The sequence below is a fragment of the Erythranthe guttata genome, chromosome 8 (assembly GCF_056151865.1).
Source record: "Erythranthe guttata isolate IM_541 chromosome 8, IM_541, whole genome shotgun sequence".
Lineage (NCBI taxonomy): Eukaryota > Viridiplantae > Streptophyta > Magnoliopsida > Lamiales > Phrymaceae > Erythranthe > Erythranthe guttata.
Genome location: NC_142540.1, coordinates 22,257,064 through 22,401,242, shown reverse-complemented (window position 1 = coordinate 22,401,242; position 144,179 = coordinate 22,257,064). Strand labels below are relative to the sequence as shown.

The 144,179-nt window shown below is 33.3% G+C and overlaps 11 protein-coding genes, 2 long non-coding RNA genes, 2 other non-coding genes and 1 pseudogene across 17 annotated transcripts; 8 read left to right on the top strand and 8 right to left on the bottom strand.

The window, feature by feature from the left end:
• Positions 1 to 587: 587 nt before the first annotated feature.
• LOC105965353 (pentatricopeptide (PPR) repeat-containing protein) lies at positions 588 to 3,232 on the top strand. Its single transcript, XM_012989898.2, has one exon. It carries the CDS (start codon positions 684 to 686, stop codon positions 3,066 to 3,068), a length of 2,385 nt encoding a protein of 794 aa, XP_012845352.1. The 5' UTR covers positions 588 to 683; the 3' UTR covers positions 3,069 to 3,232.
• A 5,335-nt stretch (positions 3,233 to 8,567) lies between these two features.
• Positions 8,568 to 9,956, bottom strand: LOC105964893 (F-box/kelch-repeat protein At3g06240). Its single transcript, XM_012989401.2, has one exon. The coding sequence runs from the start codon at positions 9,879 to 9,881 to the stop codon at positions 8,607 to 8,609; it is 1,275 nt and encodes a 424-aa protein (XP_012844855.1). The 5' UTR covers positions 9,882 to 9,956; the 3' UTR covers positions 8,568 to 8,606.
• A 2,472-nt stretch (positions 9,957 to 12,428) lies between these two features.
• Positions 12,429 to 17,196, bottom strand: LOC105964894 (chaperone protein ClpB1-like). Its single transcript, XM_088822394.1, has 8 exons — positions 16,980 to 17,196; positions 16,432 to 16,862; positions 15,277 to 15,885; positions 15,002 to 15,196; positions 14,262 to 14,642; positions 13,720 to 13,869; positions 12,834 to 13,397; positions 12,429 to 12,745 (listed from the first exon to the last, which is right to left on the bottom strand). Exons 1-8 carry the CDS (start codon positions 17,188 to 17,190, stop codon positions 12,545 to 12,547), a joined length of 2,742 nt encoding a protein of 913 aa, XP_088678520.1. The 5' UTR covers positions 17,191 to 17,196; the 3' UTR covers positions 12,429 to 12,544.
• A 16,667-nt stretch (positions 17,197 to 33,863) lies between these two features.
• TRNAI-AAU (transfer RNA isoleucine (anticodon AAU)) lies at positions 33,864 to 33,937 on the bottom strand. Its single transcript has one exon. It is a non-coding gene; the product is annotated as a tRNA-Ile (tRNA).
• A 1,851-nt stretch (positions 33,938 to 35,788) lies between these two features.
• On the bottom strand, positions 35,789 to 35,862 carry TRNAI-AAU (transfer RNA isoleucine (anticodon AAU)). Its single transcript has one exon. It is a non-coding gene; the product is annotated as a tRNA-Ile (tRNA).
• Positions 35,863 to 44,426: 8,564 nt separating this feature from the next.
• Positions 44,427 to 44,873, bottom strand: LOC148768836 (transcription factor MYB44 pseudogene; annotated as a pseudogene).
• A 2,376-nt stretch (positions 44,874 to 47,249) lies between these two features.
• Positions 47,250 to 49,012, top strand: LOC148768835 (uncharacterized). Its single transcript, XR_016032921.1, has 3 exons — positions 47,250 to 47,402; positions 47,921 to 47,993; positions 48,740 to 49,012. It is a non-coding gene; the product is annotated as an uncharacterized LOC148768835 (long non-coding RNA).
• Positions 49,013 to 55,765: 6,753 nt separating this feature from the next.
• On the top strand, positions 55,766 to 56,425 carry LOC148768834 (uncharacterized). The gene is made up of 2 exons (XR_016032920.1): positions 55,766 to 55,929; positions 56,148 to 56,425. It is a non-coding gene; the product is annotated as an uncharacterized LOC148768834 (long non-coding RNA).
• A 14,196-nt stretch (positions 56,426 to 70,621) lies between these two features.
• On the top strand, positions 70,622 to 72,567 carry LOC105965346 (uncharacterized). Its single transcript, XM_012989891.2, has 3 exons — positions 70,622 to 70,866; positions 70,948 to 71,042; positions 71,976 to 72,567. The coding sequence occupies exons 1-3, from the start codon at positions 70,750 to 70,752 to the stop codon at positions 72,460 to 72,462; spliced, it is 699 nt and encodes a 232-aa protein (XP_012845345.2). The 5' UTR covers positions 70,622 to 70,749; the 3' UTR covers positions 72,463 to 72,567.
• Positions 72,568 to 74,711: 2,144 nt separating this feature from the next.
• LOC105965070 (putative alpha,alpha-trehalose-phosphate synthase [UDP-forming] 7) lies at positions 74,712 to 79,983 on the bottom strand. 2 transcript variants are annotated; one of them, XM_012989576.2, is made up of 4 exons: positions 79,617 to 79,983; positions 77,240 to 79,366; positions 76,186 to 76,459; positions 74,712 to 75,614 (listed from the first exon to the last, which is right to left on the bottom strand). In XM_012989576.2, exons 2-4 carry the CDS (start codon positions 79,225 to 79,227, stop codon positions 75,261 to 75,263), a joined length of 2,616 nt encoding a protein of 871 aa, XP_012845030.2. In that variant the 5' UTR covers positions 79,228 to 79,366; positions 79,617 to 79,983; the 3' UTR covers positions 74,712 to 75,260. The 2 variants fall into 2 exon arrangements, with proteins under 2 accessions (XP_012845030.2, XP_012845031.2); XM_012989577.2 differs by having other exon boundaries at positions 79,505 to 79,934.
• A 10,948-nt stretch (positions 79,984 to 90,931) lies between these two features.
• Positions 90,932 to 92,450, top strand: LOC148768833 (uncharacterized). Its single transcript, XM_088822393.1, has 2 exons — positions 90,932 to 91,721; positions 92,188 to 92,450. Exons 1-2 carry the CDS (start codon positions 91,017 to 91,019, stop codon positions 92,224 to 92,226), a joined length of 744 nt encoding a protein of 247 aa, XP_088678519.1. The 5' UTR covers positions 90,932 to 91,016; the 3' UTR covers positions 92,227 to 92,450.
• An 11,688-nt stretch (positions 92,451 to 104,138) lies between these two features.
• On the bottom strand, positions 104,139 to 107,656 carry LOC148768832 (uncharacterized). The gene is made up of 2 exons (XM_088822392.1): positions 106,654 to 107,656; positions 104,139 to 104,497 (listed from the first exon to the last, which is right to left on the bottom strand). Exons 1-2 carry the CDS (start codon positions 106,989 to 106,991, stop codon positions 104,278 to 104,280), a joined length of 558 nt encoding a protein of 185 aa, XP_088678518.1. The 5' UTR covers positions 106,992 to 107,656; the 3' UTR covers positions 104,139 to 104,277.
• LOC105963634 (chalcone synthase) lies at positions 105,700 to 106,472 on the top strand. The gene has a single exon (XM_012988049.2). The coding sequence runs from the start codon at positions 105,844 to 105,846 to the stop codon at positions 106,342 to 106,344; it is 501 nt and encodes a 166-aa protein (XP_012843503.1). The 5' UTR covers positions 105,700 to 105,843; the 3' UTR covers positions 106,345 to 106,472.
• Positions 107,657 to 110,971: 3,315 nt separating the features above from the next.
• Positions 110,972 to 116,492, top strand: LOC105965041 (pectin acetylesterase 11). Of its 2 annotated transcripts, XM_012989552.2 has the most exons (13): positions 110,974 to 111,033; positions 111,530 to 111,678; positions 112,223 to 112,305; positions 112,525 to 112,654; positions 113,509 to 113,588; positions 113,688 to 113,774; positions 113,939 to 114,063; positions 114,178 to 114,238; positions 114,460 to 114,513; positions 114,632 to 114,709; positions 114,838 to 114,931; positions 115,035 to 115,180; positions 116,167 to 116,492. In XM_012989552.2, the coding sequence occupies exons 2-13, from the start codon at positions 111,531 to 111,533 to the stop codon at positions 116,293 to 116,295; spliced, it is 1,215 nt and encodes a 404-aa protein (XP_012845006.2). In that variant the 5' UTR covers positions 110,974 to 111,033; position 111,530; the 3' UTR covers positions 116,296 to 116,492. The 2 variants fall into 2 exon arrangements, with proteins under 2 accessions (XP_088678517.1, XP_012845006.2); XM_088822391.1 differs by lacking the exon at positions 112,223 to 112,305 and having other exon boundaries at positions 110,972 to 111,033.
• A 7,807-nt stretch (positions 116,493 to 124,299) lies between these two features.
• Positions 124,300 to 129,395, top strand: ASP1 (aspartate aminotransferase 1). The gene is made up of 10 exons (XM_012989584.2): positions 124,300 to 124,664; positions 125,004 to 125,089; positions 126,212 to 126,418; positions 126,559 to 126,664; positions 126,808 to 126,912; positions 127,050 to 127,222; positions 127,817 to 127,976; positions 128,523 to 128,618; positions 128,721 to 128,815; positions 128,920 to 129,395. Exons 1-10 carry the CDS (start codon positions 124,479 to 124,481, stop codon positions 128,990 to 128,992), a joined length of 1,287 nt encoding a protein of 428 aa, XP_012845038.1. The 5' UTR covers positions 124,300 to 124,478; the 3' UTR covers positions 128,993 to 129,395.
• A 4,730-nt stretch (positions 129,396 to 134,125) lies between these two features.
• On the bottom strand, positions 134,126 to 138,385 carry LOC105965072 (shaggy-related protein kinase eta). Its single transcript, XM_012989578.2, has 12 exons — positions 138,026 to 138,385; positions 137,097 to 137,189; positions 136,913 to 136,972; positions 136,539 to 136,811; positions 136,324 to 136,398; positions 136,168 to 136,224; positions 135,507 to 135,647; positions 135,355 to 135,405; positions 135,182 to 135,277; positions 134,994 to 135,077; positions 134,770 to 134,871; positions 134,126 to 134,647 (listed from the first exon to the last, which is right to left on the bottom strand). Exons 1-12 carry the CDS (start codon positions 138,194 to 138,196, stop codon positions 134,543 to 134,545), a joined length of 1,308 nt encoding a protein of 435 aa, XP_012845032.2. The 5' UTR covers positions 138,197 to 138,385; the 3' UTR covers positions 134,126 to 134,542.
• Between the last annotated feature and the right edge of the window lie 5,794 nt (positions 138,386 to 144,179).

The following is a 144,179-nucleotide window of genomic DNA, read 5'->3' as shown; positions in this document are numbered from 1 at the left end:
TCTAGAAAGAGAAGCTTTTGAAGGGAATTTGCTTAAAAATCATTCTTCTTGGTGTGATATACGAACACAAATGAGCTCATCGGATGAAAATTGGGATACCGGACATAACGAGGTAAAAATTCCGTCTTCTCGATCGAAAAAACTGGGCGAAACGTGTAAACGCCCAACTTGGGCGCCCATTCATGCAGTGCACGCCCAAGTTGGACGTACAGTTGGCTGCTCTACGCCCATTCATGCAGTGCTCGCCCGGTTAACGCCCAAACCGAGCGTTTGCTACTCAAATCAACGCCCAAGATGGGCGCCCATGGGTGTTTGAACGCCCGAATCGGGCGTTCGAACACCCCATGAGCGCCCATCTTAGGAGTTCCCCATATATTTTGCGGAAAAAAGCCCCTACAATTCGATTTGTAGGGGCTTTTAACATGAAATAGGTTCCGTAATCGACATGGGCAATGCATATTATATAAAATAGTCGAAATTACCTTAAAAAATCGAAGCTCAACCCTTCTTAAAGCTTGATTTCGAATTTTCGAAATTTTTTTTTCGCTATTTGCTTTTTTGGGGCTTTTGGGAAGTTTTTCCAGGATTTTGGGTTCTATAGAGAAACAATTATGAACCGCAAATAGCAATTTCTTAACCGTATATTTATAAAATTAGCAGTCACAAGAACCTAGCACAACATTATGCCAAACCAGGGCTCAGTTTCAACGATCAGAAACTACTTACAACTTCTCGAAGGCTGCATCGAATCAAAATCACTCAAACAAGGCAGAGTAATCCATCAATGCCTGCTCAAATCCAACGGTGAAGATTTCAGCGCCCAATCATCAACCCTAGACAAGCTCACTCGTCTCTACATTTCATGCAAGAAGCCTCAACTTGCTCACCGAGTCTTCAACTCAATCCCAATTCAAGAAAGGAAGAACAAGACTATATTATGGAACCAAATGATCAGAGCTTACGCGTGGGACGGACCATTCGAGAAAGCCGTCGATTTGTACGATGAGATGGTGGGTTCTGGGATCACTCCGACAAAGTACACCTACCCTTTTGTGCTCAAGGCTTGTTCTGCTTTGCTGGATGCGGAAACTGGTGTCAAGATTCATGCGCATGCGAAAAGACAGAGTCTTGACGGTGATGTTTATGTGTGTACTGCGTTGGTGGACTTTTATCTGAAGTGTGGCCGTTTGGGGGATGCGCGGGAAGTGTTCGACGGAATGCCTGAGAGAGATGTTGTGGCATGGAATGCTATGGTTTCGGGTTTTTCGTCGCACGGGTGTTACTGGGATGCTGTTGGGTTAGTTTTGGAGATGCAGCACCAAGGGATGGAACCTAATTCTTCCACGGTTTTGGCTGTTTTGCCTGTAATTGGGGAGGCGAGTAGATTGAACGAAGGAAAGGCTGTTCATTGTTTTTGCTTTAGAAAGGGTATTAAGTTTGATGTCATGGTTGGGACTGCGATTCTTGATATGTATGGGAAATGTGGGTTGTTGGTTTACGCAAAGAAGATTTTCCATGGATTGACGATAAAAAACGAGGTTACGTGGAGTGCTATTATCGGAGCTTGTGTTACCTGTAATTCTATAGGAGAGGGTTTGGAATTTTTCGAAAAAATGAGGATGGAGTTGTACGGTAGTCCTTCACCTGTTATGCTTGCGACGGTAGTTCGTGGTTGTGCGAAGCTGAACGATTTGAACATAGGGAAGCAGCTTCACTGCTACACGATTAAGTTGGGGTTTAATTCGGAATTAATGGTCGGAAACACACTTCTTTCGATGTACGCAAAATGTGGGTCAGTAGACGATGCGATGAAATTCTTTGAGCCAATGCAGTTCAAAGATTCCGTTTCTTACAGCGCTCTAATCTCTGGATGTGTACAAAATGGTTACGCCGAAGAAGCTCTACAAATGTTCAACAAAATGCAGCTTGCAGGTGTTGTGCCAGAATTGGCGACCATGATGGGCTTTCTGCCAGCGTGCTCTTATTTATCCGCATTGCAACATGGAATATGTGGGCACAGCTATTCAGTGGTACGTGGATTCGCATCGGATATCTCGATTTCCAATGCTCTAATTGACATGTACAGTAAGTGCGGTAAGGTGGATTCCGCTCGGCGTGTGTTCGATAATATGTCTCACAGAGATGTAGTCTCGTGGAATGCAATGATCGTAGGCTATGGTATTCACGGCTTGGGAAAAGACGCGATTACTTTATTCCAACAAATGCAAAATGGGCCCCACAAACCGGACGATGTAACGTTCATTGCTCTCCTCTCAGCTTGCAGCCATGCAGGGCTTGTTACAGAGGGGAAGCATCTATTTCTCGTCATGAGTAAAGAATTTAATATTGCTCCAAAAATGGATCACTATTTTTGCATGGTCGATTTGTTGGGTCGTGCGGGTTTTTTAGATGAGGCTCACAAACTCATTAAAACGATGCCGTTTGAGGCAGATGCTCATATATGGAACGCGTTACTCTCGGCTTGTAGGACCCACAAAAATATTGAACTAGGAGAAGAAGTTTCTAGTAAAATCCAGGCTGTGGGACCCACAAGCACTGGAAATTTCGTTCTGTTGTTTAATTTGTACACCACTGCTCGAAGATGGGACGATGCTGCGAATGTTCGGATCCACCAAAAGGAACTAGGGTTCAAGAAAAAACCGGGGTGTAGTTGGATAGAAGTGAATGGGAATATTCATGCATTTGTCGGAGGCGATTTGTCTCATAAAGAATCGTACGAAATATATAAGAAATTGGAGGATCTTTTTACGGAAATGAAAAGATTGGGTTATAATACGGAGTCCGATTTCGTTTACCATGATGTGGAGGAAGAGGAGAAAGAAAAGATTCTTCTCTATCACAGCGAAAAGCTTGCTGTTGCGTATGGACTTATTAGTCTTAAAGAAGACAAGCCTATTGTTATTACAAAGAATTTGAGGGTTTGCGGAGATTGTCATACTGCTCTGAAATATATAACAATTATTACTAAGAGAGAAATAACCGTTAGAGACACGAGCCGATTTCATCATTTTAGAGATGGAATATGCAGCTGTGGAGAGTTTTGGTGACACACAAATTTCAATATCATTTCTTCTAATTGTACTAACTGATAAAGAGAGCTTCAAATATGTCGTATTTGGTTATATTGTCGGTAGCCTTGAATATTAGTTTAATTCCTTGTATTGTTTGTAGTTCGATTAAATGAATGCTCGCTTCATTTTTTTGAGGTAAATAATCTCCTACACGCAACACCATGTGACGAGCATTCGGTATAGCATCCTCCTAATTTTATCCGCACGCAATAATGCAGATACGCTGCGAATTAACTTAGTATGCGTTTTTTATTTTTTAATTATTTTATAAAACTAGACAGGTGCACGTGCGTTGCACGTGCTTTATTAATTTTCTTATGTATTTATAATTTTGCTTTTCACTTGCTATATTGCCGTAATTTAACAAATTTTCACCAATTTCTATGTTATCTCCCAATTATCTGCTTCTTTATTGCTTTCTTTGATGATAATTTAGGCGTTGCAACACCCAATTCCGACTCCAATGCCCAAATTCGCCATCTCGAACCCGCCTCAGTTGTCAAGGCGTCCCTTGTCGCCACAGGCACTAAAATCTCCAATAATTTCAATTCTACCTTAAAAAATTTGTAAGCATTCCACCACCACCGAAACAATCTTCTATCCTCAATCCATTGCCGACGAGGCATCCGTCTTCATTTCACTTTCCTCTTCCTTGCCCCACGCACACTGCCAAGACCCGACGGCGGAGCGCCTCTCAAGCTTCTAGAGCTACTCCCCAAATCATCAAACTCTTATCCGTAGATGGCGAAATTAACTTTTTCCCATGTTGTGATGAACTTGTCTTCATCAAATCCCTAAGTTAGCTTTCTAGCAAACTTGGCAAATACTGATTATTTACTGAGTGTACACCCTTGTTGCATTGATGGATTGAAAAAAGAATGAAAATAGCAAATGTTGTGTGTATATTATTTCCAGAAAGAAGTAGCATGTTAATGGTAAACATGAGTAAACAAAAAAACATTTTCTCTCGCTTGTTCAACGAAAATAGAACCTGGGATAGTTTATATCATATACATATTCTTCTACTTGTTGTGATGACTACCTTTTGTTAGAAAACAAAATTTTGAGAAACATAATCCCCCAACACACCCACCCTCTGCATTTCACATCATAAAAATTGTTCCGTTTCATGCGATATCAAATAATAAAAAAATTAAACAAAATAATACAAGAGTTATACTATGACGCAAAAGACCAAAAAAAAAAAGACAGAAATAAAGGTAAAATTGTATAGATAATCTTCCAATATCTTTCTTTGAATTGTTGCTTACGTATTTAGTAAAAATATCGAATCTTATATTGTATGATTTAGGACTGATAGTCAAGTTATTACATGTATTTAAGAAACTTATTGACCTACTAATAAAATAGTTATGGTATTCGGTCACATAAATATTAAAACCTAATTATTTAAGATGATCAGAAAAACTGCAGGTCCGGCACTTACCTGTACATTCACCCGTTAAAACCAACATCTCTTTTGAAACTTGAAATACAAGGTTACGCCTTTGTCCATTGAAAAAAATGTATTCCATCTGCCACAATCCTGGAAATAAAAACTTATTATGTATTAGAAGCATAGAATCGGTAAAACATAGTATCAATAGACGCATCTATTGATACTAATTAAGCCAAACATGAAACTTTAGTAAATTGCCAAACTATTTACTAATGAAGTTAAGAGAAAGGCAACAATTATTCTTATATATTAGTTTCAATTTTATAAAATCACCTTAGCTCCAATTAATGGATTGTACAAGGATACTCAACCGACTATATATTCTATGTACGTAGTGTTCATGTATTGCTTATTAATCAATGAATAATTAATTGTTAATTATCATTTGGTTAAATCGTCAATGAAAGGTCATTTACAACTTACAAGGTGAAAAAAAAAATAGAGAAAAGGAACATGAAAAGATGTAACATAAACGTAAGAAGTCTCCCATGTATTGTATTAATTAGTTTAGAAGAATTTTGTTTGTGTAATGATTAATTATTACTAATAAATATTACCTAATTAACCTTCAAATGTATCTATCCAAAGGATATTATTGTCCATGCAAAAAATGGAAGAAACCTCTCATAAGATTCACATTTTTATAAGGAGTATAGATAAGTTCATAGCAATTGTATTTGATAAAATATCTCTGTTTTTCCCATAAGTTGTTATATCATTTTTTCCATGTTTTCTAGATATCTAAATCAAACCTTTGAAAATTCATATATGCATATGTTTTTAGTGGTGTATGTTGAAATCTGAAAGATGACATCTGCAAATATACATCTTATATATAAAAGAAAGAAACGCTAGGGCAACCCTGAGAAACCCTAATGTGATATTTGTAATTTTTGTTTTTATTAGCATATTATTTGTAATTTTTTATTTATTTCCGATCTCAATTTTTTTTCCGAGTTTTATCACATTTTTAATATTATTTTATTTTTTTTCCGAGTTTTATCACATTTTTAATATTATTTTATCTCTATCATATTTTTGTAATTTTTTATTTATTTTCGATCTCAATTTTTTTTCGTTTTTATCTGCTGCATATTATTTGTAATTTTTTATTTCTTTTCGATCTCAATATTCTTTCCGATTTTTATCACATTTTTAATATTATTTTATCTCCAACATATTACATATTTGTAATTTTTTATTTTTTTCCGATCTCAATTTTTTTTCCGAGTTTTATCACATTATTAATACTATTTCATCTCCAGAATATGTTTTGTAATTAATTATTTATTTTCGATATCAATTTTTTTCCGATTTATATCACATTTTTAATATTATTTTATTTCCAGCATATTTTTTTTATCACATTTTTAATATTATTTTATCTCGAGCATATTTTTTGTAATTTTTATTTATTTTTTATCTCCATTTTTTTTTTTGATTTTATCACATTTTTAATATTATTTTATCGCCTGCATATCTTTTGTAATCTTATATCTTATATATAAAAGAAAGAAACGCTAGGGCAACCCTGAGAAATCCTAATGTGATATTTGTAATTTTTGTTTTTATTATTTTCGATTTAAAATCGAAAATATCTCCTAAATATTATTTTAAATATTATTTTAAATATTATTTTTGATTTTTATCTCCTAAATACTATTTTCGATTTGTATTAGATTTTTATCTCCTAAATATTATTTTCGATTTTTATCAAATTTTTATCTCCTAAATATTATTTTAAATATTATTTTCGATTTGTATCAGTTTTTTATCTCCAAGATATTATTTTAATAAAAAACGCTAGGGCAACTCAAGAAACCCTAATGTCATATTGTAATTTTTTCTTATATATAAAAGATATTTTCGATTTGTATTAGATTTTTATCTCCTAAATATTATTTTCGATTTTTATCAATTTTTTATCTCCTAAATATTATTTTCGATTTGTATCAATTTTTTATCTCCAAAATATTATTTTAATTATTATTTTTGAATTTTATCAAATTTATATCTCCTAAATATTATTTTAAATATTGTTTTCGAGTTTTATATAAAAAATATCTCCTAAATATTATTTTTCAATTTTTATCTCCTAAATATTATTTTCGATGTTAATCAAATTTTTATCTCCTAAATATTATTTTAACTAATATTTTTGATCTTTATCATATTTTTATCTCCTAAATATTATTTTAATTATTATTTTCGTATTTTATCAACTTTTATCTCATTAGCATTATTTTAATTATTATTTTCGATTTTTATTAAATTTTTATCTCTTGAATATTAATTTAAATATTATTTTCAATTTTTATCAGATTTTTATCTCCTATATATTATTTTTCGATTTCTTATCTAATTTTTATCTCCTAAATATTTTTTTAAATATTCTTTTCGATTTTTATCAAATTTTTATCTCCTAAATATTATTTTCGATTTTTATAAGATTTGTATCTCTTAAATATTATTTTCGATTGTTATCAATTTTTTATGCCCGAACCAGCCAAATCACTCCTATTTTCAGCCATAGATATCTCTAATGCACAAACAATTAAATCTCCTAAATATTGTTTGATCTCCTAATTTTCAGCCATAAACATCTGAACACTAAATATTATTTTTTGATGATAAAATACTAATTATTCATTATTGTATTCCCAAAGATAGACGATTCCCAAAGACTTTCCTTAAGACTCTTAACACTTTCAACTTCTCTCTTCCACTTCAGCACGTTTGTGTTTGCTCTTCTTATTTATATCCACTCTACAACATTCGAATTTTATTTCTTCATCCTACCTAAGAGGCTTCTTCTTTTAGTAACCCGACTTTAGAATTTTTGTCTTATTTTCTTCTTCATCCTATTGACTGTGTGGTAATTAGTTTGCATTTTTTTACATCATGGCTTATAGGTAATTTCATTTTGTTAAATTATGTGTTTCATTAATTTATACCAAAGATTTCAAATTTTGTGTATAACAATTATTTCCTTTTAGATGTTATTGGACATGTTATAGAACTGGATGATTGGAGAGAACTAAGCAAAAATGGGCGGAGCCACAAGCTATTGGAAGTCGGCCTTCAAGACATATTGTTTGTATGGATATTTAATTTATTGTTTATATTTATTTTTGTTTCTTAATTTTCCAATATAATTGTTAATTCCAGTGACAAAACAGGACCAAAACGAGGCAGTGAAGAAGGGCTTTATTACGAGCAAGATGTACAGATGGCCTTTTACGTTGGTATGTTGTCGATAGTTTAGTTTTGATTAGGTTAAGTAAGTTATTAAATCTAATTACTTTTAAACTCAACATGAAAGACATAGTTGATGATTTTGTTTTTGGTTCAATTTTTCAATCTAATGGTATTAGTTGATTCAATTTATTTGGAAAATTATTCAACAGTAAAGTTATTTGTTCGTTTGTTTTTTTTTTTTTTTTTTTTTTTTTGTGTAGTATACTTAGTAATGTTCCACTGATGAATTATTAATGAATGATTATAGCAATATTTTGATCATACGATACATCAAACGTTTGTTTATATTCTTACAACATCAAAACAATGTAATTTGTTGCCCCGTGCATCGCACGGGGACAATTACTAGTATGAACTAAAGAACCAAGCTACAAACTTCTGCTCTACAGCTTCTTTTTTATTAGAATGTTTGGGTAAGCTTATAAGATGTTAAAAAAATGGTATAAGATGTTTAAGAACTTATAACCTTTTCCAAAGTGTTTGGCATTTTTTTTTTAAAATAAGCTGTAGGAGAGCAAATAAGATCTTTTTTAAAAAGTACTCATACCCTATCTTTTTTTTAAGATCTTCTAATGAATAAAAATAGCAAATAAGCTCATTATCCAAACAGTTTAAAAATTAATTCTAAAAATAAGATTGTTTATCAACTCTTAAAACATCTTATTAGACGTAAGAACTTATCAGTTTTTCAAATTAAGCTTAGCCAAATGGGCCACCAAGTCCGGTCTTAAACTTTCATTTAACTAAACCAAAAAAGAAGAAAAAAGAAAAAGAAAAAGAAAAAGAAAAAGAATACCTCAACGCTTAAGCAGAGCACTTAGATACTGAAACATACTGTGCTGCATCCGAAACTCGCTCTTCTCCACATCACCAAATCGATCTTCATCATCCTCCACCGACGACTCGCATTCGCTCTCGCACTCGCTGTCACTATCACTATCACTCGGCACCCTTTCCCGCGCTTCTTTTCCCTCAACAAGTAAACCGAGAGACTCGCAATAGGGGCCCACGTAAAACGAGTCTTTCGTACCAAATATGCCAAGATCCTTACTATTCCCCATGATATGATCATACGATAGTAACCCTCGATTCCTAGCAGTCAAAAGCACATCGCCATTTGCTCTAAAACCAAGAATCAACCCAAGTCCTTCAAGATCAACATAGTATCGTTTGCTCCATGACTCCACATCACCATATTTCTTCATCACCCAAATGCAGCAACTCTTGCTCCCAACACGTTCGTCGTACTGAACAACCGCGAGCGAACCTTCTAGAGAAACGACGTTCAAATTAATCGGAAGCTCGTCTTTTAACGGATTAGGCAATTCCATTTCGTCAAACACTTCTTGGCTCAAGTTGAACAACATTATTATGTTTTCCACCTTATCGTGCTTCCCCATATTTCTGTACGCAACCCAATGCACACTCCCATAAATCACAACCTGCGACCAAAAATACTCGACAACACAATTCTTCGGGACTTCACCATTAAAGGTGCGCCAACTCCCGGTTTTAACCGCATAAACCTCAACTGCAGGGGGGACCAAATACTCGTAATCCTCTTGAATATAACATATCCTCACAACCTTGTAGTCGTTATTTTGGACATCAAATCCAAAACCAAGAACAAACATCACATGCGAAGCGACGTTCTCTTCGGGCATAGGCAAAGTGAGTTTTCGCTTGATGGTCGGATTCCATAGAACGATGGAGTAAGCTTGCCCGAATAGATCGTCCAATAGGCAGAGCACACCATTGGAAGAACCCACGATCCGGTAATAGAAACGCGTGTAGTCACGAAAAGGATATTCTATTTGGATGCTTTTTTCATCGGAGAAGTGTTTGTCGTCGTGGTGCACTGAGTAGACCTCACTGTTTTGGGCCTTTGAATAACGCCTGACGATGATTTGGGATTCGGAGAGCGAGGCTTGTTGAGTGTGGATTGAGATGAAGAATGGGCTTGTGATTATCGAATTCCACGATTTCGAAACGCAACGGAACCTTACAAGAGATTTGGGAGGCAGCTTTGTCATGATCTTGATCAACACTTCTTCAGGTAAATAATCAGACATTTTTTTTATTTTAATATTTTTCAGATGATGAAATTTTATTTTTCAGAAAACCTTTGGAATTGGATTTAAGAATGGCTGGTGGTAAATTTGGTCACAGTTTGAATTTTGAAATATATGAAATCAGATATATGGGCTTAGTAGGATTGAAGGAATCTTTTACCGAAGACTAGAATTGACAAAAAGCATGTCATTTTGAAAAGGTTACCTTAATATTTATTGTCCATAATATTACAGGGCTTTTGCAAAAGTTGAAAAATAAATAAATAATTTGGAACGTTCTGTTTATACAAACTTGTAATTACACTGCAAAATTTGAAATACTATTCCCATAATTTACATTTTCTAGTTATTGTGTCAACCTCGTACATTATTTTTTTTTTTTTTTTTTCAAAAACCAACCTCATCCGTGCTGAACCAAGTGAAGAGCACCGGCGAAGCCAGAAATTCATCACTAGAGGGACGGAATATACATATACAATTTTCAATATAAAATAAACGTAAATAAACTAATGACAACTACAATTGTTTTAAGAGTAGCTAGCATTGGATATTGTTACAGGAAAAAATAAATTATTAGGGGTTCGAAGGCAGCCACCTAAGAAAAAATTCCAAAATTGAGATTTCTTTTTTCATTTTTTGACAAATCGAGAAGTGGACAAATAAAAACTTAGGACATTTTTTTTGAGTTAATTAGATAATAAAAATTGAGTCGATTTAATTTATATATAGGTCTAATATAGTGAATTAAAATTCAATTGAGGGTGAATTTGATTCCATCCTTGACCAAGGGTGGACCCGCCCCAAGTAACAATTTATAATTTCTTTATCCTGTTTGTTTACTCTTTCTCTCAGACAAATTCATAAAACTACTTACTTTTAATTTTTTTATACAATTAATTGTTAAAAATTATAAAAGCACAATACAAAGATAATAAAAATTAAAATATACTAAATCCCGCCCTTAATTCAAAAAGTGTCTCCCTCTAGTTCTCTCACAAGTTTCTTGGGGTTGTCTAGGGTCCGAGAGGGTATGTACTACTCGGACCCAAACGATTGAATATCAACCAATAAAAATGTGACACGTATGATTTGTACGAACCCCATAAAAAAAGTACGATACCTACCTTATACGTGAAATTACATAAAAATCCCTATAACTAAAACTTAAGTAATAATTAATAATAATTAATAATTAAGATGTAATTACTGTTATATAAATTATAATTAATAATTAAGATGTAATTACAACAGTAAAGACGTAACATAATTTAATTCTTCTTCTTCCTTAATTCTTCTGTGTTTTTTGAACCCTAATTATCAACAGACAAAACGTTTTTCATTTTTCATCTTCTGACGATCCCGCCATAGCCGTCAAGCACTACGCTCAGATTTCTCCTCTCCAGCCGATTGTAAGTTATTTAATTTTAGTTCCAACAGATTTTAATTATTCTTCTTTTAATTTCTCATGCAACCAAAAAAAAAGAAAAAAAAAGAAGCCCTAGCTGTTCTTTAATTTTCTATTAATTATGTGTACTAAAATATTACAAATTCAGTTAATTCTGTTTTTTTTTTGTCCGAAGGGTGCAACATAAAAACTAAATCTTGATTGTAAGATGTGTGGCCATGGAAATGTATGTAACATTATAATTTATGTGATACACTCATTTGTTTTCACCTCAGTTTTTTTTATATGCAGTCCTTTTTCAAGTTGTCTGCTGCTTCATTGCATAATAAATGAACCTCCCTTGCATCTTGTTGCCATTATTATTTCATTTCTTTTAAATTTTTAATCCAGCCAAAAAAACTAAAATTAGAATTAAAATTAAAATTCATTGCAGCAAGAAGGTGAAGAAAGAAAGCATAAGGGAAGACGAGGAGGGCAGAGGGCTTTGGGTTGGAGAGCTCTGCGTGAAGAAGAAAGAAGAAAGTGGGAGAGGAGTGATGACATTTTATTATTTTTAATTTCCAATACTTCCCATTAATTTTCAAAAATACATTTTATAATATCAGCATTACCCTATATTTTATATTATGGTTAAATACAAAAACACCCCTGTACTATAGACATTGTATCAAATACCCCCTGTACTATACATAAATACTAAAACCCCCTACTGTTATATTTTTTCTAAAATCTAACGAAAATACCCCTGCTAAGCCAATAAATATAAGGGGTTGTTTGAGCTACCATTTTCGGTCAACTTTATGTGGAAAATTTTGGTATTTATATTTTTTCTCAAAAACATCTAATTGCTTAGATTTTTGAAAAAAAAGTAATGTAAGGGGGTTTTTTATATTTATGTATAGTACAAGGGTATATGATACAAAGTTCATAGTACAGGGGTGTTTTTGTATTTAACCCTTTATATTATTATATATAACTAAAACAATGGAATCTCGTATAAAATTTACTAATTGTTTAAATCAAATTTCACATTCCAATCTTCAAATTCAAATTTCTGATTTGTTTTAATTTTTTAGTTCTTCCAAAAAATATTTAAAAAAAACCTATTCATATGAATGGCAACGGGTCGGTTATGGGGCATGTTTGCTTAAATCCGAAATCCGGTCCGTGAAAATTATATAAAAATCCAGACTCGCCCCAACCTGTTTTTGCTTAGAAATTACATGCCAAGGAAAATTGAGAGAGAGAGAGAGAGAAATTAAAGGGTGTCTAATTTTCTTGCTTCATACAATTGAAAAAGAATCGAAGAGAGCAAACGGGATTTTTTCATGTCTGTGCCGCTGTCACCATGTACACGCAAAAAGTGAACGTCTCCTTCCTCCGGTTTAAGTGGATCGAAAAATATTATTCCATCCAACCGATATAACAACTCAGTCCTAAATCTTTTCATTTCCACATTCTGCCAATATATATAAATTGGAAACTAATTAGACAATATAATATAAAGTATACAATATATACACACAAAAAAAGGCTAAACTAGTTACCTGATTCATGGCCTTGATAGAAACATCGTTTTTCCGATCTTTAAAAAACGTAGAAGCAATTCTACGTTTATTGCCCAGCTCCGATGTGAGGATAATAATACTTCTCCGAAATTCCACACCGAGACCCTCACAATCGTCTAAAATACCCTTATCGAAAATATCCAACAAACACTTGTAAAATATACCGTGAGCAAATTCGACTCCATCGATCAACACAACCATGCATGGATTCTCCTTCACTTTACCGATAAGTGATTCCTTCTCTTTCTTACCACCTTTATAGTTCTCGTCTAGTTTGATATACGTGAAGAACGAGTCACCCAGTGTGTCGCCCAGGCAGCTGATCAGCTTCGTTTTAGCCTCGTGGTTCAAACCTTCAAACATGTAATTTCTCGGGGGCAAATTAGGCAATTCTAATGAACTATCGCTCATCTCGACTAGAGCATCTACTATAGCCTTAACCGCTTTACCAATACCAATTTTATTAGTTTTTTGCAGTGATTTGCTAACGAATTTGAACTTCTCTTGCTCTTCAGCTGTAGGAAAATGACCGCTCGATGCTATCTATATGAATGCGTAACATAAAACGGAAAAAACCGAATCATTTCTCAAGGTGATATTGAAAAAAAAAGAGTAACAAAATAAGAGCAGTCAGCTTGTATTATAACGAATCGTTAAAAAAAACCCATATTAATTTTTTTGGATAAAAACCCCCATAATTCATTGTTTTAGCACACAACCCCCTATGTACAGGGGCACTAATTGGTAAAATAAATAATTAAATCATAGGGGAGATTTTTGCTACAAAATAACATAGAGTAGTTTTTTTAGCAACTCGATATAATAGAGTGGTACTACTTTCAATAAAATCAAAATAAATTATTACCTCTTTGTCCACCTCTCTCGTTGGAGATATGTTGTAACGCACCGCTATCTCATTGCACGCTTTTGACACTAACTTTTCTTGGTCGGATTCCGGTAAGTCCGAGAATTGACGTCGTAATTGCATTACCTTGTTCTTCGTTTCTATTAACATCTTTATATTGGCCATAAATTCATCAATTGTGAAGTTGATAAGAAAAAAAGAGTAACAAAATATGAGCAGTAGAATAAATATAGGGGAAAATACAGTTTTCATCCTTCAAGTTTGCACCGATTTCACATTTGGTCCCCCATATTCACAAAAAAATAAAATAAATAAATAACACATTTAGTCCCTCATATTTCAAAAATTCAACAATTTTAGTCATTTCCGTCAGTCATAACGGAATCAAGCATGTGCCCATCACTGCCTTAACTAACGGACTAAAGATAAGTGGACAAAAATGACCAAAAATATTAAGTTATTGAATCATGTATGGGGACCAAATGTGAAATAGGTGGAAAGTTGAGGGATGAAAACTGTAATTTTCTCAATAAATATATTACCTCTTTATATGCATGAAGAGATATTGCATGCACTAGTAGCCCATCGCATGCTTCTAACAACAAGTTATTCAACGGAGATAAATTTTGTCCGGATTCAGTCAAGTCCGAAAATTGACGCCGTAAGCGAAATATCTTGGCCAATGCTTCCATAGTTGTTTTTATATCGGTGATAAATTCATCGAATGTTCCGTCTTTGAAGTTGAAATATTGACAGGCCACACTCTTCGGATCGTGTGGCTCAACTCTAAACGATAAGTTTGATGATCCAACACATGTGTCGACACATACAAAAGCGTTATCGAGATCTTTTGCGATTAACGATAACGGAGATATGATGTGCTCAATTAGTGCCTTTTTGATAGCATTTCCATCTTCTCCAATCTAGCAAAGAAACAATATATTTATTAATTTTGGAAAATTACAATTTTCACCCCTCAAGTTTACCTCGATTTTGACATTTGGTCCCTTTAGTAGTTTGTTCACGAATAACCAAACCTAGTCCCTTATATTTCAACAACTGAACACTTTTGGTTCTTTCCGTCAATTTTTCATTAGTACTAACGGAATCAAGCATGTGCCCATCACTGTTTTAACTGACGGACTAACGGTAAATTGAGGGAAAGGACGAAAAGTGTTAAATTGTTGAACTATATGAAGGACTAAATCTGTTTTTTATGAACAAGGGGACCAAATGTGATAGACGGAAAAGGACCAAAGTTTCAACGTATATAACTACTTACACACTCTTTATCTGCCATGAGGAATAACACATCGAGTGCAGCATTAGACGCATGAATGACCGATCTTTCTCCATAAGCCTCTCTAACAATTTCCCTGAGCAACAATCTTGCAACAGCCTTCTGATCGTGCGAACACTCCACCGCAAGAACTTTATCGAGACAAGACAACAAATCACCACAGTTTATTTCCTTGCCCTACAAATTCCCATATAAAAAACATCAAGAAAAAAATAAAATAATTTTTTTTGATTAACAAATGGAAACACACTTGTTACCTCGACTCTCGTATCCTTTAAAGTACAATCACGGGTCTTATCGAGTTCTAGTGGATTACTACTCGAAGTCATGAAGATAATAGACTTAGAGAAGTCAACACTTTCATCACTCGAAATACGAAGGAGAACCTTCGTTAGAGTATTGAAGCAATCCTTGTCTACATTGTGTAGAAGAATAACCGAATAAGGCCGTTTCGCCACTACTTCGGTAAGTCGATCCCAAAGATTTTGCTGATGTTTATAACTACTCTTTGTCTTCGACCCTATAAAGGGGAGACAAAAGTTATTACAGCAGTACGAGAGATAATCATCCGCATACTCCGACATATCTATCTCCACGAGCCTGCTTGCATCGCAATACCAATGAAGCGCAACGGACTTTGCAATCTCCCTTTTACCAACTCCAGTGGGGCCCACAAGGAGAAACGACCCCCGAGGGCGGTTCGTAATTACCGGCTTCTCCGAGGCTAAAATTTTGAAAATCTCTTTAACCACGTGCTTTTGATTCACCACCCTCTTGTTTGTCATTTTAACGGCTTTTTTCTTGTGGCTGTTGATATTGGATCGGATAATCTGCGTAAACGGGACATCGGTCAGCCTGCTTATTACCTGCACATAACGTAACAACATGCGATTAATTAAGAGACGACAAAATATAATCGAGAAAATTGTACTTGTGGTCCTCTAACTTGTCATGTTTCAGTTTTACATGCAGTAACTCTGCAAATATTGTATTTTTGATCCTATTTTTCATGATTTTTTTAATTTTATAAGGCGGCAAATAAACTTGACGGATTTTATTTATGTTGGACGCTAGAAACTTATTAATTCGACATCTAACTTTGCATGGATAGAACTTTGATTATGTGAGAGAGGACAAATTTAAAGACTAAGTTAGAGGAGCATCGGTAATTTTTAAGCGTCCGTATAAATAAATTCCGGCGAGTTTGTTAGCTACACCATACTATACAACGTCTAAAATTCAAACTTCGAGTGAAATAGGATAAAAAATGCTATTTTTTTCATAGTTAATGCGTGTAAAATTGAAATAAAAAAGGACTAAATCCCTAATCAGACCAACATACCGGACCAAAATAAAGAATTTCCCGAATGTAATCGACTAATTAATTAAGAGATAAAATAAATAAATTATACCTCCGCGACATGACAAGCCCGGACGGTCAAATTTCTCGGGAAACGATTGAATATGCTTCGTTGTATATCGACAAGAAACTGGTCAATAATTAGGGTAAAGTTGGTGTCAAAATCAGAAGATGCAATAACGCGATCCCTCAAAGATCGGATCTTTTCGGCATCTTCACAGAAAATAAAATCTTTTTCGAAGCCCCATCTCATGAAGAAGCCGTTGATGTGGAACGATGCAGAATCGCGTTCCGATTTCAATCTATCGACCCAAAATTGGGTTTCGGAGCTGTTATCATCCCTGTGTAATTCGGTTAGTTCGACTAGGGTTCGGCCCAGCTCACGTGCATTGTCGTTGAATTGATCGATTTCGTTGCCGCAACTTGTGAAATTTTCTTGCACTAGTTTGCATGCCTCGTCCAAGATTCTCCGCACACATTTTTCTGGGGTTGTGTGTGTAATTGAACAATTAGAATTAGCCCAAATAATTAATTTCTTACGTGTGCATGCATGCACTACTTTTTTAATCGGAAAAAAAAAAAAAAAAAATTAAAGCTAACCCGGAAAAAGTTGGGAATTAACGGCGAGATCGAAAGCGGCGTCGGAAATGCAAACTCCGTGTCTCTTCTCCAGCTCCGATTTCTCTTCCTTTAACATCCCAATATCTTTTTTTGGATCGATGATTCTTGTGTGTGTGTGTGTTTTTGAGTGAGGTTTTGTTTTGTCAGTTGCGTGTAGCGTGGGAAGGGCTATTTTACGGTAGTCATGCATGATTGAGGGTTGATTGACTTATTCTATACCCTACAAATTAAAAGATCATGTTTTCGTTTCAAACTCATTTTACTAATTCATAGAAAAAAACTGGTCCAAGGAAAATAATTTAATTATTTCACCAGAAATATGGAACTAAAATATCACTTAAATAATTAATAAAACTAATAAAAAAATTTATATTTTTTAATCAGTTATCTTAAATTCTTATGAAAATGAGTTAAGGTTAGAGCAAACTTAAGCAACCGACATATTTGTAATTATTATTTTGGTTTATTTAAAAAATCTGCTATTTGTAATTAAATAAAGGGACTATTAGTGAGAACCCCTCTAACATAATTTTAATAAGGATGGATTCAGCTCATTTTCCTTTATTAGTGAGAAACCCATTCTTTTTTTATTTTCAAATTTACTCTCCCACTATTGACTGCCCATTATCCACTAGTTTGATGTATTTTTTTATTTTTTATATTTTAATATCAATTTTCGTTTTTTTATTTATTTCTTCTTTAAAAAATAATAATTTAAAAAAAAACTTTTTTTTAATTTTTTTTTAATATTTTTCTGTAAATATTCCTTTTCTACATTATTTTAATTTTCAGTTAAAACAACTATATCCCAATAAAACGACTGTTATTAAAACGACTATTATTAAAACGACTATTATTAACACAATTGGTATTAAAACAATAATACATCAGTTTCACAATTTATTAAATTAATTATATATTATATTATTTCCATTGTAAGATTAACTAATTATTTAATCAAACATCTCCAAAACAACTATTTGTTAAATCAACTATTTATTTAAACCAACTAAAAAGTAATCAAAACAATAATATTGTTGTGCAAAAACAACTATATTACTATACGAAAACAACTATATTGAATCAACTACAAATTATTGAAATCCACAAAAGCAAAACCAAAAAAACACACCAAAATTCCAACAAAAACGACTATTATTGAAACCAACTACAACCGCGTAACGAAAACAACTATATCTTTTTTAGTAACATGAACACAATTTCAACAAACGAGCCTTCCAAACAATACCTCCTCCTCGAGGACAATCTATTCCATTACAACTGTGGTGGAGACCAGTCTTCCGATGAGGATTCCAGGAATGCTTCCGAAAATCGAAAGAACAAAAAAAAAAAAAAATACCAGCAGATGAGATATGCTCATCCCTCAGAAAGGAAAGGGGGAGACCGTAAGGCCGCCGTCCGTCCTAGATTCGGCGGCGTCGCCTTGTCATTGTCGAGATTTGGAGCAGGCTTCGTCCTCTCCTTGCCCCACATCCGTCGGATTCCCAATTCGAGAAAGAAGGAGAAAGGGGTCTTCCTCGTCGTTGTTGAGATGTAGCGCCGCCTTCGTCACCTTCACCGCCGCCGCCATCGCAGTCGATACTTCCGAGTTTCGGTTCCAGAAAAGAAGAGAAGAGGTGTTGGGTATTTGAGAACGGCGGTGTGTTGCAGACAATATGGCTAGGGTTTTGTAAATATAAGATTTGAAAAATTAAGGATAATATAGGTATAACACTTAACAATTGTATTAATATTAATTTAATTAAATAATTAAGGGGGTTTTCACTAATAATGAAAAGGAGATTATATCCACTTTGATATAAGTAAATGAATTGGGGGGTTTTACTAATTATCCCTTAAATAAATTAATTACTTGTACCATTTTAGATATTTAGTACCTAGCGTATTACTCACATTCATTTTTTTTTTTTTCGTATATTACGTGTGAATCATTTGATTAATGTATTAACATCAATTAATGAGAGAGAGAGAATCCCTCCTGTTTAGGTAATTACAACTAACCCTCAACTATAAATCTTCTTACACGTCCACCCTTGTAGTTTCAAATTTAGTGGAATTTTCGAGATTATATAGAATATTATCTCTTATGTACCCGTTTTATCCCAATATTCGAACTCCGCATTTTGAAACAAGAAGATCATAATATGTGTTTTTCGGTTTGTATATATATATCAGATTGTGGTGTATCAGAAACTGTACTTTTACACAAACGAGTACAAACTAGAACACATTCCATGAAATCTAGATGAGTATGTTGAATTTGACACCATAAAGATGGAGGTGTAAGAAAAAATCATTGTTGATGGGTAGATGTAATTATCCAAACAAGAGGGATTTTTTCGTACATTAACCATACCTAAGGGGGTGGTTGTAATTTATCCTATTAACATATGATTTAATTTTATCAGCTTTTCGGTGCACGATTTTGTCAATTTTATTAGTGCTCAAAGTGGATAATAATTAAGTTTATCCCCCCCCCCCCCCCATCCCACCCCCCACCCCACACTTGTGTGAAATTTAAAAAAAAAACATTTTTATAGCTTTTCAAATGAAATATAAATCCCGATTTTCGATCCAATTTTAATTTTCGAAAATTCTATACATTTTTTTTTCACGAAAAATGCACTTAGAATGTCGTTATTACTTTTAACTAGTGGTGGAGATCACATAAAGTTATGGGGTGACATGGCTCGCCATACATTTCGTAAATCATCCATAACTCTTTGTTGTCTCCACCACTTCCTGAAACCAATCGTCCGTAGAACTCTATCGTAATAACGTATCCAATGCATTATCACATTAGAGTTTATAACTACGTTTCAAGGGGGTGAGTGTAATTATCGATACCACAGGGACCTTAAAGTTATTTAAGCATACCTCAGGGGTGTGGGTGTAATTTACCCTTATTTTAATCCAATTTGTCACTCTTTAACTAACTTCCTCAAGTGTAAATAGAACAAGTTTAGAACTTAAAACAGAACGAGCAAAAGAGGGACATGACAAGGGAATTAAATGCACATTGGTCCACAAAAAAACATGTCTTTCAAATAAACTCATATCCATGTCATTAGTCTAAAATACCCTCCATAATATAATTTTTATCAATTCCATCCATTATGCTCTAACTTTCTCAATATTATACATTGACCCCGGATTTAAACAAATATATCACATTAACCCCCATTTTAATAATATTTTAAAAATAATTTTTTTTTTCAGAAAATAACTTTTTTTATGAATTTTTTTTTCCAGCCAGATTCCGGCGTTGGGCAGTTCTCCGGCATTGAATTTTTTTTCCAGAAATTCTTCTCCGGCCGGTCTCCGGCGTTGACTTTTATTTTTTGATTTTTTTTTTGTTAGAAAAAAATATTTTAATTAATATTTCTGTCTTGGCTGCTAAATTACTGTCTCAGAAAGTAATATTATGAATATTATTTTCCCGAATAGTAATATTACTAATATTACTGGCCCAAACAATAATGTTATTGCATGATTGCAGGCCAAGACGATAAAGTTAAATAATAGAGTAAGATTACTGTGTCAGAGAGTTAAATTATTGTTGGAGACAGTAATTTAGCAGCCAAGACGATAATATTAATTAAAATATTTTTTTAAGAAAAAATAATATTTCAAAAAAAACAGTTCAATTAACAGTTAAACTTTGATGGTGTGATTCCCAAGTTTGAGTCGTTTTGGGTAAACCCACATGCACATATCTCCCTTAGAGGATAGATTCTCGAGGTCGAGTTTAATTTTGATCACACGTACATGAACAACATGGATAAATATGACGATTGCCTACTTGATAGTGCAACTACACACTCAATATATATTCAATAATAAAATATATATCTCGAGTGTGACATTGTGCAAGGCACAAGTTAAAACCATACTAGGTCCCGTGGAGATGACAGATGACTCCGGGAGTGCAACAATTATGTTGCCTAATGGTACTACGTATGCTTATTATCTACGCGCGCGAAATATAGCATTTATGCATTTGCTGGCACATATTATTGTGCAGCTCTGAGAATAAATGTCGAGCACCCATTAGCATATGTTCACACTCAAAATGGACTGGCGGAATCTCTGATTAAAAGCGTCCAAATAATTGCTCGTACTTTGCTGATGAGATCTAAACTCACTAGTGCAGCATGGGGCCATGCAATATTGCATCCATCAACACTGATTAAATTACGCCCAACTGCTTATCATATGCATACCCCAATGCAATTGGCATTAGGCTTTGAGCCCGATATTTCGCACATTCGCACATTTGGTTGCGCTGTGCAAGTGCCAATTCCTCCTCCTCAGAGGACTAAAATGGCTCCCCAATGCCGACTTGGCATATACGTTGGGTCTGATTCACCGTCGATTATTAGTTTCTTGGAACCAATGACGGGTGATTTATTTACCGCTAGATTTGCGGATTGTCATTTTGATGAGACATTATTTATACCGATTGGTAAGGATATTCAGAATATCCGTGATAATGATAAAAATTAACCAATCGAGAATCTCACATGGTGTGAACAACATTTATTCATCTTGACCCACGTACCTCTGAATGTGATAATGAGATCCATAGAATCATTCATTTATAAAATATTGCCAATAGACTTTCTGATGCATTTAATAATTCCAGTAAAGTCACAAAGTCTTATATTCCAGCTGTGAATGTTCCAGCTAGGATCGATGTTCCTGAAGAACATACGAAAATGAATGATGATCCCCACGACAAAAACGTGGTAGACCTATTGGATCAAAGGACATTGTTCCTCGAAAAAGAAAAAGGAAAATCAATGAATCCTCAAATGAGACGGTTCCTAGTGAGTGTGCTCTCGAAATTTTTTGTTGAGCCTAATATCGAAAAAGTGATATCAAAATCTCGGGAATACCGAGAATCCCATAAGTTATTTCAATGAAATATGGGACATAAATGACAAAATCATCGATATTATTTTTACATTATCAATTCCTCAATAGACTGTATACGATGATTATAATAGTGAACAATGTTTTGTAATGTTACAGGCACATCTTGTTGATTTACGAAACATACAGGTCCACTGTCATGATAATGTTGATTATATAATGCAGGGACGAGTCAGATAAATAAAGGGCGACCAGACAAGCATATACCACAAAATTTCGTCCATACAATATTACCAAGATCGATATTCAATGAGAAGAATCGATATGGAGAAAGAATGATAGCTCACCCCGGAGGTTTACACTGCTCATTTTAGGGGGATAGTGCGCTGCACTCTTTTTCCCTTTTGACTGGTTTTGTCCCGTTGAGTTTTCCAGCTAAGGTTTTTAACGAGACAACATATGCACACGGCTTGGAATGAGTTATGCACTCTTTTCCCCTTATGACCGGTTTGTCCCACTAGGTTTTCCGGCTCAAGGTTCTTGACGAGGCATACATATATTTTACCCATCCAATTTACAGCCGATATAATAATGATACGTCTAAGGGGGAGTATTACAACACTTTCCTTATTAGACTTAAGCATTAAGATACCTAGACAATCTACGTGTAATTTTGTAAGTAATGGTTAGCCAATGTTTACGGATGGCACCATGCATGTACATGAGAATCCTCTATACATAGTACATAGTTTTAATACAAAAGAGATACTTTGCAGAATAGATTGAAAAGCTTATGTATTCAAAAATCTTTTCTATTCCAATTATATACACTGAGTTATATGATATAATAGATGGTTTATTATATAACAGTATGCTCAATTTTCAGAGAACTTTTTTATCTGAAAACTTTATAATATAGATAAATAAATTATATTACATATTAATAAATAATTTATCAGTATGATTAATTATTTTTATCCAATTTGTCCCTCTTTAACTAACTTCCCCAAATGCAAATAGAACCGGTTTAGAACTGAAAAACGACATGGCAAATGGCAGAGAGGAACATGATAAGAGACTTAAATGCACATTGATCAAAAAGTAAAACAGTCTTTGAAATAAACTCATCCCCATGTCTTTAGTCTAAAATACCCTTCATAATATAAATTTTATCAATTCCATCCATTATACTCTAACTTTCTCAATATTACACACTGACCTCGGATTTAAACAAATATATCACATTAACCCCCATTTTAATAATTTTTTGATTTTTTTTTCTGAATATAATTTTTTTTCTGAATTTTTTTTCCGTTCAGATTCCAGTGCTGATCGGGCGGTTCTCCGGCGTTGACTTTTTTTTTTAACTTTCTTTTTTATGAATTTTTTTCCGGCCAGTCAACCACCGTCGACCCCCGGTCTCAGACGTAGACTTTTCTTTTTTTTGAATTTTTTTTTCTTAGATAAAATTATTTTAAGTAATATTACTGTCTTGGCTGCTAAATTACTGTCTCAGACAGTAATATTACTGTTTGGGACAATAATATTATAAATATTATTTTCCCGAACATTAATATTACTGTCCCAAACACTAACATTATTCCATGAGACGGTAATATTACGTCGGAGACAGCAAAATTGCAGGCCAAGACGATAAAATTAATTAATACAGTAAAATTACTATCTCAGACAATTAAATTACTGTTGGAAACAATAATTTAGCACCCTAGACTGTAATATTAATTAACATAATTTTATTGAGAAAAAAAATAAAAAAAAAAGTCAATTAACAATTAAATTACTCTCCGGCAGTTAAGTTACTGTTCGAGACAATAATTTAGCAGCCAAGACAGTAATATTAATTAAAATAGTTTTTTTAAGGAAAAAAAAATCAACGCCGGAGACCCGGCGATTAACCTACTCAAAAAAACAAATTCAACGCCGTAGACCGGCGTTCTACAGTGGCTGACCGACGGTCTTTGGTGGTGGCGGGTCAAAATTGAAATTACGGTCAGAATTGGTTAATTGGTCAAATTTGGCTAAATTAGGGTGTAAATTATGAAATTGGAGTTGAATTGAGTTTCAAGGAATTGAGGGTAATTTTGGTATATATAAAAGGATTTTCTTATTTGAAAGTAAGTTTGAATGAACTGGAAATATTTAAAAGACAAAAAAGTTGGATGTCCCTTGTTTACTTAAGTTCATGGGCCTCTTTGCCATTAACCCAAAAAGAAAATATGAGCTTGTATTATATCGAATCGTTAAGAAAAAAAGTTCATGTTATTATTATTTTTTTTTTTGGGTAGAAACCCCCATAATTCAATTTTTTTAAGCACACAACACCCTATAAACAAAGGCACTAATTGCTAAAGAAATAATTAAATCATAGGGGAGAGTTTTGCCACAAAATAACATAGAGTAGTTTTTTCAGCAACTCGATATAACAGAGGGGTACTAATTGCAATAAAATCAAAAAAAAAATATAACCTTTTTGTGTACCTCTCTCGTTGGAGATATGTTGTAACGCACCGCTATCTCATTCACGCTTTTGACGCTAACTTTCTCTGGTCGGATTCCGGTAAGTCCGAGAATTGACGATGTAATTGCATTACCTTGTTCTTCGTTTCTACTAACATCTTTTTATTGGCCATAAATTATTCAATTGTGAAGTTGATAAGAAAAAAAAAAGTTTCAAAATATGAGCAGTAGAATAAATACAGGGGAAAATACAATTTTCGCCCCTCAAGTTTGCACCGATATCACATTTAGTCCCCGATATTAAAAAAACACATTTGGTCCTTCATATTTCAAAAATTCAACAATGTTAGTCATTTCCTTCAGTAATAACGCAATCAAGCATGTGTCAATCAAGCCTTAACTAACGGACTAATGATAAATTGACAGAAATGACCAAAGTATTACGTTATTGAAACACGGGGGACAAAATGTGAAATCAGTGGAAAGTTGAGGGATTAAAATTGTAATTTTCTCAATAAATCTATTACATCAGTATATGCATGAAAAGATATTGCATGAACTAGTAGCCCATGGCATGCGTCTACCAAGAAGTTATTCAATTGAGATAAATTTTGTCCGGATTCAAACAAGTCCGAGAATTGACGCCTAAGTGAAGTATCTTGCCCAATGCTTCCATAGTTGTTTTTATATCGGTGACAAATTCATCGAATGTTCCGTCCTTGAAGTTGAAATATCGGCTGGCCACACTCTTCAGATCGTGTGGCTCAACTCTAAGCAATAATCTCGATGATCCAACGCATGTGTCGACACATACAAAAATGTTATCGAGATCTTTTGCGATTAACGATCACGGAGAAATAATGTTCTTAATTAGCTCCTTTTAGATAGCATTTCCATCTTCTCCAATCTAGCAAAGAAACATTATATTTATTAATTTTGGAAAATTACACTTTTCACCCCTCAAGTTTACCTCGTTTCGTCATTTGGTTCCCTTGGTCCGAAAAAACTGATTTAGCCCCTTATATTTCAACAACCGAACACTTTTGGTTTTTATTTGAACTTATATATATATATATATATATATATATATATATATATATATATATATATATATATATATATATATATATATATATATATATATATACGATGAAAAATATGTGCTAGAATAAATAAGGTAATAGTACTAGTGTAGTTTGAACTTCACTTCACATATATACTTAAATATTATTTGATAGATTTTTTATTACAATTTGTACTATCATTTATTTCAACAATTATTATTTTTCCTTTTATTGAATTCGTCCCGTGCAACGCACGGGCATGATTACTAGTTTATATAATTAAATAAACCAATAAATTCTATAACCATATAATAATAAAAATAAATAATAAATAACCATTAATAAATAATAAAATAAAAACTAAAATTTCACGGTCATTACATCGACCAAACATACGTTATAAGCGAATCAAAATTCGTGCGATCGTACTATCGCTTTATTGCCACAATCCCTCGAAAGCTCAACATAAGGGTGACAATGAAATCCATGTAACTACAAAAAATAATAAACGAGTAAAGGAGATTTAAAAAATAAAACTACATGTTATAAAACTACATGTTATAAATATGCAGTAACGAGTAAAGGATTTTATTAATAAATAAGTAAAGGATTTTAAAAATAAAACCACCTACTAAAACTACATGTTAAAACCACTTTGTAATTGAAAATCGATTAATTGGTATTGATAATATTTACATATCATGTGCATCCTTATCAATAATATTTACAGACATAATCAACCCACTTATTAACATATGGAACAAAACATGTGCATTCATATTAATAATATTTATAGAATTAATCAACCCACGGATAGTATATATGAACTTTCACAAATTGCAATCAGATCACCAAAACCACTTTGTATATTTTTTTTAAACGCCTTTCCTTCTCATGTAATCAAATCTCTATTTGTCGGTGTTATAATAATCAGTACGTTGAAACAGTCCTCTATAATCAAGGAACGGGAATTGTGAGATTGTTTGTGAATGTGCTGTTATAATATAAACGGAGAAGATATTATCAATATTTTTTTTTCAATCCTAAAATATACGTTACTTTTTTAGGTTAGGGGTATAATTGTAATAATGTATTAATTTTAATTAATAAAATCCGATTTGGATTTATCTTGAAGAAGTCCAAAAAAAATGGGCTCATTGTAATTACACATGTGTGATGGGGGGTTTTGCCAGATTTTACCTATATTATATTAGACAATTCTTGCAAAATTTTAATTTACGCATTTGATGATATATTTACACTGGGCATTAATTGGAAATAAAACAATTTAAGTAAATAAAACAATTTAAATATATATGTAAAGATATAGAAATATTTTATACAACTAAAACAAAGAAATATAAACCACGATAAACTTGTTGAAGCTCTGTTGAAATTTCCGTAACGAACAAACTATTACAAATAAGTATGAATTGTAACATCTTATTTCCTTTTATTGTTTTGTAATATCGACAGTTAGCCGAGAATTCCCAAAAAACGAAGAAGGCAATGCTATTTGTTAAGAACTATTCATATTTCCATGCAATATCACATATGGTATTCCTCTATAAATTCAGCACATGAATCTTTTGGCAAACGAGATTCGAAGATATTGAAACAATTAATCAATTCATGGCCACTTGTAGAATTCTCAAATTCATTGTTTGACATCATGTTCATCGATCTGTTAAGAAATAAACACAAAATATGAATAGATTAGAAAACATCTATCATATTGAAAGCAATGTATAGATAATAACAATAGTACATAAGTTACAACGACAAAAAAATAAATAATAATAATATTCGAATATTAAAAAAAAAATCGGAAAGAAACACATGGTTCATGTTTTACATTCATTTCTGTGGATTGGTGAATAAGTATGGATTATTGTTGATGATGCTTGAGTTGATCACCTTAAAGTGTTGAAGTATGATGAGCTGGAAGAGCAGAGTAGATCTTTGGCTCACGAGCTTGATGACCTTGAGATAGCAGGGATCATAGAACACGTGAACTAGGTCACTGGTTGATCCGGCAGAAACTCCGCCAACGCTCAAGTCAGACGTGCGGATAGTATAAATGTTCCAGAGAATACAGTGGATAGTATTACTCAGATAATAGGAGCTACCTTAAGGAATCAGTTCAAACATTTATTTATTTCTCAATGATTGGGCTGAAGTTTAATTAGTTGAGGTTGTCGGGCCAAAACCCTATTTGAAGATGATTAGGAGTAGTTGTCTTCAAGATTGGGCTCGTGGCCCACTAGGTAAAGAAATTGTAGGCCCATTGGGTTGGTCCAATTAGGGAGGCGCGAATTGATGGGAATGGGGAGGCGCGCACGATATGATGGTCGCTCGGAGAGAGGGAAGAAGCGTGGGCGCGTGCTCTGCACGCGCAACGGGAGAGAGAGCAGGCGTGTGCGCGGCACGCGGTGAGAGGGTTCGAAATGATAACGCTGGTGCGTGGTTAGCACGCGCGTGGCCAGCACGCGCGAGTTGTGCTGATGTGCGCGCGTGACTTTTTTTTTTATTATTTATGTTGATGTCCACCCTTGGGAATGTTCTATCGTTGGGGTAGAGAGTGTTAGAGTAGGTGACCAACAAGCCAACATGTGGCTGTGGTCTTTCGTATTTATTATTGTAATAAATGAACCTTTATTCGTATTAATGATAAAACATCTTGGCATTCTATATCTTTGTCCCTTTGTCACAAGCATAGATATAGTCCTTACAGTTATTACAAGTACTAGTAATTGATCGTTAGGATCGTGAGATATTTACTTAAGTATTATAACTGTTAAATGTGTTCCTAGTCGAAGGGTTACGCCACCAATGAGGATATCGGCCTTTCCCATTAAGATACTAGCACTTATTGTATGTGTATTGCATCTCATCAGTAAACGGTATTGTGATATCGGCATGCATAAGTGGGTGCTCGTAAGTTGACGAGTTCACTGAACTCCCACACCCTAGAAATTTCTAAGTGGTTCCCAATAATCGAGTAGAGATATCTATGGTATAGTTGTACACCATTAGTCCTTATGACCTAGATATCACTGTGACTTCACTAGAGGACCAGCTATATCGTGACATGTCCCTGAGTTCCACCGAGGACCATCCCAAGGGCCAGTGTTCGTGCAGTCCGAAATCTAGTGGGAGGTTTGTGCATTGTAGTCGGGGATTCGATCGCTAGAATAGTCTTGGATGTCCTCTGTGTTCTTACAGTTTGTAATCTCTTTAAGTCTCTGGCCAGAGCTGACTAAGTGATGATTAGAGAATTCGATTCTCTAAGTCATGCACGTAACGATTACAACACTTAGAACGATCGCACAGTCATTGAAGATATAAAGAGGTCTCGACGAACCAATGCCTCTAGTTCAATCGGGACATATGAATCGAAGGGACCGTACTGTACGTTAACTATATATGAAGGTTCTTGCAGGCACTTCATTTGTATCTAGGGAATTGATAAGTGTTCGTTTTGCACGATTTTTGCTTATCAAATCTTCGAGTTTTGGTCTTCGTTCGTCCGAGTTTCGGCTTTATTTGTATATATTATTGCGTTTCTTGTTTTATTTCCTTTTTTAGGTTTTGTTAGCTTTTTTTGCCAAGTCGAAGCCATTTGGAAGCGAAACCGATTTTTGAAGCCGAGAAAGTGGTCATTAAGACCCAGATCGCGATCCAGGAAAGTCGGATCGCGATCTGGATGCAAATTCCAGTAGCGAGCAAGTTCAGAGCCAGATCGCGATCCAGGAAAGTCGGATCGCGATCTGGTGACAAATTCCAGTAGCATCGTGATTTTGGGGCAGATCGCGATCCGCACTTCTTGGATCGCGATCTGGGATGGCGGTTCACGTTTTTTCGAGAAGCCAGATCGCGATCTGACTTTATTGGATCGCGATCTGGCACGATTATCGAGGGCAGATATTTTTAAAAGCAAAGCTTCTTGAGGAAGCTTTGCAATTTACTATAAATAGAAGCAAGCCCTCATTCTTCGTTTCTTCTTCGACTTTTTAAGGTTTTCGACGGTTCTTCGCGGGAATCATCAACGGGGGTTCCGACTTGGGTTTTTCTTACGCAATTTCTTTACGTTTTGTTCTTTATTTCCTTTGTACATTCTTTTGATACTATGTTCGTTATGAACTAAGAACATTTTCTTCTAGGGCAATGAAGCCTTGTATATATTGATTTCGATCGTCATTTCTGTTATCTATTTGTCGTGTTTTGATTTCGTTTATGTTTTCCTGTATTAAATGCTTCTGATTGTGTTGATCAGCTCTCAAATTGATATTAAATAGGAATGAACTCGAGAGAGGATTTCTTGTTTGAAGTTAGGAAAACATAGCTCGGGGTGTGGAAACAGAGACGTGATGCACTTCGGGTAGCCCTTAAGGACTTGGCCTAAATGCTCTCTTAATACCAGGTTCTGAACGGAGACGTCGGACCTGTAGGTAGACTCTAACTACACTGGAGACGGGGGTTAGAGTACTTTAGCGTCTGGGTTAACGAATAGGAATGTGGCGTTAGATAACGGATTTGTAGATCGTTGTTGATTATATATAGGTGGATTTGGCCCTAGAAGTCCCCTTTAAATCGAAGTCCCCCCGCGTTGAGTTGTCGTACTTTATTTACGTACATTCCATATTTGCATATTTACGATCTTGCATGCTTTTAAATTAGGGTTTATCACCAATCCATTTATTTACGATCGGCTAGATAATATAACGATAATATAATTACACTACTCAGCATTTGAATCTACAAGGTCCCTGTGGATCGATATCCGGAACCACTGTTCTGCAAAATGCGATACCGTATACTTGCGGTAATTTATACGTGAGGAAAACGCGTATCAGGAATCATGACGCGTAGTTGCTAGACGCCAATCTTCATTCATTAGGTGATTAAGGTGAAACGAGCTTCATCTTAATCGTAACTCTAAGGGACAAGTTTTGACCACAAAGGGTTGTGGGCCCACGGCTAGCTTACACCTCAACCATCGAGGGTCACACTGCTCGTGCACATGAGATCTTTGAATAAACGGTCAGAGATAAAATGGTTTATCTTTGCATGATTGGAAGTCAATATGATTGGGTCCAACATTCGTAATTTGGAATTATGAATGAGAATAATAAAAGGAAAAGAATAGGCAAGCGTATTAGTGAACTTTCTAAATCGGGAAGTTTCCAAATTTAGAAAGTGCACTGAATTAGGGTTTCCACTTTTGGAAAGTTGAAAATCGAGAGTTGGCACTCGTAATGACGAGGACATTATAATGATTCCGAAAATGTAATCGTTACAATTTTCCGATCATTGAATTGAAAGAGACGAGCAAGTAAAAGAACTAACGAACTTAAGCTGTTGGGCCCGGTCCAACTTAAGCCCGTTAGGGTTTTATGCAAGACACAATAAATACTTGATTTATAGGTCTTGCACAAAGACAGAAGACATAACCCTAACCGTAGCCGCTTCCCCTCTCTCTCTCTCTCGGCCACTCTCCCGCGGCCACCACCGGCGTCGTCGCCGGAACTCTGCCGGAATCCATCTCTTGGCCAGTTAACATTGGAAGTTCTTTCCTTCTTTTTTTCTTCCGTTTTTCTAACTATTACGTGTCTAGTGCCACGTGTTTAGTAGATCGAAGTATACGAGGTGAAATCTGAGAGGATTAAGATCGAAGATCGAAGAATCGAGGAGCAGCACACGAGCCGAAGCCGCATGCATCCCCACGCGCCGCCCGAAGACCGCGTGTGAGTCACACGCGCCACCGTGGCCCGTATCGCCGCTGCTGCCGCTCAACCGCTGCTGCCCCGGATTGTACGGATTGGTTTCCGTAGCAATCTCGTCTTGCTAAGTGCGCATACCTCACGCTTCAAGAGGTAAACTCACGAATTCATTGTTGTTGATTCGTTTACGTTTAAATAAAATGTTCATGTTCGTTTTTGTATGATTTTATGTGATTACATGAAATCTTTATTTGTTGCGAGCATATTAGTTGATTTAAACGCGAGCATGCTAATTGATTTAAATTCGGTTAAATAATTAAGCATGTATGATGTTTTTAATTTCGCTGGAAGCGCAAAGGTAGGCAATTAATTGTTTTCAATTATCGGGCATGTGTTTATGTGTTTTAAATTGTTTAAATCTCATAAAATTTTTGTTTTCCGCTGCGTACACGTGCCCGATACCCAACAGAGAGACCATATCAGACTTTTGAGATAGGATGTGAAACCCTTGAGGTTGAAAAGTAAGGGGATGTACCACCCTTGGCATGGGATGTCTAAACATTGGGATGAGATGCCAAACCTTGGGGTGGGATAGTCCCCCAGCTCAGGATGAGGCGATCACGAACCTTGTTATGGTTTTGAAGGACTCCAAGTGTCGTTGACATTATTGGAAGGAGGAGCTCGTAGGGAGAAGCGTTGCCTCTTGTTATGGCGATGTATGGTGCCACTGCTTCCGTGGCAACACGAGTTGAATCTTTCGTGATCATACGTTGAAGGTCCTCTTCGGTTACCTGAACCGTTCGAGGAGCAATGAGAAGTTGATCATGTTGAGGATCCAGTGTGGCCTCGCGAGGAGAAGCGTTGGCTCTTGCTGTGGCGATATATGGTGCCACAGCTTCAGTGGCAGCACGAGTTGAAGCTTTCGCGATCATATGCTGAAGGTCTTCATCGGTTATAACCGTTTGAGGAGCAAGTAGAATTTGATCTTGTTGAAGCTTCCACGATCATATGCTGAAGGTCCTCATCGGTTATCTGAACCATTCGAGGAGCGGGAAGAGGTGGATCATGTTGAGGATCTAGTGGGACATCACGAGGAGGGTCTCGTGGTTGATCCCGAGCACGAGGAGGAGGATGTGGCAAGCCAGAGCCTCCACGAGGTGGGAGGTTGTTAACAGTGTCAGACTCCCCCTGAGCAAATGTCTAAAGTCCATGCGTGCTACGTGATTGTGTCTGCCTTCTCACAGACGGCGCCAAAATGATGATGCTTGAGTTAGATCACCTTAGAGTGTTGAAGTAGGATGAGCTAGGAGAGCAGAATAAATCTTTGGCTCACGAGTTTGATGACCTTGAGATACCTGCGATCATAGAACATGTGAACTAGGCCGAAGGTTGATTCAGCGGAAACCCCTCCGACGCTCAAGTGAGACGTGCGGATAGTATAAATGGTCCAAAGAATACAGTGGATAGTATTACTCATATAGTAGGACGTACCGTGAGGAATGAGTTCAAACCTTTATTTATACCTCATTGATTGGGCTGGAGTTCAATTAGTTGAGGTTGTCGGGCCAAAACCTTATTTGAAAGTGATTGGGCCTCGGTAGTAGTGATGTTCAATACTGGGCTCGTAGCCCAGTAAATAAGAAATTGTAGGCTCATTGAGTTGGCCCAATTAGACATATCAATTGTGAAACATAAGGGCTTCTTTATAGTATTTTATGAAAATAGGAAAAGAGAAAATATTAGTTTTATATAATAACAACATCAATTTGTCATTCGAATTTTGATAGAATGTTTATATATATAATTGTGTTTTTACTATTACAATTATGGTCCAAAATTTAATGAAGAATGAAATTGAATTTATTTTATATTCTATAAGATTCCTTAATATTGCAATTATATTTTCACATTTATTAAAATTCCATTTATATTGCAATAATTCGTTAATATATTTATTTATTGATACAATAAATTATTCTTATACATTAAATTTATTTTATATACTAATTTTACAATTTTATAGAAAGTAGAGTATGTATTAGTTACTAATACTTTATATTACATTATTCATTAGTACATTATATCGCGTATATTTAAAATATTATTAACTTTTTAGCATATTTAAATAAAATTGCATAAGGTTGATATTGAAAAAAAATTAAATAATTAAAAGATTTTAGTAACGGCCAAATTATGGCTAAAATTTAAAATAATAAAAATATTAATGGGTAATTCTTTTTTTTTTTTTTTTTTTTACGGTAATTGGTCGGCATCGAGCAATGGATGTTATAGAAATCGATAAAAAGACTAAACATGTATTCATTATTTATATCAATTTCTTGACCAGGGTTTTATTTGCTAATTTGTTTTTTTCCTCTTTCTCTTTTCCCCATACTTATTTCTCTTTTGCCTCCTTTCAATTTCTAATACTTTATATTATATCTATTCATTAGTACATTATATTGTGTATATTAAAAATATTATTAACTTTTTAGCATATTTCAATAAAGATTGTATAAGGTTGATATTGAAAAAAAAATTAAATAATTAAATGATAATATTAACGGCCAAACTAGGGCTAAAATTTAAAATAATAAAAATATTAAAAACATAATTTATTTTATAAGTTCGAAATATACGTAGTATGATATGATTCGGAATATATAAGATATTTTGTTTTAAAGCAAAAATGAAATTAAAGATGGCCCATGCAGGTCTCGAACCTGCGACCTTCGCGTTATTAGCACGACGCTCTAACCAACTGAGCTAATGGGCCATTGAAAACAATTTCAAACACTAAATTATTATTTCTTAAAAACAATAGTTAAGATTCTCTATTAAGTTACTAATAATTTATATTAATATATTTTCCAATACATACATGTGTATGTTAATTATATCATTAAGATAATTGTAAACTAGTTTGACAGTTGTAATAACACTTAAACTCATATAAATATTATAAACAATTAACTGAATTTAATTTATATTAAGTAAAATTTTATAATTTTATGTCGTGCATAGACTATGATTTCGGTTTTGATAATGAACATCTTCAATATTGTAGACGTCTCTCAATTCGCATGCATGTCGTAAAATACTGGTAAATGTAATTGCCTTACAATATCATACAATATCTCAATGGAAAAGATATGGCTATATTGCCTTATAAGGTGATGAAAATAGCTAGATGGAAGCTAGGGATAACCGCCAAGGCCTATACTACTCTAGCTACAACTAACGAGTCCAAACTTATACAGATAACCTATTTATTTCAACATTTCTTTCCATATTTAAAGCAAATCCTTCTAGTTCCAACATTGGATCCACAGTTCGGCAATGGAGATATTTTGCACTTACGAAATTAATTTTATTATTTTAAAGAGAGCAGAACAGTTAAAATGATACAAAACTAAGATGAAAAAAATGCTAAAATAAAAAATAGAAAAAAACCATAAACATATGAATTGATCGTGAAATGCATTGAAATATTTTAGAATGAGTTTACTCTGACAGTAAAATAAGTTATCAGACATTATAGTGCGTTGTAATGGTTAAATACATACAATTTTTGCAGTATCTGTAATATCGTCCCAACTCACCCAAATGAACTCTGAATTTTACCAGTTCAAGTTAAATCGAAAAGCCAACATGTACATCAATAACTTGATGTCTTGTATATTTTAAGGTTTTGTTATAATATTCAAAGAAATAATAAATTAAAATAAATTAATACAATTCTAATTGTTGTAATATTCAAAGAGATATCTATTTGAACTCCAATTCACTGATTTAAGTTCTGTTTGCAATGCAAATAACGTAGACCAACAGTTTATGTGTTTGATGATGCTCAAGTGTCGATTGCGCAGCCGAATATTTTTTTTTTAGCCCAAGAGAGTATATAATTTTGACAATCACAGCCACGTACGCGAGGTAGTCGAAGAGGAGAACACCGCTCGTTAACCTTCAAAATAAATCATGAAAAGTTCTAGTTGGCACACAACGGCTGGCTCGACAATTGTTCTCCGACACTCATTCACAAATCGGTTGCAAAGTATAATAAGCAATAAAACCGTTTAACTTGCGAAATAGAAGGTTGATTCACATGTGAATGAACTCACATATTCGTAGGTAATAAAGTGTAATATTTCACTTGTGAAACGACGTGGGACAAGAAACAGATGGCGTCTTCCCATAAGCTTTTAAGACGACTTTATGTAAGGGATTTCCGCTGGGCTTTTCCCTTCAATGAGCTAATGAGCCACCGAAGATATTTTCGAAATGCTACTATCTTATCCTAGAAAATAGAGTGGAATATGTATTAGTTACTAGTACTTTATATTAGATATATTTATTAGTACATTATATCGTGTATATTAAAAATATTATTAACTTTTTAGCATATTTCAATAAATATTGTATAAGGTTGATATTACAAAACAAATTAAATAATTAAAACAATTTAGTAACAACCAAAATATGGCTAAATTTTAAAATAGTAAAATTATTAAAAAAAATATTTTATAAGTTCGAATTATATAGTAAAATTAAATAATGTTTATTGCATTGTTTAAATATATGATTTTGAATATATATAAGAGACTTTTAAAGAAAATGAAATTAGAGATGGCCCATGCAGGTCTCGAACCTACAACCTTCGCGTTATTAGCACGGCGCTCTAACCAACTGAGTTAATGGGCCGTTGAAATTGATTTCAAAGACTAAACCATTATTACTACCTAAGCACAATAGTAAGGATTCTCTATTAAGTTAATAATAATTTATATTTAATATATTTTCCAATACATACATATGTATGTTATTATATCATTAAGATAATTGTCTATTTTGAAAGTTATAACAACACTTAAACTCATATAAATAGTATAAATAATTAACTGAATTTAATTCACACATTAAGTAAAATTTTATTATTATTATGTCGTGCATATGTAATTAGTTAAACATATTATAAATTAGCTTTTGATAATGAATACCTTCAATATTGTACACGTCTCTCAATTCGTATGCATGTCGTAAATTACTGGTAAACGTAGTTAACCCATGGACTAGAACTTAAACACATTAATAAGAAATATAAAAAACTTGGAAATCATCAATAGATTGCTCTAAAAGTGAGTTCCGAGTTCATACAATATCTCAATGAAAAAGATATGGCTATATTGCCTTACAAAGTGATGAAAACAACTAGATGGAAGCTAGGGATAACCGCTACAGCCTACTCTACTCTACCTACAGCTAACTAGTCCAAACTTAATAAGATAACCTATTTATTTCAACATTTCTTTCCATGTTTAAACCAAATCCTTCTTGTTCCAACATTAGATCCACAGTTCTGCAGTGAAGATACTCTACATGTGATTTTCAAGCATGGACTTAATACATCACTTTTTTTAAATGAAAATTGGCTTGTTCTTCGAGACGAGACCGCCTCTTTAATTAACCCTCATTCCAACATGTAAAACCTAATCACGATATTTGTCCCACCTTTCATCAGCCATGTCTCATAGCTGTAGTACGTTTTGATACTTCATCATCTCCTTTGCGTGTTCTCAGGTGGCCTCTTCAACTTGCAAAGGAGTCCACAGTATATACAATAAAGTGAAGATAATAAAGTGAGATAGTTTTATCATAGATCAATCATCTGAAGCACAAAAATGTCAATTTAAATTGCACAAGTCGAGCCAAAAAATGGAGTTACAAATTAAATATTTTGCCTTTTACGAATTGGTATTATTATTTTAAAGATAGCGGAACAATTAAAATGATACAAAACTAAGATGAAAAAAAAATGCTAAAATAAATTTCAAAAATCCATAAAAACATGAAATGAATGCGAAATGCATTGAAATGTTGTAGAATTAGTTATTCTGACAGTAAAATAAGATATAATGAAAGTATAGTACGTGGTAATGGTTATAAACATACAATTTTTGTAGTATCTTTAATATTTATCACAACTCACCCAAATATACTTTGATTATACCAGTTCAAGTTAAATTGAAAAGCCAACATGTAGATATATAACTTTATGCCATGTATTTAGTGACATTTTGTTATAATATTCAAGGCGATAATAAACTAAAATAAATTATTAAAATATTAATTGTTATAATATTCAAAGAGATATTTATTTGAACTTCAATTTCAGTGGTTTAAGTTTTGTTTAATGGAGAAAACATACACCAACAATGTATGTGTTTGATGAGGCTCAAGTGTTAATTGCGCAACCGAAGAGTTTTTATAGCCTAGGAGAGTAGATAATGTTGACAATTACTGCCACGTGTGCGAGGTAGTCGAAGAGGAGAACATCGCTCGTTAACCTGCAAAATAAATCATGAAACGTTCTAGGTGCATGCTGTTAGAGTAGGTGACCAACAAGCCAACATGTGGTTGTGGTCTTTCCATTTATTCTTGTAATAAATAAACATTTTTCCTATTTATGATAAAACACCTTGGCATTCGATATCTTTGTCCCTTTGTCTCAAATATAAATATAGTCCTGACAGTTATTACAAGTACTAGTAATTAATCTTTAGGATCGTGAGATATTTATTGTAGTATTATAACTGTTAAACGTGTTCCTAGTTGAAGGGTTACGCCACCAATGAGCATATCGGCCTATCCCATTAAGATACTAGCACTTAGTGTATGTGTAATGCATCTCATCAGTAAACGGTATTGTGATATCGGCATGCATCAGTGGGGGCTCATAAGTTGACGCGTTCACTGAACTCGCTCCCCTAGAAGTCTCTAAGTGGTTCTCAATAATCGAGTAGAGATATCTATGATATAGTTGTACACCATTATTCCTTATGACCTAGACATCACCGTGACTTCACTAGAGGACCAGCTGTATCGTGACCTGTACTTGAGTTCCACCGAGGACCAGCCCAAGGGCCAGTGTCCGTGCAGTCTGAAATCTAGTGGGAGGTCTTTGCATTGTAGTCGGGGATTCGATCGCTAGAATAGTCTTGGATGTCCTGTGTGTTCTCATAGTTTGTAATCTCTAAGTCTTTGGCCAAAGCTGACTAAGTGATGATTAGAGAATTCGATTCTCTAAGTCATGCACGTACCGATTACAACACTTAGAACGATTGCACAGCTATTGAACTACTAAGGAGGTCTCGATGAACCAATGCCTCTAGTTCGATCGGTCATATGAATCGAAGGGATCGTACTGTACGTTAACTATATCAAAAAGGTTCTTGCAGGCACTTCATTTGTATCTAGGGAATCATGACGCGTAGTTGCTAGACGCCAATCTTGATTCGTTGGGTGATTAAGGTGAAACGAGCTTCATCTTAATCGTAACTCTAAGGGACAAGTTTTGACCACAAAGGGTTGTGGACCCACGGCTAGCTTACACCTGAACCATCGAGGGTCACACTGCTCGTGCACTCGAGATCTTTGAATAAACGGTCATAGATAAAAATGTTATATCTTTTCATGATTGGAGGTCAATATGATTGAGTCCAACATTCGTAATTTGGAATTATGAATGAAAGTAAGAAAATGAAAAGAATAGGCGAACATCTTAGTTAAATTTCTAAATCGGGAAGTTTCCAAATTTAGAAAGTGCACTGAATTAGGGTTTCCACTTTTAAAAATTAGAAATCGAGAATCGGCAGCACAACACATCTCACAAACCCTAGTCGATCATCTCTCTTTCTCTCTCGGCCGATCTCATCTATGGCCACCGCCGCCGCCGCCACCGTTTCGTCGCCGAATCGGCCACTTGCGCCGATTTGATCTTGGTAGTTCTTTTATTCTTTTCTTTTCTTCCGTCTATTCTAACTTTTGTGTGTCTAGTGCCACGTATTTAGTAAATCGATGTATACGAGGTGAAATCCGAGAGGAGAAAGATCGAAGATTCGAAGAATCGAGGAGCAGTCCCGAGTCGACGACGTACGCGCTCCCACGCGCTGCCCGAAGACAGCGCGTGATCCACATGCGCCGCCGCCGCCGTAGCTTCGCCGTCGTCGCTCCCCGAATGCATGGATTTGTTTTTGTGGCAATCTTGTTTCGATTCATGCACCAACCTCATGTTTCAAGAGGTAAATTCTCGAATCCGGTATTTGATTAGTTTTTGATTGAATTAAATTAAATTATCCATGTTCGTTTTTCGTAGTATGCTTCGTGAATTTATATGTATTTTATGTTTATATGAAATTCATGATTTACTGCGAACATGCTAATTGATTTACTGTTGATTAAATTAATTCGCATGATTGTCTTTTTAATTTTTGCTAGAAACGGAAAGGTACGCAGTTAATTGTTTTATTATTGTCGGGCATGTGATTATGTGATTTAAATTCGTTCAATTCGCATAAATTTTTTTTTCCGCTGCGTACACGTGCCCGATTCCCAACACACGCAAGGGTGGCTTGAACATGCGGTATTCGCGTTATTAGCACGACGCTCTAACCAAATGAAAAGTAATTTCGAGATATTATGACTAAAGTACTAGTAACTAAAAAAAATCAAACCCGCCGGAGACCGCCGGTCATGGAGGCGGGAAAAAAAAGAAAACTGAAGAAACATAATTAAGAAGAAAAAAAAACACACGCTGGAATTCGGCGGTAGAAAGACAAAATCAGAAAAAGAAAAACTCAAATAAGATTTTTTGTAGTCAAAATTAGCGAAAATTGAAGTTATATTATAGTTAAATTTTGGAATTAGATGTAAAGGGATTGGGGTAATTTTGTTATCAATATTAAGTTTGCATTTACTTATAATATATGTTAAAGAGATGAACTTATTGGCGAAAGAGACATAACACCTGAACCGAGATTTATAAAGGTTGTTGGTCAGTGACTTATGCATAAAAATTAAAAACCCCTTAAAGTATTAGTTCAACAAATTAATATTTCGCTAAATTTAAGTTAAATTTTCTAGTTCCAACTGTATTAATTTATAGAATTTTAATTGTAGGGGCATTAAGATTTATGTCACTGGTGACAAAACATATTAGAATTGAATGATAAGCCAATCTAAACTTTTGCTTCACCTCCTTTACAAAATTAATTATTCGACACAAAAATAAAATTTGAACCAAGTAATAGATAAATAGCATTTATTATTTTTTGTTATGCTTTTAGCCTTTTCATTTTTGCATCCAACATTTTTGTTATTATTACTTTTTACGTAGAACACGTTTTTTTTTTCACTTATAAAAATCTTTTTTTTTCCTCCATTTTTTCAAAATAATATTGATTTTTTTAATTCTTTTTTTTTTAACATAATCATTTAAAGACACACGTAGCATCCACAGTCATCTGCAGTCACATATTCTTAACACCTAGCTCCCCTCTTGAACCCTAGCCGTTAATCACCCTTAGTTACTCGCAAACATCTGTACACAATCGATCGAAATTTTTTAGATCCGCCCCACCATCACCACTACTCCATCTCTACCAGAACCACAACGCCTAAGGATGTCAACCACCCTACCAATCAAGCCCGGTTTTACCAATAGGCCAATAAGGTAATTGCCTAGGGCCCCCAATTTTAGGGGTCCCAACCTATATCTATATATATATATATATATATATATATATATATATATATATATATATATATATATATATATATATATATATATATATTAGTTTTATGTTGTATTTAATATAGAATTCTCCGGTAAAAAAAATGTTTATTTCCTTAATTTACTATGGTCCACTTCACACAATCCCACTATTCTCTCACCACATCCCATGAATCAAGACTTTTCAGTTTCCTTGAATTCACGTTATATTCTTCTAAATTATTTTTTTTTTCTCCCTCACACTTCTCCCTCCTCTTCTTCTTCTTCTTCCGTAAAAAAAATAAACTCCACCATTCTTCTTCTTCTCTCTCTTCTTCCGTAAAAAACAAATTCCACCAAAAACTCTTGCCACTCAACGTGAATCACACAACAAAATCTCAAGATTTGTTTTCTTTTCTTTTTGTTTGACGATTTCTTTTATTTTTTTTCCTTATCATTTTTCTTTAAGTATATATTTCTTGTTTTTACTTTTTTTGCAGGTAATTATTCAGATTTTATTTTGTCGGCTACTAGGCTTCGAAGTTCGAACTTCCAATTTCCAGAATTTCCGCGAATAAAAAGAAAAAAACTTGCAATTTTCATGTTCTATTGTTTCTACTTTCTAGGATTGCTAATCTCCGTTTGCTTTATTATGTCGAGTGGTAGACATTACATGTCTGGTTGTCAAAAAAGAAAAAGACAAGAAAAACTAAAGAAAGATGATGACTCTCAAAGAGGAGTTATGGAAATATTATTTATGAATAGGAGGAATCAAAATGCTAGAAACGAACATGAAATTCCTATGAATGGCCAAAGCGATAATCCTAATGATGTTCAAAATGATAATATTCTTAATATTCAAAATGATAATCTAATTGTTGTTCCAATTGATAATCCTACTAATGATCAAAATGAAATTCCTATGCGAGAAGAAAATGAAAAAAATAATGTTAATAATTCAAATGAAAATATTGCTACAGATCTTAATGTAATTGAAGAAAATGCCAACTTTCTTTATAAATTTGATCCGGCAAATTAGATCAATATAAATACAAAATTACGAGATTTACTAGTGGAAAAAGGTCCTATTAGAATTACTAATATAGATTTTCCAAAAGATCGTGATGGTAGACATTTCTCTATTTCAAGTTATATTCGAAATTTACCTAATCGAAAGAAATATGATAGGAGATGGCTTGTATATTCAAAAAGTGTAGATAAAGTATTTTGTTTTTGTTATAATTTGTTTAGCATTAAAACTACTTCAAGTAAAATTTTTGGTGGCGGGGTTAATGATTGGAAAAATATTAGTACTATATTAAAAACTCATGAGACATCTAGTGAACATATTAATAACATGTATGATTTGATGAATTTAGAAACAAGATTGCGAAGCAATAAAACAAATGTTCATAGTATACAAGAAAACATAAAGAGAGAAAAGGAAATGTTAGCTTGTGAATTAAAAAAATAATATTATTAAGAGAATTAAAATGGCTAAATATTTTTCTATTATACTTGATTGTACTCCGGATACAAGTCATCAAGAACAAATGTCTCTTATTTTAAGAAGTGTGAATGTATCTATGAATCCAATTCAAATAGAAGAATATTTTATAGATTTTTTAAAAATAGATGATACAACGGGAAAAGGTATTTTTGATGAACTTCTAAATGTAATAAAAAATCTTGAAGTTGATATTGATAATGTGAGGTAGTACCAATGCCAAGCATCCCCACCCGCGATGCCCAGCCCACCTACTCCACCCATGCCGCTAAGGAAGCCACCATCCCCAGCCACACCGCCATCGCCATTCGCCACCCCTGCATTGTTGCGCCTTCAGTTGTATCCCCCACCTTAAGGGCCGCTCTGCGCCATCCTCCATGCCTAATGTTGCGCCACCACCAGTGCCTCTCACCCACCTCAGCGTCGCGCCACCACCATAGAGTGGAGTGGCGGGGGAGAGAGACATATATCGAGATCTAGAAAGATAGAGAGATCGAGACGGAGAAAGAGAGCGAGAAAGAAAAATAAAAAGCACAAAGAAGTGAAATATACATGAGAAAAAAAGTGAATATAAAGGAAATTAATTTAGGAAAAAAATTCTAGATGTTAAATTTAGAATGTTACAGTGAATTAAGGATAAAAATGATTAGGAATGTTGTTCATATTATGTTTTGAAATATGAGTGTATCTAAAAAAAATTGAGATTGTCATTTAGTTCTAGGTATGTTTAATATAAAGGACCATATATGTTAACCCTTAAGTTTATATAGTTTGGTGTGAAACCGTCACTTGATAATTTCAAATTGGGCGGGCTATTTTTATTTATTTATTTTTTGACGTTCATTTAATTAACGTTTCATGTTAAAGTTAAAAGTCCAAAACAAAAAAGTCTAATACATTTGAACTTGGTACCTACTAACGACCCAAGTTAATATTTGTTAGCCTAGATTTAACAGCAGTTGTTCATGCGGGGAAGCCCGTGTATGGGCTGCCTACAATCGAATGACGTGGGCGCTTGTGTGTATTGAATCCACTATAAAGCTAAGATTTTGCGCCTTTCCTGACACCAATTGGTTTATGACAACTAGTAGCGCCATGAGGTCCTACAAGTGGTATCACAGCCAATGCCACGGATTAGATTTCCAGCTGGAGTAATTGCTAATGGGGAGATTGTTAGCCTGAATTTCACAGCAATTGTCTACATGGGGAGGAGACCCAGGTATAGGCGGCCCACAATCAAATGTCGTGGTATGTTACCCAGGCATAGGCGACCCACAATCGAATGTCATAAGCACTTGTGTGTATTGAATACACTACAAGACTAGGATTTGCGTTTTTCCAAATACCACAAATACAAAAAAGTCTTGGGTGACAATCAGTCCCCGTTGCCACACTTGCACTCCGCCTTTTGTTCAAATATATAGTAGTCCAATTACAATCCGTCCTCATCTCCCTAAAAAGCATGAATTTACGCGTCACTAGTCTTGGCGAATGTGTAGTGTTTTGTTGCAAATATTGTTTTGTTATGACAATCAATACATTTGTTTTACTTGTAAATACGGCAAATTAGAATAAAGCAAAGGGTAAACTCTTCTAAGTCGTTGGGAACTAATATTTACATATCATGTGCCTTTATATTAAGGGGCTCTTTGAGAAAACCCCCTCACTATTTTTTTTAATTGAGGGAGGCCCAAAATATTTTAGTCCATTTGAGAAAAGTCCACACCCATTTTGAGCCATTATGCTTTCCAGCTTTGCCCCCGCCCACCACATCAGCACTGGGTCACGCTCAGCAGTTTTTTTTTTTTTTTTTTTTTTTTCCGTTTTTTCTTAATCGACTATGAAGCATAGTCGATTAAGCCTTAATCGACTATGCTTCATAGTCGATTAAGGAAATTATTTAATTATTTAATTTTTTTTTTGTTTTTTTAATTCTTTTTTTCTATATCACGTGTATTAATCGACTATGATGAAGCATAGTCGATTAAGAATCTGCTACTAAACATAACAAATTACAACTGCGAAAAAATGCAAAATCAACTATATTTTAGTTAGAAAAAAAAAAGATATAAACGTTATAAATGATTTATACAATTGAAACAATAAACAAGAAATCCAAAAAAAATAAAAAAAAATGGAGTCGATCAACCTTAATCGAATACCAGAACATAGTCGATTAGCTTAATCGACTATGAACATGTACATAGTCGATTAAGGTTGATGGATGATGGGATTAACAGCTAAGGGTTGAGTTGACTCGGTCCTGTGATTGGTTGACTCGGTCGGGTCAACTCCGGGTAGAGACAGGCTGAGACTGGTCGTCGGGTCAACGACGGAGGAAGAAGCGGTTTCAACCAAAACGACGCCGGATCTCGCCACCGGTTTATAGACATGGGAAGGCAGACTCGAATCGCTGGCGTCCGACCCGGACGGGCTGCCCGGGTTGAAGTACATACCCGAAACGGGTATACCCGACCCGTCGCTGACGGATCTCTTCAACGGCCGCTCCGGCTGACCACCACCACCGTAATCTCCGCCACCGCCGTCGTTGTTATCGAAGTTACCGCCTTCGTCGGAGCTCAAGGAGGAGCACTTGCGCTTGAGGGTTGAGTTCCAGTGGTTTTTGATGGCGTTGTCGGTTCGACCCGATAGATTCATCGCAACACCGGCGACGGCGATGGATTCCTCACTCCAGCAGCTGACGCGTGCGCGGAGACGATGGCGGCGGCGGCGGCGGCGGCGGAATCCTCCTTACTCTCCTGTTGAGCTTTCTCCTGTTGAGATTTCTCACTAATTTGTGTGTGTGTGTGTGTTTTTATGTGTGCGAGAGAAAGAGGAGAGAGAGAGAGAGAGAGAGAAAGAGAGAGAGAAGAGATAAGAGTGAGAAAGGGTGGTTTGGGAATTATTAAATAATATTTGGGTAGAATATTAGGTAAGGGGGTTTTCTCTAATTATTTTTGGGAGGGGGGTTTTTCTTAACTCATTTACCTAGATGAGGGGGGTATTGCTAATTATCCCTTATATTAATAATATTTATAGACATAATCAACCCACTTATTTACATAAGTAATAAAACATGTGCATCCATATTAATAATATTTACAGAAATAATCAATCCACGGATAGTATGAACTTACACATATTGCAATCAGATCACTAAAACCACTTTGTATATTTTTTTTAACGTCTTTCCTGCTCATGTAATCAAATCTCTATTTGTCGGTGTTATAATACCCAGTGCGTTGAAACGGTCCTCTATAATCAAGGAACGTGAACTGTGGGATTGTTTGAGAATGTGCTGTTATAATATAAACGGAAAAGATATTATCAATTTTTTTTTTTCAATCCTAAAATATACGTTACATTTTTAAGTTAGGGGTATAATTGTGATAATGTATTAATTTTTATTAATAAAATCTGATTTGGATTTATCTTAAAAAAAAAAAGTCCAAAAAAATGGGCTCATTGTAATCACACTTGTGTGATGGGGTTTTTGCCAAATTTGCCCTATATTATATTAGGGTCTTTACAAATAAGTCCATCAATGGATACTTATTTATTAAGAGATCTAGACAAAAAACTCATTTACCAATAAGTCCACACATGGTCGAGATTTTTGTAAAGGACTAAAATAACCCCTCATACTTTAATATGCTCCAATTTCATCATTCACTTTATTTAACCTCAATGTGACCCCAAATTTCACAAATTATTCAATTTTGACCCAAAACCTTTTTTTTCCCGCCAGATTCTGGCGTTAACCGGCGTTGACTTTTCAATTTTGTTTTTTTTCTTCTTTTTTTTTTCTTTCTGTAACCTTTTTTTTCGTTTAAACATCAATATTGTTGTGATTGACAGTAATATTAACTATATTACTGCTAAACGCAGTAAAATTAAATTAAACTATAGTTTAACACAGTAATATTGCTATATTAATCTCTAGCACAGTAATATTAACACAACAAAACTCATTACTATTGTGTAATAGAGTAATATTGCTATGTTGACCGTTCAACAAATGTAAACATAATAAAAAACCGAAATAATTAATATTACTGTGAGTGACAGTAATTTACTATAACAACAGTAATATTACCGTCAACCACAATAATATTACAATAATAGACATTAATATTATTACGTTACTCCATGAATAACACAAACAAACAAAAAATCCAAACAAAATAATAATATTGGTGTGGTTGACAACAATATTACTATAACAACAAAATATTACGGTCAACCACAATAATATTATTGTGTTTACAGTAATATTACAATAATAGACAGTAATATTATTACGTTACTCCGTGAATAACTCAAACAAAACAAAAAACTCAAAAAAATAATAATATTGATGTTGTCGACAGTATTATTGTGTTTACATTTATTTTACTGTCAACGATAATAATATAATTACGTTGACTTGTCAACAAATTAAACAAAGTAAAAAAAACAACAAAAAATAAAAAATAATAATATTACATTAATTTACTGTCAACGGCAGCACAATTACATAAATGTATTGTCAACGGCAGTACAATTACGTTGATTAACTCTCATTGACAGTATAATTACATTAATTTACTGTTAGTGACAGCACAATTACGGTCAACGTTTAGTGGCGGACGTAAAAAAAAAACCAAACAAAAAAAAAACTTAAAAAAACACTAAAAAAAGTAAACCACTACAACAAAATATAGATGTTGCGACATTTGTTTGGAGGCATTTTTTTTAAAATGCCTCAAATATAATATATTGGGACATTTGATAAAATTTTCTTACTTCTAGGAATATAGGGGCATTTATTTTTTGGAGACATATTTTTATAAATGCCTCAATCCTAATTTATTAGGACACTTAATTTTTTTTTACCTATTTATGATATTTATCGGGCACTTATCCATCAAAGCCCAAATTTTATTCCGGACGGTTCCTATTCTTTTTCCTTCTATTCTTTTTTCTTTATTTTATTATTTTTTTATTTATTTTTATTTATTTATTGTGGTCCAGCCCACCAGTAATTGAGTTCCCAGTTCCAATTTAACTTGCACTAAAACCTACTGCATCAGCCTCTCTTTTTTTTTTCAACAACTCAGATCAACGCGGATGGACGAGAAGAATATACAGTTCGAAGAAATTCAATCAATTCTTTTCTCTTTCAAGCAAATTCTTTTTGTATTTACGGTAATTGATCCTCACTGCACTCATCAATCCTTGTGAATTTTTTCATCCTAATAATTTATTAATCCCAAGCCTTAAACCCCAATTTTTTTAATTATTAAAACGCTACATGTATGTGTATGTGAAATTAGAAATAGGGATATATTGGTTTATGTTTCTCTTGACCGCCCTTGTGATTGTAAGATTCGAGATTGGAGAATTGTGTGAGAAAAGAAGAAATTTCATAACATGAAAAAGATAAAATTTTATAAGTTTCAAGAGCAGTATTTATATGGTGAGTAATATTTTATTCGTTAATGTTGAAGAAGGAAAAAAAATAGTATATAAATCATCTTTTTTCCCTCATTGTTCGGTGCCATTGAAGAACAATAACTTGTTTCTCATGTGATTCTCATTTTTATGTTAATTTGGTTTAATGTAAGAGGCAAAAGTATTGTATATATGGTAACCTAGAAATAAGAAACGGTTCCTTTTATATGATCCAAAATATACAATGTAAAATCGATTGTTTCTTTTTGTAGTGTTCATGCTTATATGCTTGCAAAACAGAGGAGGCCGTTCAAGCATTCTGTGAATATTATAGTCGCATCAGTGGTATGTTATATTTTTAAGAGGGCTTTTGTCTAATTACAAGCTAAAGTCTTGTTTTTTGTTTGTTGATTTATTTTTATTTTAGTGTTTATACGATTTACCACTTTTCCATCCTTTTAATTCATTCACATTATTAGGTGCCACTTTTGATAGGTCAAAAATGAGCACATACTATTTTTCTGTTTTGAGGCTAGAAGTCACTAGGCATATTGCTTATTCTAAGTTGCTCAATTTTAAGGCATTGCCAAAATTGTTTTTTAGCATAATGTGTTTTTCTAGAACTAGCTTGAGTCCTACTGTTAGAATTTTATGCACATGTACTAGATATATTTTGATGGATAAACGAGAGCTAAGTTTAATAATAGCATTTAGAAAGAACACGTAGTTGTTCTCAAACATAGAACAAGCTTAAGTTAGTGGCCAACGTGTATTTTGTGCAGCTTGTGTTAGTCATTTTGTAATGTGCCTCCAAGCTATTGGTGATTACTATTGATTCCTACTACTATTCCGTAAAAGAAAACATGTTACAAGTATCTGGAGCTAATAGTTGATCATTGCTAGTGATAGTATTGAGTATGTTGAATCTAAATTCAATTTTGTTTTGCGTATAGTTCTCTTGTGTAATATCCATTCGTTTATGCCGCCTCAATCCACATTTTTACTGTAACACAGATACAAATATACTATTCAATTTGAATTTTACAACTTATTTTCTGGTTATTAATTAATGCGTATTTTTGCACTTGTAGGTTGCTTGGACGATTGATTTTATTGGTGATGGAGTCAAACATATGATGGAGCTAAATCATGCATTTTGAGTTTTTAGTATTGGAATATTAGAATTATTAGTTAAATAAGATATCCTCTATAGTTTTGTAGAAACATAGGCATAGCTTTTAGTCAAGAAGTTGTAAGATAATCAAATATTGAAGTTGATTGTAATATTTGTAAACTTTCATGATCGAATCCAGATGAAATTATAATGATTGATAATTATTGTAAAAAAAATTTGTTTTAATTTATATTTTTTTATTATTCGGTTTAGAAATAATTAATATATATATATTTTGATAATTATAAATGTCTCAATAAATATTGTAGTGACATTTACAAATGTCTCAAAAAGATTCGTAGCAAAAATAGTACCAACCTTATGGGATATATATAAGTGCCTCAAAATAGTCTAACGGGACATATTTAAGTGTCTTGAAAAGAAAATTTTATAGGGACATATAATAAGTGCCCCATGACCTATTGCGACACACAACTATGCGGCATTTATTTTATTTGCCCTAACAAGTGTAAGTGCCCCAAAATGGTACGTATTAGGGCACTTTTCAATGTCTCTAAAAGACATTTTTGTTGTAGTGAACGCTGGAGACCGCCGGAAACCGGCGAAAAAATCTGGAAGAAAAGAAAAGAAAAAAAAAAAAAAAAGTCCACGCCGGAAACCGGCGAAAAAATCCGAAAGAAAAGAAAAAAAAAAAAACAAAAACAAAATTTGAAAAGTCAACGCCGGAATCCGGCGGCAAAAAAAAATTTTGAAAACAATTTATTTTTTTGAAAAAAAACAAATTGGGTCAAAATTGAATAATTTGTGAAATTTGGGGTCAAATTAAATAAAGTGAATGATGAAATTGAAGAATATTAAAGTATGCTAAAAAAAATCAAAATTGAATTTTTTTTTTCAAAATTGGATTTTTTGAACAAAATTGATTAAATTGGGGTTACAATTAAGAATTGGGTATATAGGGTTGAGGGTAATATTGGCATATACATGAATGTTCCCTTTATTTATAACAAATCTTAAAACGATGGGCTTATTGATGAAAGAGATATAACCCCTAAACCTAGAATAATAAAGATATTTGGTTGGGGACTTATGCACAAAAACCCCTATTATATTAGACAATTCTTGCAAATTTTAATTTACGTATTTGATAATATATTTACATAGTGCACTAATTGGAAATAAAACAATTTAAGTAAATAAAACAATTTAAATATAGGGATAATTAGCAAGAACCCCTCATCTAGGAAAATGAGTTAAGAAAACACCCCATTTTAAAAATAATTAGAGAAAACCCCCTTACCTAATATCCTACCCAAATATTATTTAATAATTCTCAAAGCACCCTTATTACCCCTAAACCATTGACGTTTTCTCTTTTTTTTTTTCCTCGTCTTCTCGTCTTCTGTCGTTCTCTCTTCTTTTTTTCTCGTCTTCTCTCTTCTCGTCTTCTCTCTTCTCTCTTCTCTTCTCGACTGAAATTCGGAAGAAAAGCAAGACATCGACCGATGGTGGTGGTGGCGGTGGAGAGTTTTTGTCACCGCCTTCCGCCGCCGCGTGAAGGGTTGTGATGGATCTGTAGTTCGCGGCGGTGGTTTCCACCGACGACGTTGAAGATGATAACTGAATCGTTTCTGTTTTTTTTTTCTTTTTTTTTTGGACATTGAAATGTTAATTTGTGTTTTTTGTATGAATTATTGAATTTATTTATTTTATTCTTGTTAGGGATTGGTTGAATAGTGTATTGTGGCAGTGGTGTGGTGACGATGGGGAGGCAGATTTATGGTTTTTTGTTGGATTGGGCGGATAACGCCGCGTGTAGAGAATTTCGCGCAGGCTGAAACCATAATGACTATGTACATATTCATAGTCGAATAAGCTAATCGACTATGTTCTGGTAGTCGATTAATTAAGGTTGATCGACTCCAATTTTTTTTTTTTTTGTTTTTTTGGATTTTTCGTTTATTAATTCCAATTGTATAATCAATCATAATGTTTGTATATTTTTTGTTTTTGTAATATATAGGTTATTTTGTATTTTTTCGCAGTTGTGATTTGTTATTTTTAGTTGCAGATTCTTAATCGACTATGCGCTGGTATCGATCAAGGTTGATCGACTCCAATCTTTATTTTATTTTTTGTTGGTTCTTTTGTTTATTGATTCCAATTGTATAAATCAATTATAATGTTCTTATGTTTTGTTTTTTTGTAAAATATAGTTGATTTTGCATTTTTTTGCAGTTTTAATTTGTTATTTTTAGTAGCAGACTTTTGATCGACTATGCTTCATTATAGTCAATTAATAAACCTGATATAAAAAAAATTAAAGGACGAAAAAAAAATTAAAAATAAAGAATTTCCTTAATCGACTATGAAGCACAGTCGATTTAAGACTAATGGACTATGCTTCATAGTCGATTAAAAAAACGGAAAAAAAAAAAAAAAAATCGCGGAGCGCGTGACCTAGTGATGAGGTGGCGAGCGGGGTAAAGCTCTAAAACATAATGGTTGAAATTGGAATATGGGCTTTTCTCAAATGGTCTAAAATATTTTGGGTCTATCCCCATTAAAAGAAGTAGGAGAGGGGGGGGGGGGGGGGGGGGGTGGTGGGGGTGTGTGGTTATCTGAAAGAGCCCCTTAAATATATATGTTAAGGTATAGAAATATTTTATACAACTAAAACAAATAAATAGATAAATCACGATAAAACTTGTTGAAGCTCTATTGAAATTTTCGTAACGAACACACAATTACTAATAAGTATGAATTGTAACATCATATTTCATTTTATTGTTTTGTAATATCGACAATTAGCCGAGACTTCCCCAAAAATAAAGTAAGGCAATGCTATTTGTTTTTCCAAATAAGAACTATTCATTTTCCATGATGTCACATATGGTATTCCTCTATAAATTTTGCAAATGAATCTTTTGGCAAACGACATGATTCGACGATATTGAAACAATTATTCAATTCATGGCCTCTTGTAGAATTCTCAAATTCATAGTTTGACATCATGTTCATGTGTTAAGAAATAAACACAAAATATTAATAGATTAGAAAATATGTATCCTATTGAAAGCAATGTATAGATAATAACAATAGTACATAAGTTACAACCACAAAATAATAAATAATAACAATATTCGAAAATAAAAAAAAAACGAAAAAAAACACATAGTTCGTGTTTTACATTAGTTTCAGTGGACTGGTGAATATGTGGATTATTGTGAAACATAAAGGATTATTTATAACGTTTTTTGAAAATAGTAACAATATCAATTTGTCATTATATGATTTGATTTTCGATAGGATGTTTTTATATATATAATTGTGTTTTTACTATTACAATTATGGGCCAAAATTTAATGAAGAATGAAATTGAATTATTTTATACTCCCTCTGTTCCAAAATAACTGTCTCTTTTTAAAAATATTTTTGTTCCATATTATCTGTCATTTTAGATTTCCAATACCGCATTAAATGCATTTTTTCCTGTTTTAACCTTATTAATGAAACTCTAATCATTAATTTTCTCTTATAAATCATTAAATAATAAAGGTTGTTTTAGTCATTTTTATATGATTTTCAAAAATTAAGATATATTTATTGAGTTTCTTTATCTTTGTGAAAAGTGAAAAGAGACACTTATTTAAGAACGGAGGGAGTATTATATAAGATTTGTTAATATTGTAATTGAATTTACACATTTATTAAAATTCCATTTATATTGCAATAATTCGTTAATACATTTGTATGCTGATACAATAAATTGTTCTTATACATTTAATTTATTTTATCAACTAATTTTACAATTTTATATATTGATGCAATAAATTATTTTTACACTCTTCCTTAATATTTTATTTTATATTATCTAATTACGATTTTACTTTCTTTACATATGAAATAAGGCATATTTATACAAATTTGGATTCAAATTATAAGGAATAGTATAAGAATAATTTATTATAATATACATAAAATTTATATGTTACCAAAAATAATTAATTATTGTAATATAAATTGACTTTTAATTTGATGTTATTAATGTAATATATAATGCCACTTGTGCGACGAGTAGGATGCCAAAGTCATAGTCTTAATTGTAAGGAAGGAAGGTTTCAATTTATCTATTATATAAATTATTCCCATAATTTTCATTTTCTAGTTACTGTGTCAACTTCCTACATTTGTTTTTTTTTTTTCAAAAACCAGTCGCATACATTAAGTACCATGTGAAGAGCAGTCACGAATCCATTAATTCATTACTAGGGGCCCGAATATATATATTTAATTTTAAATAAAAAATAAGGTAACGAAATTAATGACAAGAATGATTGTATCAAGAGTGGGTAACGTAGGATATTGTTGCAGGATGAACATATATTTTTTGGGGTTCACGGGCAGCGTCCTCGAAAAAGAAATTATATTGTTGCAGGATGAACATAAAATTGATTAAAATCTTAAGATTTGATTCTTACGTATTTTAGGAATTAATGTTATTTTTATTTTTATGATAAAATTGAATTAAAAACATATTACACATAAATTAATAATAGTTAATTCGATTAAGACGTTATTGTCAATAGTTGAGCTTAATCGATTCAAATCTTTAAATAATGTTTACAAATTGAAAGGAATTTAGCATAATCGGTTCAAATCTTACGCTTTGATAAAATTTTACGATTTACGATTTGATTCTTACATGTGTTAGGAATTAAATTTATTATTTTTTATGATAAAATTTAATTAAAAAATATATATTAGAGTTTAATCATAAATAGTTATTTCAATTAATACGTTCTTGTCAATAGTTAACCTTAATTGATTCAGATCTTTGAATGATGTTTACTAATTGAGCTTAATCAATCCAAATCTTACTATTTAAAAAAATAATTATTAAAAGAAAATTCACAATATTTTGAGTATATAGTTTTATTTTAAAGTAAGAAAACTAATTGGAATGAGTTATAATATATTTCTAAATAAACATATTATTTTATTTTTTATTCGAATTGGTCACAGTGTCAATTTAGTAACATAAGCGAGATTGTATTAAGTTTTTCATTTGTTAATATTTAATTGAGTATTCTTTATATTTTCAATAGTGGAGTTTATTAATATTTTTAATATTATATAATTAATGAAAGATATTTGGGGTATTGAACCGCAATTCTTTATATTTTTCAAACTTTATTATATTAAACTTGTTAATAATTTATTCATTGTTATTTAATAATAACGCAATTAATATTTTATTTAACATATTTAAGTACGTATATTTTACATTATGTTTTACCAATATATACAATGATTATATATATATATATATATATATATATATATATATATATATATATATATATAAAGTGTTGAATGCGTATGACGTGTCTCAAGTTCTACTCCTAATAAATGCATAAAATAGTTTTTAAATTAATTATTTAAGTAAAATATAGTCTGAATTAGACAATTTGATTTTAATCTACTTTATATTGGTCTAATAAAAAAATTAATTGAAGGCTACTTTGGTAAATTATTCATTATTCGTAAAACCATCCATTCTATTTTCCTAGAGCCGAGATCTAATCTTACGAAATTAATGGTGATTGAAGCACATTTCAAATACGCAAACCCAATTATATAATATATTTAGACCCCGTTTGGTTGACAAGATAAAATTAGCCAATATAAGATTAAATAATCTAATGAGACCCAATTATTTTATTTGAGCTTTAAAGGTCCAACAAAAAAAACTCATTGAAAGGCAAGATAAGCAATGATTATCTATGGTGCACGGACACGGATACGTGGACACGGCGATACGCGGATACGGACACGGTGATACGGCATTTCTAAAAAACTAGGATACGGACACGTGGGGGATATGCGTAAATATAAAAAATATAGGGGTATATTTATAAATAATAAAAATATAGGGGTACCTTTATAATTGTAAAAAATATGTATAAGTCGTCATCGCATAAGAGAACCACTCGCCCTTGTTGCTCGTGTTCTTGATCGCCGTCGCATGCTAGACTTTTGGAGTTTTGGGTGGACTCACAAAGAAAACAGAGGAAATGTGTATTACAGAGAAAAGAAAATGCGCATTTTTTTTATTAGGGCTCTCTCTTACAACGTAAGAAAAGTGTCCCAACTTTCTTAAAATTGTACACTGCCCGATACGGGTGTCCTACTTTTAGCGAAATTACGACACGGCCCGACACGGGTGTCCGAGAAGTGTCCGGAAGTGTCCGAGTGTCCAGGTATCGGATACGGGGACTCTTCACCTTCTAGAAGTGTCCGTGCAGCATAGATGATTATATAATTTTGGCGGGTCGACCCGACAAATTATTGAGGATACCAAACGTCAAATTAAGTCCAACTATTTAGTTAATCATGGCTTATCTTGGCAACCAAACGGGGCCTTAATATAGTTTTTAATATTAATAAAAAAAATATTATATTTGAGTTAAAAATAATGAGAGAAGACATTTCTTCTCCCTCTTGCGTCCACCGTGGATATTTTTTTCTTCCTCCTTTAACTCCACCCACCATGGCCGCCCACCCATCTGCGTCCGCTTTTGTTTTGAGGGCAATTTAATTTTATTTATTTATTTTTTCAGTCGTCGAAACTAATTTAATTTGATTTTTGGATGGGTGATTTTGAATACGTGTTTGTTTGTACTATATATGCACAATGCATGGATTAAAAGAGACATATATATACTAACCTTTTATATAATAATCTTTAATTATGTCTTAATTCATTTTCTAATTAGTACTAAGTACTCCCCAGGCACTTATTCATTTATATTCAACTAGCAAGCAACACGTTCGTGCAAGTGGAAATGTATGATTTGACTTATTATATAAATGTATAATTAAAAATATTAAAGTTAGATACAACATTTAAAAGTGAATTAAAATTAAATAAAATCAAGTAAGTATAAAAATTAATGTTCTGATTATATATGGGATTTGCTTTTTACCGTTTGAAAATTGCTATTTACCGTTCAAAGACTCTCTCTCTCTCTCTCTAAAAAAATTCGCTCTCAAGACGATTTCATCACAAATCATACTTATTGGTGTGATATACGAACATAAATGAGTTCATCGGATGAAGATCTGGATAGCGGACACAACGAGGTAAAAATTCCGTCTTTTCGATCGAAAAAAATGGGCTAAACGTTTAAAAGCCCAACTCGGGCGCCCGAAGGTGCAGTGCACGCCCATGTTGGGCGTGCAGTTGGCTCTTGCACGCCCAACATGGGTGTGCACTGCACCTTCGGGCGCCCGAGTTGGGCTTTTGGCTTTGAAACTTTTTTTTTTTTTTTTTTTTATCAATTTTTTTACGCTTTTTTCAGGACGATACGTCTACAATTGAAGTTGATCATACCGATTATTTTACAACAACTCAGTTGTTTGACTCGAAGGATGAGGTAGTGGTTTGGGCTTGGTTCGTTGCAAGAGGTCTTTTTGTGAAAATGCTAAAAAAAAGTTGTTCTAAAAAAAAGATTTTTCTGACTTGTGACCTATACGGGGAGAAACGAGAATGTCCATCAACTAACCCAAACGCGCGCCCGAGAAGGACCGGTAGCAAAAAAAGAAACTGTGGTTTTCAAATTGTCGGAGAGCTACGGTCGGACGATAGATGGGAGGTCAGAGTAGTATACGGGAAGCATAATCATTTTCCAATATATGGGAGGTCAGAGTAGTCTACCAAAGGCGTTACGGAGTCGACGTGAAGCGTGGGATATTCTAAATAGTGTTTGATTTAGTTTTGTTTTTTTTATTGGAATGAATGTATTACTATTGACATTGTATGTTATTATTATAATGAATGTTAGTATGTTATTATTATTATTATATTATGTTCTAATAATAATAATAATAATAATAATAATAATAATAATAATAATAATAATAATAATAATAATAATAATAATAATAATAATAATAATAATAATAATAAGGTTTTGAACAACATATTTTATTAAACATAAATTTTGCCTAAAAAACGAAAATCAGGTCCTGAACACCTAAGTATCCCTCGTCCTACGCCTGCGGTGAGAATGTCGCCCCTGAGAGGGTCCTGTATCCCGATCGTCAGCATCAGCACGGTCCAACTGTAGATACTCAGCGAATGGGACGCACATGTCCTGGATCGTCCTGAAGAAGTCATCGGGCATACGCCGATATCCTGGAATAGTAGACGGAGGCAAGTTATCGTACAAGTACGGATCTGCAGGAGGACGAATCAGGGGTCCTTTCCCTTTTCCGAGTCCGAATTTTTTCGCCCAATTAGATATTCTGTAAACATAAATTATATTAAATTTACTAACTTATTTTAATTCAGAAAAAAAAATATATTTATTTTAATACAGAAAAAAAAGAAAAAGAAAAAAAAAAAAATTAATCGAACGCCCGGTTTGGGCTTTTCCCGGCCGAACCGACGCCTGGACCGGGCGCCGGTTCGCCCGGGAAAAGCCCAAACCGGGCGTCCAAAAACTGTTTACACGCCCAAGTCGGGCGCCGGTCGCCTGAACGGACGCCCACTTTGGGCGTCTGTTCAGGCGGCGGGCGCCCGACTTAGGCGTTCGTCCATGTTTTTCGAAAATTATAGGGGTTTTAGAGAGATAAACACTTTTTTGTTTTGAACAGTAAATAGCACTTTTTAAACCGTAAAGAGCATTTTCTTTATATATCTATGAATTGTAAAATATAATTATTTTAAAAATTGATTTGATAAGAATATAAAATATAAAACAAAATAACTAATTTTTTTCACTCTATATATTAGTTCATACATGCTCACATTATGCTTTCTCTGATTTTATTGTGATTGTTGAAATAATTTTCATTTTAATGAATTTTTCTACATCAGTATTTTTTGAAACTATTAAGTTTCTGTTTCGTGTTACTGAAGTTATGGTCTTCCTGATCAAAATGTCGACACTTGAAATTTGAATATTAATTTAATCATAGCTATTATCCTTTTTATTCATTTTTTTTTCAATTTTCTTCAGGGATACATCTTGTATTTGTCACAGCCTCACAGGTGTCAGAATAATATACTTTTATATTAAAAAAAAAAAAAAAAGAATAATATATCTTTATATTTACAACAATAATTTTCTTAAAGAAATTTACTTTAGAAATATTAAAATATTTGAGATTCTAATGTAGCAAGGTTTATTGATGAAAAATATTATATTATCCAATAGCATGTACATTAAGTATTTTCAACTTTCAAGATTGAAATCAATATCGCTAAATGAAGATATGAATTATAAAATAGTAATAATTAAAAAACATGGAGGTAGAGACAACTAAATACAGTTGGACATGCATATTTATTCAAGTATCTTGAGTTAGCCAATTCATATATGACATGTTAATCACGTGTAATAATATCCAATTTACTACTTATGGGTAATATAATCAGTGCATAATTCATAATTTTATTGTTACCTTGGTGTTATAATATCCTCATCATATTATTTTTTGTTATTGTTCAAAGTTTAAGTGAGATATGTTTTGTTACTAGGGTCATAATAGTTATCGATCTTCAATTTCACCAATAATTTTCTTACAAAGAAAAGATAATTCAGTAATTATAGTGACCATTGATGTTTTTGAAACTATATGTTTACCCTTGACCATATATTGAATAATTATAGTGATCTCTCCTGAGATCAGATCTAATTACATACATATACACCGTAACTCTCACGTTTAAAAATAAATAAATATTATATTAAAGATTCTCCTCTTAAGTATAATTTTAATTATTTAATTACTAATAACAAAATAATATTTTTATAAGATATTTTTTATAGAGAAATTATATTAGTAAATTAATATTATTTAAAAATACATAACATAAATTAAATTAAATATTTTGCTTATTTCTATTTTGTACCTCGGAATGTATCATTTATGCACTTGGTACCCCCGAAAAAAATCTCTAAAGGAATTAAATCACTCACATTGCATCCTATTTAAATTTTAAGGTTAATGAGGATAATTTCATCTTTTAGTAGCATTTTGAAATGATAATTCTTTGGAGTGATCAAATGTAATTCAAATAAAATAATTTTCATAATTAAATTATGATATTATTGAATAGGTATATCTTTAATTTTCTTGGAATTGGTAAAAATATATTGTTCTTTTTTTTTTTTTGTATGAAAATATTTTTTTTTATGTAATTTTGTGAAAAAGTAGTTGAAGGGTAAAATTAAAATTCTAAAACTCTGTGCCAAGATGACAAATACTTTTGTATGGGTGTAATTATTGAGGATATTTTCATCTGTGCAGTAGTACTTATTTTATGTAATTTTGTTTATTTCATTCACTATTAAATTATTTTCTTACTAAAATTACTTGAAAATTAAATTTTGTTATCTAAAATTAAATTTACAATATTTTTATAAAACATAATTGTTGAGAAATTTTATTGAAATATCAATTGGGGGTTGTTGTGTGAATGATTAAATCTTGTAAGGGTGTAATGTGCTATTAATTTGTTTGGGTGTGCAAAGTTCCAAGGTGTATATTTCGAGTCTGCAAAGTGTTTTTTATAAATTAATCCGTACCTTTAAATTTATGATTGTGATATGCTTGTTTAAATTTCATGTATTTTTTAACAATAGTAGTCATGTTTCAATACCATTTTATTTTACATAAAATACTATATTTGAAAATGTAAGATACATAAACAATATCATATTATCATGTTTGTGGAATATACGTAATAAATAAAATCTAATAATTAATTTAAAATTCAAAACTATTTTATGTATAAAACGAAAAACAAATTTCTACATATATGCTTATAGTATGTGATTGTAAAGCTCTTCGAATCTAGTTAAAGACGAAGTGATTTTATCTAAAAAATATTATGTAGAAAAAAATACAAAAAGAAGAAAATCAACGATCACAACTTGTGTAAATATTTGAGCATATGAAAAGCCATTAGATATTTAAACAATATTATTTTACTATTAATTTGTTATTTCATTATGCTTATTATTACACAATTAACCATAACTAATTAATGGTGTAAGTTAGTTTACAAAGGGCATAATAGGAAGCACATATATGTTAAGGAACAAAAAAACATTCATACTTTTATATTTTTATTATATTATTATTATTATTATTATTATTATTATTATTATTATTATTATTATTATTATTATTATTATTATTATTATTTTAGGGAATAGCATAAATTTGGAATAATCCAAATATCAGCGAGTTGAAACAAGAAGTAGAATTGACATTATAAATATAAGAAATAAATATATAAATTAAAATTGTTTTATTTATTTATCTATTATATATAGTTTTGTTTTTTTCAATCTATATATTAAAGCACACACGTACAAACATAGAGAAATTTTTAATTCAAAGTATAAATATTTGTAATAAGATTCAACAACAATGTCAATAATGACAATACTATAAATAATACAACTGAACCACTGAGTGGTTCACCCAGCTCTTCGTCTTTTGTATCTCCGTCGTCCAGAGCCTTCGCCTGTCGTGATGCCTCTAAATCGGGTACCTCGTCTTCTTGTTGTCCTCCTACATAATACATTGAAAGATCTTTTCTTAGTATTTTACGTAATATTGCTCTTGAAAAAGCAACAAAGACTACCGGCTGGTAATATATCGAAAAGATTATATTCCAATTAATATATATATGATCGTAAATGGGAGGAATCGAAAAGATTATATTTTTTTATTTTCTAAAAAAAAAAACTAAAAAACTAAAAACATTAGAAAATTTGCATAAAATACTGAAGTTATTTACAAACTAAGCTTCACTCTTCCAACTCTCAACAAGTGAAAAAAATGCACATCAAAACCACATATATAGAACATGAAATATTTGCATGCATATATATATGTTTTAATAATAGCTCAATTATGCAATGAACAAGATGTAAAATTATTCAAATAGAGAAATTAAATTAATTATTACCTCACATCGGTTCGCAAAATCCTAACATTCCCTTCCTGAATGTTGAGTGTCTCCCGCAAGCAGATAATATTGGGTACATGAGAAACCACTTGCACCGCCGCCCTATGCCCATCCTCAACGTGTATATCCTCCGTAATAGGGAACACGCTCTCGCTCCGTGCGACCACATCGTACATAAGGAAATTGGTCCTCCAGTCGTGCATCAATATTTTATTAGCCTCCACATACATGACCGGTTGATACGCACCCCTCGACCAAACCCTACCGCTGTTCTCGAGCATGGTCGTCACCGTCTCTATATGGTAGAGCTTCTTCCAAGCCGTCCCCACACCGTGGGCCCCACCATTGTCAACCGTCCTAGCCGACCATAGCTCCACGTGGCTATCGTCGGGAGAAACGAACGACACGCAGAGAGCGCTGTCCAACACTCCCAAACTAACCGTTTTGAGAGCCGGACCCTCGAATTCGGGTAGGTCAACGAACCGGAAGAGGGTCCGGTCGAAATCGAAGGAGCAAATCGAGGGCTCCTCCTTGTACCTCCAGTACACGATTCCGTCATCGACGTTGACCAAATCGCAAACCTTCCGAGAAAAGTCAAATTCGGATGCCTCACCGGCGGGCCTCCATGATGACTTGGCACCCAGAGCGAGGAGCTCTGGGTACCAACCCATGGTGAAGTCGATCGGGTCGAGCAACCCGAGAGTCATTTTCAAGAGCTCGAAACTGTTTGTGCGGCGGCTATACCCGAAGCCTATGAAAACGGAAGCCACCTCTCTGAGGCTGTTCCTCCCACGCGCGTGGGTGTTGGCCAAGACGTACTCGCCCGTGATCGGGTTCGAGATGACCACGTCACCGGCCCCACGGTGAGTGGCCCAGCACACCAAACCCTTACAGGAGGTGACCAAACAATTGACGTCGTGAAGGAAAGTGCAGCGGCCACGCGCTATATCCGGAAAGTCGATCCGGGTGCTGAGGCTCCGGGTCCTCGGTTCGAAATCGGATGATGTTCGGCCCTCGTAGAGGTGGAGGATCCGATTCGCTTTGCCGCCCAACGGGTCGCTGAAAACCACCAGCGGGCGGGCGGAGGAGAGAGAGTGGTGTTTCTGGAAGAATCTTCTGTTGTCTAACATTGACAGCCATGGATGATTGACGGCCATGCAGCGGAACACTGTTTTTGCAGGGACCCGTGTTAAGATCTCTTCTATAATGCATTCTGGAATGAAGGCCAGTTCGGTTGGTTCTGCCGCCGGTGGTGGTGGTGGCGCCGCCGCCACTTGTAGTTGGGGTTTCTGGTCGTCTTCCTCCATTGGATCTGCTACTCCGGCGGCGCCATTTCTGGTGGTTTGGAATTCGAGATCGATTTTCATGGCTGCTATTGAGAGAGAGAAATGAGAAATGAGTGCTGCTGCTGCTGCTGCGCGGTGATATGTGATTTTGTTTGTCTGAAAAAAAGTAATGAAAACCCTACAGAGAGAATGTTGGTAATGATGAGGCAATAATCCCCCCAATTTATATAAGGTGGTCAACTATTTTTCCTGGCTGTCCATTTGGGATATTTGCACACACGGTCCCTCAACTATGTTTTACTATTGATTTAGCCCCTTCAAGTATTCAATATTCAAAACTTTCAATTTTTTTTAAATGTTTGGAAAAAATTTCATCTTGAATTTAAGATATATTAATCCTTAATTTAAAAAAATATTATAAGTTGTTCATCTAATGAGTGATAATGTAAAACTAATTGTAACACACGCGTAACTTCATTAAGTTGTGTGTTCTGTTATCGTATTCGTTTAGTTTTTCGAGTGTTTACTATTGCGCGAGAAAAAACTAAATTGCGTGAAAAGTATGCCTCGTTACTTCATTAAATTGTGTGTGTTCTTTCATAGTATTCATTTCTTTGAGCGCTTCCTTATTTTTAAGCAAAAAATATTTAGCGACGTGAAAAGCATAATTTACGCTACAATAGATATTTCTATTCCTGCAAAATGAAAAACATTTTTTTCTTAGTTTATCTTTACTATCTAGTATACGTACACTCTATTATTCGATCCCTTTCAAACTTCTTGATTTGAAAATTCAATGCGAGTAATTCATATAGGCTCATTAATCTTTTTGTTATAATCAGAAACTACCTTTTATAATATAATGCAATATTAATCGGGACAAAACGAACAATATTTGCTCTAAATGTAACTTGTAATAAGTTAGCTAGCTATAGGTACAAACCCTAGCTAGGTATTTTGTATGTTTAGGGTTGAGAAACATTTCCTAGACCATAACACGGTTTCTTAAACTAGTTTGAAAGAGGTTTGACTGTCACGATTTTGGTGAAGAACGTAACTTCCTACATTAACAGCATAAAATCATATCAAGTGCCATAATATCAATAACCTCAAACACAAGTTAACGATCGACGATGTAATGGTAAAAGGTTTATTTCAATAGAAGAATGGAATATTTTCTAAAATATGATGACTCCCGTGCATGTGTAAAGTCGACTAAGACATTTTAAATATTGTCTTAAGCAATCACACTCGCGACATACTCTTAGAATTGCCTCTACCAAAGCAATATGATTTAGTACTTAGTATGATTGAGCATGAATATTTATTCCTTTGAGAAGCCCCGATAAAATCGTGAGAATTGGATATCTAGGGTTTGGAAAAAAGGTCGTACTTAAATGTTAATATTACTCTTTAATGCACTATAGGATCGTGAGAATCTTTGTGAGCCCGATTATACACGTGTAGCTATACGCGATGATGTATAAATATAACTAATACACTGTATCGATCTATCTCAATAGTTTCTATATACGACATACGTAATGCATATTATTCAGAAAAAGAAAACACAAGTGTTAATTGGTTTTTAGGATGCATTGCGGCCTAATAATGTCGTCGCAATCTAATCGATTTTCTTTTTCAATTAGTTGAATTTATTAACATCATAAAATTTATACTAATTAAAGAAGTAATTTTATGTTTTGACGGAACAAAATAAAATGCGTTTAGGGAGCAATTAAAAGCAAATGTTTGATGGCATTTGAGCAATTGAACCAATTCTTCGCCTTAGTAATGCACTTGGGCATCGATATATCCATTTTTGTAATGATACGAATGCTCTTTCGCTTACAACTTTCGTCTTAAAGAGCAAGCTAAACGGCCAAAAATCATTTGGACCATTTTTGTATAATGTATATTGTTCACTTACATAGAGGAGGGGTGTAGCATGATCAATTGATAATTTCAGACTCAAAAAGGAAGAAAAAAACAATATAGTGGTAATATGGAAGTAGGGCTAAACTTATGTCCTTGATTGTAATTATTATCAATTCTTTGAGATACCAAATTAAATTCACCTTCATCCAAAAGTACAGGTCATTTTGGCTTGTCAACTATAGCAAAATGGACTGTCAAAATTACGACAATTAAAAAATAAGATAACTTTTTTTCTAAAAGAAATAATACAAGATCGGAAAAATAATAAATTTGATAGCCTTTTCAAAAATTAATTGATATTAATTTTTTTTTTATTAATCTTTAAAAAAAATATATATGTGAATTGTGATAGCTTTTTTAAAAAAGCAAATAATTTGACTTTGGATAGATAGAATTTTTCTCTTCACAAAACAATTTAAGTTGGCTTTAAAAATTTAAAGGGATTATCAAAATATTTTCTAAAAGCAAATTGTTTTCAAGAAAAAAGCCCTGTAATAATTGGTAGCCTCGTCATTTGTGACAAATCCGCATTAACTGCTAATTGCCATTTTTTAGATTTTATAAATATGAAATCACTACAATCCTAGATTTAAAATTTCGAAAATGTCATAATAAATATTTTTTTCTTTCAGATTTTGCAATAAATGAAACACTTAATATTGCTGACCTAATCATGACAGGTGATACACTAGGGTGGTAAATGAGTTGAGCCGACTCGAAAAAGACTCGAACTCGATCTCAAGTTTTTCGAGCTCGAGCTTTTTTTTAATCGTTCTAAACTCACGAACTGGCTCGCGAACCTTTCATTTTTATTCATTATTATTTATTATTTTTTATTTATTATTTTTTATTTCAAAAACATATAATAACATGATATGTTATAATAATAATATAAAACTTAACAAATATATATATAATTACAGTTCATTGTTTATTTTTTAATGTTTATGTTATAATAATAAATAATTTTTAATAATAAAACAAATGAGCTTGGTTCGAGGTCGAGTTAAAAAAATATTTGATGAGCTCATTAATAATAAAAAATAGTTATAAAAAAAATCAAAATAAGCTTGGGTCCGAGCTCGAGCTCGAACAAAAAAAAAGAAATACTCGATGAGCTGGAGCTCGAGCTCCACAAAATTGACTTAAGCTCCAGCTCGAGCCTGCCAAAACATTCAAGCTCGGCTCGTTCACAGTCCTATGATACATACAATCATACAAGAGTTTTTATGTGAATGACTGATATTACTGTATCCATTGTATTTCGCCGCTATATATACATAGTATAAAACCCATTTGGTCGAGAAATACAAACTTCCAAAAGTACTCCCTATGTCTGATATTATTTGTCTCTTTGAAGAATTTAGTTTATTCCAAATTATTTATTATTTTACAATTCCAATGAAGCATTATTTGCAATATTTTTAATTTTACCCTTTTATCGCATTTTATTTATTAACTGAAAAATAATTAATCACAAGAATATTTTAGTGATTTCCTGTGTTTTTTGCTATAACTATTCATATTTATTGATTTTCTAAATATGTGCGCCATAATAAAAAAAAAATAACATATAAAATGGGATAGTGATTTTTTTTTCATCCAAACACTCGGGATTCTATAGCAAGCTTATCAAATAAATCATGGTTGTGTGCGGGGGATTTCAAAGCTATGTTATCTACCTTTGAGAAAATGGGTGGCGGAACCGCTTCCTTCGAAGAAATGTATGATTTTAGTTCATGATTCGGGTTTGACCGATTTGGGGTAATTCACGTGGTCCATAATATAAACATCCGGATACAATAAGAGAGTATATTGATCAGGGGCGGAACCAGGATTAAAATATATGAGGGGCTAACTAAAATTTCGGGGTTCGGGGCAGCCCCCGAAAAAAAATTTTAGGTTCACAAGATATAGCAAAAATAAGTTTATATTGATAAATTTTTAATTAAAATAGCATATATATTATAGTTTTATTATATTTTAAGCATGACAAAAAAATCTTAATGTATTACAATTAAATATTTTGGAGATTAATGGCATCGTCTCATATTATTTGTAAGAGACACTGAGACACTGATAAAAAAATTCCAAAATAAGTAAATATTCATAGATATTATATAAAATAATACAAATTTAACCATTTTATTAAATATTTTTAAATTAGATATGATGTATACAAGTATAATTTATATAAGATTGTGGAGAAGAAACAAAAAAATTTAGGGTTAATACACATATTTACAAAAACTTTAGGAGGGTCAAAAGTAATATTCAAAAATTAAAATGCCAAAATACCTAAAAAAAATTTTTTTTTTTTTAATCTTGGGGGGGGGCAACAGCCCCCCCCCCCCCCCCCCCTTAAAAGATCCGCCATTGATATTTATCGAACGTGCGCAACAGATGAATGAAGATCTATTTTCCTGCCTATCGGGTGTCACATCTTGAGGCTCTCAATTCAAACCGGCCACCTACACGATCCGCATCGATCTAAAGACGAACGGCGTTCGATCAATAGTGTAGTCCCGGCCCCCCAGCTTGCAATATACGCACAGATTGTACTTATCTGTAAGTGCTCAAATTCGGAGAATATGTCTCAATTTTGTCCGTTTAGCCTGATCAGTAATATAATGTTGTGTACAAAATTGAATCTAAAGTTATCGTTAATCATTTGAAGACACATATGATCAATTATATTATCTCTGACTCGCAGACGTCGGCGGAGATGTTGCTGGTGGCGGCAGTTGATCGTGTTCACGGTATAATACAAGTGTTTTTATGAGAATGAATGATATTAATCTACCCAGTTCTTTATATAGCGTAGTATAAAACCAATTTGATCGAGAAATACAAATTAAACAAAAGTAGTATTTGATGATTATTTATAACATTCTATTTTATGTAATATACGATTTTCACAAACTCCTTAATTTTTACTCTCATTTAGAGCATCTTAAAAACTCAGCGATCTTTTTCATCCAAACACTCTTAGCAATTTATTTTTGGCTTAAAATAAATGCATCTCGAATTGCCTCTCTACATCCGCGAACACGATCCATGCAAATAATTCCATCCAAAATTTGTAGGACAAGGTACAAAAAATTTAATAGTATCACATAAAACTCATCGTTGATTAATATCTCCGACATGCTCATGATGTCTTCTTATTAAATTCTTCTTTGTAGGTAGACAATTGAGTATATCATGTTTTAAATTTCAAACTAAAAACATCGTGTTTATTTTTAAAATATATCATGTTTTAAATCCAAACTTTGTTTGTAGGCAGACCGTTGAATCTAAGATATATCATGTTTTAAATTTCAAACTAAAAACATCTTATAGGATGCAAATTTTAAAAAAATCGTTTGAAAAAATTAGCTAAACGCACCAATTGTAGCTACTCTGCTCCTGTAACACTCGCAAACCCTGCTTGTGCAACGCCGACTCAAATGATCCACTCCCCGACTCATTCGAACTCCACTGTGTCTAAGGCCACATGGGGAACTGTAGAGCGCCTAAGTCCTGAACCTACAAGGGTAAGTACACATAAGCTAAGCCGATGGTTGATCGCTAAATAAATGAATCAATTAATAAAGAAAAAATAATAATAATAAAAATAATAATTTCAAAAAAATAGTAGAGGAAAAGAATAGAAAAACAATTAATTTGAAAGATGCCATTAGAAAAGAAAACTGAATAATAAAGAAAGCGGCAAACTGTTGTACTAAGCTAAGAAAGAAAAAAAAATAATAATAATAATAATAATAATAAATAGGGCAAATGGCAAAAAGGCCCATCACATGGGACTTAAATGCATTTTAATCCACAAAAAAAACAGTCTCTCAATTAAGCCCATCCCCATGTCTTTAGTCTAAAATACCCTCAATAATATAATTCTTAACAATTCCACCCATTATGCTCTAACTTCCTTAATATTACACATTGACCCCGGATTTAAACAAATATATCACATTAACCCCCAAAACTTTTTTTTTTCAGAAAATAATTTTTTTCCTGAACTGTTTTTTTTTTCCGGCCAGATTCCGGCGTTGACCGCCGGAGACCGCCGGTCTCCGGCGTTGACTTTTTTTTTTTTTTTTTGAAATTTTTTTTTGAAATTTTTTTTTCCTGCTTTTTTTTTCCGGCCGGTCAACCACCGTTGACCGCCGGTCTCCGGCGTTGACTTTTTTTTTTTTTTTTTTTTTTGAATTGTTTTTTCTTAGAAAAAAAAATATTTTAATTAATATTACTGTCTTGACTACTAAATTACTGTCTCAGACAGTAATATTACTGTTTGAGACAGTAATATTATGAATATTATTTTTCCGAACAGTAATATTATTAATATTATTATCTAAGACAGTTAAATTACTGTTGGAGACAGTAATTTAACATCCAAGACAGTAATATTAATTTAAATAAATTTTTTTTAAGGAAAAAAAAAAAAAAAAAAAAAAGTCAATTGACAGTTAAGTTACTGTCTCCGACAGTTAAATAACTGCTGGAGACAGTAATTTAGCAACGAATACAGTAATATTAATTAAAAATATTTTTTTTAAGAATAAAAAAGTCAATTAACAGTTAAATTACTGTCTCCGACAGTTAAATAACTGCTGGAGACAGTAATTTAGCAACGAATACAGTAATATTAATTAAAAATATTTTTTTTAAGAATAAAAAAGTCAATTAACAGTTAAATTACTGTCTCCGACAGTTAAATAACTGCTGGAGACAGTAATTTAGCAACGAATACAGTAATATTAATTAAAAATATTTTTTTAAGAATAAAAAAGTCAATTAACAGTTAAATTACTGTCTGCGACAGTTAAATAACTGCTGGAGACAGTAATTTAGCAACGAATACAGTAATATTAATTAAAATATTTTTGAAGAAAAAAAAAAAAAAAAACAGTCGATTAACAGTTAAATTACTGTCTCCGATAGTTAAATAGCTGCCGGAGACAGTAATTTAACAGCCAAGACAGTAAAATTAATTAAAATATTTTTTTTAAGAAAAAAAAAAAAAAAAAAAGTCAATGCCGGAAACCCGGCGGTCAACGGCCGTTGACCGACCGGAAAAAAATTTCAGGAAAACAAAATTCAAAAAAAAAAAAAAAAAAAAAAAGTCAACGCCGGAATCTGGCCGGAAAAAAAATATTTCAGAAAAAAAATTATTTTCTGAAAAAAAAAAAAGTTTTGGGGGTTAATGTGATATATTTGTTAAAATCCGGGGTCAATGTGTAATATTAAAGAAGTTAGAGCATAATGGGTGGAATTGATACGAATTAGGTTAAAATTGGGGTCAAAATTGAAATTTGGGTTAAAATTGGTTAATTGATGAAATTGGGCTAAATTGGGGTGTAAATCATGAAATTGGAGTTAAATTGGGTTTCAAATGAATTGGGGGTAATTTTGGTATATATAAAGGGATTTTCCTTATTTGCAAATAAGTTTGAATGGGGTGGATTTATTTGAAAGACAAAAAAGTTGGATGTCCCTATTTTAATTAAGTGCCTTTGTCATGGGCCTATTTGTCATTACCCCTAATAAATAATTAAAAAATCAGTAGAGAATAAAAATGTCCTCCGGACTTTTTAGGGTTAATTACCTAGCGTTTATTTTCTTTTATCTATGACATTTGTTTGTTCCAACTGCGACATTACCACAACGTTACAATGGAACTGGAACAGTAATATAGGCAATAATGTCCGCTGTCGTCAGAGACAAGTCCACTCTAATTTGGCAAGGGTGGACGTGGACTCAAGTACACCCTTAATCAAGAAAAAATCCCATTACGTTATACCTATATTTTTATTTAGCCCATCCAATTTGTTTTATTTAGCACACCGAAACCCCATATTTATGCAAAAAAAAGCCCTGAAAGAATCTTTTGTTTTTTTTATTTTTTTATCTTCCTATCTTACGATTTTATCCTCCTTTATAAAAAGAAAAAAAAAATATTCCTAAATCATTCGGGTGTGTTGGCCCAATATTCTCGAAAATTCAAGCCCGATTGTAACGAATTCATGTGCTCACCACTGGCTACCGTTTGGCGAACCATGATCGGAGTAGAGGTGGTGGTTGAAGAATTGGAAGTCATTGAGCAAGAGAGAATGAAAAAAAATTATCAAAATCAAACAAACAAGCTGCACGAACATACGTCAGGGGTCCATATGCCATGAACTAAATATTTATGGGGCATATTTGCTAGTGAAAAAAGCCACAAGGACTTATTTCTAATAATTCGAAATAACATACGGTACCATTTTCTTTTTTCTTAAAATAATTCAAATTGTGTTACAAATTAAGGAAGTAGCGGAGCAGCAAAATTTGAACCCTAGACATCTACTCCAATAATAGTAGAGACTCTCCTAACGTGGGTTGATCTCCGGTTACTACTTTCAATTAACGCATAAACATCCATATAGGTGAGTTTCGATTAGTAACATATATATTCGATGTACATGCACTCGATCATATATAGCATAATTTTTTACCTCTTTAATTCAAGAATCAAATTCGTTGCTTCACATGTAGTGATAGAATCTTTTTATCCTGGACACCACCACGCACACAAAAGGTATCTTTAAATGAAGGAAGATAATGTTCGAAAAATATCGAAAATAGACAAACTGAATGACATGAAAAAAGAAAAAAGCAAAGAGAACAAAACACCCAACATAGTAAAAGTTTGGTAATAAATTAACAAGCCTGAAACCTTCATTAATACTTTCATAAAAGTGTAATATCATGAGTGGGAGCTCCCGGAGTTCTCAGAACCGGGGAAATATGCAGACGGGAAACGAATACTGGACTTATCTGCCTAATAATAATCTTCCAGACTTTCTTCCGGCTCGAACATCCCCGGTTTGTTCCTTCAATCTACACACGCATTATGTAATATATATACATTTATATTTATATATAATTTGTTGTGTATATATTCAGAATTATCCTAGAGAGAGAGCAAGAGATTCATGGAGGTTATTTGAGGAGAGAGTGATAGGAGGAGGAGGACCTAGTTATGATGCCCTGATGGCAAGGTGATGATAATTTCCTGCAGGTTTTTTTATTTATTAATTAGATATAGTAGTACTTTTCATTATATATATATATATATATATATATATATATGTGATATTTCCATGAGAATTTTAATTGCAAGGCCAAGTAGCTGAACCACCAGTCATAGATTAATGGTTTTTTTTTTTTTTTTGCAAAAACTACCCCTGTGTAATTCCTAATTGCTAAAAAAAACCCGTGTATTAAAAAATCTAGCAAGAACATCCCTGTGAAAAATAGTCTAAGCAAAAAAAAACGTAACAAGTACTTATCGTGTACTGCATGCACGGATTGTGAGAGTAGAAGTGTATTTTTTTTACTTGAAAAGTCATAAATACCCTCCGAAATTCTTTTTGGTGCATTTTTTGTTCTTTTTTCAATAGTTACTTTGTAAGGGTAATTTGGTCATTTCACATAGTCAACAATAAATTTCGAAATAAGGACAGGTGTGCTTTTAAAAACAAAACATGGGGGGTTCTTGTTAATTTTTGTACAAGGGATTTTTCGGAAATCATAAACAACACGGAGTCTGTAAATACTCTACATAAATGAAGTAAAACAAAAATAGAACCAAGTAAAAACAGGTTGAGTCCGATAAATCAGTGCTCGAATTATATATGTTTCAAAATTATAATAATTTATTTTAATCTTTTATTTTGAAATTTTATTGTTGGTGGTTAACGAATTTGAATTAGAATCTTTAAGACGTTGATATTTAGTGAGGAATATTTCTTTGTAGTGCACTTGTAGAAGATAATTAATTACCTTAGAATATTTAATATATACCATTTTCGAAAAATAAATAATTTGTTTTTTTTTTTGAGTAAAAAAAAAAAACACCAATCCAACCTAATGTGACACTATAAATTAGTTATTCATATCAATTAATATTGGTGCATGCATCATGCATGCAGTTTCCCACATGCACATGGAATACCTCTTCGTCGTGCTTCAATACCATTACATTTACTACTGATGGAAGACTACGGCGGCGCATATCCACCACCTCATAGCACCACCACTCCTCCACCGTACAACTACCAACAACCAAGGTACAATTATAATAATATACAGGAGGAACCGAGGCTAAGTCAAGAAGACCAAAAGCAAGCACTTAACAAGCTTAGCAAACAACTTTACAGCCCACATCTCAACCGCATAATCAAGCGACTAGGCGGCACCGGGCCCACCACAAGCAACGGTTCGGATGATGATGATGATGGGAAACGTTGTGCGGTTTGTTTGGAAGATTTCGACACCAAACAGTATGTGACGAACACACCGTGCAATCATATGTTTCACGAGGAGTGCATTGTTCCGTGGGTTAAGAGCCACGGGAAATGCCCCGTTTGTAGATTCTTGATTATTGAAAAAGATCGTACTACTACTACTACGTACTAGTCGTTGAACTAGAAGTACGTTTTAGTGTTCCAAAGATAATAAAGGTAATTAAGGGTACGTACCGAGGGGAATTATATATAATCCCACGTGTTTGTTTTTCAATAATTTGTTTACGTACCTTATGATGCAGCGTTGTTAGAAGTTATTAAATTGGCAACGAGTATGCTATTTTGTGAAGAAACGAATATTTAATTTAATTTTAATTTCTAACATCCGAGAGAAAATGAACCTAGCTAGGACGACTAATGTGAAGTCGTTGTATGAACTTAATTAAGTTTTGAAGCAATTGCATATTTGATATCGAATGGTTTTAGCATTATCGAGTATGTGTGCGACAAATGGGTACATAAGATTACATGTTTATGTGTGGATGTCATATTAATCATGGGTGGTAATCACGATATAATCACGAACAGTAAGAAAACATTAGTGAAAATAGTTCAACATGGAAGAAAAAATTAGTTAAATTAAACTTGAAGGGAGGTCTCTATGATATTTTCTAAAACACGAGGAGCCTCGATATGTAATTAGATTTATAACACTGGGGGTGGAAAATGGTGTAAACAGCATAAAACCCCCTTTTGTTAACGAAAATTTGTCCCAAATTCCCATGTATTTTTTTTATTGCGTAGAACATCCATGTGTTTCATTTTTCCTAGCATAATCCTCATTTTCATTAATAGTTAACACCGTCAATCATAGAGGGAACTTTATGCAAGTTTTTTGTAATATAAGTGAATTCGGTACATGGTTTTGCAACACAAGGGGGTTTATGAAAAATTAATTTATTCATTTAAAATTTAAAATTGTTTTTGTAAATCAAGTCAAATACATCAATTAATTTACATAAAATAAATGAATTTTTGCATAAAATCCCATTGGATTGCAGAAAACATGCACAAAATTCACCTTTGTTACGAAAAAACTTGCATAAAACCCCCCTCTATAGTTGACGGTGTTAACTAATGACGGAAATAGGATTTTATGCAAGGAAAATGAAACACAAGGGGGGTTGTACGCAATTAAAAAAAAAACGCAAAGTGGGATTCGGTGCAGGATTTTCCTTAACACAAGGGAGTTTTATGTTGTTTACCCGTGAAAAATGTAATTTAGTCATTTGGTCAAGGATAAAAGTGGATTTAGAAAAAATTAACGGTCAAAACTCAAATGTTCAAGTGTTAACTAATATCAAACCTACGTATTTCTTTTCAAATCAGATAGTTTATTAAATTATAATATAAGTCTAAATGTAACTACTAACCTCAGGAGTAGGTGTAAATTACCCTTTCTTTAGTCCACAATGGTGCTTCCTCTTTTTGCTTGTATTGGCCTCCACTTTTTGCTTTTAGAATTTGGACTCACGTTAATGGTTGCCCTCTCAATTCTCTGTATATTTAAGACTCATCTTGTGTGATGTGTCTCTTCAGACCTATGTAGCACATACACGGAAACGACGATACGGGAAAACGGAAAAACAGACTCTGGGAAACAACATGTCCGAAAAATGAGGATACGGGAATTTCGAGAAACCGTGTAACTATTAAAACTATAGGGATATATTTATTAAAAGTGTAAGGGTATATTTATAAGGGTAAATTACAAACACCCCCTGAGGTATGGTCAAATTATAAAAACACCCCTCTGGTTTGGATAATTACAACCACCCCCTCGGCTCCTCGAATTTTGTGGAATCTTCGAGATTTTATGAAATATTATCACTTTTGTACCCGTTTTATACCATTCAAACTCTATATTATGAAGCAAGATGATCATAATATGTGATTTTTAGCTTGTGTATATCAGTTTGTGGTCCATCGGAAACTGTATTTTTCACATAAGCGAATACAAACTAGAGCACATTCCACGAAATCTAGATGATTATGTTGAATTTGGCACAATAAGGGTGGAGGTGTAAGAAAAAATCAATAGTTGAGGGGTAGATGTAATTATCCAAACAAGAGGGGTGTTTTTGTAATTTGACCATACCTCAGGGGTTTTTTGTAATTTACCCTATTTATAAATATTAGTTTCTCAATTATTATAATGCGATTTCCTCTTTTTTTTTTTTGTGTGTGTGTGGTTTCTATCCATTACAAGGAAACAGAACATCCTCCTTTGTTAACCATTGCCTTTCCTAAGCAGCAGTATATATTGTAAGAATTCCATTATGAAACAAGACAACTACCATATCATCAACCCTTAAGTAACAATTTTGGATACAAGGCAAACAAGGTCTACAAGAATAAATATTCCAAGAAACACAAAATTCAATTACTGAATTAAACAAGGGTCACAATCAGAACATCTCCAAATCGAATAAAAATTACGGAACCAAGAAAAAAAAAAAAAAAAAAAGAAAAAAAAGAAATCACTCGTAACATTCCAACGGGACGACCATCCATCTGTCAAAGACAATTATTCAAAATAATCGAAATCCATATTCACATACACTCCAATGAGGATTGCCCCCAAAGGAACAACTACCAAGAACAAAGGAGAAAAGGAGACCTTCGAACCTGTACAAAGAAATCATCGAGGCAGAAAAAGTCGAATTCTTCCGCCAATCTACAAATTCATCGGTTGCAAAATTCCACCTTCCCATAATCAGTCGCTTCATCACGAAACCCATCTCGTTTCCCCCCATCGTCACTTAAATAAAATATTTCGAATTCTCTGCCAAAATCAACGCATTAGGCCATAAATAGGGAAAATGGGGTTTTCCTACCTGGCTCCAAATCTCGGAACTTTATTCTTTTTAGGTTCACTTCAAACTGAAAAAAATACATGCATCGTTTCGTTTAAATGAATGAAGTAACACGACTGATTCTTCTAGGAGAGCTGATAGTATCAAGATCAGGTTCTTCGTCAGACGAGAAAGGAGAATCAGTAGCTTCGGCAAGAGACTCGAGCATTGTTATAACTTCGGATGAGTCGTCTAGATAATATTTGGCTTTGCTCGGTTTCTGGCCGACAGTGCATGCGAATACTTCGGTGTTGTACGAGAGAACACGTCTCGACACTGCAGAACCGATTAATTCAAACATGTCCTCGTCAGATCTGTCGTCACCGACGCAAAGAACGAAATCGGCCAGTTTCCCTTTCTCTGTCATTGATGTGAAAATCTTTTCAGCAACTATTCCTTTGTTAACACCCTGAATCAAAAAAAAAAAAAGACATTAAATTTGATGTATAAATACATATCTACGAAACACAAAATCTGAGAGAGCATGTGAAAACAAACTCCAATTTCAAAAGGGATAACTGTAAACAAAAGATGAAGAGTGAGCAAGGAGACGACTTCAATAAGTTTAAGAGAAGCATAGTAATAAGAATGTGAGGCGTCTTTTTGCATCAAGGGAAATCAGACGAAATTGGATCAGAAATTCACACATCCGTAAAAATTTCAAATTTCAATCCAAAAAATTAGAAATAAAATTCAGAAATTGAATTTTTCGAAATATTTTCGAAAATTAAAATCGGAACGAAATCTAATATGTAACCCAATTCCGTTCCAAAAAAATCGGAAATCAAAACCTCTAAATTTGGAACGAAAAATGTGGTAAAATAGATTGCTTCGATTAGGGAGATTTTCGATTTTTTTTTTAATTTTTAATTTTTTTTTCTTTGCTTTTGCTTCTCCGTTGATTTCCAAAATCGATGAACCAAACAGAGGCGAAAATAGAGAAAGGCAATGAAAGAGACGAAAGCTAATTAGAGACGTGCCTGAGGTTTGACTTCTACAATAAACTGTCCGCTCTTGACAGCAACAGGCTCGTTAGCTAAAACACTTTCGAGGTGATCCAACATTTCCTTTGCTTGTGAAAAACCGAAGCCCGGGTCCGCATCATGATAATGCCATACTAAAGCACTTTCCTTTCTCTCTATTCCAGAACCATCAGTTGCCTCTGTGTATGATTCCATTACAGGTTCCGCCATTTGCATCCACCCGAACTCAGAACTCTGGCTGTATGTTTCCCATTCTTCAACTTGCGGCCACCTGTCCCATAATTTAGCAAATTAATACAATAGAACTAGCTAAGAACGAAGAATAAAAAAAATAAATAAAAAAAAAAAAAAAAAGATAGGAAGTAGAAAGAAAACGAGACATTAAAGTGGGAACTCAAGTATAACTAACAGTAATGCGGATGATCATGTTTCCGAACGGGGAATTTAAATTTCGCATTAACCTAAAGATGCTACAGTGTTTTTAGATTCCTTACGAAAGATCTCCACGTAAATCTTCATAACCTGGATATCCAATCTGCTATTTACAGTAGACTCTACTAGCAAACATCATATGAACTTAAAAAGAGACTCGAAATACGACCACTACACTCGACAGTAGAAACTAACCGAGCCACTCAGATATCAGGAGAACTAGAACTTCAGATCATCATGTATTTATTACAAAGTCCCATTAATATATTTCAGATCGAACAGAGTATTCTTTGATAACAAGTCATGGAGGTAAGAGTTACTTAGATACAGGTACACAACCGTTTGACATCCTATTGCAATCACAATAACCAACACTAGCCTTTATTTTACTACATTTTCAAGGTATACAAAGATCGAAATGTCGGCTTTTTATTCGATAAAGCAAGCCACAAAGCCATGTTTTCTGTTTCTTTTCCCGAGTTGTATGTCCCAAAAAAAATCAAGTTTATAAATCTAATACAGTAACAGTAATCGAACAATATAAACAATAAAAAGCGAGATGAAAATACTCCAGACTGACTAAGATAACATAACAAGGCATACAATAAAGCAAACATACCTTAAGAAGTAGCCGTGTTCGGCAGCAAGACCCAACCTATTGCAAGGAAGAAACCACTTGCTTAAGCTATCCCGACCTCTCCCACTCACCATAAAAACTACATTTTTCGGATCACCGCAAAGCTTGTTCAACAGAGAGATAACTTGAGCGCTCGGCGTCCTAATAATCGAGTTCTGAGGCATAAGTGTGCCGTCGTAGTCCAACAATATAGCCCTGCTTTTCGCCCGAACGTAAGCAGACACAATTTCATCTATCGAAAGCTTTCTAAAATTAGGATCAAGCGCCACAACCCTAAACCCGAACCCAAGACCGATACCCCAGCATCTTTTCCTAAAATGATCGGCGCAAGTTCTCTCCATATCTTGCAAGAAGCTTCTAGACCAGAAAGCAACGTTATGCGTGCTGACATAACGGTAATGCTTTTCATGCCTTAGCTCCTTTTCAGATTCAGCCATTGAAATAGCTTCATTCATTGCCTCCGAGGTCGACTCGACGTTCCATGGATTGACACGGATTGCGCCACTCAAAGAAGGAGAACACCCGATGAACTCAGAAACAACCAGCATGCTCTTCTTGGGTCCAACTGAATCTGACCCTGTTTCTGCACCAGATACGCCTTCTCTGCACACAATGTATTCGTAAGGAGTTAAGTTCATTCCATCACGCACAGCTGTCACCACGACGCACTCGGCGATAGTGTAATACGCCATTCTTTCACTTATTGTTAAAGGTCTGTGAATAAATACTACAGGTTCGTATCCGGGACTTCCGAGATCCTTGTTAATTCTCTTAACGCTCTCCTCGATTTCGGCTTGTATTTCCTCCAAGTCGATACCATTCCCTCGAGCGGGATTCGCAATCTGTACGAGCACAGCCCTTCCTCTCCAATTCGGATGTATCTTCAGCATGTGCTCCATAGCTAAAAGCTTCAAATTGATGCCTTTGAATATGTCCATGTCATCAACTCCGAGAAGCACAGTCTTCCCTTCAAACTGTCGTTTTAGCTCCTCAACTTTAAGCTCTTTATCCGCCTGTCTTATTACCGACTCAATATGGCCCAAATGTATACCGACGGGCATAATCTTTATCCCTACTGTTCTTCCGTAATAGTCCAATCCGATGTATCCCCTTTTCGACTGATACTCCAAGCCCAACATCCGACTGCAGCACGAGAGGAAATGTCGAGCGTAATCGAAGGTGTGAAAACCGATAAGATCGGCATTGAGAAGAGCCTTGAGGATTTCTTCTCTAACAGGCAATGACCTGTACAACTCGGACGAAGGAAACGGGCTGTGAAGGAAAAACCCCATTCTTAAACGGACAAAGCGCCTTCTCAAAAACGTCGGCAGAACCATCAAGTGATAATCGTGAATCCAGACAAAATCGTCCTCCGGGTTTAGTACTTCGATAACTTTCTGCGAGAACATCTTATTCGCAGATACATACGCTTCCCACATGGACCGGTCGAATCTACCTCCGTGATCGGCCGAAAACGGCAGCATGTAGTGGAAAAGTGGCCACAACTGCTTCTTGCAGAAGCCATGATAATATTTTTCTAAAATATTCGGAGGTAAAAAGGCGGCGACACATTTAAATTTCTCCAAAAGAAAGCTTGCTACATCGTCCTGTTCAATAGGATCAACGTCAACAGGCAAAGACCCAACGTATAAAACCTCCATCTCCTCGGGAAATCCGTCTTTAATACGTAGAAGCAAGGAATCTTCGTTCCAGCTAAAAGTCCATCCTTTATTATCGGGCCTTCGTTTTGCTTTCAAAGGCAGAAGATTTGCGACAACGATAATCCTATCGCCAGCAACTGTAGATGGGTTTTCAGAAGTAACGCTGCTAGCTTGTTCGTCGTCCAGCTCGAGAATATTCCCCGGTACAGTCATCACCCTAGGGAATCTTTTCCGTTCCTTCTCCCTACCCGTTAGCGGGAAATTCCCAGATGCTAAATCCAAAAGATTGGTATAAGATCTTGACATCATCTTTACAAGCTTTTCTTAAATCACTCCTCGCAAAGTTTTTTGAAAAATAAAATAAAAATTAAATCTTTAGATCTCACAAATCGGAAACCCAATCCCCAATTTTCTCTTCGCCTCTTCAATTAAGTCACTCCCAAATCAGCTGCATTCAATTAAAATATAATCAATTATTCCGCGAAAAAACTGTTAATAAATCCAAACAGAACATATAAATACGCAATCGGAATGCCCTAATTTGAATCGAAGAACATAAAAATGCAGCAAAAAACAAGAAATTAACCTTAAGCAAGCCGGGAAATGATCGAGCGAATAGTAAAATAAGGAAATTTTGTAAAGAACCCTAGTTTGGGAGAGATCTTAACAAAGAAGAAATCTGAAGTTTGAAAACTGACCTCATCGAGTCAATTTAAATTGGGGCGTCGGTTGATTGAAAGAGTTGATCTTGAGCGTGCAATCGTGAAAGGGGATTCTAGGGTTTGACCCAGAAAAAAATAATTATAATTATAATTATAATTAAAAAAAAAAAATGTATAATCTGAGCTGCTTTTGATATCGGCGAACTTAGGAATGGACGATCGCTGGCAACAAGTAAACAAGAAAAGTCATGGATATGAATATCCAAAGGGGAATAAATAAATTAAATTAAATATAATTAGGGCAAGAAATTGAAATAGAATAATATTTTGTGTGAAAAATGAAAACGTGCCAACAGATAAAAGAATCACTATTTGTTCGACTTTTAGAGCGGTGTTTGGCGTCTCTTAGTCTCATCGTGGGGGTCGGGTCTTTCTACGCGTCTTTTTTTATTATTTTTTATTATTTCCACTATTCATTTTCTTTTTATCGGATAATTACACAAATTCATAAGCTTATAATTCGATTTACGGATCGATCCATAGAGAATTTTTATAGATTATACTTTCTAATTTGTGTACACTACAAATAAACAGTTATCACTTTATTTTTTGAATTTTTCTTCTAAAATACTTTTTTCCAACACATTCGTCTCAAAATATAGTGTAAATTACACCCACACCCCTGAGGTATGCTAAAATAATTTTGAGGTTTCCGTGATATCGATAAATACACTCAACCCCCCTGAAACATAGTTAGAAACTCTAATGGGATAATGTATTGAATACGTTGTTTCGATAGAGTTCTAAGGGACTATTAGTTTCAGAAAGCGGTGGAGACACAAAGAGTTATGGGTGATTTAAGAAATGTTATGGGAACCATGTCACCCCCTAACTCTATATTGTCTCCACCACTAGCTAAAAGTAATAGTCCATTAGAACCCTAACGGAATAACGTATCCAATTTATCCCATTAGAGTTTCTAACTATGTTTCAGGGGTGAATGTAATTATCGATACTACATGGACCTTAAAGTTATTTTAGCATACCTCAGGGGTGTGGGTGTAATTTACCCCAAAAATATAAATAAACATTACTCTATTTTCAAAATTTATGTTTCCAAAATAAAATGAAAATAACTCCCAAAATTATACCAAATAGGGCTAACTACAGTTTATACCCCTAAACTATTGGGGTGGTAACACTTATCCCTGATGTTACAAAAGTAACATTTGCCTCCCCCTCGAGTGTTGCCATTAGTTTAAACGTATTCTTTTTATTGTCAAAATTTGCATGTAAATGACATAATTACCCTTCAGTACAAAACATATCATTTTAGTTTTATGTATCTTTTTAGTTTAAATACATATTTGCAAAGTATATGTTATGTAACACTTAACCTTATCTTTTTTCTTTGGGCAAATTACGGCCACCCTCTGAGGGATGATCAAATTGCGAAAAAAACCACTTTTGTTTAGGTAATTACAGTCACCCCCTCTTTTTAAATATTCTTACATAAAATTTATATAATTCGGTTATTTACCAAACCAAATAGTATATTCAGTTCGGTAAACGGTATGACATGTTGGCATACCAAAAATTCGGTTCGCTTTTACCGATTTAACGTCCCTAAATTTAGCTTTGGCACAATATCCCTTGACATTAGTGCATTATTCCCCATTTCTACAAGCCATTTCTACAAGCGAGGGGACGATGTATTGTGAGTCAATCTACAAAACAACACGGATACTAGGTCAATCACCGGGGGTTGCCCAAGCAATGTTATTGGAAAAACGGATCCCAGGAGCGCGCGATATTGTTAAATTCGAATTAGATTCAATTTTACGGTTTTAATTTTTTTGAAGCATGCTCTGCGTAATAAATTCTATATTAATGATTGCGGAATAAAAAATAATCTAGAATTATAGCGGGATTCAGATACGAACCCCAGCAACTTCTTCCATTTCAGCAACATCATGAAACACGAACGGTGTCGTCCGAAATCACAAATGGAGCTTCTCCAAAACCTACAACTGCCAAAAATATATCAGTATGCTTTTGAAATTCATGACATCGTTTTGGGATATCGGATAGACAACCCATTTAATTTGGATAATATCACTGTATACTAAAAGCCTCCAGTAACATATTCATGACAATCCAACGGTTGATGAAGTCATAACGTTCAAAACACCAAACCTACTACAAAAAAATCAATAATTTTCTTTTTCTCTCAAAACCTCCAATCTTCTATTATATATCGTGAATTAATAATGCTTCTATAAGGGTTTGTAGACCCAACCCTGATGAAAAGCCAGGGAAGCCACGGCTTTGGGCCCCCAATTTCAAACACCCCCCTCTCCCAAATATATATATATATATATATATATATATATATATATATATAGGCAAAAAAATATTATAAACTGCAAATTCTATGTGGTTTTATATGGCAGTCTCGCTACCCACCTCCAAAATAAAATCTTTAATTATAATGGGTTTATAATTTTTATCCTACTCCAACAAAAAATATTATTCATTGAAGGTTTTTTATTTTTGTCCTCCTTCATTAATGTAATTATTTAGATGCATAACATTTTTTGTCGCACTTACTGAATTTACTCACAGTTTATAATTTTTTTTTGCACCGAATGGAATTTTCTTAGGGAGAACGTAATTTGTTATAGTATATTACTTTTGTTTTGGTAGTTTAATAAACATATGGAAATTAAAATAAAAACATTAATGATTGACGAGTTGTATTAATCGTCATGTTCGACCGCAAAAAAAACTTAAAATTTTGAAGAACGAAATGCCCCTTTTTTCAGGATCGCTTAGGGCCCCCAAACTCACAGGACAAGCCCTGAAGGTTGGATTGTACTTAAATACTTCTAAATCTATAAATGAAAAACTGAGAAAGAAATGAAGACGAGAAAAATCTCTATTGGTGAAACGTGTAGTCATGTTAATTGCTAGGTGATAGAATCCCCTGTTAGAAAATTTATCGTATATGCATACGAATCCCAAGAACCAACATGCTTGAATCAACGAGAATTATACATAAACATAAACACGGAAGCGTACCTTACATCACGAAATCGGATCTTCTAATCTCCACCGGATTTGGGACAGGTCTTCCAAAGAATCCGCAGTTCCTTAATTATCTCTCTAACGATGGATTTTAGAAGAGACGGAATCGTTGCGTTTCTTTGGGGACCACGACCCTTTATATAACTGTAGAGTCCAGTTATATTATAATTGTGATTCAGCCCCATCAATAAATCACAACTAAGCCCTAATTGTCTCTACACATTAGGCCCATAATTATAGTTTAATACCCATAAGTCCAACCCAATAACCTTTATTAGATCACAATTAATTCGGACTTTCTTTAAGATAGCCATACACATTTACGTCACATATGTGAGCCCACATAATTATTGAAATAATTCCAACAATCTCCCACTTGGGCCACATATGTTATATACCTTATAAATGTGTACACCTTATGTGCTCAAAATTGCTATCATATAAAAAGGTATTCCTTACAATCTCGTCCATTGACCATACTAATATAGGACTAAAGAGGCTTTCGTCACATTGATCGTGTCTAAACCCAACAGTAATCACATATACCAATATAGCCAAATGACATAGATCAAATTATGGCGTGTAGCATGGAAATTACATATAATGTGATCTTAACATGCCTATTTCCAACTGGTCCTACTTTAAACTTTATTGAGACCAAATCTTTACATAATTGTACAAAGTGTAGCCAAATACTTTATTTCTGCAGAAAACCAAATACACAAAATTGTGTCCAAACATATCATAGAGCTACCAAAATGTATTTATATGTACACATACATACAAACTCCCACTGAACCAAAATATCCTTAAATGATATAGCACCTACATGAGCAATGCTCATGAATACCTTATGTGTTAATCCTTTAGTAAGCGGATCCGCAATTGTGGAGTTTATCTTAATATGCTCTATGTATTGTTCACTTTGTACCTTTAACAACAAAGAACTTTCACAAGCTCTTGTTGTTGTTCGAAAGTATAGCTGTTAAATATTGTCACCGTATAACTTTAATACAAATCAACATGTGCAGCCTAATGACAAGTGTTTATAGCTATATTCAAAAATAAGATGCCAAAAATTACCATAACTTAACCATCGTGAAAAGAGCTTAAAGTGTTTGCTTAACACCCATGTCAAAATAGCTCAATCACTTAGGTTTACATTAACCAAAATGGATCTATACTTTATACGCATCATAAAAATCAAAATCATGAATAAACCACACGATCTCCCAAAATATCTGATTTTGATAAATGAGCATATGTATATAACTTACATTCCCTATGATTACTGTATAACCCATTTGGCTGCTTTGCTAAATGATCCACTTCATAGGGTTATTCAAATATTTGCCTATCTTTATGCACACCTTAACCAAATGCGTACATTCTTTTATTTAAAATATTTATTGGGCATTGAATTGAGATTAAACAAGTCTCCTTTGTTGTGAGATTATCTCCCACTGATCCTTGAGCATGTATAATCATTAACTTTATTTATCTCAAAGTACATATGAGATAATTATAAGCTTAGGATTGTAACATCATTTACGGGAATTTTAATTTCCTTAATGGACTACTTTAGTTGCAATCAATATCCTTCAAATCTTTAAAATTTTATGGTTGCACTTTATTGTTCCAAAAATATTACTATTTGAGAAACATATTCCTTGTGTCCATAAATCTCTTAATATAGTCGATATGAGTGATATATTTAATGACTAAACGTACCATATATCTTTCAATATTGCCCATTTGAATTACATTTGGTCTCAATTATTTGTAACCAAAGAAATTCACACCTTATGGCATTTCGATAAGATCCTAATGTTTTGTCATTCTAAATTTCAACTCATCTTTAATGCCTTATTCTCTTAAGGTTGTTGAGTTTGCTCTCAAGTGAGTACTATTACCAAAGCTTGATTGGGAATTGTTCAACATTGTCTTATCAAAACTCTAAATCTACTTTTCAAACAATGACTAGTATAAAAAAAACATGTACATTGTCAAAAGAAGTATTAGGAATCGAATTGATTCCTCTTTAAAGACAATGTCTATAATCTAAATTTCTCCCCTCAAACTCAACATCCTTAAAAGATTTTAAATTTCCCCTTTTTAAAAATAATATATTGCAACACTTATGTTTCTCCTAAATATACCTTAGTGAAGAAGAATGACTTATCAGACTTCTTTGAATGTCCTTGAATGTTCTATTCTTAAATTTTGTACCATTTAAATTGCTTATGCAAGATTTTACCGTAAGAGACTTTTACTTAAATTATAGGTTAAATTTTGAATTATGAAATAGGCCAAGCTTAATGTTTTCAAATGAACAAACTAACCGAATTTGTTCAAGAGAAAATCTAAATCCATCTAATGATGGTACCAAATGTCTATTTCATAATTCAAAAGAAAACCTAAGAGTCCTCATAGCCTCAATCCCAAATGTCTTACATAACCTTTATAGATGTATATCTTTCAACATCAATTGAATGTTGGTTACGTGAATAACCCTTTATATACACACACTTATGTGAATAGTGTAACACATGATCTATTCACTAAATGTGTCTAGGTACAAAGTCCAAATATATTTTAGAACAATTAAAGTGAGAAACAAGCATAATTACGTTATTCGACTTACCTGAGATGTAAACTGCAATTATAATTATTTATCTTAAGGTGTACTAGTCAAATTAGCACTTAGTCTCTTCTCCCTTAACTATTTATACTTCGTGTGTACGGTCAAAGTTTTATTCTTTATGTTTTACAACAAACCTTATATTGACCGTTCACGGAGAAAAATAAATTAAGCCATATCCACTTTCAAGTCAGCGAAACCACACTAACTGAAGTGCTATAACCGAAAAATGAGATTAGACTATTACTTAATGTGCTTACTTATGTTCCTTTTCTTTATACCTTATTTAAACAATAGATATCAAAATCTAATTTGTTGCAACTTTATCGTTTTAAAATAAAACGTATCCTTACTATCTTTAAGGAACCTTCTAGTACGTAGCCCCAAATTAAACCTTATGCCCCAAAAAAAACATTTAAAATAGATGCACCTAATGATCTTAAATTTTATAATTAGAACGATGATATACTCTAGGTTCTTCTATTGTTCTATCCAAAATAAAAATAAATTAAGATCTATGCACCATAATAAATAATAAAAATATTTGTGCAGTTAAGCACAAAATGTTATAGGCAGATAATGTGTAAGCGATAAATAAATTAAGTAGAGAACGAAAATAAAATCAATATGCTCACATTATAATCCAAAGTTTGACTTTGAAAACTTTAACTAATTATGGAATACATCTCAAGATGCCTAGCACAACATTAATATCAAGCCGAGGGGACAATAATATTAACTGTAAGTGGCACTCTTGTTGTAGTAATCAAACACTGATAGTAAATCCTGTCAAATAATAAGTCCATCGAGGGATGCAACTATCATTCACATGGAGCCCAACAACCATCACATATTTATTACCACATATGCATACGTGGTTCTGCCAAATATCAACATACCGAGGGGTATAGTTAAATATTCGCATGAATTCACATACACACAATCATCTTGACAATCTCAATAAGTTAACCTACGCAGAGAGGTCACGAGGGTGGCTTCATGCTTCAATTAGTTCTTTTAAATGTCAGACAAACTTAATAACAAGTCATTAGATGTACCCAAAAAATTATTCAAAATTTTAAAAGTCATTGAACGCTAAGGCTCTAAAGACATCACCTGAGCGCTAACAGTCTGTATCCAACACTAAGGTTGCCTCACTGTATTATTTTCGAATCAAACTCAGTAATATGGTTATTCATAAAAATGAGTATTAATTAAAAACATCAAATCCATCTTTATTTTGAATTTGAGCTAAAGATAATGTGGGGCTCACAATTCAACCTTATTTAGATTTAGAGGCCAAAATAAATTTTAACCAATAAATCTACCTTTATATGGATTTAGACTTTATTAGTAACTCAATTTAGACTTAAAACAAGGATTTCGACTCAAATGCCGAATGAATCAAACCTTATTTGGTTAACTAATAACCATTATCCATATTTTGACTCAATAACGATGAAATGACAATGGATCAGAAGCTTATTAAAAATTAATTTGTATCCTTAATTTTGACCCATTACTCAAAAAATTTATGTCTAAACGGCATAAACTTTATCATCTGAAAATTCCCCAAATTAGCCTTAGAAAACCAAATTTGAAATTCAAAATGAACTTCACTTTATTGACCAAACAAAACCTCAAAAAAATTTAAAAGAATTCACATATTAGTTCTGTCCCTCAAAATAATTGAAATATTTTAAACGGCCCCAAAACCTTAAATCAACTTTTTATTCCTTAAAAATTGCCTTTGTCCCAAAACCAGAAAATCTTTCAACTTAAAGGACTGAATTGAAATTTTGAAAGAAAAGCTTTTGAGTGAAAAGGGACCTAAGATTCAGAAATACTTAATTTGAAAAATATATGACTGTTTTGGGAGAAACTTTAAAGTTGGGGACTGAAATGCAGTTTTCGAAAGCTTGAGGGCTGTAATACTGTTTTTTTTTTTTAAATCGACCCGGGCTCAAAATCAGGAAACCAAAATATGGGCCAAATTGAAACATTGCTAAATTTCTCAAACTTAAATTAGGGGACCAAATTTGAAATTACAGAAACCCTAAATCTGGGGTTAAATTGTAATTTCCCAAAACTTCATTAACCAAATATTCCTTCTTTAATCAAATCCGCCGCCACCACATACCACCGCCCACCGTCGGTGGTCTGATAAGTGATAACATAACATGCACTCAATGGACATAGAAAACCCAGGAGAATACATCGTGGGCATCCCCGCGCAGCACCTTCAACGAACCACAGCCTGATTTTCGCCGTCTCCTCGCCGGAGCCGAATGGCGAGGGAGGCGAACTGAAAAGAAGATGGTGGTGATGGGGAATTGAACTAGGTGGTCTTTAATTCACCTCTTAATTTCAGGATATCATAATTGAGATGAACAAATCTGAAAATTTTCAAACTTTAATCCGGAATGATTTCCGTACTTGGAAGTCCTTACTCAGTAAATACTAAATAGATCATCCTTAATTCTTTAGAGAAAAATTCAGATTTATTAACTAAATCATAATCCACCAAGACATTGAACCGAAAGAATTTAATTCACTTTGATTTGGAATTTTCAGATTTATACCTTAAACCTTACCTTTAATCCAAATAGATTAAACAGATAAACTATTCCGAATTTTCAACCATAAAGGTTGGACCAAAGAAATCGTAAACAACAAAACTAATACCTTACATATTCACAACTAGCCATAAGTGGAACAATGAATAAATCCACGTAATTGAATTAAACTTGACGAGAATTTTAACACATAAAATTCTCGATGATTCAAAACATGGTGGCTCTGATACCACTTGTTAGAAAATTTATCGTATATGCATACGAATCCCAAGAACCAACATGCTTGAATCAACGAGAATTATACATAAACATAAACACGGAAGCGTACCTTACATCACGAAATCGGATCTTCTAATCTCCACCGGATTTGGGACAGGTCTTCCAAAGAATCCGCAGTTCCTTAATTATCTCTCTAACGATGGATTTTAGAAGAGACGGAATCGTTGCGTTTCTTTGGGGACCACGACCCTTTATATAACTGTAGAGTCCAGTTATATTATAATTGTGATTCAGCCCCATCAATAAATCACAACTAAGCCCTAATTGTCTCTACACATTAGGCCCATAATTATAGTTTAATACCCATAAGTCCAACCCAATAACCTTTATTAGATCACAATTAATTCGGACTTTCTTTAAGATAGCCATACACATTTACGTCACATATGTGAGCCCACATAATTATTGAAATAATTCCAACATCCCCATTTATATTTTCAACCAACTCTTATATATATATATATATATATATATATATATATATATATATATATATATATATATATATGGAACTAAATAAAGTTTTACAATTAAATAAATAAGGAAACAAATTACTTCCACAAGCATTTTCTCAATTACTTAGAAAATTCATTGGACTACAATAAAGACCAAAGGAGAGAAACAGGATGTTAAACTGAATTAAAGATGAGAATGACTTCAGAATCTCGTATAGAGATCCATGGATCTCTAACGACCATCATATATATTGGCCGTAGATTTTCAAAGAAAACAAGAAAGAAAGATTTGACTCGTCGGTTCAAGTCAATAAATCTGGTCAAAGTGATTGTTACACAACGGTAATTTGATATTGGCCGTCCATATTGTTTGTAGTTTTACTTTCACGGGTTGAACCGTGCGAACCGACAACTGCCGGGCTGTTCGCCAATTCGGACTGCCGATTCACGGTCCCTAGGTGAATTGTGATTCACAGGTTGAGTTGGCCCGTGGTTCTAGATTCGGCATCCGACTTATTGTAACTCTACTTTATTACCATATACAGTTAAATCTCTATAAATTAATACAGTCGGGGCTAAGAAAATTTTATTAATTTAACAAATTATTAAATTATCGAGTTAATAGTTTAACACATTTTCACAAAAGTCCGGACTGAGAGAAACTATTATTTAATCAAGATTATTAATTTATCGACGTTCTACTGTATACAATTATGTAGGGCTGGAAAAAAAATGCCAATTACCATGTACCACGGTATACCTACCAAGAAATACGGAAAAATTACCGAAAGAACGGTTACCAATGTTTACGGTACGGTACTAGTACCGTACCATTACAATATGGTACGGTAGTGGTATTGTATTTCTAATACCACGGTAATACCGTACCGTACCGCAATTTATATTTTATAATTCGATTAAGATATTTACCTCGATATTATTTTTTGTAATTATATTTTTTACTTGGAAGCTTATGAATTGCAACAATTATTTTTACCTGAAGTTAGTGGCAGTGTATTTTTTTTTTCCGACCAAGTTGAATTTTATAGGACATATATATTATGTTAAATTGTCATGTATGTTACCTATTGCCAACTAATTTTATTGGCTGTGTTTGGTAAGCTTTTGGGCTTCCATTTCCATTTTATTTTGGGGAAAGATGTTTTGGGAGAAGAATTTGAAAATTAAATAAAGTTTGTTTGTGTTTTGGGAGGAGACAATTTGTACTGTAGCAAGTCAAATCATGTCTGAAAGGTGTTGGAAAAAGGTATTTTGGAAGAAGAATTTGAAAGATAAAGTGATTTGATTTTGTATTTTAGTGAAGACAATTTTCACTGTAGCGGTCAAATCATGTTTGTTAGAGAGAGAAATATTTGAATTTGTTTTGGGGAAGGTTTTTGAAAATAGTGTAGAAAGATAATTTTCATTTTGGGGAAAGTGTGGAATTATATTTCATGTATGAATATCTCTTTTTTACATGCATATACATGTATGTTTAGTATTAGTAAAATATTTATTGTATGTACTAATAATTACGTACAATCAAGTACTTAAGATATACTTAGTTGTTCCATTAAACCAAATTTATTTGGGTTTATATTCTTGTTTCATTGAAGCAAGTTATGTTAATTATTCATGATTATATACTCGGGCCTTCTTCGAAAATTAGATACACTAGAACTATTTTCAATTGAGATTTACATATTTGTTAGCTCATTTGTTCTTTAATCTTTGATACAATCACCACGTACGGTAGAGTACCACGTACCGATTGTAACGTACCGAAAATAACGGTATACCAAACATTGGTATACCGAACATTTTGGTACGGTAACGGTATGAAATTTTTCAATACCACAATGTACGGTAGGTACACGGTATTGAGCCAAATGTTTGGCAACCGTACCGAATCCACCCCTACAATTATGTATTAGGAAAACGTCCAACAAATGCTTAAATAAATAAAATTTATTATTTAGATTTGTTTGCAGAAAATCTCACAACGACCAAAAGTATTAAAACTATATCAATTATATATATACCATTATATTTTTGAGTCATCCCTCACAAAATTATATTTCTAATTTCATCTTGATGACTTAGAGTTGTCAACTACTTCTCTTCAATGCATGATTAAAATAATAACATTAATGCTAACTGGCATTATAATTTAATTAACCGGAGAATGACACATATGTTTATAATGTAGACTATTTCTTATCAGCCAACTAATTAGAACATAATTCTAATAATATACGCATCAAATCCACAATATATATTTGCTTTGGTTACAAAATAAATATTCTTAACCGTATCACTTCTCTCTTTTCCTTTTCTTTTTTCTCTACCAAAATCGAAGACACAAAAATAATTAAAAAAAAATAAAAAAAATATCTATATGGAAGCTGAAGAAATTCTAAAGCTCTTCGATTCGTGCTGGTTCGAACGTGGAATAATATTTAGGCCTAAACATGAACTTCCTACGAAGTTTGTCGATCAACGAACAACGGATGAAAACGAAGAGGAATCAACGAAAGTTGGTGTGCCAAATCATCGGTTCCAATCACTAAGCGATTGGAATTTAGGAATGAATATAAGCAACATATTCAAAGAAGAAGCAGAAAAATCAGCTTCACCGAGACCCGTGATCATGAAAGCGAAGCTGCAGAAGATTTTATCCGGAAAACAAATCGTCGATTTCTCCAAACAAGTTTCGGCACAAGAAAATGCTAAGGAAATCAAGAAACGGAAAAAGTGGAGAAAAGGGATCATGAAAAGAAGCTTATCGGCCCTCGAATTCGAAGAGGTAAAAGGGTTCATGGACTTGGGATTCGTGTTCGACGAAGACGACAAGAATTCGAGCCTGGTTTCAGTAATTCCAGGGCTGCAAAAAATGGGGAAAATGGCTGGTGATGATTATTATGAGGAGAAAAGTAATAATAGTCAACTACTTTCAAGGCCTTATCTTTCTGAATCATGGGGAAGTAGTAGTTTTTTTAGTGAGAGAAACAATTTGATGATGAACTGGACAGTCCCATCTGTCAAGAATGAAATCAACATGAAAGATCATCTCAGAATTTGGGCTCAGAATGTTGCATCAAATGTACGTTAAGCATTGTAAATTGCTATGATTTCTTTTTTTCTTTTTTTTTTTTTTTTTTTTTTTTTTTTTTTTTTTTTTTTGTAAATATGATTAGTTAATTTTCTCTCTTTTTTGGGTAAATTACGGTCACACCTGAGGTAAGCTCAAATTACAAAAATAAATCCTTCTGTTTGAGTAATTACAATCACCCCTCAACTATGTACGTCTTATACGTCCACCCTTACGGTGTCAAATTTACCTACTGAATGAGGGGTTTTTTCGTAAGACAGTACATATTTGAGGGTGGTTGTAATTATCAAAACATGGGGGATTTTTTCGTAATTTGGACTTACCTCAAGGGTTGGCTGTAATTTGCACATTTTTTTTGGTTTTCATTTTTTTACCTTAGATTTTGATGCATGTTTGAAATTTTTTTTATTGTGTTTTGTGTATATGTTTATGGAGAGATGATGTTTTTGGTTTGTAGGATATGATTGACAGTGTCTTTGCTTGTGACTGGGTTTAATGATAATGCCAAACCAAACTTGTAGGCAGTGGATGATGATTAAGATTTAAGTGTAAAGTGGCCCCTCATGTATTTGAAGAGCTTAACTCTATTGTCCTACCAAGTAGTTGGTTGTTTTTTCATTATCTTGGAGATGGATTAGAGCACGAATAATTAAACTATTGATCGATAACGACTTTTAGTTGGCATCTACTTGTCAAAACACAAAATTAGCATGATAGGATCGTTGAAGGAAACAAGGGCTCGTTTGGTTTCCAAAATATAATTTGTTACGGGTAACAATTGTTCCATAGGATCGGGTCTAGTAGAGTCATTAATAGCTCTTTATTGATGGCTATATATGGAGTGGTCAAGCCTTAGTCGAATGTTGTGGACACTTATATGTACGTTTAATGCTCTATAATGTTATGGCATGCTTCTTTCGTACTACCAATTTATTTTAACATAGTTAGAACCATTTGACGTCCTGCAAATGGTATTACAGCCAAGGTCACAACATTATTTTCTAAGTGGGAACAATTGTTGAGAGGGAGAGTCTTCAATGGACGACGTCCCAGGTGGGTGGAGTCACCAACTATTTCAAATTGGTGGCTCACGAGTTGGTCGATCCATAATCGAATGTTGTTATATGTGTGTTGAATGCACCATAAGTCTAGTGTAAATATCTTTCATACAAACCTTTTTCTCTTCTTGAAAGTTTGGTTCCCATAATTTATGAACAATTTATGGAGCTAGTGGGGTTAACTCAACCCATGTGAAGGAGACGGAAATTGATTCAACAAAAGTAGATAAGACAGAGGTTGATTTAAATCCAGATGGAGGAGCCGCGACTTGATTCAACCAAGCAAGGGCGTATGGAAGTTGATTTAACCTAGGCAAGGGGCGTGGAGATTTATTCAACCCATATGGATTCACCATCGGGGGAGGTTTGTGCACGTTAAGGTGGTAGTCCCTCGGGTAGACGGTTCTCCTAATCACCTCAACAACTTTGTGATCCATTGTACCTTCTCCCAGACGGCGTCATAATGATGTATCACTCACCTTGGGTAAACCAAACATGAACGTGAGGGTAGGTCACTGTCACTGCACGTGAGTAGGTGATCTGGGTCGGAGTCCCTGTCGGGTTGTAGAATGCTTGGGTCTTGAACCTGCAAAGATAAGCACACGTATACTAAGCTGGAGTTTGATCCGGCGGAAACACCCTTGACGCTCAAGTTAGATGCCTAGGCAAGCAGATGGGTGTGTAGGACAATATGAGTTCTAGGTATTAGGTGAAGGAATCCAACGTACCTTGTGAAGTGAGCCAGATGTTTATTTATAGTGTGATTAGTGGAATTCTTATTAAAGTGAAAACTCTAAGTAGGATTAGTAAATCTTAATGGAGTTGTAAGATCTTATTAATGGAATTTAGCGGTTAGATAATGATCTTGTAGATGGACCAGATATTTTAGGTGATTCAAATACTCATTGGTTTGTTGGCCGTCCCAATAATACATTTCATTATGTGAAATATGGTTTGTACTATTTTTATTAATTAACCAAATATTTTGTGGTACGATGCGATATATGGAGGGAAGCGATAGGGGAATATATTCCGATATGATAACTATGAAATAAACCAATTCATAAATTGTGGTCGGTATTTTGTATTTAAATGACGGATAAGTAAGGGGAGAAAGCTGTGATGCTTAAATTGAATCGGATATGAAACTTGACACATGATGAATTATAAAACAAAATTGTATATATATTTTCCATTTTAGTGCTTACATAATAATATACAAATTTAAAACATGAAAACGTGACAGAGACCACAAGCCAACTCACCCCAGCAAGATCATAAATTAAACAACTTATTAAATTGCATAATAAGTGCACAAGTCATATAGTAGCAGATTGGGTGTGGGTGTCATGACATGTTTCTGATTTATTTAATAAGCCTTCACCAATTAATGCAATCCCCCTCCCAAAAATTACCTAATTTTCTACCCAAATATTATTTAATAATTCCCAAACCACTCTTATAACCCCTAATAATCAACCGTTACATACCCAGCCCCGACCTCCAGCCCATGCCGCCGCGCCGCTGACGAAGCAGCCTCCCCCGCCGCCGCCGATCATAAACTCGCCGCCGCCGATGTCGTCCTCCGACGACGAGAGCCACGATACAAATTTCTACACTCCACAAGGCTCGTCTTTGAGCAACAGATTTGCTACCGACGCCGATTTTGGGTGGAGGATTGCGATGGGTCTGCTACCGGCGGCGTATGTGTGCGTGGATGGTGATGGTAATGATGGTTGTGGCGGCGGTTTTGAGTGGAGGATTGCGATGGGTCTGTTGGTGGCGGCGGTTTTGGGTGGAGGATTGCGATGGGTCTGCTGGCGGTGGCGGTTTTGGGTGGAAGTTTGCGATGGGTCTGCTGGCGGTGGCGTATGTGTGTGTGGTAGTGATGGACTGATGGTTATGGCGGCGTTTTTTGGTGGATTGTGGAGGAAGACGGCGCAGAAAAAAACATTCGCGCAGGCAGGGCAGTTAATCGACTACGTGGTTTAATCGACTATGTTCAATAGTCGATTAAGGCTTAATCGACTATGTTCAGTAGTCGATTAAGGTTAACCGACTCTAGTTGTTATTTTTTTTTTTTTTGATTTTTTGTTTATTGATTCCAATGTATAAATCAATTACCATGTTTGTATTTTTTTTAAATATAATTGATTTTGTATTTTTTTTTGTAATTGTGATTTGTTATTTTTAATAGTTAAATTTTTAATCAACTATCCATTAATAAATCTGATAGAGAAAAAAAAATAAAAAAAAATAAAAAAATTAAAAACAAAATTAGAAACAAAAAAAAAGTTAAAAACTAAAGAATTTTTTAATCGACTATGAAGCACAGTCGATTTAAGACTAATCGACTATGCTTCATAGTCGATTAAAAAAACGGAAAAAAAAAAAAAAAAAACACGGAGCGCGTGACCTAGTGATGAGGTGGCGGGCGGGGGTAAAGCTGGAAAGCATAATAGCTGAAATTGGAATTGGGCTTTTCTCAAATGGTCTAAAATATTTTGGGCCTATCCCTATTAAAAAATTTAATGGGGGGTTATGTCAAAGAGCCCTAAATGAGAATTGTAGCCCTTGAAATGAGCTTTCCAATGCCGCCAAAATCACCAAATTCGGAGTTTGTATGAGAGAGATATGCTCGAAATGGTGGACATTGTCAAAGTTGTGGCGAGATTCCTTCTTCGAGTTTGATTTGTTTCCTTATTTGCAACTTTTTCCTTTCTTTTTGATCTTTTTTCCTTCATGGACACCTAATTCTCTTTTTTCACCTATAAAACACAAAATCAATCAATTAAAGCACAAATATAATTAAATCTAAACAAAAGATCCACGTATAGTAAACGTATTAAGTGTAATATCTACACTCAACAGGAACAACCAATAGAACTAACATTCATGTATATAAAGCTCAGAATAAACTAATGAAATATAACTATCCTAATGTATAAATTAATTAGTAATTTAAAATATTGTTAATTCCTGTAATACTAATCATTCATGTCCTTAACTAAGCCAGCTGATGAATAGCTAGGTACAAATATGGGAAAATTTTACAGTTTATGTCTCGAAACATTCCGACTAAAACGATTTATGTCCTCAAAAAATTTCATTCACGAAAAACGTTCTTAAACTTGCCACTTTTTTAACAATATATGTTATGCCGTCAATTCCGTCAGTCAACTTAGATGGAAATATCACGTGTGGCGCACGTGATGTCGATATGGCCATTAAATGCCGATCTGGCTGACACCCCGAGATGATATGGCCGAAAAATTGACGTTGGGTGACATGTGTTTCTCTCCCTGTATTTCAATATTAAAATTCACAATTTGCCATTAAAATCCTCAATTTCTCATTCCCGCTATTTCCTGGAACCGAATGCAGAAACCCCACCCCCTAATTCCTCGTACGAAGCATCGAATTGTGGTTATATTCCGCAACAACAAATCGCCTACCATAATTTTGCAAAGTTCGAGCACCACATGCCACTCCACGTCATTTTTTCGAACACATCATCTTTGGGTGTCAGCCAGATCGGTATTTAATAGCCTGATCAACATCACATGCGTTGCACGTGATATTTCCGTCCAAGTTGACTGACAGAGTTGACGACAAAACATAAATTGTGAAAAACTGGCAAGTTTGATGACATATTTTGTGGATAAGAAAAATTTGAGGATATAAATTATTTTACTGGTAAAGTTTAGGGACATAAACTGTAGTTTCACATACAAATATATTAGCTAGATGTTTGTATTCCACCTTGCAGCACATGCAGTACTTTTTTATGAAACCAAATTAGATAAGAAAGGCCTTACCGTTTGTAGAGTTCCTTTAGTGGAACCCAAAAGATTAGACTTGATACTAAATTTTGTTATGTGTTAAGTTTTTACATGTAAAGTTAGGTGCACAATCAAAATTGTGATTTCAATTAAATTATTGTTGTACCTAGTAAAAAAATGCAACAATTAAAAAGTTGTTTCGAATGACGATGTAGTAAACAAGCAGTGAAATAACATAAACATCAACTCAAATGCAAAAACACGAGTTATCTATGAATTAAATCAAATGGAGAATGCATCATCGATGACGTACAAATTATTAGAGAGGGAAGCACAATAAATCATAATTTGCAAAGAAATATGCTATAAGTTTTGTCTTTGGTACGTGTTTTACCTCTAACGATTAGATCAAAGTAAGGCGTATCTCGGGCAACAGAAGAGAACCTGATTTAGAATTAATCTAAATCGTACATATTCTTCAAGAAAATAATTAGATTCATGAAAATGGCCTGCAAGGTTACAGAGTAGGTTGATTTGGGTAACTCACCATAAACCATTACTTGTGATTCTGGCAATGAGTTAATCAACATCAAATCCTTCTTGATATATGAAAGGCATTTCTTGCAAATTGATAATCTTGCTTTATTTTGGTGCTTTATGAGTGGATGGACTGAAATAGTTGTGTTTTGATTTTCAATCGTATGGTGCATCTGACCATGTTGTTTAAGAGCCACCTGTTAGAAAATTTTATCGTACATACATACGAATTCCCAAGAACCAACATGTTTGAATCAACGACAATTATACAGAAACATAAACACGGAAGCGTACCTTACATAACGGAATCGAATCTTCGAATCTCCACTGGATTTGGGACAGGTCTTCCAAAGAATCCGCAGTTCCTTAATTATCTCTCTAACGATGGATTTTAGAAGAGACGGAATGGTTGCGTTTCTTTGGGGACCACGACCCTATATATAACTGTAGAGTCCAGTTATATTATAATTGTGATTCAGCCCCATCAATAAATCACAATTAAGCCCTAATTGTCTCTACACATTAGGCCCATAATCATAGTATAATACCCATAAGTCCAACCCATTAATCTTTATTAGATCACAATTAATTTGGACTTTCTTTTAGATAGCCATACACATTTACGTTACATATGTGAGCCCACATAATTATTGAAATAATTCCAACAATCTCCCACTTGGGCCACATATGCTATATACCTTATAAATGTGTACACCTTATGAGCTCAAAATTGCTATCATATAAAAGGTATTCCTTACAATCTCGTCCATTGACCATACTAATATAGGACTAAAGAGGCTTTCGTCACATTGATCGTGTCTAAACCCAACAGTAATCACGTATACCAATATAGCCAAACGACATAGATCAAATTATGGTGTGTAGCATGGAAATTACATGTAATGTGATCTTAACATGCCTATTTCCAACTGGTCCTATTTTAAACTTTATTGAGACCAAACCTTAACATAATTGTACAAAGCGCAACCAAATACTTTATTTCAGCAGAAAACTTAATACACAACTTTGTGTCCAAACATATCATAGAGCTACCAAAATGTGTTTATATATACACACACGTACAAACTCCCACTGAACCATAATATCCTTAAATGATATAACGCCTATATGAGCAATGCTCATGAATACCTTATGCGTTAATCCTTTAGTAAGCGGATCCGCAATTGTGGAGTTTATCTTAATATGCTCTATGTACTGTTCACTTTGTACCTTTAATAACAAAAACTTTCACAAGCTCTTGTTGTTGTTCGAAAGTATAGCTGTTAAATATTGTCACCGTATAACTTTAATACAAATCAACATGTGCAGCCTAATGACAAATGTTTATAGCTATATTTAAAAATAAGATGCCAAAAAAATTTACCATAAATTCTTAACCATCGTGAAAAGAGCTTAAACTGTTTGCTTAACACTCATGTCGAAATAGCTCAATCACTTAGGTCTACATTAACCAAAATGGATCTATACTTTATACACATCATAAAAATCAAAATCATGAATAAACCACACGATCTCCCAAAATATATGATTTTGATAAATGAGCATATGTATATAACTTACATTCCCTATAGTTACTGTATAACCCATTTGGCTGCTTTGCTAAATGATCCACTTTATAGGGTTATTCAAATATCTGCCTAACTTTATGCACACCTTAACCGAATGCGTACATTCTTTTACTTCAAATATTTATCGGGCGAATTGAGACTAAACAAGTCTCCTTTGTTGTGAGATTATCTCCCACTGATCCTTGGGTATATACAATCATTAACGTTATTTATCTCAAAGTGCATATGAGATAATTAACTTAGGATTATAACATCATTAACGGGAATTTTAATTTCATTAATGGACTACTTTAGTTCACAATCAATATCCTTCAAATCTTTAAATATTAAGATTGTATGGTTGCACTTTATTGTTCCATAAATGTTACCATTTGAGAAACATATTCATTTTGTCCATAAATTTCTTAATAGAGTCGATATGAGTGAAATCTTTAAAATGACTAAACGTACCATATATCTTTCAATATTGCCCATTTGAATTACATTTGGTCTTAATTATTTGTAACCAAATAAATTCACACCTTATGGCAATTCGATAAGATCCTAATGTATTGTCATTCTAAATTCCAACTCATCTTTAATGGCTTATTCTCTTAAGGTTGTTGAGTTTTCTCTCTGTAGTGACAATTACCAAAACTTGATTTGGGGAATTGTTCAACATTGTCTTATCAAAACTCCAAATCTACTTTTCAAACAATGACAAGTATAAAAAACATGCATATTGTCAAAAGCAGTATTACGAATCAAATTGATTCATCTTTAAAGACAATGTCTTTAATCTAAATTTCTCCCCTCAAACTCAACATCCTTAAAAGATTTTAAATTTCCCCTTTTAAAAATAATATATTGCAGCACTTAATGTTTCTCCTAAATATACCTTAGTGAAGAAGAATGACTTATCATACTTCTTTGAATGTCATTGAATGTTCTATTCTTGAATTTTGTACCATTTAAATTGCTTATGCAAGATTTTACTGTAAGAGACTTTTACTTAAATTATAGGTTAAATTTTGAATTATAAAATAGACCGAGCTTAATATTTCCAAATGAACAAGCTAACCGAATTTGTACAAGAGAAAATTTAAATCCATCTAATGACGGTACCAAAGGCCTATTTCATAATTCAAAAGAAAACCTAGGAGTCCTCATAGTCTCAATCCCAAATATCTTACATAACCTTTATAGATGTATCTTTCAACATCAATTGAATATTGCTTATGTAAATAACCCTTATATACACACTTACGTGAATAGTGTAACCCAGGATCTATTCACTAAATGTGTCAAGGTACAAAGTCAAAATATATTTTAGAACATATTAAAGCGAGAAACAAGCATAATTACGTTATTCAACGTACCTGAGATGTAAACTGCAATTATAAATATTTATCTTAAGACGTACACTAGTCAAATTAGCACTTAGTCTTTTCTCCCTTAATTATTTATTTTTCGTGTGTACGGTCAAAGTTTTATTCTTTATGTTTTACAACAAACCTTATATTGACCGTTCACGGAGAAAAAATAAATTAAACCATATCCACTTTTAAGTCAGCGAAACCACACTAACTGAAGTGCTATAACTGAAAATGAGATTAGACTATTACTTAATGTGCTTAGTTATGTTCCTTTTCTTTATACCTTATTTAAACAATAGATGTTAAAATCTAATTTGTTCTAGCTTTATCGTTTTAAACTAAAACGTATCCGTACTATCTTTAAGGAACCTTCTAGTACGTAGCCCTAATTAAACCTTATGCCCCCGAAAATTATTTAAAATAGATGCACCTAATGATCTTAAATTTTAGTATTAGAACGATGATATACTCTAGGTTCTTCTATTGTTCTACCCAAAATAAAATAAAATTAAGATCTATGCACCATAATAAATAATAATGATAAAAATATTTGTGCAATTAAGCACAAACGTGTTATAGGCAGATAATGTATAAGCAGATAAAAAAAATGAAATAGAGAACGTAAATAAAATCAATATGCTCACATTATGATCCAAAGTTTGACTTTGAAAACTTTAAATAATTATGGAATACATCTCAAGATGCCTAGCACAACATTAATATCAAGCCGAGGGGAAAATAATATTAACTGTAAGTGGCACTCTTGTTGTAGTAATCAAACATTGATAGTAAATCCTGTCAAATAATAAGTCCATCGAGGGATGCAACTATCATTCACATGGAGCCCAACAACCATCACATATTTATTACCACATATGCATATGTGGTTCGGCCAAATATCAACATACCGAGGGGTATAGTTAATATTCGCATGAATTCACATACACACAATCATCTTGACATTCTCAATAAGCTAACCTACGCAGAGAGGTCACGAGGGTGGCTTCATGCTTCAATTAGTTCTTTTAAATGTCAGACAAACTTAATAACAAGTCATTAGATGTACCCAAAAAATTATTCAAAAATTTAAAGTCGTTGTTGAACGCTAAGGTTCTAATGACATCACCTGAGCGCTAACAGGCTGTATCCAACACTAAAGTTGCCTCACTGTATTGTTTTCGAATCAAACTCAGTAATATGGTTATTCATAATAAATGAGTATGAATTGAAAACATCGAATCCATCTTTATTTTGAATTTGAGCTAAAGATAATGTGGGGCTCACAATTCAATCTTATTTAGATAGTGGCCAAAATAAAATTTTAACCAAGAAATCTAACCTTATATGGATTGGAACTAAATTAATAAACTTAATTAGACTTAAATAAAAGCCTTGAGTCAAATATCGAAAAAATCAATCCTTATTTGGTTAATAATAACCACAATCCATATTTTGACTCGGTAACGATTAATGATAATGGATCAAAACGTTATTGAATTAAAAATTCATTTGTATCCTTAATTTTGACCCAGTAATCAAAAAATTTAAGTCTAAACGGCATAAACTTTATCATCTGAAAAGTCCCCAAATTAGCCTTAGAAAATCGAAAATGAATTTCACTTTATTGACCAAACAAACCCTGAAATGAATTTAAAAGAATTCACATATTAGTTTGGTCCCTCAAAATAATTGAAATGTTTTAAACGGCCCCTAAAACTTTAAATTAACTTTTTATTCCTTAAAAATTGCCTTTGCCCCAAAACCAGAAAATCTTTCAACTTAAACGACTGAATTGAAATTTTGAAAGAAAAGCATTTGAGTGAAAAGGGACCAAAGATCAGAAATACTAAATTTGAGATATATAATATATTTTTTTGAAAAATATATGACTGTTTTGGGAGAAACTTTAAAAGTGGGGACTGAAATGCACTTATCAAAAGCTTTGGGCCCAAAATCAGATTTTCATTTATTATAAATTGACCCCAGCCCAAAATCAGGAATTACCCAAATATGGGGTCAATTTGTAATTTCAGAAAAATGATTGGAGTAAGTTGCAATTTGCTAGAACTTTATCAACCTAATTTTGCCTCTCTAGCAAATCAACCGCCGTCATACAGCCAACTCCACCGCCACCATCAATACCACATACCACCGCCGGAAACACGCAACCCACAATTATCAACGCCGTCGGAATCCACCGTCGGCGCTCCGGCTTCCCTTTAGGCGAATCACGCCACTCGACATCAGTAATAATATGAGCACACGCAATCATTTCACCTAATGGATGCCGGAAAAGAAGCGAAGGGGTTGGTGGTTGGTGGTCGACGACGGCCGATGAAATTGGCGGTAGTGAAAAAAAAACGGTGCAGCAGGCTCGACCTGATGGCCGCCGCCCCAAATTTCAGATTTGGAATTCTCAGATGTGCACCTTAAACCTTACCTTTAATCCAAATAGATTAGACAGATAAACTAATCCGAATTTTCAACCATAAAGGTTGGACCAAAGAAATCGTAAACAACAAAACTAATATCTGTCATATTCACAACTAGTCATAAGCGGAACAATTGAATAAATCCACGTAATTGAATTAAACTTCAGAATTCAGATTTTAATGAAACCCTAATTTCAAAACAAAACTAATGCGATAAAGCAGATTTCATAACATTCACATAAGAAATTCAATTACAAATTGGCAATTCGAAATTAAAAAACTAATTTCAGAACATACTGTATATCACATAAATATCTGGCCGAAACTTTGAAAATTAAATCCATGAAAACATAGATTTCTCATGGTAACAACTTGACGAGAACTTTAACACATAAAATTATCGATGATTCAAAACATGGTGGCTCTGATACCACTTGTTAGAAAATTTTATCGTACATACATACGAATTCCCAAGAACCAACATGTTTGAATCAACGACAATTATACAGAAACATAAACACGGAAGCGTACCTTACATAACGGAATCGAATCTTCGAATCTCCACTGGATTTGGGACAGGTCTTCCAAAGAATCCGCAGTTCCTTAATTATCTCTCTAACGATGGATTTTAGAAGAGACGGAATGGTTGCGTTTCTTTGGGGACCACGACCCTATATATAACTGTAGAGTCCAGTTATATTATAATTGTGATTCAGCCCCATCAATAAATCACAATTAAGCCCTAATTGTCTCTACACATTAGGCCCATAATCATAGTATAATACCCATAAGTCCAACCCATTAATCTTTATTAGATCACAATTAATTTGGACTTTCTTTTAGATAGCCATACACATTTACGTTACATATGTGAGCCCACATAATTATTGAAATAATTCCAACACCACCAACTTATGAAAAATTAATTATTTTATTATAATTATCAATTGTGTTATTTCACATGAAAGGCCTCTTATAAGAACAAAAAAGAAATGGAAGAGAGAGAAGATGGGGACTAAAGAATAAACTTCCATATACTCATGAATCATATATCTATTAATTATCCTATTTAACTTTTTCCTATTTAAAATCATATTTGTGCATGTATTAAATTATTAGTACTACTAGTTACTTATTATTAATCAATTTACCTAGTTGTCCTTGGAATCTTACTTATTCAAAGGATATTTCTGTACACACATAAAATGAAAGTAACCTTTCATATCATTAATATTTTTATAGATAGTATAATAATAAATATATAATTTATGTAAATTTGCATGTCAAGTTGGGCACTCATTCTCAACATTCAAATTTCTTGACCCAATGGTTGCTTTCATTACATAAGAAGGCCATGATATATAATAATGTATAAGGTGCCCATTTTTGCACAATAGAATATCATATACCTGCACCGGTTCCTAAATCTTCGGGGCTCGATGCAAACTTTATAGAAGATGTTGAAACGGGGCACATCGAAGGCATAACGATTATTTTTGAAAAGTTATAAGTTGGACGGGTTAAAATTGTGGGGTTCGGACGCAACACACTCGAATATACTTTTTTCCCCTCTTCCTTCTTTTTGAGGTATTCATAGTTAAAAAAATGCAACAATAGCTAAATACTTATAGCGTTGATTTAAAATAATATATGTTTATAAAAATAAATTTTGTAATCACAAAGATGAATGAGAAAAAATAAATATACATCATTGTATGAGTGTATGGACAAAAATAAAAATAAAAATAAAAATCGGGGGTGGGGGGAGGGGGCAAAAACTCATATATTAATAAACTAGAACATGTCACGAAAGAACCATGGAAGGACAAAGGCTAGAATAAGGCAGACAAGAATAATATTCCACAAAGACTTCTTGCACGTGCGTGAGCGTGAGCTGTCACGTGACCTGTCCAACCTCATGTCATTGATCCACTCCATCATCAATATTGATGCCTCCTCTTCATTATTGTTTCTTCTCATGTTCTCCGCCGTCTTTCCGCATATTTCGCACAATCTGTATATATTCATCATCAACCTTACTACATTAATTAATTAATTATAATTTTACTACACATAATTGAATTTATATTTTTAATTTCCCTTTTTTTGTAAGAATCCCTTTTTAAGTTTATATTAGCCACAGCCATATATATTTATTTAAATAAAAGAAACTAAAAGGGGAAAATTGTAGTTTTCTACCAGCGTATTGGTGCTAAATTAGCAGTCTTGGTCATATTTCATTCGAACTGTAAATTTTACTCATTGTTTTATGATGTAGCTAACAAACTCAGACACTTAAATTCGATGTCGAATTTATAACTTTTAAGTGTTCATATAAGTACTATCTGTCAAATTTATTTGTTGCGTCATAAAGTTGAAAATTGATGCAAAATATGACCATAAATACTGTATTTGCAAAATTATTGCGTGTAAAATTGGAATGTAACAAGTTATATGATTAAATCTCTAAATAGACCAATGTAAAGGACCAAAACTACAGTTTCCCAAACTAAAAGTATCATCAATCAAATGAAGTACTCTAAAATAAAATAAAATAAAAAGGTGCTCTAACATGATGAACATTAAATATAGGGGCTCTTTGAGAAAACCCCCTCACTACTTTTTTTAATTGAGGGAGGCCCAAAATATTTTAGTCCATTTGAGAAAAGTCCATACCCATTTGCAGCCATTATGTTTTCCAGCTTTACCCCCGCCCCGCCACCTCAGCGCTCCGCGATTTCTTTTTTTTTTTTTTTTTTTTTTTTTTTTTCCGTTTTTTTAATCGACTATGACGCATAGTCGATTAGTCTTAAATCGACTATGCTTCATAGTCGATTAAGGAAAATCTTTAATTTTTTAATTTTTTTTTCTAATTTTGTTTTTAAATGTTTTTGGGTTTTTTAATTTTTTTCTCTCTCAGATTTATTAATGCATAGTCGATTAAAATTTTAGTTATTAAAAATAACAAATCACAATTACAAAAAAAATGCAAAAATCAACTATATTTAAAAAAAAACATATACAAACATTGTAATTGATTTATACATTGGAATCAATAAACAAAAAATCAGAAAAAAAAAAAAAATTAACAACTAGAGTCGGTTAACCTTAATCGACTATTGAACATAGTCGATTAAGTCTTAATCGACTATTGAACATAGTCGATTAAACACACGTAGTCGATTAAGGGCCCTGCCTGCGCGAATTTTTTTTTCTACGCCGTCTTCCGCCACAATCGACCAAAAAACCCTAGATCTGCTCTTCATCGTCACCATGTCGTCGCCACACCACACCATCACCACCCCACTTCCATATGTGCAATGAACTCAACTGAAAATATAAATGCAATAATTACAGTACATGGCACCTTCTCTAGACGCGTGTCAGGACATAGTTGTGGTTGAGGTCCCGAAGTTAGGGAAAGAAGCTGCACAGAAGGCCATAAAAAAATGGCGTCAACCCAAGTCAAAGATCACCCACCTCGTTTTCTGCACCACCAGCGGCGTCGATATGCCCAAGCTCCTCGGCCTCCGCCCCTCCGTCAAAGGTTTCATGATGTACCAGCAGGGCTGCTTCGCCGGAGGAACCGTCCTCCGCATGGCTAAAGATCTCGCCGAGAACAACGCCGGCGCTAGGGATTTGGTCGTCTGCGCTGAAATCACCAACATCATGTTCTGGGGACCCAACGGCAGCCCCCTCGACAGCCTCATCGAGCGGCTTTTGTTCGGCGACGGGGCCGCCGCCGTCATCGTGGGCTCCGACCCGGTGGTCGGAGTTGAACGGCCGCTGTTCCAGCTCGTCTCGGCGGCGGTAGCGGTGGACGGTGGGGGAGAGGTAGAGGCGGTGGTGAAAGGCAGGTGAATTTGGGAAAAGAGAAATTAGGGTTTCAAAATAGTATATTAACAATTAAGGGTAGATTTGGAATTATAAAAATAATATTTGGTGGAATACTAACTAAGGGGGTTATCTCAAATTATTTTTGGAAGGGGGGGTTTTCTTTACTACATTTACTAGATGAGGGGGGTCTTGCTAATAATCCCTTAAATATATTTGACATAGTTGCCAAAACGTTAAATAAAAGAGGGATCAAAATTACCCAAAAGGTACTCTAATTCTTATTTTCAATTTTCACTATTGATATAATTCAAAGGCCGAAATTTATATATATACCTGTTTCCTTTAAGCTCGAACCAGGCGTCAGCACAACGGCGATGCGAGAGACCTAATTCGCCTTTGCAATCACAACCAATTGGGTAAAGTTCTGAGCTACCGGACGAAGCTTCGCTTCCAAAATGGCAAATTCTGCACACTTTCTCTTCCTTCGAGCTTCCACTATTACCGTTTCTTGATAAGTTTATATTAATGGCAATATGGTGATTAGACGACCCCTGTTTTTCGTCCTTTTCGACCATCTCTGCATCACCGGGTTTATATTCAGCTGGTTGAACTTTGTTTTCTTCTAATTCTGCATTTCTGTTGACTTGATGATCATGCATTTCGGATCCCATTTTTTTTTTTTTTCTTTTTTTTCGAATAAATTAATATCCGGACACTGATTTTCCTTACGTTTCAAGAAAATTACAGAGCTATTTCTCTTTCTTCACCAAGAAAACAGAAAAATGTAATTAAATTGAATGAAAATTAATTAATCGGAAAACATTGTTATAGTAGACTTATACAAAAGCGGCCGGGTTGACCAAATTTATTAGGTTGAGTGATTACTAATTCAGGGAGATCATGTAGTCGTCATTCCCGCGGTAAGTCTTTGAATTTGTATGTAAGATTAGACACTAACAAAAGTATGGTCAGAATATATAATTATTGGAAGAAAGGTACTAGTTTGACAATGAAACCTTGTAAATATATATATATATGTTAATTTCTTCGAACAACTCTTTATAGATTTAATTGGTTGTTTTCATTTTTTCAATTAGAAGACGATCAATGATATACAACTTACAAGTAACACGGTTGAAATTTCATGAGATAACGTAGAAACCACGTCAAAACACACATAACTTATGAGTTAATTGCAAATACCAGTGAAATCTCTAATTGTCAAATATCCCCTGTTCTTAATTTTCGACTGTGAAATATCAAAAATGTCCCCAAGCTCGTTTTCCTTCCCCCTTCTTCATTCTTCATCGTCCCCCCACTGCTGCTCAATTGGGAGAAGCCCAAACAATTGATGGAACGCTGGGCAAGATCAATAAATAAGAAGCTTCAGCTTAGAGTAAAATGAAAATGTGTTATTGCTGTGCTTCTCGACCAAGGAATAGCGGGACAGGAAAGAACGTGTGCCAAATATGGATGGGTGTGGTGGTGCGTGATAAGTATGGTGGAAATTGAGAGGAAGAGTGGGGATTTGGGGCTGCGGCTGGGCAAAATTGCAGAAAGGGGAATGGGTTTTCGAAAATTGCAATTTAGTCCCCCAAATTAAGTTTTAAAAGTTTAACAAAATTTCAATTTAGCCTCTTAAATTAATATAATTTCATGTTATACTACTTAGGGGTATACTTGTCTTTTTACCTACCGTTGTATTTAGTTTGTTGGGGTTCTATAGGGTCCGTGATGGCTGTACTTATCGGATCGTAAAATATTTAATTTGACGCCTACAAAATAGTTAAAACTTAATTTTATTCATCATTTTTTTTACGATCTAGTACGATCTTTACGACACCAGAAATTTGTACATAATCCAATAACAATATATCATACACACAACGTATGCACATCGTACTTTATGCAAATTACTTATTTGATCTTAGATACTTAAATGAATAAATTAAAATCTCCATTAAGATTATTTATAATAATCACAATTAATAAACAAAACTTACACGTCAATTAAAAACTCCCAAATATTCAAATTTTGCGAAAGAATATTTTTGTTTTTTCCTTGCCTAATTGTCTAAGTTTCAATATAACTCCCAATTAGCAGAGTTCATTTTCAACTTGGCTAGTGGCAAAAGGCACCATACATAAAACTATTTTATGTAAAATTAATTTAAAAATTAATATAATATTTAGGGCTCGTTCGGTTACCGCTATGAAATTTTACCAACTAAACAGTATGGCTGTATGGGCTATTAACATGTTCGATTGCTAAGATTCATACTTCTTGAAACGTGCTATTAAGATTAAAGTATGCTAGGTTATTATTAGATGCTACTATTTTATTAAATTAGTATGCTTCCTTCGATCATGGAACATCGGATTTCTGGCAAGTGCTTGTGCCGACTTATTATCGACGAAAACCTTCGTAGCTTCTTTCTGTGGCAAAAGAAGTTCTTCAAGCAGCCTCATACGCCAAATTGGGTGACATGTACAAGATGTTGCTACCACATACTCAGACTCACAAGTTGAGAGAGTAACAATGGTTTTTTTTCGAACTCCAAGAAATAGCCGACCTCCCATAATTAAAAAACACATATCCAGTGGTGCTCTTTCTATCATCAATGTATCCAACATAATCACTATCACAAAAACCTTAAAGTTTGAAATCAACAAAAGAAGAATAAAATACTCCCAATCCAATAGTACCTTTCAAGTAACGAAAGATCCTTTTGGCAACTTTCATGTGCGTTGAGATAGGAGATTTCATATATCGACTTACGACTCCAACCGCAAAGAGAATGTCGGGCCTTGTATTTGTTAGATATCTCAAGCTTCCCACGAGGATTTTGAAAATAGTAGGATCTTCTTTCTCTCCACCGTCAAATTTTGTCCATTATGCATTCCATCAGGGTGTTCAGAGGACTACAACAAAGCATATGAAATTTGTTTAACACCTCATTTGCGTACCTTTCTTGAGAAATGAAAATTCCTTCATCCATTTGTTTTACTTCTAAGCCCGAGTAATACGAAATGAAACCAATATTTGTCATCTCAAATTCAAGAGACATAGTCTTTTTGAATTCATCAAATAAGCTTGAATCGCTGCCCGTGAAAATCAAGTCATCAACATAACGACAAACGAGCAAAATAGAACCATTAATTAGAAAAAGATTTAACATAAAGAGCATAATAATAAAGGCAACGAGGGAAACCATTATCTTGGAATTATTTGTAATACGGCTATTCCACGTTCTCGGTGCTTGCTTCAAGCCATATAACGCTTTATTCATCTTCAAAACATTAAAATGCAAAATGAAAACCACTCAAAAGACAAAAAAAATAAAAAATAAAAAAAAAATCAGACTCATCAAAACAACATAATCTTTTTGAATGAAAGACTTATGTGCAACATGAAATTGCAAATTGCAAATAACAAAAAGGAAAAAGAGACTTACCCCCAAAACACAGGTGATTGCAAAATGCAACAATAAACAACATCTCACCCCAAATCCCTTGCCGCCAGCCTTAGCTCCGCCACAAACCCTAGGGTCTTCGCCACCGCCGTAATGAACCCAATCAATGGAGTGCAACCAGTAAAAGTCGGCGAGGATGGTGGGGCCCAAGACGGAGATACTATGGGGGAGGGAACGGAAGGTGGATTCCAAACGCCCTTGAAGACGTGCATCAAATCTGGTGGGTCTGTTGCCGTAGAACCACTACTGAAGATCGGGACGAGAATTTTCTGAATTGCCTTACCGTATCAATCTTCGCCACCTTCAACCTCTCATACGCCACTCGCCTTCTTCTCCCTCCACCCTCAAAACTTTTCTCTGCAATCGTGTCACTCTTATTTTTCGATAAGTAATCAATCACGTCACTTAATATGAGGGATTTGTTATCTTATTTCCAGAAAAAACTACTTTATAACAAAATACATTGTTTGGGGTATTTATGTCTAACTTATATTAATTTTTTTGGTCAAGGGACCTATAACTATAATCATCTAATAGATTTGAACCCCACCTATATAAGTTGGGGGATGAAGGGGATCTAGCTAATTTTTCCTAATTTTATTGGACCTCTCAAGGTCCAATTAGTTATCTCCCAATTAGCCTATATAAGTCATGATAAAATTATTTTGCCCAGTCGACCCAGAAAATAATAGGGCTTACCAAAAATCAAACTAAACCTTACTATTTAGTTAATCTTGACTAATCGTGCCAACCAAACAGGACATTAGTTTACTAACATCATTAGTGGTCAAGTAGGTTACCCATTAAGTTGAGTAAGTAGATGTATTTTTTTTTAAATACGAGGGGATAAGCCTTGCGAAGGGCATGGTACAAAGGGCTAAAGTATAATTATCCAAGAAAATGAACTCTGAAATATAGAGTTTGATGGAGGGTATAATTTAATATTAAATTATAGATTTATCTCAAAATTGGGAAACAAAAGTGAACCCCTCCTAAATCCTAATGGTAAATGTCAAATAAGGAGGTTTGACAAATTTCTCCTTTTTGTAAGGTTTTGCAAATACCAACTAATCATAAGTTCGAAAATTATGGTGCATCACTGAAAAATGAACCGTTAACATAGCTTCAGGTACAGGAATTATCACTATATAATGAACAAAAGCAAAGACAAAATATTTAAGCATATAAACAACTATAATATACTAAATCCTTTGAAAAGTGATCAAACGTGGTTCAAAGGGTATGTTTTCATGATCTTTTTATTAAAAAGAAGAACCTCATAACATTGATATATCTTAATGTTAATTTATATTTTGTATATGCATCTATCTTTATCTTCTAAGAATTTGAATTATGTTTTTCGAGTTTTATATATATATATATATATATATATATATATATAAACACCAAGCATTAACTCGAATTGCCTATAATATTCATCTTTTGAAACTTTGACATTTACACATCTTTAGTTTTTTTTTATCAATTCACAATTTTAGTTACATTCATCATTTTAGGATTTTTGCATGTTCTCCTTTTCACACCGCATTAAAGGATTCTATTCATAAACTTCACTTTCATATTATGCTTAATACATATATATATATATATATATTATATATATATATTATTTTACTTGTCAATCATTCTTCTCCTCTTTACACTACATTTAAGGATAGTATTATTCACTAAATTCACAATAAATACTTATAAATTCTCTTTCTTTTCATGTGAAGAATGAATAATAAAAACATTCAGACCATGGTTGATCACTGGTTGAAGCTACTTATTTGTTTAGTTGTTTCGATGAGTGCTCGTGTAACGAGTACTGAAATCGACAATGTCACCATTACAATTCTTGACAATGCAGTGGCGAGAGGAGCAGGTTTGTTTTATTTTTTCTTTTAGATTAATCATTTTGCTAATCCTACGATAATAAATATTTACATTCATAATTTTATTGCTACTAAAAACAATATTAAGATTCTGTTTGGTTCAAGAAAAATGATGAGTAAAAGAATCTCATATAATTCTCAGACATCTTTCTCCTGTCGTTTTTTTTTTCTCTCGCTCTTTTGTATCATTTTTCTCCCTCTTCTCTCTCATGTCTCTCTCTCTCCTCACAATCTTTTCTCTCTTCCTCTCTCTCAAACACATCATAAATTGTATTCATATTTACAGTTTTGTTCGTTCTACGTCATAAATTTCATTTCCTTATTTTTTCTCTAACTATCAAACAAAACTAAAAGAAATGATTTTCTACAAAATCAATTTCATCACCATTTTAATTAGGAACCAAACGCACTATAATAGATTGTCAAATTCTTTGCCTTTTTATTTTCCTTTGCATTTTCATTTTCATTTTCATTTTCATTTTTTTTAAGTCCATGATCCAATCAAAGCCTAAAGAATTCCCATATTTTCCGCAGTTTGTTTGGATGGGGGTCCACCAGCTTACTATTTTTCGAAGGGATTTGGAGATGGAGTCAATAATTGGTTAATCGATCTTCAGGTTCATCAGCTCTTCAATTATAGACACATAAAAAAAGTCTGAATTATAGGCCGAACACGATTTTCTAAATAACATACAAGAAGCAACCACTTGAGATGCTGAACCGATAAATATATAATTTCGTATAAACTAAAAGGAAAATATTTCTTTTTATGATAACGATCTTATAATGCACGTAGTTTATTATGAATTATATTGATTTAATTTTTTGAATTTTAGGGCGGTGGTTGGTGTAATACACCCGAAGGTTGCGCCTATAGATCAAACCATGATACCGGCAGCTCCAAATATAAAACCACTACCGCCCATTTCGTGGGGATGAAAAGCGCAAACCAAACAAAGAATCCAGGTACATTTTAACCTCTATAAATTAATGCAGTAGATACTGACATAATTCTATTAATTTTAGGGATGGCAATTTTTACCCGACCCGTGGGTACCCGCCCCGCCCCGCCCCGAAATCTCCGGGTAATACCCGCCTCGCAAATAAATGGGGCGGGTACGGGTTCTAGTTTTTCACCCGAAAACGGGTTCGGGGCGGGTGCGGGTTTGTATATACCCGCCCCGTACCCGCCCCATAGACCCGCCCCGCATATATATATATATATATATATATATATATATATATATATAATTTTATATAAAATAATTTTATAATATCATTATAATATATTTGATATCTTGATTTAGAATTATTGTTTTCATTAAAGTTATTCAATTTCTTTTTATTTTTTTTATTTTTTCTCAGTTTTACGGGTTTTTTGGCGGGGCGGGTACCCGCGGGTTTTCCACGGGGCGGGTGCGGGTTGAGAAAATTTGAACCCGTTGCGGGGCGGGGCGGGTGCGGGTTGAACGGGTTTGTTAACGGGGCGGGTGCGGGGAATGCAAAACCCGCCCCAAACCCGCCCCATGGCCATCCCTAATTAATTTAGCAAAATATTAAATTATCGAACTAATATTTAGTACGTTTTTACCGAGTCGGGACAAGAACAAATTATGAATTAGCGAGGTTATTAATTTATCGAGTATTATAATTTATCGAGGTTCTACTGTACATATATATAATTTTAATTTAATTTAATAAATACATATAAAACAATTGAAAAGAGGGGAAAATCACCATTTAATTAAGCAAATGTATTGTTCATCTTGCATAATAATTGTAGCTTAAGTTAATTTACTTCTCATCGAAATTCATTCCAGAATTTTACAACTGGAACATAATCAATGTTGGATATTGTGATTGCTCGTCGTATAAGGGAGATGTTGAAGCAGCTGATCCAGTAATTAATTCCATCTTAAATATAATTTCTTTTATATATAAATTGTTTTATCGATTTTTATTCTTCACCTTGATTTCAATTTCGTTATTTTCCTATTAGACAACCAACGTTACTCGTAGGGGTGCAAGGATTTTCGATTTCGTCATGGAAGATCTTTTAGCTAAAGGAATGGCAAACGCCGAAAATGTATGGATATATATATATATATATATATATATATATATATATATATATATATATATATATATATATATATATGTGTGATTATTGGATATTTTACCGGATAAAAAAAAACACATATCTATGTATATTGATTATGAAACAAAGTCGGAATATTAATGATGACGTAGGCCATACTTACCGGTGGCTCAGCCGGCGGACTGGGCGCCATCTTGCATTGCGACGATTTCCGATCACTTCTACCTAATACTAAGAGAGTCAAATGCATTAGTGATTCCGGTGTCTTCCTCCATGCGTAAGGCTTTTTATATTTCACTCAAAAAAATTTTTTAATTAAAGAAATAATCACATTTTTAATAATTATATATAATTATTAACATTTTCTGAATGTGTGCATAAATTTGTACAGAAAAGATCTGCCTGGAGCAGATCAAAGAGCCGAATACTTTGCGAAAATGGTTGCATATCATGTATGTATAAATTTGATCATTTTTTCTCTTTAATTTGTATTTTCACGTGATCGAGAGTGACCGTTATCTACGTTCGTATTAGCTATGAGTTCGAATTATCAGTATAATCGTTTTTTAAGTAAAATATAAAAAATAAACTAATAAAAACCTTAAATATTTTTATTATGTTGATGTTTTTCTTTATGATTGAATCTTTTTTGGCCCTAATATATTTGATGCAGGGAGTAACTAAATCTTTGCCTTCACCATGCACGTCAAGAATGAACGCGAGTTTGGTCAGATCGAAATTTTTCTTCTTTAATTAATTTATATTTCATTTTTTATAGAAAAAATAAAAATAAAAATAACTAGTACGTAACAAACTTGCGTTGCGTTACGCACAAAATTCCGCAGTGTGTTTTCCCGGAGTACATAGTCAGAGATATCGAGACGCCCATCTTTTTTATCGAATCAGCTTTTGATCCATATCAGGTAGTACAAATTTATTATTATTTATTTAAAAATTCGTAATAACCATATAATAGAACCCAATTAATTAGTAAGTAATTATTTAAAAAAAACATTTAATTAAGTTGTGGTTGGGATGTAATTTGTTTCAGTTAATCCATCACTATTTCTCAAATGAGTCCACTTGGGAAAATTGCACTGCAAATTTAGAAGTTTGCACCCCTTCTCAATTGCAAACCATGAAAGGTACACATTTTTATTTATTTTTCAATATTTATTTAAAAAAATTAAAAATGGATAAAAATATGTCAATTTATTTTGTTCTTGTTGGTGTATGATTTAATTTCAGATTACGGCATAACACTGAGAAAGACGTTGCAAGAATTCGGTGATTGTAAACCGAAATCGGTAGGAATGTTTGTTCACTCTTGCTATCGTCATGGTAACTGGTACGACGATTTAACATGGACTCGCTCAGCCCTATTGGGTAACAAAGTAAGATTTTTTTTTTTTTTTTTTGGTAGTATTAAAATTAATTAATAACATTTTATTCATGAAATTCATTATTTTCTTTTCTTTTCTTTTTTTTGTTTGGGGTCTCCCAATTACTGATTTTCTTTGGGGAGTTACTACCCCATTTTCCTAGTATAAGATCCATGCATTGACCTATGCCTTCTTGAGATTTTTAATGATTTGTTCTAGTAGGGGTGAAAGTTGAAACGAAATTTCCAATTTCTGCCGGTTCCGATAAAAAAAGTACCGATTTTGGAACAAGTCTTTTCATTTCAGTTTCCGATTTTTATTTTTTAATTGGAATTGGAATTATATACAAAATATTTGGAATTTCCAATCCGAATTCAATTTCAAAATTAATTCCTAAACTCTGAACTTTTTTCCGAGAATACACCAATAATAATATATATTGTAAAATAAATTAAAGATTAATTTTTTTTTATTTAGCTTATGGCCTATTTTGGAGTGTGAAAGTCTTTACTTTGCTATTTCTCAAGTAAAAAAAAACCGCTAGATTATTTTTGAGGCTTTATAATTTTTGTGGTATTGAAAATAAGTGCATAGGGCAATTTTCGAATCGTTATGGTAATTTGCAAAATATTATAATTTATCATATCAGTAGTTTCTGTTTTATGATTTTATGAAAGTGGGTGTTCTTATATTTGAAATTTATGAAAGTTTCCAAAACTTCATAAATATGTTAACTTGTGTGATTTCCGAAAATTCCGAAATCCTGAAATTTCCATAAGTTTTGGAATTAAAATGAATTTCTAGATTCGTAAAATATTGAAATTGGAATTCGTTTTGTAATTCCGAAAGTTGGAAAATGTTCGAAAAAATAAATCTCGATCCATTATATTCCATCCAACTTTCAGCCCTAATTTAATTTGTGACCTACAATGCTAAACGTTCGATTGTAGTTCTTTCTTTCTTTCAAGTATATTTATTTAATGTCATTTTCTTTTCAGACAATAGCACAGGCCGTCGGCGATTGGTTCTTTGATCGAAGCTCTTTCCAAGAAATAGATTACGAGAATGAGCTGCCACGGTCCTTCGACTGCTCCAAAGCCACTGCACCTTGCTCAAGCATATACTAATATATCGTTGGACTTTTAATCCAAATTGTACTATTATTTATCATCTACTTAAATTTTGAAAAAATCCAAAAATAATAACAATTATAATTGGTGATTTTAATAGTAAATATTTGGTTATCTACATGTTGGTCATGTGACCTTGTCCATCTATATAAAATGATGACATATTTGTTGAATAATACCTACAAACTTTTCTACCCCTTCTTAGTGTTGTTCCTTGACCAATTTTTTTAATTAAATATTAAATAATTAATTGGGACTATACATTCTTTATAATTCATTGAATAGTAAGTAATATATAAAAATATAGGGTTAAATACACTTTGCACCCTTGAAGTATAGCCTATGTAACACTTATCCCATAAAGTATTATTTGTAACATTTATCCCAACAACATCAATTATTTTATATTTTACAATTTAAAAACTAATAAACATAACAATCTAATAATTATCGGATCATAAAAAAATGAGAAGTAACTAAAAAAATAAACTATTGGGAAAAAATAAAAAGTAGTATATATTGTATGAAAATGAATGAAAATGTAATTTATGAAATTAATGAACTAAAATATATCTGAATACTTAAGACTACTATTAGTTATGTATTGATTTCTTAAAATTTATCGATATGAATATATTTGATTACTTGTTCCAATAATAATTAGATATTATTTATTAAATATGTATCCAACAAATTAAAAGGTGATATTTTTAAATTTTTAAATATTGCATTTTTCATAGATATTTTTATTTGTATAATTTAATTATTGTTTAAGTTATTTCCTTAAATGAAAAAGAAAATTTTAATATATTAGGATTTAAAATACAAATTAAATTGAGCTTGAGGGGGGTAAGTGCACAAATGATATTTTAGGGGAGTAAGTTTTACAAAGGGTATACATTAGAGGTGTAAATTATATTTAACCCAAAAATATATAAGCATGTTAATAAAAGTATCATGCATTTGAATCAACTCGCACTAGTAAAAAAGCTTTTGCTATGCATTTGCTACGAATTTGCCCCGTAGCATATACGGGTGTGACAAAAACTTTGCTACGGTAAATAGCCGTACCAAATACTTTTTTGCTACGGTAAATCCTAGTATTTACTACGACTTCAAAATTGTTCCGTAATAAGACTTACCTTTTATCACGACTTTTTACCGTAGCAAACAATTTCGTTGTAAAAAACAAATTTTCTACTAGTGTCGGCATCTATGACTCATGGCGTTTGAGATATCGTATTTACACTTTGATGAGCTATTTAGGATGTCCATTAAATTTTATAAAAACCGTAAACCTGAAGAATAAGTTTAACTTGTTAACTGAGTTTATGAATTAGGTGGTGTTTGCAAAAGTCCTTAGAAATAAATTATGAGCTTTTTTCTGCACATAATTTGTTGTTAGGTGATTGCAAAACACACTTTTGATTTTGCTTTTCTTAAAATAAGTTGTTTCAAGCTATAATTTTAAAAGCATCAATGTACCTGTTTTTTCAATTTTAGTTGATTTTGCAGTTAATTTGCAAACACCCCCAACTTTAAAAAATAAGCACTTATTACAACTTAATTCACAATCACTAACTTCTACTTTTAAATAAGCTTTTGCAAACACCACCTTAGGTAATGTTTACAAAAGCTTATTTAAAAGCAGGAGTTATGGATTGTGATTTAAGTTAAGCTTAAGTGCTTATTTGTCATAGTTGGGAGTGTTTGCAAATTTACTAGAAAATCAAGTTAAATAGAAAAAAGCAGGATCATGTGTGCTTAATAAATTATAACTTAAAGTTGCTTATTTTAGGAGAACCAGAACCAAAAATTCATTTTGCAAACACTTAGAAATAAATTATAAGCAAAAAAAGTTCATAATCTGTAAAAGCTTTTGCAAACACCACCTTAGTATAATACAAACAGCTCTAGGAAATGTATAATTCAAGTTGACTAAAATTAGTCAAACGTCATAATTAATAAGTAATTCTTAATTATACTATAAATTCTTTCAAAATACCAGCGATTATTAATGAAAAAAATAATTGTATTGTGAAAAAATTCATGTGAAATGACTCATCAAATACTAATAAGAAAAGCCCCCTGAAATGGAATACTATCAACCCAAAAGCTTAGGGTCTAGGTTTTAAGAATCTTCACATTCTGAATAAAACATTCATTCTCAAACTTGGATATAGACTTAAAAATTAAAAAGATTCGGCAAAAATTATGAAATATAAATATTTTAGTAAAACTAATTTCTTAAATGCTGCTGCATATAAAAATCACCACAATTACATGTGGAAGAATTGTAGACACGTAAATTTAATATAATTTATATTATATTAAATTGAATCTCAAGATTATAATTTATCTTGCAAAATAAGTCATGGAGATAATTATCAATTAATTATTGGCCAATAGGATTGTTTCTTCTCTTCCAAGTTATAAGAGATAAATATCAATTTAAATTGAGCCAATCAAATCACGCCACGTCATCAAGTAGACTTTAAGTAGGACTCTTATTTTCCCACTATAAATAGGGACCCTCCCTACACAATTCAAAACAGAACTCAAGAAGAAGAAAAACCGTAGGAGAAAATTCTCTCTACAATATTCAAGTCGTTCTTCATCAAATTCAAGGCGTTCTTCATCAAATTCAATCGAGGGCGTTCTTCAACAAATTCAAGGCGTTCTTCATCAAATCGAGGGCGTTCTTCAACAAATCAAGATCGAAGGAAGATTGAAGGGCCAAATCCATCAAGAACTCCAAGATCTTCAAGTCAAAACCCGTCAAAGTTCAACGTTTGATCCGAGATTCAAGTCGCAAGACCCTTGGAAGACGTTATTCAAATCCAAATCAAATCCGGAGAAGATCAAGTGAACGACCCGAATCCGAAATTCAAAGTCAAACAAATATTGTTCTTGAGAGAAGAATCAGAGGATTAAATTAGAGTTTGTAACCCGCAATATTTATTATTTTAATTCAATAAATTATATTTGTGCAATTCTTTCTTGTTTGTCTAAATCGCAGATAAGAATTTTGTTGTTACAAATTTTGGCACGCCCGGTGGGACATCTCTACCTCTCATCTCTTCTCTCTCTCGAAGATCCTCAAAGTGTTGCAGTGACTGCTCTACGTTCACAATGAAGATTGCTACTTCAGATTCATCAAGTGTGGGCTTAGGTACAAGGAGTATGGCTAAGAAGCTGCAACCATCCTCTGAGACTAACTCGACGCCTCAAACCATTCAGAAAAGCTTACCACCTCTTGTCAACACAAGCGCAGACGTGGAAGGTTCAAAACGAGAGATTTCACAGCCCACGCCTCGTTCAACATCAAACTACTCAGAGGTGGCATCCGTCATGACAACAAACGCTACAACCATGGAGGAGCAAATTGCAAGTTTGACAAAGGCCATTGAGGGACTCGCAAAGCATGTTCAACAACGAGATTCTCAAATTGCCGAGTTGATCAACAAGATGGACAAAGCCGATGCTAGTCAAGCTGTGGAGAATCAGATAGAGGTTCAAGACGAAGTCGAGACATCCACAAAGCAACAACCAGTTGAAAACGATAAGGCTCCAGCTCAAGAACTTCAAGTTTCTCCAGAAGGGATGATTCATGTAGATCAAGTGATGACGCTGATCAGTGGAACCATCAAAGACAAGTTGGAAGGAAGCTCGAAGTCTCCATCAACCTATGTCAAGCCATACACGCAAAGGATTGATGATCTAAGGATGCCAATGGGCTATATACCTCCAAAGTTTCAACAATTTGACGGCAAAGGCAACCCCAAGCAACATGTGGCACACTTCGTCGAGACTTGCAATGATGCCGGGACTTACGGAGATCACCTCGTCAAGCAATTCGTCCGATCGCTCAAAGACAACGCGTTTGATTGGTACATTGATTTGGGGGCAAACTTCATTGATAGTTGGAAGCACTTGGAGGAAGAATTTCTCAACCGCTTTTACAGCACTCGAAGAACAGTCAGCATGATTGAGCTCACCAATTCCCGCCAATGGAAGAAGGAACCTGTCATCCACTACATCAACCGTTGGAGAAATTTGAGTCTTAATTGCAAGGATCGACTGCCCGAGACATCAGCTATTGAACTGTGCATCCAAGGAATGCAATGGGGACTCCGATATATCCTTCAAGGAATTCAACCTAAAAGTTTTGAAGAGTTGGCCACTCGAGCACATGATATGGAATTGAGCATAACTGCAAATGAAGTCGAAGAACCATCATTCCAAAAGCCGTACCAGCTCAATGAAGAACATGTCGAAGAAGAACAAGAAGATCATGAGGATGTGGGCAAGTCTTTTGAAGAAGCAACATCCTATGCAACATGTCCAAATTAAATGAAGCACTCCTTGACACGAGTTTAAAAGGTCTACATGTCCAAATACATTTAAGCACTCCTTGACACGAGTTTAAAAGGTCTACATGTCCAAATTAAATGAAGCACTCCTTGACACGAGTTTAAAAGGTCTACATGTCTTAATCAAGTGAAACACTCCTTGATACGAGCATAAACTATCTATTTATCCAAGTCAAAATCAAGGTTCCTTGATATGAGCATAAACTATCTATATATCCAAATCAAGTCAAGGCTCCTTGATACGAGCATAAACTATCTATATATCCAAATCAAGTCAAGGCTCCTTGATACGAGCATAAACTATCTACATATCCAAATCAAGTCAAGGCTCCTCGATACGAGCATAAACTATCTATATATTCAAATCAAGTCAAGGCTCTTTGATACGAGCATAAACTATCTATATATCCAAATCAAGTCAAGGCTCCTTGATACGAGTATAAACTATCTACATATCCAAATCAAGTCAAGGCTCCTCGATACGAGCATAAACTATCTATATATTCAAATCAAGTCAAGGCTCTTTGATACGAGCATAAACTATCTACAAATCCAAGACAAATACTCTTTCAGCACGAGTTTAAACTGCAAGTGTTTCTCCTTGTCGACATGAGTATAAATTGTGCACGACATCCCTCAAAAGGATATATTTTGAACTACGTTATGACTTGATCCCTCTATAGGGTACGTAGGCAACTTAGAATATCTCTAAGTCCAGTCATGATTTCAAAAGATGTATGTGCTTTGCTAGATCAAACTGCAATTGAAGTTAAGTAATTATCGAGACTCATTCACTCCAAGACGCATTGTCCGTGAACAAGTCTCGAGGGGGCATTTGTAGACACGTAAATTTAATATAATTTATATTATATTAAATTGAATCCCAAGATTATAATTTATCTTGCAAAATAAGTCATGGAGATAATTATCAATTAATTATTGGCCAATAGGATTGTTTCTTCTCTTCCAAGTTATAAGAGATAAATATCAATTTAAATTGAGCCAATCAAATCACGCCACGTCATCAAGTAGACTTTAAGTAGGACTCTTATTTTACCACTATAAATAGGGACCCTCCCTACACAATTCAAAACAGAACTCAAGAAGAAGAAAAATCGTAGGAGAAAATTCTCTCTACAATATTCAAGTCGTTCTTCATCAAATTCAAGGCGTTCTTCATCAAATTCAATCGAGGGCGTTCTTCAACAAATTCAAGGCGTTCTTCATCAAATCGAGGGCGTTCTTCAACAAATCAAGATCGAAGGAAGATTGAAGGGCCAAATCCATCAAGAACTCCAAGATCTTCAAGTCAAAACTCGTCAAAGTTCAACGTTTGATCCGAGATTCAAGTCGCAAGACCCTTGGAAGACGTTATTCAAATCCAAATCAAATCCGGAGAAGATCAAGTCAACGACCCGAATCCGAAATTCAAAGTCAAACAAATATTGTTCTTGAGAGAAGAATCAGAGGATTAAATTAGAGTTTGTAACCCGCAATATTTATTATTTTAATTCAATAAATTATATTTGTGCAATTCTTTCTTGTTTGTCTAAATCGCAGATAAGAATTTTGTTGTTACAAGAATATACACAAAATTATTCCATACATCAAAAAGTATCGCTTTTGGATTGTTGGAAATGGTGAAAGCATTAATGTGTGGTTTGATAAATGGATCGATAATTTTTTAATTGTTGATTATGTTATGAATATCGCTCATGAACTGACTAACTCTTGTTGTTTCTCATCTTATCAATCATTTTACTCTATAATGGGGTTAGTCTAAGATTCAACATCTTATTCTTGAATTTATCATCTCCATAATATTTGCAACTTACTCCACATTCCTACAACTACATGGACTCTTTCAAATGGGCTTTTAATAAAAAAATAGTTTATTCACCATTAAGAGTGAGTAATTATAGATCCTTAATAAGGGTATTTGTAATTTTGGCCCTTTCCTTCCTTGGAATAATATATGGCAAGGTTGTAAAAAGCGATAATCGGATCGGAGGCGGTCAGGCACCGACTCACGATTAATCGGTGTGGCAGTGATTAATCGGTGATAAATCGGAAATAAATCGATTTTTAAAATTTAATATAATATATTTTTAGATATTATTTATAAATACTCAAAACATATATAAAAAGATATTTAGATATAGTTACATCTACATCATGTATATATATCTTAATAACATAATAAAAATTTAATAATAATACGATCATAATACATAAATATCCTTATAAATTATAAATAAAAATGCAATTTTTTTGAATTTACATTTATTCTTGAACATTTCTAGCATACATCATTAGTTCTTTAACAATTAATTAGTAACAGTTAACATAAACAAAATAAAACATAAACTCTTTTTTTTTAATTAAAATTCCAACTTTTATTTTGAATTAAAAAAAAAAACCGATTTTTGACCGATTTTTGGCCGATTTTTGCCACTGAGTTTGACCCGCCTTAAAGATTTCACCGTCTCAGACCGCCTAAAACCGCCTCACAGGCAAAAAACCGATTTTTCAAACATTTACACTAAAACCGTAAAGGTTTGGGACCGCCTCCATCTCGGAGATCGATTAATCGGCTGCCTCGGCCGATTTATAGAACAATGATATCTGGAGCCTAAAAAACTTGAATAACAATTTTTGCCCTCAACATGCAACCTGAAACTTCATTTCGCTTGTGTTTCGAATGTCCAATCTTTGGACCTATATACAAAAAAAAATCACGAGTCAATAATCTAGTTGATAATCATTTTTGTATTCTATTTTATAGAATTTCTCATGAAAGCTTTATTTGTAATAAAATTGCTGTCATTTTTTGGCTTATGTGGAAAATGCTCGAAATGAAGCTATCTTCCGAAATAAAAATATTAACAACTTCAATATTTGGAACTCAATTAACAAATATATTACACCCATTGCCAGCACCCTTCTAAGCAGTACTCAAATATATGCTGAACTGGTTCAAATTGAATAATGAATAATTGAATATACGTATTTGCAATTTGCTTAGGTGGTTATATATGATGGTGATATGAAACTGAAAACTGTGTTACGGGAATAAGGTATCAAGAGGTTCGTATTTTATAATAAATTGGTGGTGCTAAAAATTATTTCAATTTTATTAATACGGTCTCAATTCAAATATATAATTTTAAATATATTTTAGTTTGAATTTGAAAATTTGGCTAAACGCAAAACAATACATAAAAAATATGGGAGCAAATATAAATTGATAGTGTAGTTTGTAAGTGTGAATTTACTGATATAAAATAATCTAATAATTTAGAAAATTCATAAACCACGCACGTGTCAGGTACTAGTTCCTTAAAAAACAAAAAAAGAACAGCATTGAGAATTTAAATGGTTGAATCAAAATCATTGGAAATCAAAATTGAATTAACAGAAATCTCACGTCATTGGAACTGAATAAAATAATAATTTAATTAAACTTTCCACCTGTAATTAACAGTAATCCCATGGCATTGGAAGTCAAATAAATAATTTAATTAAACTTTCCACCCCTAATTAACAGCAAAGACTTTTCCAAAACAGAAAATAAAATAAAATAAGCCGAAATAAAATAATGGGCAACTTTGTCCTTACACTTGAACCGCCGAACTCTCAAATTACGCATTTCAAGACAAAAAAAAAAAAAGAAGTATTAAAGTAAGATTTCCGCATTCCGCCGAGTTGCTCCTTCACATTTTGCTCCCCACACCAACACACACACACACAAACACACACACACACACACACAAAAACACCTTTGCTTTTATTTTTCTATATCAATTAATGGCGCACCTGATTCGGGTCGGTTGTTCGGGTCGACTATCTAAGTACTCCTCCGTGGTCGGAGCAACGAGATCCATGTCCACGGCGTGGTGGCGACACGTGGAGCCTGCTCCCAAGGATCCGATCCTCGGCGTCAGCGAAGCTTTCCTCGCCGATCCTAGTCCCCACAAAGTCAATGTCGGCGTTGTGAGTACTGTTTCATTTCCGCTTCATTGTTTTCATTTTTTCACGATTCCTGGAAAAATTTCTCTTGTTTTTGCTGAAATTCTTCGAAATCCTTCATTATTTTTTTTTTTTTTTAAATTTGATTTGATATGTTTGTTCTCCTGGCTGAGCTAGAAAATTTGATTTGATATATTTCGGTTGAATTTTGTGACTACTGCATGCGAATTAATTCGCTCCTATATATATGCATCGTGTTCTTCAATTTACAGCTCAATTGAAGATTTTTGCTGATTTTTATTTTTTTTTTTAATTTTTTATTTCTGCTGTGTGTTGCGTGCGTGATTGTTTTGGTGACAAAAGGGTGCGTATCGTGATGATAATGGAAAACCGGTGGTGCTGAATTGCGTCAGAGAAGCCGAGAGAAGAATCGGCGGCAATTTGAACATGTAATTTATTTTCTCTTTCCGTTTACATTTGATCAACTTCTTTTTTCATCGCAAAAAGCTGAATAGTATTATTATTCTTTTTTTATTTATTTATCTTTTCTTTCTACTCAGTACAGTATTCATAAATCATAAATCATAATTCATTTTATGTGTGAACTTTCTATGCTTTACATCTATTATAGAATTATGTGCTGGATACAACATAACTGATGATAATGGTATTTGATAGCGGTGTGTTTTGTAGGAATATGTAGTATTTGATGGGTCCATCAAGAAGTTCACATTTATGTGAGAAGTAGTTGTTAGGTAGTAGAGAATATAGAGAGGGTCAGGAAAAGCGGCCCTCTTAATGTAATGTGCATTTCAATGCTTTTTTTTCCAAGTTGTGGATATGCAGTGGTCCCCCCATCTTTTAATGTATTCTTATCCCACTTGCTATTCTGATTCCCTCTTTTCAGCAGCTATAGTGGGTATAGATTCCCCTGTGGTATTTTCCTCTGTTTTTCAGACCATTATAATTAGGTTTGGTCTTTCTTTATCATATCTTTCTCACTCAAAATTTGCTAGATTTGAGAAAATAAAATTGATATTAGTGATGAACATGTGAGGAATAGTAAATAGGCTTACGAATTAGAAGAATAAGTTTTCTGGATTTAATTTAATTAGAAGAATAAGTTGATTTTAGGAAAACGAGTCCTACATTGCATCAAGTTCAAACAAATGCTTGGTTATTTTGTTATTGTGAAGCCCGAGCTGCACCACGGATAGTCTTTGCATTCATATCAGCTGAAAATATTGCTCTTGTGTATTTCTATGTTGACAAAAGCAATAAGCAATAAGAATGTACTACGTCCGTAAAAAAATGCAGGCCTTTTGAATAGTTGTTAAATCGAAACCCTGAAATGATAGAACAAAGTGAAATTAACCTTGAAAATCTGAATGGAACTCTTTGGGCCATAGCAGTGCAATGATTATGTCACTATAATCCCCTAATAATGTTTCGAAAGAACGTAAGTTTATATGTTAGGCACCAAATACAGTTTCTCTTTTGTGTTGCTGCTTGTTTTTCAATTCTGATTTTAGTTGAACTTCCTCAATTTTAATCAACAAGCTCTGGTTCAGGGAATATCTTCCCATGGGAGGAAGTGTGAAAATGGTCGAGGAGACCTTAAAGCTGGCTTATGGTGATAATTCTGATTTGATTAAAGATAAGAGAATTGCAGCAGTGCAAGCTCTATCGGGAACCGGTGCATGCAGGCTCTTTGCAGACTTCCAAAAGCGTTTTTCCCCCGATTCTCATGTCTACATTCCAGTTCCCACCTGGTCCAAGTTAGTATTTGTTCCCAAATTAGTTTGCTCATGTGTATAATTCTCTATGAAGTTATATTTTCTTGAATTTATGATGCTACTATTGATTCATACTCTTTGTTTCTGTAATGTATTCGTAATTTTATATCGTATTTTGACAGCCATCACAACATCTGGAGAGATGCCAATGTCCCCCAGAGAACATTCCACTACTATCATCCAGAAACGAAGGGTTTGGACTTTGCTTCGATGATGGATGACATAAAGGTAGAAACCAATTTGGTAACCTGGAAGAGAGTTTAATTTCTTATTTGCTATATAGGATTTTACTTAAATAGATGCTTAATGTTTTCTTTCTTGTTCTCTCTTTGGTTTTTTTAATAATCTTTTATTGCATGTGTGTGTCACAGAATGCACCAAATGGATCTTTCTTTCTGCTTCATGCTTGTGCTCATAATCCAACTGGAGTGGATCCTACGGAAGAACAGTGGAAGGAGATCTCATACCAGTTCAAGGTCTCATCTCTTATTCTTTTTTTTTCTTGGTTTTCGTATATTAATAATACTTTGGCATAACATTAATCATGTATTATCAATTATACAACATTACGTACCGTTTTATTTACTAGTGCGGTAATGTTTAAAATCTTCAGGTAAAAGGGCATTTTGCATTCTTTGACATGGCATATCAAGGTTTTGCTAGTGGTGATCCAGAAAGGGATGCCAAATCGATTCGCATTTTTCTTGAGGACGGACATCAGATAGGATGTTCTCAGTCGTATGCAAAGAATATGGGACTTTATGGCCAGAGAGTTGGTTGCCTCAGGTTCTATCTCTAACTAGATCTTCAAAGTTGATATTACAAGGCGCTTTTTATCAATGTTGTCATGCGTATTCTCACGATTGGGCCTACTTTATGTGCTAGTCTATTTGATTAGTATGAACATCAGAAACCACTAAAAAGCCAATGCTCGAGCAGTCGGTGCTAAGGTGCTCAAGGTGGTGTTTGCAAAAGCTCATTTCAAAGCAGAAGTTAGTGATTATGAGTTAATTAGGTATTTAGTGTTTATTTGTAAAAGTGGAGGGTGTTTGCAAATATGGTAGAAAATCAACTTAAATAGAAAAAAGTAGGTCTAGGGGTGCTTTTAAAAAAATAGCTTAAAACAACTTATTTTAAGTTGTTTTGAAAACACCACCTAATTCTCATATAAATTAGATATGCATATGATCCTTTTGAAATGTTGACTGCTAATCATATTTCTGTAATTGCAATCAAAGATGCATGCATGCCTTCATACGTTTGCATATAAGCATGAAAGTCTACAAGTGTTGCTCTCTCTCTAATGTTTTAAGATCTACCCTGATAAAACAAGACATAAAATCATGCTACTGAAGTTGATACGTTCTATCGTTGTTTCAGTGTGGTTTGCGAGGATGAGAAACAGGCTGTGGCAGTGAAAAGTCAGTTACAGCAGCTTGCAAGACCAATGTACAGTAATCCACCTGTTCATGGTGCCCTCATAGTATCCACCATTCTTGGTGATCCTGAGTTGAAAAACTTGTGGCTCAAGGAAGTAAAAGTAAGTTACTTACTTCTTTTGTCGTATTATATTTTGCTCTCTCTGCGGTACATATAGAAGCATGCATAATTTGGTTGTTTGACTTCAGCTGTTTAACTAATCCTAAATATGCTGATCAAATGTAAATTATTTCTGGTACGGTTTTATTTCATATCTGATATCAGGTTACTGATGAAAAACACCGGAGAAAATGAAATAAGGAACTTCATTTTTCAAGTGTCGGATTAATGTTTAATCCAATTTAAAGCCTTACTTTTTACTTGAAACCTTTTCTGTCATAGATTAGTTACGTTTAAAAGGCATAGCAAAAACTGCAGTCAATCAAATCTCGGAACTTTTGGTTAATCTTTTTCTCCGATGATCTTCAGCTCACCTTTTAGGTTTTATTTGGAACTATATTCAGCCAAACAGACATTTTGTTCTTGAGGATGATTTGAAAACAAAACGACTTGTTTATAGCCTTCAAATATTTAGCACTCACATTTTTTAACTATTTTCTAGTTGTTCAAGACTGGCTATTTAATCTCTCTTAATTGTTACCTCCAGGGAATGGCTGATCGCATCATTGGAATGAGAACCGCTCTACGAGAAAATCTTGAAAACTTGGGTTCGCCTCTTTCATGGGAGCACGTAACAAAGCAGGTTTTTGCAATTTATCTTTATTTACTATTTTTTTTTGGTCTCTTCAATTTATTAAAATTTCATCACATCATGAAGGTCATAAGAATTGTGTATTGATTGCAGATTGGCATGTTTTGCTATAGTGGAATGACACCTGAACAAGTAGATCGACTGACTAATGAATTTCACATTTACATGACTCGCAACGGACGCATTAGGTAAACATCATCTTACGATTTTCCTTTTCCCTTTTATTTTATTATTTTTTTTTTTCGGGTTGAATATGCAACTATTCCTGATTGTATTCTTATGATTATTACAGTATGGCTGGAGTGACTACAGGCAATGTCGGTTACTTGGCAAAAGCTATACATGAAGTCACCAAATCATCTTAGAAACTCGTTGCTTGTGTAGGGAGGCCCAAAAAAGAATACAGAATACACCATTCTTGGAGGCTTTATATATTCCTAGAGACGTACTTCGGTTGAATTTTGAATCCCAATAAAAAAAAATAACATATTCATGAAGAACAATATATAATAAGTCCTTGGTTGTTGACCGAGTATCGAAGAGGTATTAGACCTTCAATAAGGTGACGACGACTCGTGACTCTCTTGATTTAGTGCACAATTATTAAGATTGGCTTCTGCTTTTGCAGTTGAAGAGTTTGTTGGACTACTAGATGCTTAAGAAATTGGGAGTGGTGAAGTTGCATTGATATTGTCACAGAACACTCCATTTATTACAATTGTAACAGAAAGTTGCATTTGAAAATATGGTCAAGAAATATTACCATCATGTCCTTGATATTGTTTGATTGGCCAAAGTCCAATTCAACTTTTCTTTTTTTTTTTTTTTTTTTTTTTAATCGAAATGAGAAATATCCACTGCCCTTTGAACCGAATATTTTTTAGGGACTCTCAGCAAATTTTTCCAATTTTTACATAGTGATCACGATTCACGACATTAAGGATTAAAGAGTTATTCTTTCTTGTTCGCTCTAGAAAGTAAAAAGAAAAAAAAAATAGTTGTGGTCAAAGTCATCCACATATTTGCTGCTCAAAACAAATTCCCTTTATTTATGTGTACACACGCGGTATACTATAATCATTAACCACAGTTTAAAAGGAGTTTCGGTATTAAAATCATCCCACCGATAAAATAAAATAATAAAGGTGTAATTGGCTGAACAACCCTTATTCCAAACTCATATAGATGGAAATCCAAGTTGTTAGATGAATATATGCATAGGTTTTTTGATCAAAATAAGTAATATAAGTTCAACAATTTTTTTTTTTTTATACAAATCCCATATATCACTCCATCTTCGAGTTTAGTTTCAGTATGAGTATTAGTATTAGTATCAGTATCATTGTATGTATTAGTACTATCATTATTAGTATTAGTATATTATTAGTATTAATATTAGTATCAGTATCAGTATCAGTATCAGTATATGCATATGTATTAGTATTAGTATTAATATTAGTATTAGTATTAGTATTAATATTAGTATTAGTATTAGTATTAGTATTAGTATTTGTATTAGTATTAGTTTTAGTATTAATATTTGTATTTTTATTGGTATTAATATTAATATTAGTATTAGTATTTGTATTAGTATTAGTATTTATATTAGTATTAGGATTAATATCACTATGAGTATCAATATTAGTATCATTATTAGTGAGTATTAGAATCTATATTCGTATCAGTTGTGGTATTGGTATTGATATCAAGGTTGGTATCAGTATTGGTAGTGGCGTATGCATTTTATCACTTTTGCAATATTTATAAGTTGTATTGTTGTTTGAGTAATGTGCTTCACTAATTGAACGCCGTTAGTGATAAACTTGCAGGTTGTTTGAATGTCTATTGTGTTTCATCTATGCTACCGTGTTTGTTGTTAAGTTAGTTATTTTGCTGACTATTCACATAGTGTAGTAAATTCTATTCATGAAAGAGACCTATACCATATGTTTTAAATAATTTTACTTAATCTTCATATCGTGTTTTGCGGGCTTCGCGTATTCTTCTTTCTAATATTTAATTTATTTTCATATGATATAACTCTCAATTAGGAGATAAAGTTTATGTTTTTTTTTTAAATTTCCTTCCGTTTTGTTTTATTTGAATTGGTGTTGTTATAAAGAAATAGTCGTTTACGTACTACTATTTTTTCTCATTTTGAAATTAACCTTCGTGCAACGCACGGGTGAAGTACTAGTTTTATTTTTATTTGGATTTGTCACACTATCGATTTAATAACATAAGTGAGTTTCGATTAAGTTATGCATTTTTTTATATTTAATTGAGCAGTCTTTACATTTTTAAATGGTGGAGTTTATTAATATTTCTAATATTATATAATTGATGATAGATGTTTGGCGTATTGAACCGCAATTCTTTATATTTTTCAAACTTTATTATATTAAAGTTGTTAATAATTTATTTAATATCATTTAATAATAGTGAATGCCGCAATTAATATTTTATTTAACAGTATTTAAATACTTACATTTATTATCATTTTATATTGTATTTACCGATATATACAATTATGGTTAAATATATCATAACAACTTAATCTGCTTGGATGGCTCGGAGTGACGATGTACTAAGATGTCACAAGTTCTATATTCCTAATGAATGCATTTTTTTCGATTATTTATCAAATAAAACTCGGTCACAATTAATTTAAATTAATTATTTAATTAAAATATAGTAGGGGGTAAATTAGATAATTTAATGTTAATCTACTTTATATTGATTTAATAAAAAAAATATTCGAAGGATAATTTGGTAAAGTACTTTATGTTTTAGAACATAAGAGCATCTCCAACTAGGGATGGCAAAAAAATCCGAACCGGTAGCTATCCACGGGTATCCGCTCCGTTTAAAACCCGTTACCGAAACCATTAGGGTTTGGTAATGGTTTTGGTATGAGAAAAGAAAACCGTCATGGTTTTGGTATGGTTCTGGTTTTACCTTCACGGTCATGGGTACCCGACCATTTAATATATATATATATATATATATATATATATATATATATATATATATATATATATATATATATATATATATATATATATATATATATATATATATATATATATATATATATATATATATATATTCAACAAAATATGAATAAAAAAGATATTTTGACAAAATTTTAAATAAAGTATTAAATAATTTAGGGAGGATATATTTTTTTTTCTCTTTTCTTTTTTTCTTCCTCTTTTCTGAGAGTTACTTAAACGTTATCGGACCCAAAGTTATTTTTTATTACCGTAATTTAAATGGTAAATGGGTACCCGTGGGTACCCGGATATTCGCGGTAATGGTTCTGGTTTTTCCATGAACTTTTTAAATGGGTTTGGTATGGTCATGGTTTGAGCTATATTAAATGGTAATGGTCTGGTATTGCACTTTTTCGAGGGTACCCGCTCCGCTGCCATCCCTATCTCCAACCATGATGAATATGGAGAGTTAAAAGTTAAAATATAGCTTTTACCTCTTGTAAATAGAAAAAAATCATCTCCAATGGGTAAGCTAAAATTTAGCTCACATGCTAAAGGAGGAGAGAGGAATGCTATACATAGCTTTCAACTATTCACAAATGGTGTAAGAAATAATATTAAAATAATAGGTTTTTGGTGGCAAAAAGTAGAAAGTTAAAATAATAAATATTCAACAAATAATAAAATATAATAGAATGGTAAATTATACATTACATGATTGGAGTGAATGGTAGAAAATGAGTTGTTAAAACACTATTTGTTAGCTAAAATAGATATAGCATCCCATTTTTTACCACTCAAGGTTGGAGATGCCCTAAGCCATGTTATTTTTCTATGGTCCAAATTTAATCTTAAAAAATTAATGGTAATAAATGTATATGTCATATAAGTTTAGAATACAGATAGTCTCACCCTAGTGAAGTCCTCATAAATAATAATAACAGCAATTGTATAGGTATCTATTTAATTTGAAAAGGTATCAAAAAATCTACATTTTTAGGATGCAAAATGCAATTCAGGCTTAATATAAAAGTCCGAACATTGCTTAATCTTGAGAAATGGCATCACATGTGTTCTTTTTAGTCCATAGTTTCACCAGTATAATAATTCATGTATATTAATAAAACAAGGGCGAATGGCAAAAAGGCCGATCACATGAGATTTAAATGTATATTGGTCCATAAAAAAAAATCTTTTAATTAAACTCATTCTCATGTCTTTAGTCTAAAATAGCGTCCATAATATAATTTTTATCCATTCCATCTATTATGCTCTAACTTCCTTAGTCACATTGACCCCGGATTTAAACAAATATATCATATTTACCCCAAAATATTTTTTTTTCAGAAAATATTTTTTTTCTGAATTTTTTTTTTCCAGCCAGATTCCGGCATTCACTTTTTTTTTTCGGCCGGTCAACCACCGTTGACCGCCGGTCTCCGGCGTTGACTTTTTTTTTTTTGATTTTATTTTTATTAGAAAAAAATATTTTAATTAATATTACTGTCTTGGCTACTAAATTACTGTCTCAGACAGTAATATTACTGTTTGGGACAGTAATATTATGAATATTATTTTCCCGAACAGTAATATTATTAATATTATTGTCTAAGACAGTTAAATTACTGTTGGAGACAGTAATTTAGCAGCCAAGGCAGTAATATTAATTCAATATTTTTTTAAGAAAAAAAATTTCAAAAGAAAAAAAGGTCAATTAACAGTTAAATTATTGTCTCCGACCGTTAAATAACTGCTGGAGACAGTAATTTAGCAACGAATACAGTAATATTAATTAAAAATATTTTTTTAAGAATGAAAAAGTCAATTAACAGTTAAATTACTGTCTCCGACAGTTAAATAACTGCTGGAGACAGTAGTTTAGCAACGAATACAGTAATATTAATTAAAAGATTTAAAAAAAAATCAATTAATAGTTCAATTATTGTCTCCGACAGTTAAATAACTGCTGGAGATAGTAATTTAGCAGCAAAGACAGTAATATTAATTAAAATATTTTTAAAGAAAAGAAAAAGTCAATTAACAGTTAAATTACTGGCTCCGACAGTTAAACAACTGCTGGAGACAGTAATTTAGCAGCCAAGACAGTAATTTAGCAGCCAAGACAATAATATTAATTAAAATATTTTTTCAAGAAAAAACAAAATTACAAAAAAAAAAAAAAAAAAAAAAAAGTCAACGCCGGGGAATGGCGGTCTTCGATGGTAGCGGGTCAAAATTGGGGTCAAAATTGATTAAGTGATGAAATTTGGCTAAATTGGTGTATAAATCATGAAATTGGAGTTGAATTGAGTTTCAATGAATTGAGGGTAATCTTGGTATATATAAAAGGATTTTTCTTATTAGCAAATAAGTTTGAATTAGCTGAATTTATTTGAAAGACAAAAAAATTGAATGTCCCTCTTTTAATGAAGTGCCCGCCTTTTTGTGATTAACCCATAAAACAAAACAAAAATGAGCTAAAATCAGAAGTTGAAATAATAATAATAATAATAATAGGATACACATTACAACTTGAATGGATGGTATTCCAAATACAGTACTAGATAACATAGAAACAAGTAGTGATACAAAAACACAAAAAGGAAAGTGAAAAAAAAAACTGAAATCCTGCTGCTATGCTGTTTAAGAGGTTCACCATGACATTAGCACGTACCTACACATATCGGAATCCTTTTCTTTTTTTTGCGCGTTTCAACCAAAAACAGATGTACAGAAGCGATGAAACTTTGTTCAGGTACGATGAAATAGATGTACACACACGCCAACTTTTGCTGTTAACAACAACCGAAAGAAAAAAGGGGGGAGGGGGGAACAAGCCAAGCCACTATGTGCATACACATTTTTGTTATAGCCTTTTTTAATTGGCTACACAAATTCGATATTCGATAAAGTGATAAATCAAGTCCCGGCAGCAGGATGGGGAAAAGGAAAAGTGAGACCAGCTTGCCTTCGGATATGTTCGGGTATCAACTTGTTCATCAGCTCTGGATAACTTCCGTTCAACTGCCATCCCCAAAATCATTCTCGTGTTAAATAAACCATTTTATATAGTTTAATACAATAAAGCATTTCACTAGAATTAAAATTAAAAAACAAAACGAAAGAGGAGGAATTAGAAAGCATACTTCCTGCTTAAAGTTGAAAAGAGGAGGGAAAGGACGGCCATTTGGAAGGCGCGCATTCGGCTCGCGAAGCTCATCAAAGAAAGGATGTGCGCATGCTTCTAGCTGCACCGAGAAAAAAATATCGAGTTCGTCAATTAAAAATGAGCGAATATTGCATATTATTATTACAAAAAACAAAAAAAAATGTATGGAGCTTAAAAGGAGCAATAAAAATTGAAATATACAGCTGTGCAGCGAAGATTTGGTGAGTAGTGAAGTAACCGTGACGCAAGATCAATGGCCTCTGGAGGCATCCTCTTATGAAAAACCTAACACAACAAAAGAGAAAGGAAAAGAAAAAAAGTGTCATATAAAAATAAATTGAAAAAGCATATTGTAAAAGAAACTAAATTATACGGCAAAGTGATCACACCTTATGCCATGGATGGGCTTTAATCTGGGGAAATCTGAAATCACTATAATTTGGATTCATGCACCGGATTTCTTCTCTAGTCGGGGTACCCAAAACCTATTTGAACAAGTCATGCAATTAATATAGGTACGGAATTTCACTCATTTTCTGCTCACATAATTATGTACACACACCTTGATAATCTCTACAAGTTGATCAACTGCATTTTCTCCTGGGAAGAGAGGCTGTATTGGAACAAAATCGTGCATTGCACAAACAAACCGTAAGAATATACATACATATATATATATATATATGAAGACAAGAAAATAGAAATGAAAGAAACCTGTCCAAGAAGTAGCTCGGCAAGGACGCAACCAGCTGACCAAATATCAATTGAGGTTGTATATTCAGTTGCACCGAATATAAGTTCTGGAGCACGATAGTAACGAGAGCAAATGTAGGATATATTAGCTTCACCCTTTACCTGATAAGTGATAATATTATTTTTCAGCGTAAGAATGGTGAAATTTGAAAAGGCAAGGCCTAGGTAAAATTGCATGGTCATACTGACATTAAATAACTCAGGATTACATTAAATTCATAACAAAATTATGACATGAACCAATCACTCCTGCGGTAATATTGTAGCTTTATAAACAAAGGCATAATTCATTACTCAAAATCAAATAACGATTCTAGCCGTAATTCTCACAGACTCTTATTACTTCTTGACTCTGAGTACTCTAGACAAACTAACAAGATATTTTGAATCCACACAGTCATCAAGTGTAGTCCAGTTCGATGTTTGGAAAAAAAACCAACAAAAATTGTAGTCAATGTGTTTTGTATCTAGAGGGCAATAAAAACAAATAAATGTGGGCATCTCTACATTCACATGTACATGCAGTCACATTTGAAAGAAGCTTTGACTCATTGAAACCGAGGGAGCTTTTGGAAGGAATATAACAAGGATAGAGCCAAGAAAAACAAGGCCATTGACTTACAAGAACTTTAGCACTTCCAAAATCACAAATCTTGACCTGATGTGTAAGAGGATCAACCTGTACAGAGCACACGCGATTTCCGTTTATAACCAAAAATAAAAGAGACAAACAAACAAATAGTTCAACTCAAGGGAAAGGAAATAAGCAATCACTTACCAAAATATTTTGAGGTTTTATATCCCTATGGGACACTCCAGCAACCGTGTGCATATATGCAAGCCCCCTAAATAACTGAAACAGATATTCAAATACGTTGAGCTACAAACAATTGAACTGTGAAAGAATTAATTAGAGAAGATTAAAAAAAAAGAGAGAGAGAGAGAGAGAGAGAGAGAGAGAGAGAGAGAGAGAGAGAGAGAGAGAAATTCAACCTGATAGGTATAAAGTTTGACATAGATGAGTGGCATCCGTTGATTTGAATTGGTATAATGCTTAAGGACCTTGTACATAGTCTCGGGTACGTAGTCCATAACCAAATTAAGGAAAAGCTCGTCTCTGGTTGTTGTAGAGAAGAAACAGTGCTTCAGAGAAATCACATTAGGATGATCCATCAAACGCATTAACTGCAGCTCACGGTTTTTATACCGCCTGTCCTGCAAAACCTTCTTTATAGCCACTGTCTCTCCTGTTTCCAAGCATTTTGCCTGTACAAGAATGGCTACAATTGATTATCTCCAAAAACGAAAAAAAAAAAAGAATCCAAAAGTTAAAACAAACAGAACTCGATCTCTATCACTAGATGTACCTGAAAAACTATTCCAAATGATCCTGTACCCACAACACGCTCTGCCATGTAACTAATCGTCTGCATAAAAAGCACCACAAATAACTCTTACCTCCGATTCAAAAGGATAGATAGTCCACACAAGGAACCAGTTATCGATAAACATAATGCAACTTAATATAATTATATTTCCCTTAATACCCACCCGTTTGGGCTCTCCGTTTTTGCCGCCAATAGTAGTGGATATAATATGACCAGTGAGTGGATCGTTTCCCTCAACCACAGATGCTGCCATTTCCTGCAATAGAACCAAATTAGCATATATGACCTCACATTATTACCGTATAGATCAGGAAAATTCAATTTCGAACAATATCGTAAAGCGCCTAAAGGAAAAGTGAAATAAGGGAATGAGGAAAGAACAACTACCTAAGAGAAATACTATGCTCACAACCCCCGAAAGAAAACTACCAACTATGGCTTTGAAGAAAGCATCACATGCCAGAAAACTTGACAAGGAAACAAGCGGACTATTATTATTATTATTTGAAGGAGAATAAACGATCAGCCCACTACAAGAAGCAAAACCAAATTCACCATTGCATTCGCTTAAAGTTCAAGAAAAGCAGCTAAAGGTACCTCAAATAAAGTAACAAAGTTTGAATTACTTCAATTTCAAAACCATCTTTTGCTGAAAATAAGACACCATCAAAGATCTATTGTTGAAACCAGTACCAATCATTTAGCATATCGTTTATCGACTGAGCGCAAATACATCGGTATTTATGCCGAAAGCAAACAGAAAAAGTTCAACAAATCACAAGAAGAAAAAAACAAAAAAAAAAAAAAAAAAAGGAAATAGCAAACTTTACCAACTATAAACCATGAAGGATAGATATACTCGCAAGTAAAAATCAACAATTGTTATCTAAACCGGATGCATTAGCAGGAAAAATCCAGCTCAAGTAAAAACAGTTGCGAAACCCCAACAAACTCTCAGATCGACACGGATAAACTTCGACCGATCAAATAAGTGAAGCTAGTGAGCTGGATCGAGTTTAAAAAAAGGGGGAGAAAGCTAGGGTTTCGTGAATCGGAGAAGAAAATGACGGAGGAGGTGAAGAGACGGAATACCTTTTCAGTGTCCATACTGTGCGGTGCTGCGGCGGCGGCGGCGGCGGCGAGTTTCACGGCAGCTGAAGGATGTGGAGCTTGGTCAAGAGCATTATGATGATGATGAAGATGAAGATGGTCGGGTGGTGGATTATGGTGATGCTGCTGAGGTCCCAGCGGCAACGACGCCATGTGCTTTTCTTCTGTTTCTCTCTCCTCTCTCTTCTTTCTCTCTCCTCTCTGTATTTAATACTTTATTTTTTTTTATGTTTTATTCAACAGTTGTGTATTTTTGTATTGTTTCATATAATACTATTACTATGTTTTCTTGCTTTATTTATTGGCTTCACTTTTCTGTATAGTTTAAATTCATTCCTTTCTAGTTTTTCTTTTTCTTTGTTCACAGGGGATGCAGTCATTAGTCATTCAATGAATATATAGTAGATTATAAATTATATTAACTAGATTAATTACATGCGACAAATTCGATCTAAAAAGCGACAAATTCGATCTAAAAAGTATTGGGAACACGTACGTCTTTAGAATGGCTTAGTTTCTTATTTTATTTTTATTTTTATTTTTGTTAACAAAAGAACATGTAGTCAACTATAACATTGGACAACTTCGATACAATAAAATGGTTTAACTGAAATAACATTAGATATTTTTTTCTCAAGAAAGAAGAAAAAAAGAACAACATATATGATGAACTAAGTTTAAATTTAGAGTTAAACATCTATTTATAAATTTATAAAGCTGGACCGTGAACAATTATAAAATATTAAATATTCGGTAAATTAATAGTTATTGATTTATATAATTTAGATTAATTGTTTGATGGGGAAAATACTCCAGAACTGCATAATGTAGTCACATTATTGAATTATCGTTCTTATTCATCAAAAAAAAAAACATTATTGAATTATCGTATGTATTCTTTCACTATCTTATAAAAGATAAAACAACTATTAAAAAAAAAAGTGTGTAAATAAAGAGCCGCTATTTGAGAATAGAATATCACTAAAATTAATAAAGTTGGTCAAACTAAAGATAATATAATTCATAGAGTCTACATCTTCTCAAGAAAAAGCTTTGAATATAATTAAAGCTTTGAATATAACATTGTATAACATTTTATATTGATCTATGAGAAAATAATACCATAAATTATATTTATATTAGCTCGTTTGGTTAATCATATTGGATTAGATGAATTTGAATTATGTTTTTACTAATTAATTAATTATTTAATTAGATGTTTGGTTTTTTAGATTAAAATAAATATGAATCTTGACGACTGAACTTCTTTAATCAGTAGGATCTAATAGCGGTAACTGAATGAGCTCAAAGAAAAGAAAAGTTAAAGAAAAGAAATTATAATATCAATTTTTAGCAAGATCAAGAAAATAATAATATAATCATTTTCATGAAGTCTCTGTAGATTCCATGTCACGTATGTATATCACTATCAATGAGTTACTAAATCAATGAGTTACTAAATGTATATATTCAATGGAATATATATAAATTCTAAAGAAAAAAATTATCCTACAAAAAGAATTATTTATTTGTGAAGTCTTCAAAGATTAGTCATAAATTTACCACATCTCAATGAGTTACTAAATTTATATATTTCATGGAGTCTATATGAATTCTAAAAAGAATTATTATCCTATATATTTAACGAATTATTATTTTATCAAGCTGTCCTAATTCGTGAGTGACTGAAAATAATTTTTATAATGTATAAATGGGATGTGATAAATATCGTTTCAGTTTTCATAATGTCGATTCAACTTCAAACGTGATTTTGACCACTTTCGAGTTTGAATTTGGCAAAATTTAGAATATGGAAGTTGTAGTTCTTTGAGTTAGCTTTCTAATCTAACTTGAATTGCCAAGATTGGATATTTGTTGAGAAAGTTATGCATGAACCAGTGAACATTGCCCACAACTTTAATGTTTTAAATTATGTAAAATTTAAAATGTAACTCATTCATGTGTCACTTTATCACCCGACATCCAATCTAGCTAATTCAATTCAAGTTGGATTAGAAAACTAACTCAAACTACTACAGTTTATGTCTTTTGAATTTTGTCAAATTCAAAGTAGAAAAGGGTCAAAGTCACGTTCTAGGTCAAAACGGTATTAGTAGAATTGAAACGACATTTAACATTTCAAATTTATATTTTGCGATTTCTATTATTATTGGACACCAATAAAATAAATTGACTTTTCCGGTTACCTAATGATAGGTTTATTTTCTTATTTATTTATTATTGTTATTTATTTTTATTTTGAGAAGATAGGATCGTTAAATATATTTTTTTCACTAGCTAGGTCAGTTGATTGACCAGCAGACTAGCTCGAAGAAAATTTTATGAACAATCCATTGGACTTTGGGTATGGATTGTAGTAGGGCTGGCCATTAGCGGGTCTTATCGGCTAATCGATCCACTTTTGGGGAAAAAAAATTGACCGATAATTGTGACCGATTCATATATAAATGGGGCGGTTGGTGGTTTTCAGTTTACTCAGAAGTCGATTGGTCGGGTAATATCGACCTACCAATGTTTTTAATAATAAAAATTTATTATAAATATTTAGTTGTAATTCTTATTTTCTTATCGGTGAAATATTATATATAAAGGTCAAAACTCAAAAACTCAAAACACAAATTTATAAACTCTACGTACTATTTATATTTTATAATTCTTATTTCATATTCTTCATTATATATTTACTTATATTTTATAATTATTATTTCATATTCTTCATTAAGAATTTACTTATAAGTTTAATAATAAAAAAAATTCTTAATTTTTAAAGTAGATATTTTTGCAATATAATTATTCCCAAAATATTAAATATCTTCTAAAAGAACTTTTAAAACTATTTTACTATTATAAAAAAATGAATAAATAAATGGCCGATAATACCTCCAACTGACCCATTGTTTATCCGACAAAGTCAGTTGCCAATCATTATCCGACCCATATTAATCGGGCAGGCAATAATTTTCAATATTCAATAAAATCGGGTGGTCATGTTAGACAGATAATTGACCGATAGTTACCCAACTCCAGATTGTAGACCTTGAAAGAAAAAAAAAACAAATTGAGTTGAAAAGAAACGTATATCGTTTATTCTTTTCATTCGCCGAAACACGAAATAATCTTCTAAATATAAAATTTGGATTTCTACAAAAATAAAATAAACATACACAATTTATATGTAAATGAACTATAATCAAACACAAATTAATTAGGACACATTACAAATAAGTCTATCATGGGATACTTAGAGGATCTCCAATGGAGTCTCTAAAACTCAAGAAGCTCCATATTTTAGGGACTTTGGTAAAAAAACTCAACATCAATGGAGGTCCTAAAGAGTCTCTAAAATAGAGACTACTCCTAAAGTTTATAAATATTTTCCTATATTTGCGATTGCATATAGAGATTCTAACTTAAAGTTGTCCCACGGTAAAATTAATAAAAAAAAGTTTGAAGAAAATTAATTATTTTTTATTTTTGTGGTTGAAATATTTATTTTTGTTACTTGAAATATTTATTTTTGTTGTTGAAAATACGAAAATAAAAAATTCAATTCTTTCCCTAGATGAGATATATATTAAAAAATTAAGATAATGTAAATAAAAACTAACTATCGAAAATTTAATGTACAAAACTAAGCTATAATCTAGTTATAATTAGAAATAAATTATAAATAAATACATAAAATTAGTTTTTTAGAACTCCTTATTGGAGATGAACATTTTTTTAGAGACCTGAATGTCTAACTCGATCTCTAAAATTAAATATAGAGACCCGTTTTACATACTCCATTGGAGATGCCCTTATTCATAAAAAAGTTCAAACAAAAACCTCTTTTACAAAAAAGTTCAGACATTGTCCAAAGGTGTGTAAAAGACAAAAATGCCCCCTCACATTTTAATATGCTTCAATTTCATCATTTCATTTAATTTAACTTCAATTTGACCCCAAATTTCACAAAATTTTCAATTTTCACCCAAAACTCAATATTGAGTACAATTTCGCCCGTCGCCGGCGTTGACCACTGATCTCCGGCGTTAACCCTTTTTTTTGATTTTTTTCTTTAACATATTTTTGCCCTGTTTAAACAACAATATTACCGTGGTCGACAATCATATTACCCATATTACTGTTAAACACAGTAATATTAACTATACTACACTGTAACACAGTAATATTGTTATAATTGTTAGAGTAGGTGACCAACAAGCCAACATGTGGCTGTGGTCTTTTCGTATTTATTATTGTAATAAACGAACCTTTATTCGTATTAATGATAAAAGACCTTGGCATTGTATATCTTTGTCCCTTTGTCACAACTGTTAAACGTGTTCCTAGTCGAAGGGTTACGCCGCCAATGAGGATATCGACCTTTCCCATTAAGAGACTAGCACTTAGTGTATGTATACTGCATCTCATCAGTAAACGGTATTGTGATATCGGCATGCATAAGTGGGTGCTCGTAAGTTGACGAGTTCAGTGAACTCCCTCACCCTAGAAATCTCTAAGTGGTTCCCAATAATCGAGTAGAGATATCTATGGTATAGTCCTTATGACCTAGACATCACCGTGACTTCACTAGAGGACCAGCTGCATCGTGATTGTCCCTGAGTTCCACCGAGGACCATCCCAAGGGCCAGTGTTCGTGCAGTCCGAAATCTAGTGGGAGGTCTGTGCATTGTAGTCGGGGATTCGACCGCTAGAATAGTCTTGGATGTCCTGTGTGTTCTGATAGTTTGTAATCATTATAAGTCTCTGGCCAGAGCTGACTAACTGATGATTAGAGAATTCGATTCTCTAAGTCATGCACGCAACGATTACAACACTTAGAACGATCGCACCGTCATTGAACAAATAAAGAGGTCTCGACGAACCAATGCATCTAGTTCAATCGGGACATATGAATCGAAGGGACCGTACTGGACGTTAACTATATCTGAAGGTTCTTGCAGGCACTTCATTTGTATCTAGGGAATCATGACGCGTAGTTGCTAGACGCCAATCTTGATTCGTTGGGTGATTAAGGTGAAACGAGCTTCATCTTAGTCGTAACTCTAAGGGACGAGTTTTGACCAAAAAGGGTTGTGGGCCCACGGCTAGCTTACACCTGAACCATCGAGGGTCACACTGCTCGTGCACATGAGATCTTTGAAAAAACGGTCAGAGATAAAATGGTTTATCTTTGCATGATTGGAAGTCAATATGATTGGGTCCAACATTCGTGATTTGGAATTATGAATGAGAATAAGAAAAGGAAAAGAATAGGCGAACATTGTAGTGGACTTTCTAAATCGGGAAGTTTCCAAATTTAGAAAGTGCACTGAATTAGGGTTTCCACTTTTGGAAAGTTGGAAATTAAGAGTTGGCACTCGTAATGACGAGGACATTATAATGATTCCGAAAATGTAACTGTTACAATTTTCCGATCATTGAATTGAGAGAGACGAGCAAGTAAAAGAACTAACGAACTTAAGCTGTTGGGCCCGGTCCAACTTAAGCCCGCTAGGGTTATATGCAAGACACTATAAATACTTGATTTATAGGTCTTGCACACACGTACAACACAAAACCCTAACCCTAGCCGCTCTCTCTCTCTCTCTCGTTCGGCCGTCTCCACTCGGCCACCGCGCCGTCGCCGGAAAATCGCCGGAATCGGCCATCCATTGGCTGATCCCTTTCGGTACTCTTTTCCCTCTTTCTTTTCTTCCGTTATTTCTAACTATTACGTGTCTAGTGACACGTGTTTAGTAGATCGAAGTATACGAGGTGAAATCCGAGAGGAGGAAGATCGAAGATCGAAGAATCGAGGAGCAGCGCACGAGCCGAAGCCGCACGCATCCCCACGCGCCGCCCGAAGACCGCGCGTGAGTCACACGTGCCGCCGTGGCCCGTCTCGCCGCTGCTGCCGCTCCACCGCTGCTGCCCCGGATTGTACGAATTGGTTTCCGTAACAATGTCGTCTTGCTTAGTGCGCCTACCTCACGCTTCAAGAGGTAAACTCACGAATTCATTGTTCTTGATTCGTTTACGTTTAAATAAGATGTTCATGTTCGTTCTTGTATGATTTTATGTGATTACATGAAATCGTTTAATTTGTTGCGAGCATGTTATTTGATTT

Bases quoted from the DNA above. Each gene is read 5' to 3' on its own strand.
- LOC105965353 (XM_012989898.2), top strand. From the start codon at position 684: ATGCCAAACCAGGGCTCAGTTTCAACGATCAGAAACTACTTACAACTT.
- LOC105964893 (XM_012989401.2), bottom strand. From the start codon at position 9,881: ATGTCTGATTATTTACCTGAAGAAGTGTTGATCAAGATCATGACAAAG.
- LOC105964894 (XM_088822394.1), bottom strand. From the start codon at position 17,190: ATGCATGACTACCGTAAAATAGCCCTTCCCACGCTACACGCAACTGAC. The intron at 14,643-15,001 runs GTAAGTAGTTAT...TTTCTTTGCTAG, and splicing joins TCATGGCAGATAAAGAGTGT to ATTGGAGAAGATGGAAATGC. The intron at 13,398-13,719 runs GTAATAATTTAT...GCATTCATATAG, and splicing joins CGAGAGAGGTGGACAAAGAG to ATAGCATCGAGCGGTCATTT.
- LOC105965346 (XM_012989891.2), top strand. From the start codon at position 70,750: ATGAGTGGGAGCTCCCGGAGTTCTCAGAACCGGGGAAATATGCAGACG. The intron at 70,867-70,947 runs GTTTGTTCCTTC...GTATATATTCAG, and splicing joins TTCCGGCTCGAACATCCCCG to AATTATCCTAGAGAGAGAGC. The intron at 71,043-71,975 runs GTGATGATAATT...TCATGCATGCAG, and splicing joins TATGATGCCCTGATGGCAAG to TTTCCCACATGCACATGGAA.
- LOC105965070 (XM_012989576.2), bottom strand. From the start codon at position 79,227: ATGATGTCAAGATCTTATACCAATCTTTTGGATTTAGCATCTGGGAAT. The intron at 76,460-77,239 runs GTATGTTTGCTT...ATTATGGGACAG, and splicing joins GAACACGGCTACTTCTTAAG to GTGGCCGCAAGTTGAAGAAT. The intron at 75,615-76,185 runs GCACGTCTCTAA...TTTTTGATTCAG, and splicing joins TTGTAGAAGTCAAACCTCAG to GGTGTTAACAAAGGAATAGT.
- LOC148768833 (XM_088822393.1), top strand. From the start codon at position 91,017: ATGGAAGCTGAAGAAATTCTAAAGCTCTTCGATTCGTGCTGGTTCGAA. The intron at 91,722-92,187 runs GTACGTTAAGCA...TTTGGTTTGTAG, and splicing joins CTCAGAATGTTGCATCAAAT to GATATGATTGACAGTGTCTT.
- LOC105963634 (XM_012988049.2), top strand. From the start codon at position 105,844: ATGGCACCTTCTCTAGACGCGTGTCAGGACATAGTTGTGGTTGAGGTC.
- LOC148768832 (XM_088822392.1), bottom strand. From the start codon at position 106,991: ATGGGATCCGAAATGCATGATCATCAAGTCAACAGAAATGCAGAATTA. The intron at 104,498-106,653 runs GTATATATATAA...GAATATATACAG, and splicing joins TTCGAGCTTAAAGGAAACAG to ATTGTGCGAAATATGCGGAA.
- LOC105965041 (XM_012989552.2), top strand. From the start codon at position 111,531: ATGAATAATAAAAACATTCAGACCATGGTTGATCACTGGTTGAAGCTA. The intron at 112,655-113,508 runs GTACATTTTAAC...AATTCATTCCAG, and splicing joins AAACCAAACAAAGAATCCAG to AATTTTACAACTGGAACATA. The intron at 114,932-115,034 runs GTACACATTTTT...ATTTAATTTCAG, and splicing joins TCAATTGCAAACCATGAAAG to ATTACGGCATAACACTGAGA.
- ASP1 (XM_012989584.2), top strand. From the start codon at position 124,479: ATGGCGCACCTGATTCGGGTCGGTTGTTCGGGTCGACTATCTAAGTAC. The intron at 125,090-126,211 runs GTAATTTATTTT...GCTCTGGTTCAG, and splicing joins ATCGGCGGCAATTTGAACAT to GGAATATCTTCCCATGGGAG. The intron at 128,816-128,919 runs GTAAACATCATC...TGATTATTACAG, and splicing joins ACTCGCAACGGACGCATTAG to TATGGCTGGAGTGACTACAG.
- LOC105965072 (XM_012989578.2), bottom strand. From the start codon at position 138,196: ATGGCGTCGTTGCCGCTGGGACCTCAGCAGCATCACCATAATCCACCA. The intron at 136,973-137,096 runs GTGGGTATTAAG...CTTTTTATGCAG, and splicing joins AAAACGGAGAGCCCAAACGG to ACGATTAGTTACATGGCAGA. The intron at 136,225-136,323 runs GTAAGTGATTGC...TGCTCTGTACAG, and splicing joins TAAAACCTCAAAATATTTTG to GTTGATCCTCTTACACATCA.